General features: G+C 41.5%; 8 protein-coding genes across 10 annotated transcripts in view; 2 read left to right on the top strand and 6 right to left on the bottom strand.

Moving 5' to 3' along the window:
- Positions 1 to 10,916: 10,916 nt before the first annotated feature.
- On the top strand, positions 10,917 to 15,348 carry dusp10 (dual specificity phosphatase 10). Its single transcript, XM_022252989.2, has 3 exons — positions 10,917 to 11,889; positions 12,820 to 13,197; positions 13,512 to 15,348. The coding sequence occupies exons 1-3, from the start codon at positions 11,292 to 11,294 to the stop codon at positions 13,805 to 13,807; spliced, it is 1,272 nt and encodes a 423-aa protein (XP_022108681.2). The 5' UTR covers positions 10,917 to 11,291; the 3' UTR covers positions 13,808 to 15,348.
- Positions 15,349 to 25,747: 10,399 nt separating this feature from the next.
- On the top strand, positions 25,748 to 36,916 carry noxred1 (NADP dependent oxidoreductase domain containing 1). 2 transcript variants are annotated; one of them, XR_015424391.1, is made up of 7 exons: positions 25,748 to 26,558; positions 29,525 to 29,724; positions 31,154 to 31,344; positions 32,600 to 32,750; positions 34,176 to 34,362; positions 34,840 to 34,944; positions 35,715 to 35,849. XR_015424391.1 is itself a non-coding variant. In XM_022252992.2 (6 exons), exons 1-6 carry the CDS (start codon positions 26,374 to 26,376, stop codon positions 35,890 to 35,892), a joined length of 1,092 nt encoding a protein of 363 aa, XP_022108684.2. In that variant the 5' UTR covers positions 25,929 to 26,373; the 3' UTR covers positions 35,893 to 36,916. The 2 variants fall into 2 exon arrangements, 1 of the variants encoding a protein (XP_022108684.2); XM_022252992.2 differs by lacking the exon at positions 34,840 to 34,944 and having other exon boundaries at positions 25,929 to 26,558; positions 35,715 to 36,916.
- A 4,815-nt stretch (positions 36,917 to 41,731) lies between these two features.
- On the bottom strand, positions 41,732 to 52,074 carry LOC110988967 (neuronal acetylcholine receptor subunit alpha-3-like). Its single transcript, XM_022252994.2, has 6 exons — positions 51,789 to 52,074; positions 46,521 to 46,639; positions 46,129 to 46,173; positions 44,389 to 44,498; positions 42,984 to 43,653; positions 41,732 to 42,644 (listed from the first exon to the last, which is right to left on the bottom strand). Exons 1-6 carry the CDS (start codon positions 51,919 to 51,921, stop codon positions 42,534 to 42,536), a joined length of 1,188 nt encoding a protein of 395 aa, XP_022108686.2. The 5' UTR covers positions 51,922 to 52,074; the 3' UTR covers positions 41,732 to 42,533.
- Positions 52,075 to 53,309: 1,235 nt separating this feature from the next.
- Positions 53,310 to 62,039, bottom strand: LOC110988968 (neuronal acetylcholine receptor subunit alpha-3-like). Of its 2 annotated transcripts, none has more exons than XM_022252996.2 (6): positions 61,899 to 62,039; positions 57,991 to 58,115; positions 57,351 to 57,395; positions 56,981 to 57,090; positions 55,610 to 56,288; positions 53,310 to 54,961 (listed from the first exon to the last, which is right to left on the bottom strand). In XM_022252996.2, exons 1-6 carry the CDS (start codon positions 61,915 to 61,917, stop codon positions 54,866 to 54,868), a joined length of 1,074 nt encoding a protein of 357 aa, XP_022108688.2. In that variant the 5' UTR covers positions 61,918 to 62,039; the 3' UTR covers positions 53,310 to 54,865. The 2 variants fall into 2 exon arrangements, with proteins under 2 accessions (XP_022108688.2, XP_022108687.2); XM_022252995.2 differs by lacking the exon at positions 61,899 to 62,039 and adding an exon at positions 60,875 to 61,226.
- Positions 62,040 to 63,108: 1,069 nt separating this feature from the next.
- On the bottom strand, positions 63,109 to 70,934 carry LOC110988970 (neuronal acetylcholine receptor subunit alpha-6-like). The gene is made up of 6 exons (XM_022252997.2): positions 70,540 to 70,934; positions 68,359 to 68,483; positions 67,682 to 67,726; positions 66,332 to 66,441; positions 65,064 to 65,745; positions 63,109 to 64,327 (listed from the first exon to the last, which is right to left on the bottom strand). Exons 1-6 carry the CDS (start codon positions 70,640 to 70,642, stop codon positions 64,232 to 64,234), a joined length of 1,161 nt encoding a protein of 386 aa, XP_022108689.2. The 5' UTR covers positions 70,643 to 70,934; the 3' UTR covers positions 63,109 to 64,231.
- A 2,460-nt stretch (positions 70,935 to 73,394) lies between these two features.
- Positions 73,395 to 78,630, bottom strand: LOC110988974 (uncharacterized). Its single transcript, XM_022253003.2, has 5 exons — positions 78,107 to 78,630; positions 77,052 to 77,118; positions 76,787 to 76,852; positions 76,021 to 76,154; positions 73,395 to 75,022 (listed from the first exon to the last, which is right to left on the bottom strand). Exons 1-5 carry the CDS (start codon positions 78,219 to 78,221, stop codon positions 74,889 to 74,891), a joined length of 516 nt encoding a protein of 171 aa, XP_022108695.1. The 5' UTR covers positions 78,222 to 78,630; the 3' UTR covers positions 73,395 to 74,888.
- A 10,918-nt stretch (positions 78,631 to 89,548) lies between these two features.
- On the bottom strand, positions 89,549 to 94,003 carry LOC110988972 (cystatin-like). Its single transcript, XM_022253000.2, has 3 exons — positions 93,700 to 94,003; positions 91,249 to 91,359; positions 89,549 to 91,114 (listed from the first exon to the last, which is right to left on the bottom strand). Exons 1-3 carry the CDS (start codon positions 93,925 to 93,927, stop codon positions 91,016 to 91,018), a joined length of 438 nt encoding a protein of 145 aa, XP_022108692.1. The 5' UTR covers positions 93,928 to 94,003; the 3' UTR covers positions 89,549 to 91,015.
- Positions 94,004 to 94,672: 669 nt separating this feature from the next.
- Positions 94,673 to 106,668, bottom strand: part of mus81 (MUS81 structure-specific endonuclease subunit) — a 14,268-nt gene continuing 2,272 nt past the window's right edge. Inside the window, exons 3-17 of the mRNA XM_022252993.2 lie at positions 106,225 to 106,370; positions 105,917 to 106,015; positions 105,291 to 105,371; positions 104,524 to 104,612; positions 103,769 to 103,915; positions 102,872 to 103,038; positions 101,977 to 102,150; positions 101,001 to 101,499; positions 99,505 to 99,745; positions 99,187 to 99,303; positions 98,583 to 98,678; positions 97,467 to 97,592; positions 96,111 to 96,214; positions 95,620 to 95,703; positions 94,673 to 95,379 (exon numbers count right to left, since the gene is read on the bottom strand). Coding sequence (XP_022108685.2) covers positions 95,313 to 95,379; positions 95,620 to 95,703; positions 96,111 to 96,214; positions 97,467 to 97,592; positions 98,583 to 98,678; positions 99,187 to 99,303; positions 99,505 to 99,745; positions 101,001 to 101,499; positions 101,977 to 102,150; positions 102,872 to 103,038; positions 103,769 to 103,915; positions 104,524 to 104,612; positions 105,291 to 105,371; positions 105,917 to 106,015; positions 106,225 to 106,370 — 2,237 coding nt within the window. The 3' untranslated portion in view covers positions 94,673 to 95,312. The remainder of the gene's footprint in view (positions 95,380 to 95,619; positions 95,704 to 96,110; positions 96,215 to 97,466; positions 97,593 to 98,582; positions 98,679 to 99,186; positions 99,304 to 99,504; positions 99,746 to 101,000; positions 101,500 to 101,976; positions 102,151 to 102,871; positions 103,039 to 103,768; positions 103,916 to 104,523; positions 104,613 to 105,290; positions 105,372 to 105,916; positions 106,016 to 106,224; positions 106,371 to 106,668) is intronic.

The raw sequence follows: 106,668 nt of genomic DNA, 5'->3' as shown, positions 1-106,668 counted from the left end.
GTTGTACATGACTGTATTATGCCTGGGGTGTTATTTTGGTGCATGACAAGGAAGGATTTGATCATCATGAAGAAACAAGCAAAAGGACCAGAAATGAAAACATAGCCTAAATAAGGTGACCAAAGACAAAAACCTAATCGTTCGCATATTTCCTTTTGCACGAAAGCCTAAGATAAAGTTTGTAGAAAATTAATTTAAGAAGATGCACTGGATTTAAATTAAACCTTAGTTAAATTTGATGAAGAGGTTATTTGAAAATAAGCATAACTCGATTACCATGTGAAATTAGTCTGACATCGAACCAATCAAGAGTGTAAAAATAGAATACCGCTTATAGCCACATACTGGGTGAACTTATGCAGATATCACTTTACCTTTGCCAAAGAATGGTAAGTTTCCTTCCATCACAGTGCCGGTTGAGTTTCCCAATACAATTCCGGGAAATAATCACGGAATACAAAATGTGCAGCCGTTGGAGAATTTTGGCATTTCAATGAAATCAACGTGATATTCGTGTCTTTTCGTTTCCTTTTAATTAAACACTGAAACCTTAAAACTGACGGAAAGAATTACACATGTAATACTAAGAAATAAAGAAATAAAAGACTGAAGCCGGTTCAATGATGAGAAATGTTTCATGTTAGATTTTGCACGGTATCTGTTGTGCCCATTCAAATCGATTTCGCCACAGCCATGAAAGCCACCGTGTTTGCACTTATAATGAACAATAGTTTGGTGGTTTGTGCGACGTGCAAAGACAAGTTTGTGTCATTGTCTACCCCGTTGAATCATGGATTTATCATTTCAATCGGCCCTTTAAAGAGACGTGACACATCACTTTTCTTTTACAATGTAACAATGTATTGTAGTGTGTGTGGGTCGGCGTGATGAGATGATTTAAACGGCGAATATATGAGGTCAATTCTCTGTGCAGGGTTTAAAATGACCCATTTTAAAAAAAATTATTTTAAGTACTGCAGTGCGGTGATGGAACCGAGTCCATTTGATTCGAGTCCGAGCCAAAGCGAGTCCACGAAGGTCTGAGTCCGAGCCAAGTCCGAGTCCATGTTATCGAGTCCCAATATTGCCCTCCTGGCACCAAATCGCGGACATCACCAAAGATTTTGTTTGAATCTGCCACTTTTTATATCTGCCGCTCCGAGACTCAAACAGACACTCTCTTGCGGCGATGCCTTCTTTTTTGAAAGCGTTTGACATGAATCAAGAGAATAGCCAAAATCGTTCACGGGTCTCTGTACGGTCAACTCAGTCCGTAAGCAACTCAGTCCGAGTGCACTCGGTCCATTTGGGAAAAAAATTGTTTATTTTTAACTTGGACGCGACTTCATCGGTTATGCTCTGTTTTTGTCAGTTTGGTCATAAAGGCCTGGTTATTGGCTATTTTTTGTAAATACAAAAAAATGTAAGTTTTTGTGTACAATATTTCCGAGTCGACCCGGAGCGAGTTGATTACGGACCGAGCTGACCGGCGCCCTATGTCTAGGCTGTACAGTAGGCCTACTGACCTTGAAGGATGCTTCCTCCCAAGGCGCCGCACAAAGTTGTTCCCAACTTCTCTGCGCACACCTTACTACAGAATTTGTTTGTTTGTTTTGTTTTGTTTTTTCTTTTCGAAGGCCAGCTGCTTCTTGGTGGCTGGTTATAAAGTCAAAACGGATTATCTGTGACAGGGGTGTGTTTTGATGAACTGGCAGTGAGGGCAAGACGCGCGAAGCACGCAAATGACTAAATGTGATGCGTTCATGTGCGCAGCATGTACAGTACATGTACCTATGAACTTGTGTATAAACGGTGGACAGGACACCAGCCCACTTTGCATATTTCTTTACGCGGTTTCATTTAGTCAGGTGCATAAAAAATTATGCCGATCCTAGCATATCCAAAATTTTTCACCTTTCCAGTGATTCCAATATGATGAACAAACTTTTTGTGTTCCGAATTTAATCCAAACATTCTATATTTATAGAGCTGAAAAATGATCATTAATGAATTATCGACTAAATGTGTAGGAAGGCGATTTATGGTTTTTAGCATTTGATAACTATTAAGATTCGTGACTAAGTTTCAATTTTCAGTTATTAAAATATGTTACAGGTATTTAGAACATACCCATTGTCATTTACAAAAACAAACAAACAAACAAAAACATTTTAAAGTTTCAATTGTTCATAATCGAAAACCTAAAGTTCCAAATGCTTCGGGCTTAAATGCAATTTTTAGCAAGGAAGTGAAATAAAGAAAAGACTGCACGACAGTTGTCTAACAAATGTGCCTGTCATGGGCGTCGCCCGAATCTTTACGGAGGGGACAAACACTCATCAGCAGCAAACTGTCCAATAGTTATGAGTGGAAGGGGGCCGTTACGACATACTTTGAGGCAAAATGGTGATTTGACCTCCCTTTCTTCCTGCTTTTCGTTTCTTCGCCTTATCTCTTATTCTGCCCCCTTGTTATCTGCAATTCCCCCCTTGATGCCCATAGTTTCAGCCCCTAGGATTCCCTTCACGCACAGAAGTTTGTGAACGTCAGTTTATGCGCGGCGTAAAAACAATTGCGAGCCATAATTTTTTTTCTCAGACACAATTTTTCTTCAACTTTGTATTCTTGTTTAAGATATTTTACATCCCTGTTTGGTTAAAATGCATTGAAAAGTGTACTGTTTAAGCACTTAAAATTATCCTTGCTTTTCTGGAGAACTGAGGGTGCAGTTGCTGTGAAGTTATCTAGGGAAGACATAATTCAGTGCAAAAGCTTTTCTGTTCAAATTGTGAACCCGGAATTTACTTACCGAAAACATTTCTTAGAACGGGATCGATGCTTGCTGATTGCTATGCATATAAACAGCGATGTGTTGGCAAAGAAAGCTGAGTCCAGCAAAGTCTACTAAAAGTAGAACACTTTTGTGTACGAACCAATGTGACATTGGGCTTCTTCCCGGGATAACATCACAGTTTTGCTCGTGAATATTTCATTAACATACAACAAATGGGCAGTAAAATACCCTTTGAAATCCTGAAACAAAAGTTGAAAATAGGATTAACTGAGATACAAATGTGCATTTTGAAGTTTTGTAAAAGAACCTCCTGTAATGCGGAACGACTGGAATAAAATCCGAACACATTACATGTAATAAGAATCAACTTGCAATATAAACTGGAATAGGTACTATTTTTACACCATTATATCATCGTATTTCCCATGTGGGGGAAAGCTACTGCTTTTCAAAACATTGTGCTTGGTCATATTTCAACCAGTGAGTATGCATTATATACCAGGAAAATTGACCGGACATTTAGTTTCCCCCTGAACAAAACAGTGATCACGTGGAGCATCCCCATGTATCATTTCCTTCCTGCTAGTCAAAGTGATATTATTTTGCGCACTTTTTCCACTATACTTTGTATAGAATTCTTTCGTGATGATTATGTGATGAAAGTATATTATTAAAGCATCATTATTCCTCAAGTGACGCAAATCGGAGGTAGGAAGTATACTAATATTTTGTAGGCCTAAATTACCCCTGTTATGTTATGTTACGTTATTAACCACCGCTCATTACGGTCGGCTTAAAACTTTGAAAGGTTAAGTTCGCAAAGGATTTTTTACAACTTTCATCTTTCCCCTGTTGCTTCTGATTTTTATTTTATTTCTTTTCTTTAATATTTGGTTGCCATTTGTTAAGCAAATTAGACAACTGAATCACTACAGTGTACTCAATTTATAACAAAACTTTATCATAATCATAAATTACAGTGCCATGATTTGACAAAGAAGAAAATAACATTGGGAGACCACCCTCCCTTATGGAAATCAATCACATGCTCTTCACAGGAAAATTAACGAACGAAAACGAAAACGCACATTTAAATCTAAAAACAAACTAAAACCCTCAAAGTGGTCAGTCTGACCGGTGAGGTGCTCCAAAAAGTGTGTTTTGTCTCGATACAGTAGTCAGAAGCACCCTAAAATAAATCGAAATTTAAAAACTGATACAAAAATCTATCTTATTATTTTTTGATTTCTGATTAAAGTCCTGACAACGTTCACCATTTAACAGGAATTTCAGCTCGTCTAAAAATCTTCACAACAGAGAGAAAAAGGAAAACGAACCTCAATGGTCTACAAACATTTGGCTATGCGTCAAAAACACAGAAATGAAAGCAAAGGCCGTATATTATTTCCCATTATATTCTGAGAAACTAATTTCTGTTTTGTCTTTCTAAACGTATTTCTAATGAAACTTTTCTGTTCAACTGTTTCATAGGATGTGGCATAAGCAAATTTGTTGAAACCTCCTGCAAACAGCTATTTTAAAAAGTTTTGTGCGTATGGCAGGTCTGTAGATATGTAACCTGTCGCGAAATTTGCTCGAAAACTGCAGGATCTGGGAAAAGAGGAAGTAGTTGACGTGAATGTCTATGAGGACATGAACCAGGATAGGCCACTGAATTAATTTCATGGACTTGATCTGTGATATCTCTGCTGATCTGTAATTTTACTTTGTCCTGTCAAACAGGTTCAACTTGTTGTTATTCTTCAAGTTCACAACTTCTCACCTCTGTAGTTGTGGGTCATCAGAAGTGCGGCTGCGGGGGGGGGGGGTGAAAGAATGACACGACAAAGGGTCACAATACACAAGAATTAACTTCACACCTGTCTTATTCGGTTCACCGACACTCCGTCACTGCAAGAAAATGTTGTCGCTAGTAAAAATTTTGTTGATTGCAACCAATTAAGACAGCATAATTGTTTTCTGTGATTCAAAGAATGTTTCATATTTTGCATGAAAAATAACGCACTGTTGTAAGCAATAAATCTTGGTGATTTCTGCGAATTTTAGAGCAGGGAAGCAGAATTGTCAACCATTGCTTGTAGACCGAACCTAATATGAGCAAAGTAATATAGCAGAATTAAACAGCAATGTTGTTTGTGAATGGGGTTACAATTCTCAAGTTCAGGAGATGACATTTCTAAAAAATAATGCAGTGAAAATGAGGTTATCACAATAAATTCTCCAGTTATCCTACACTGCAACAGAAAGCGACATGACAGATTCAAAACTTTCCGGGCCTGCACCCATGATCCTCCAGCAGGGTATGTCTTAAGTTTTCGTCCCACGGTAGTCCTGAATGTACTGTCCGTCCCGCCATTCGGTCAAGAGGGTCATTGAACTTAGACTCCAGTCAGAATATAACATTTACATTCATGTAGGCCTTTAGTATTTCTTTGAAATAGATTCTGCACCAGAAAAGGAGCGCTCTTTGACGCGTCACGTGCAATAATGTCCTTGGGAATGTGCAAACGTCATGTTGACGCAGCAGACCCGTATTGATGACGCCACACTTTATTTACCTGCGTGCTTTCCTTTGTGCTCCCCACTGGTTCCAAAGAAAAAGTGCACGTGTAAGCCAAGCGTGATGTCATCAGTACCTAAACCTGAAGTACTGTCCCAATCACATTTGGTATTCGAGACAGGTGGGCCTTTCTGATCCTGTGACGCGGGCGGGTTTGCACTAGGCAACAAAGCACTGATTGCGGAAATTTAACTCTCCATTTGGCACCCGTTCAAGCGCCCTGGCTACGTCACAGAATCTGCCAGCACATCACGTGACGGAAGTTGTGCACCCACCTGACATCCCGACTTACTCGCTGGTGTTTGCCAAAAATTGTTTTACAGGATGCAAGTGTAAATACACATAATTAACCCAACAGTTTACTAGCTAACTGTACACCAAATGTTACAGCCAGTGTATAGCGAGCTTGAATGCTGGAGGAAGGCCGTGCTGCTTTATTCTGTAACGTTTTTACGAGATACAGAGGCTTTTTTGGTACTAGCAAACTCACAGTTGTTCAAATAAAAAAAAAGGTATGCACAATAGGTACTAAAGCGCAAAGGAGGTTTTGCTATGGAACAAAGCTGCCATGCACACCATGCAATGCCTCTACAGTGGTTTCATCACGTGCTATGTCCACAAGCCAGACTCAATAACGTTAGGATCCGTCACAATTATAATTATGTAAATAAGCTAACCCTTGCCATGACACTGCTTGGCCTTAAGTCCTTGGCCTCGCCACACTCTGTGGTTGCCACTGTACCACACGCTGACAGTCATGACTCGTGTCATGCCTAGAACTTGAAGCATTTGACATGTGGTAATGTTTGAGGAAACCTTTCACATGGTTAGAGAAAACGATTACTCTTGTCAATTATTAATATTCGACCTTTCAACGACAAAGTACACAGTACAGCATACTCAACAGAAACGGAATAAACCAATCCAAGCTGGCCGGGAATGCCAAATGTACAGGTATACTTAAACACTGACTTGAGAGGCTGTCAAGCCAAATTTACAGTAACATTCAAAAACAGATTTAAACAGTGGGAAATATTATCAAGTAAAATAAATTGTGCCAGTCCAAGGCAAGAAATAAAGAAGACCAATTTATTCCTGCACAAGAAAATATATCTTGTAAATGAACAGTGGAAAGAACAAACTAACGAAACAAGCAAATTATCTGTACTGGCTAGAGACCATCAAAAACTGGCCCAGTCTTACCTTTTTGAGGTATGAAAAACAATTAATATTCGACCATGCGGAGGGTTTCGCTGGTGGTACGCATAGATTCTAAGTGAATTATAGACAAACGGTCGCTGACGACAGGTACAAGTCCATCATCACTAGCATTTGTTAAGTTGAAGCCCAAGGCAGGTTTAGCAATTTTCTCTTCGAGGGTTTCCGTGTTTGAAGGAGTTTAGTTTACTATCGTATTAAAACCAAACCCGGGAGAGTGGTAGAAACTTGGCATTCAGGATAAAATGGAGTTTAAGATATTAAGTGGATATAGGATGCATGCATGGTGTAAGATGTAAAATGTTTAACAGCGTAGCCTGCAGATGACTCGATCCCTTATACCGGGATTACTTGTCGGGACAAAAAATAACAGGCCCATCGCGTTACGTTATGCTCCGAGTCATTTTTAATTTGTGAAAGCTACCTCTCTCAAATAATTAGCTCCGCGCCCCAAAATAGATCGGGGTATAGGCCAACAGTATCACTGTCGTCAAATTATAGTTGGGGATTTGATTGCGATTTCTTGTAAGAATTAAGAACCTTACGGTACACACAGATTTTACCGATTTTTACAAACTTAATCCACCACAACACTGCTCAGTAGATTCAGCTGTTATTTCATTGATTGTCGAGATTTGAAGTGATCTTGTGTTGTTTTCAACATTTCATTGGCCTAAATAATATTATTTCAATGAAACTTCAAGTAAAGACTACCTGAGTTTCATTGCCACTGTAGTAGGAAGTCGGCTCATGCTGACGCCGTTTAATAGTCTTATTTCCAGCCCCTCTTGTAGATATTGTTCGAACAAGGAGTAACACGTCAGCAAAAGTAAGTTGTTGAAATACCACGAATAATTTAGAGTTACTGACGTGTCATGAAAAATGGTAATATCAAAAGACCAGAAAAGATGGGGATAGCCTGAATATAAACAGTAATTCTGGTTGTTTTTTTAATTATTATTCAATATGAGCTACAGGGCTATGAGCCTCTTTCGCCTCTCTGTATACGGAGAAGTGAAAGAGGGTAAACTTAATTTGCTGTGCCAAATCAAATAAAAGCAATAAAAAAAGACGAAAACTTGAAAACGACACATTTTACTTACACTGTTCAGTAGATATTTCTGGAACAGCTTTTAGGAGGGGTGTCATGACTTACCGATATTTCTCGTTGGCTTTTGTTGCAGTATCTGAGTGAATGTCGGTAGCATATTGATGTGTCCGTAGGTTTGACAAAAAAGAACAATACAAGTATATCGATATCGTCTACCTGTGAAGGTCACGACAGGGTACATTTGTGCTACGACGGGTTGGTTTCCATTTTAAAGCAGGCTCATTGGAACTTTCTGGAAAAATTCGGCAGCTTTGCCTGCTGGGTGTTTCTTCAACAAACAGGGATTTCTTTTTATTTTTGGAATTGGCAAAATATCATCCAGAGTGCACGCAGAGAGTGATTTTTTTTTATTTGCCTGTATTTTGCAATTAGAAAAAAAAGATTTGCTACAAATGTAGCAATAGGTCCGGCTTTTTTAATAGACTGCAATCAACCAGAAAGCCCCGCAGTGTTCGGTCAAAAGTCGAAGGTGAATAAAAATGAAAACGCTTACAGTTATTATTTTGCTTGGAATCATTGGACACGATCTGTTTTAAGTTAAGGCTGAAAGTTCCTGCAATGAGTCCCACTTTAATGTATAAATCTTTTAACGAATGTTGAAAAGAAAATGTCCTCTTTTGTGGCAGAGGATAAATTCAGCGTGGGAAAATACTTGTGTTTCAACATATTTCGTTGTGTTATATAGGCCTGTAAAATGTTCAGCATCATAATTATAATAATGTTTATGAGGGCTTTGTCGATGTATTTACAATCTGAAAATCAGGGCTCTTTGTTTCATTTGTTCCACGATATACAGGAAAAGAAATGACCAGTAATTATGTCACCGAGTTTCTTTCCAGGAATTTATGAGAGGACTGAGTCCGTACTGGTCGACTTCTTAACCATCAGGAAACCGTGCAATGTACATGTACATGACTGTATAACACTGCTTTACATGCGCAAGGCAAAATGACACTGCTGCCTTCAAGTTTCTGCGAACGATACGTTGTGCGTAACATGACCCCTGATTAATTTTCAAACCAGTGAGTTGATGTTCTATTTTTAACCAATACAGTAATGAGTTTATATTCTCTCCATGCAGACCACTGTTTGGTTCTCTCCAGACATGTGAGAATTAATCCCTTTGAATGGGTGGGTGGCAAAACGCGGGGATTCATAATTCTAAAAATACTTGTCAACGGAGGGATTAAACCTACATTATTTTCCTCGCAGTTCATATGGTTCACTGTTGGAGCTTTCTTCATTTCCATGGGTTACCATAGTTACCCTATGTGTAGAATTAGTGCAGATTTTCTGTGTTTGTTTGTCATGGTCACGAACAACTTTTGGTTTTTGTTTGCATATTTTGAGGTTTTTTCTTCCTTTTGTTTATTTCTGTTTTTTTCTGCTTTTTTGGGGGGGGGTTCATGAATTACATGTACTATCGGTTTTTAAACCACGACAACACTCCATGCCTATCTTGGTTGACGACACACATATACTGTACATTTCAGATTCACGGAATACTGTTTGTGTAATGTTGAAGGCTCGCAATCATAGGGCAATTTCTGACACCCACACTGGGTGTGCTCCTATCAGATCTAGGACCATAAACACTTGTTGCAACCAGCAACCAACCAAACCACGGCCCCCGCAGTTCTAGTTTTTATTCTGTCATTTACAACGAGCACTTTGCGATAACGGTTGAATAACCTGGACAATGACAGGATTTCAGAACAATCTAACACCAACTGCTTGATTTACCGGAGCGCACCACAATCGCTGTATTGAAAGTAAAACTTGACTGTGAACAATACCTTGCAGCCTTGAACACATAGTTCCCAGTCTCCTGTATACCGCTGGACACCAACTATTTATGGTTCCATTTGGGTGCCCGTCCAAAGTTGCCCAGGAAACAAACTACATATTTGATAAACACAGCTGCCTGACTTTCGATCAATGTACTTAAAGTTACGGCGAATGCACAAAGATTTTTGTTAGTTTTACAACTTTATTGGTTTATAAAAATCTGACGAACAATAACAATTAGATGCTGCCAAAAGTACCACGTGACTATGGTCTTAAAAACACACAATTAAATTTGTATGTTAACAGAATAAAAAAGTGAAAGACTTGTTGATAAAGAATGCGCTTTTTTGTAAAATTTGCTTTAGTATGTCTAAAAATGAAAAACGTTACATTACATATTTGGTGATCAGCAATGTCTCCATTTCAGAAGAATTTCACCTCAGCACTGTCATTCCATGACGTCAGCGATATTAGGCCGTGCGCAATGCCAAACGTGAATAGATGAAACGATTTTACTTTGAAAAAGCAAATTAGAGATGCATAATTAATGCTTGGAGAACGATAGACTGCGGTTATTCAAAGAACACTGTGATCACAATCTGCTGGATGGATGAAGAACTGTGAACTTCCCATCACCATTTCTCAAAGGGCCCGCCTTCTGACTGGGGAAATGCCATTCCTACCGTAGACACAATTAATGTGGACGCAACATAAGAGAGAAACTTGAACCCAGTTACGTCGAATGCACTTGCGCCATTATCCTAGAGACGGATCTTTTCGCATACAGTTGGATGGGGGACGTTTGGGAAAAAGTGAAGTGTGATTACAGAGTAAAATGAACTATTATGCAATCTGTTCGTCAGATTTAAATGGGGATCTGCTGGAAGGAATTCTACATTGACTTGGTTACTGGACATAGTTTCACTAAGTATTCGTCATTTTGACTTTCTCGATGTTTAAACATTGCGTAAACCGCTTCCTTGGCAAAATTTGTGCAATCATAGTGCAATTAACAACGCCTACTAATTCTTACCAAGAATCTTACTAGCGATGACTGTATAGGTTATTGTGCGCTTATAGTTATACAATGTCAGTGGGCCTTGGAGGTAAGACTAAGAGGCATGCCCGCTGATTGGTTAATTCTAATCACATGGCATAGATTATGGACAGATGACAAATAAAGAAGTCGCGACGGCTTTTATTATCCAAAGCTTTATTCATTGGTTGCCCTGCCTTACCTTTGCTGGAATAACGTGGACGGGAACATTTGAACACCAGCGAATTATCTTTTTTACCCGCACATGCGCAACGGACCGTGGCAAGAGATAATAAATCATTCATGAGTGCGCCTGAAATAGCAACAAGAATGATGTCATGGCCTTGGATAGCCAATGACAATTCGCAGTGTAATAAATACGAGTCCGCCGGCCAACGGAGAGCTATTGTCCTGTCCTGTAGTGTTAGCTGTTGTGCGCTCAGCTCTGTTTTGTACCAGAAATTTCTACCTTGTGCCGCCGGCCAGCGCTGTTTTAGGGAATCGTGTCTACTCATTCTTGAGAAGGGAAAACAAGCGTTCTATCCAAGGTAAATTGGTATATTCCACACTCCTTCGTTTCAAGGATCGTTTCATTCATCCAGGTACATTACGCCGGCCAAACCAAAGGTACACACTACTAAATCAACGGCAGTTCAACCTCACGAACGCGGGAATCGGCCAAGCTCCGTCGACAAATTTCAGCGGCAGCCCACTGAATAGTCTGAGTGGGCATACACTAGCGTTAAGAAAGCAGAAAGTATCCATGCCTCCAGAGATTTCTCACGATTTCACCTCAGCAACAGGCAGAGAGGCACACGCTAAAACCGGCCAAGATGGCCCACCAGCAGCTCGAGTAGATCCTGCCGCTCGGCAGGACTCAAGCGCCATTATGGCACACGCGGTGTTCACCCTCGGCCTACCGCCATGCAGGGGGAAATCAAGCAAGAACAGTTGCCCGATCAAGAGGCAGATTACCACCTCCAATGAGGCTAAGGACAGCCCGAGAGTCGGCACAGTGACTCCTGGGGAGTTGTCCAAGCGGCTGGACAGCAACTGTCCCACCACCATTGTCGTCGATTGCCGATCTTTCCTGGCCTATAACAAGAAACACATCGAGGGGGCAGTGAACGTGAACTGCACCAACTGCTTCACCAAGCGGCGATTGCAGCAGGGCAAGCTATCAATCAACGATCTGGCTACCTCTGACGAAGGCAGGGAGGCTCTGTGTTCCCGATCGGATAAGGACGTGGTGGTTTACGACGAGGACACTCAAGTAATTGACGACCTACCGTCAAACCATCCAACACTCCTGGTTCTCAACTCACTCCGCAATGAAGGAACGAGGGCTAGCCTTCTAAAAGGTAAATACATGTACAGTGCAGTATTTATATGTTTTCCAATCATCCTCGAGATGTGATGAAATAAACCGTAAACTTATATTGTCCTAAAGTTGAAATCTTGAAGATTTTAAGTGAAATATCTATGTACGTAAATTTTCTGTGAAGTAAATGCAAACTCTTCACGCTCTAAATGAAGTCTTCTAAAAGTGTAATCCTATTTCATAAAGTAATGGCTGTACCATTAAAAATATTACGAGCTGACTTCAGAAAATAAGCAATAAACTTTTCTCTTCTATTAAAGCAAAGTAAACCCAGTTTTACTTCAGCTCAAACAACACAGGATAAAACCTATTTATACAACTGTTGTGCTATCGCTGATAAAATAGATCCACAACCTAGCCTGGCTCTTTCGAACACACGAGTGACTGCATTGACGTCTGAACGTTCCCCTGGCTGACCAAGCTTTGTCGCCCATGATTGCTTTTCCCCAAAAAGAACTGCTGTGCGCGTAGCGTGCAAACAATCCCAGTTGTCTAGTGCCGTCGACATCTTGAATACTGTTTACCGATGGCAAAGTCCATAGGCTGAATAACACGTTGAATGGTGCATGGGGGATATAAGGAACAGGCGAACTGTGTGAGGCCGAGGGCCCGCCGCAATATTTAGTTTGTGAGAAATGATTGATCATAGATACAGACACGAACATGGGGGTTATCGAGTGCACCTTAGCTTTACAAGCTGAAGTTTTTTTCTTCCTTAAAAAGTTTCCCCCATTACTACTCTATACTTCAGTCCCAATGGAGTCATTTTTCGCTAATAGACCAAACATCACACACAACACGTTATTTTTTGTTTTTAGATAAGTTGGATTAAGAAGACGTTTAAAACGCCGTTTCAAACGTCACATCAAATTAAACAATTGCATTTTCAAACTGATTCGATAATTTGCAGGAGGTCTAAAGGACTTTCAAAACCAATTCGGGAGCTTGTGCAAGAGCGTCGTCGAGAAGGCCCCCACGACGGCAGAAACGACAATCTGCCGGCCCGCGGCCGAGGTTATCTCTGGCGTGGACTACACCACGGCCAAACAGAAAGAGATCGACATCCCGGCCACGCAGCTGCTGACGTTCCTGTACGTGGGCAATGAGAAGGACGCAGCCGACCTGGACTTCCTCCAGCAGGAAAGGATCGGCAACGTCCTGAATGTGACCCAGTCGGTGCCTTGTTTCCACCAGGAGACCACAAACATCAATTACAGGCGAATAAGCGTGCGCGACAACTCCTTGGCCAACCTCAAGAGGCACTTCGAAGAGGCTTTCGTCTTCATCGGTAGGTATATCACGGACGTGCAGTTGAACTATGAAGGTTGACATATGGAGAGGAAATATTCGGAGAAATGCCGGTACGAGAAAGCCCAGCTCTAAAATTTGTAAGCTGTTAAGCAGACAACGGGATTGCATGATCAGAAACTGAAACTTCTAAATTGGTCGTATCTCTTTAGAACTCTAGATGTTGATAGATATAAATAGATGTGCATCTGTTTAACTGAATGAATCATTTGTATGACGGTGTTTCATTTTGCAGAAAAGGGTTTTGTCTTTCATTTTTTTTCATTGTGCCTCTTCGGTTTTTCTTTGGAACAGAGGCCGCTCGCAAACGCCACGAGAAAGTCCTTATTCACTGCAGCGCCGGCATCTCAAGATCCTCCACGATCGCCATAGCCTACATCATGAGGTACCGCGGCATGCCAATGGCCAAAGCTTACAATCTGGTCAAGTCCCGGCGAGCCATCATCAACCCGAACCTCAACTTTGTAGGTCAGCTGGCGGCGTACGAGAAGACGATTTCCTCGTCCATTCCCGCGCAGTGTGCCCGTCAGATCAAGAGACGCACGGCTTCGCCTCACCCCGCGCCGCCACCGCTCGAAACAGCTCTGTAGAACTGAGAACCTGAGAACTCAAGCGACGGCAACCCTCGCCACCTTGGCAAAAGACTCGTGTTATGATAACCTCTACGTCGTTTTTGTACTGAAAGTGACAGTGTCTTCAACTACGATAAACTCATCTTTGGAACGATCGCGAAATGCGATCCCACAGACTTAAATCCACAGAGACCCTATGCAATGCAACTTGACATTGAACTCTGATGGTGCGTCACTCGCTCATACACCGACAGCGGGAAACCATTAATTATACGAAGGGCAAACAAGACATAAACATGGCGACCCCGCTTAATGAGAACTGGATTTGTCTCAGCTCCAGAAGTGGTTAGCACTGACGTGTGCCCACGATCCGCACGCACGAACTATATACGTGCTTTTGGAAGCAGGCTTTTTATACTGCAGAAAGCTTAAGAACTCTAGTTTTTTAAACCACTTAAGTAAATTTAACAACGCGCTGCTATTGGTCGTTGTGGAAAGAGGAAGTGCAATAACCTTTTCGTCATTCCAAAGAACTCTAAAAGAGATTTTGCTTTTCTCCCATGCTTTCAATTCTTCGCGGGAGGAAAGTGGTACCTGCATGAACAGAATTACCAGTTTGGCCAAGGCGATGGCTGTTATTAAACTATTCGAAACTTGTTGGCAGCTTCATGCTTCTGAAGACATAGTTATGTTGGTTACTTCGCCTGCACAAAAAAGAAATGTCATTAAGCATTGTGCAGTTTCTATATTGAGTTTCATTCGTTCAGTAATTTTCACATTTTTATTTCATCCCATCCATTTCAAACCATCCGAAGTTAACACAAATTCGTCGTTTTGGAAAAACGGATCTTTTAAAGCTGTTAAAACAGCAGTTCGAAGCTTTAAAAATGTCTTCCCTTTTCGTTAATATTTTAAAAATTCAATTTCATCCTATAGTTGTGCACGCATACAAAGAATGCACGTTTGGTCCTCGACAAGTATCTAGATGTATTTGAAGTGTGCATTGTCAAAACAGGTCTTTACATGTAGAACTCAATACCCACTTCCAACAATAAAATTTACACTAAACGACATTTTTTTCCAGAATCGCAGGCAGAACTGCGTATATTTTTGAAGTGGAATGTCTGATCTTACAAGAGCCCTTTCTCGAGAAGTGTTGAATCTCTCTTTGCGATTTTTGGATACAAAACATGTACTTCATTAATGTCACGTCAACAGACCACCAAACAATAGATAGAGGGTAACTGGTACCAGTTCATCGCTGATGACACATTGCGGATGTTATGCGACTGCTGTAGCGGATGCTAAGCAGGAAACCAGTGGCATCGGTCGATAACCGTGTTGTTTTTTCTTGGTTGTGTAAGTGGTTTTTACCCAAGAAAAATATAACCTCCCAAGTATAAATCATTTATCGAGTGGAACAATTTTTTTTCCCTTTCAGTAGGATTAATTCATCACAAATGGTTTTCATAACATGGGATTCATGAACATGTAGTTATTTTGTATATCATGCTTGTGGCAAGAGAAAAAGATCAGATCATCAAATGAAAAAAAATGAACTGTTATTGTTTGTAGTATTAACATTATTAATGTGCGTGCTTCATTTTAGCCGTGGGTATGTGGGTCATCCCCATTTCCTTAATTATTGGCACGCTGACGAAAATAACAAAATTTGTGGGCTCAGCAACCGGTGGGGGGGGTGGCATGGTAAATATGAGGTCAGGTGAGCAAGCCGTACGATTCGAGGGGGCAGATGGTTTATCAATAAAGTTGTGGGTTATTTGCGATGACTGGACGTCACGAGCAGGACAGGGAACGTCGTTTTAAGACGAAATGTATGGGTTTCATTCGAAAAATAAATCGCAATAATTCGTGAAATGACCTGACAACGGTGGGGGTCGCGTATTGACCAAGGTTGGGATCCTCAGAAAGCCCGAAGTAGACATTGATATATTTAATACCAGTTTCCTTACAACTCGGCCGAGAATGCAAGGAAACACTAAAACGCAGCAAGTAAATGCGTTTGTTGGTGCCAAAGAATTGGAAATTTTGAACGGTTTAATCTATAAATTGTTGATGCCACACTCTAAAACTCCCTGGTGAGATTGACCCAGCATTGGGTCCCTTTCGATATGACCCTTTTCTGGGTCACAATATGACCCCCTTTCCCGGTCATATTTGATCCTTTCTGTGTCATAATTTGACCCGGAAAAGGGTCGTGCCGAATGGGACCCAATTCTGGGTCAATCTGACCAGGGATTTTTTAGAGTGCATACATTTAAGACTGTTCCTCTTGTTCATCAACAGTCTTGGTTAAGGTCATTACCTTCGGGTTCCATCAGCATAGCGGAAGAAAGCTTTTAGGGCACAGAAACTTCGACGTGTAGCACGTGTAACCACCAAGTCTTTTTTCCAAAATTAAATCATGAAGCTGAGGAACCACTATCACCGGGAAAGCATAAAGGTGGAAATGGGCTGGAGAAAGTGACATCTATGCGCCACTGTAACTGATGAATTTACTGTGTATTCCCCTAATTCACACAGGCAGAAATTAGGTTGGTGTCTATGACGTCATGCAATGCAGTCCGCATGTGATACATACCACTTCCTCTGGGGAGTAGAGAGGAAATGTCGCATTGAATGACGGTGGGGACTTTAGCAGTGTTTTCATTTACGTTTCCACTCATGATAATGTGCAAAACACCGTGCAAGATTTAGGAGATGCATAAAATATGAAGCAGCAAAATATGACATTTTACGATGAAACTGCATAATCAATGACACTGACATCGTTGTGAAACATCCAAATTACGCGTGCATCATGTGGGCGCCTTCGTAGTCATAATTCCTGTAGTCGGCGTACGTTTGCTTGTCCATGGTCCAACCCTCATCTGTGAAAGATAGATACATGTAGATAAGTCGTATGGATCCATTATACATAAGCCTATGGTGTGATGACGTCATACCCTACTTTTTGTGTTATTAATAAGCCTGGCGGTTTTATGATAATTTCGACGATGATCCATAGTGTGTAATGCATGATACATGTGTAAATCTACGCGCTCATGGCTAAAAGACACCATTGTCCAGTTTCATATGACTTGACCGCTTGTTTTTTTAAGCTGTCAAGAATTCTTTAAAAACGGCTGAGTGGTCAACAAAAATCCTCAACAAAAAAAAGGTAACCCATATTTATACTGCGGATTGGCTCAAAAAAATCTACATCAGGACCATGATCTTTCTGTACAGCATAGAGGGGCCGTTCGAATGGACAAAATACAAGTGATCCATATCCAGAGTGGTTTTATAGGGTGACTCATTAAATATCCGACTACAACTAATTCACATTAACAAATATAAAGCCATACAAATATTCAGCTTGTAATCGTACAATAGCAGAAAACAGTCATTTTTCACTGTGACCCTCAAAATATAATCACGAAAGTCAGAAAAACACGACACAAACCGCCGTAGTATGTACCGTGAAAAAGGTGTAATGTTTTTATGCAATGTTCTCTCTGTTTTGTCTTCTTTCATTGCATACAGATTAATTTATGGAGGCCCATTGCTGCAAAAGGGGTTATTCGGAGGACAAGCTTGCAGCCAAGACGACTGATTGCATGATCATGATCATCACCATTCGTGACATCTTTAATTTCTATCCGAGGGCAAAACGAACTGGTGCTCTCAGTCCGTATACCAAGGGCGTAGCGGGGCTGGTGGTTGTCTCCTATAATCCCCTCTCCCCCATGCATTCAAAAATATAAGGGAATAAAAGAGAAAAGTAAAGAAGAAAGGGGGGGTGAAAATCGCTGATTTGCTTAAAACTTCCTTAGAATTCCATTATCCCCCTTCCTTGATGGCTTGTCAGTTTGCTTCTGACCCGGAGTGCTTTTCCTCCTCCCCGGAAAACCTCCTACGTGCCAACACCAATGGTGCCCACACGTGTGAACTTAATTCGAGCAGTTGACCGTTTTATGTCGAAAAGGCTCCGGTATATAATAATAAAGTAACTGGCCCTGGACTTTTTCTGAGCATTTTTTTTTACTACTTTAACACTGCTTCCGCCATTGCTCAGGCCATTCCTGATTCACTTCCAGTCACAAGGCCAAATTCGTCGACTAACATATACTGATCATTAACTCGCTCTTGTCACGATCACCATTGCAAAACGTCAGATACAGGTACAAAAATGCACAATTCAAGATTAAATTTGGTGCTGATTTGGATGAGGGGAAAAGATACTCTCCCACGCATAACTATCAACATATGCCCAGTCAGTTACTCAATAAATATGATTTCTTATCATATTTATGTGTCTTTTCCTGCTCAACAGGAAGTGTTTTGCGAACTGATTTTTTGGCAGGTACATATACGTGTAACAGATTCGTTGTATAGGCCTATAGTGGCGAACGGCATGTCTATCATAAGGATCATTCAGGAACATGTGCAACTGGCATCAGTTTGCAGTAAGTAAGCTGATATAAAGTATCACCATGCACCTATCATATTTTAATACAACCAATTTCCCCTTTCGGAACAAACCTTTGTTTTTTTTTGGGGGGGGGCTTTTATTTTGTTAGTGTTAAAGTTTATCAGAAATGGTGAAAAATTTGTGCGATTTAAAAGTTTGACTACTTAATTTGAATATTAAATACATGTATGTGCATAACAAAAATATTCAGCCAATTTCAGCTGTCGGATGACATGTTCTTTATATTTGACATACATGTATTTCTTGCAATTTGTGATTTCATCCATATAGATTATAGATGGTTTTGCACGGGCATGGCTGTAGAAGACGATCCAGGACTGAATGCGTTTCCATTGATAATTCCCAGCTGACGAAGTTAGTGCCGTGCTCAGCTGCCTCCTCTGATCGGCACAAGACATCGCTGGGGACAGCGAGTACCCTTCTGCGAGTCCGGTCGCCTCTCGTCGCCGCCAACCTATGACTTGCCCATCCCAAAATCTCTAAATCCGCCAAAGCTGTGTTCATGAGGAAATCCCAGTGGGCCCTGCCTGGATGAACTCCTAAGCTGACCACCTGCATGAACTCGGGCCGGGGGGGAGGATGGTAAATCTTGCCTGCTAAACTGTTCCGCTGGAGGATTTTCCACCGAGAGGAAATTGGGTTTAGGTGGTCGGGCCCCTTGCAGGTGCGTGAAAGGAGTCGATAAGGGTTCTTTGGGGAGCTACGTTGTTCCAGAACCACCTAAGCCTCGAGATCCCTTGTGGATACACCACGGAGACTGTGGGCGTCTCCCCTGCTAAAGCTCGGGAATTCTGATGTCTTGAACTATTTCCTGTCGACAGTCCTTTTGGGCCCGTCTGGCCCATGCTCCCCAGGTTGAGGCAGAGTATATTTCCTGAAACCATAATTTCTTCTCAGTTTGATGTGTAGGAATACAGACCAGAATCCAGCGCGACCTCTTTTAAGGTGGGAGATTTCTAACAGATAAGGACGCAGCTCTACTTGTCCATAATGAGCAGGTTTCCTGAGCGCTGCGCGAGGCGCGTCCGTTAAAGATAAAACCCAGACATCAAGTTTTGCAGACGGACGTACCTGGGTAGAACTGATTTGTTGGAAGATTGACTACAAGTTGTTTGGTCAAGGAAGGAAAGGGCGACGAGCTTGGAGAACTATGATGGGGTCACCCACTGGGCATATTTTACATGCAACCACAAGTAAATGTTTTATGGATTAAAATCGCTACACACGTAAATTATGGTCACACAGAGTCCATGGGCCTGAGCTGTCCAACTTGCATGGTTTCAATTTTGCCACACTGCTATCCCAAGGACTATGGTGACTGTATTGTAAACAACTGATTTGTAAAGGCTTGTTTTCTGAGGGATTTTGCAAGAAAACATTGGTTTCTTGCAGATGTTGTTCGTATTAAACTAATTCTGTCGAGTTAAACGTCATCTAATTATGGCACATTTCTTTTTATTCCCTGGGGAGTCACGCAGAGTACTAGATCCGTACAGGACTGTCCCAGGCTGCGAGTTATCCCGTTCACGCCGAATACGGAACGTGATACAGACAAAAACATGATCATTATATTTGACAAGTAACTGATTAGTGATCCAAAATGTCCAATGGCAAAAATGATTAGATTGTTTATTTGTAAAGAGAATAATTCGACCCGGCCAAACGAACAGCCACACCGTTGTTCGTTCATCACGATGAACAAGAGGGATTGTTTCTCCAGGGAGAAACAGCATTTCACCAAGCCTCAAATGACAGAACTATTAAACAAACAAGAGGATGGGCATTCCTTAAGTTCCAATTAAGTTTCAGTTTTGTCAGTTATGTAATGCAAAACCCTCGCCTAGGGGCCTATCTGGTAATGTACAACCATATTTAGCAATACAATGATTGTGTGGCAAGTGCAGTATGCTATAAATAGGCTTTATTCCTTGTTGCAACTGGAGGATTCATTGGTTTAATTTAGTTTTTAGGTTCTGAAACTGATAGTCAACATGAGCCTGACGGGAATTTGTTGTAAAGAAGGGTATATCATCGGTCGATGATATGTGACACTGCAAGTCATCTCTACGATGAGTTGCAGTGTGTCAGAATGGATTATAGGAAAATATGCAATTTTACTTGCAAAGGCACTGTAATAAGTTTTCTTCAAAACTGTTGTCGGTTAGGGTCACACGGTAGAGAATGACTGGAAAATGGCATTTTTTGCAACTAAAAGTAAAAAAAAAATAGACCTTAAGTTTTTTTCCCGCCTAAAGGTCCGAATGTCTAGCTTTCATTTCTTTTCTCGCTCTAAGACAGGTGTTTTTTAAAAGTAGGCCTACTTCTGCAATACTGAAGAAGTTGTTTACAGTTAAAAACTACCATCTTTTGAAAACCGAAAATTGCTGAATTCATGCACAAGAGTTCTTTTGAGTTTCACCTTTGTTATCGCTGCGGTTGGTGAGTGATCTCAACGTGACTGTCTGTGAAAAGGCCCCGTGGTGCGGTAAACCAACGTGCACTGTATTGAGATCAACCAGCTTTCAAAGCCAGTTTAGTTAAAATAAAGCTTCGTTCTTTTGCACCCAACCTTAGCAGCCGTCTCACGCTATTTAAATCGCTGGAAAAAATCAGGTTCAAAGAAATGTAAACTTTAATGTATATTGACTTTTGCTAGAGTACAAGATTGGGCAATAAATGACCTGGCTCACCGTGGATTAGACTCTCTTTCAACACGTCATTGCCAGTGCGGTTTCTAACAAACAAGCGTGATTTAGTCTACAAGCCACATCCTGATTGAGTTTCAGACAGTCGATTTTGCATTCACAAAACCTGATTTTCCAATGCGCATGTTCTAATTTATTTGTATTTTCCAAAACATATAGACCTAACCATGATAATTATTTTTTAAAAAAAAAGCAAACAATGGACTTTTGATGATGATTTCACCTGTTCCTTGTCATTTTGCCCCGAATAACCCCGACCCATAAATGTCTCTGAATGCAACGGTCATGTACAGCATACGCAAACATCAGCGCGTCTTTTGAATAAGGCGCAAACGTACAGAGCAATGACACGTTTTTCACATCCATAGCTGTTGAAAACGAATTATGTTTCTGTCAATTATCTGTCTCAAGAGAAATGCCGTGTGTAAAAACCAAACTCACCGACCATATTCAAAAGAAGACGGCTTGTGAACTGAGTGACTATACACCTCACTTGTGTATATTTTTTCATACAATTACCTGGGGATCATAGAGTGCCTCCGGGGTTTACAACAAACACTTTTCAGAGGTTTAAGAACCTAATAAGCTGTTTTATTTTTATTTATTTATTTTTTTTTGGGGGGGGGGTTTCTGTGTCAAGCTGACTATCATAGGTGTGGCCTGTTACAATGCAAACTTGCACGGAACCTGAAGTATCATGGTCCTAATCGCATCATCTACAGGTTTCACACACTGAGGAGCTGCCAGGTTTGCAACCAGTTTATCATCCGCAAAGAGTTCACTGCGAAGCATTGGGTTGCGAACTGCAAAAGTGCCAAGATTGTTGTCTGTATTCGGCAGCCGTTTTCCTTAAAAGTTTGTGAAAAATACCATTCTCTGGAAAACCCCTTTCAAAATTACTTGCCGGGGTATTCCCGTATTTCTAAATACGTATGTAACAAAAGCATCTATTGTGTTTCTGGTGAAGAAAAAGTAACATCACGTGTTGGGGGGGGGAATATAGGAGCCGTCATTGGGTAACATGCATATTTTGCTGTTACCGTCTTGCGTTGTTGGTTTGCTAAGCATGTACCACTCTGTTCAGGTGTCTGAAACTCTGACTGTTGGCGAGCCGCGCATTTAACCGATTATTATGTTGTAGAGTACCGAAGTGTGACGTCACTGTGAACCAGAAAGTGCAGTGCAAACGAATGGAGTACGCGCGCGTGTTGGTTTATGCGCTGCTTCTCGCGCTAATGCCTTTTACACACAAATTGTGCGCGTGACGTATTCACTTCGGTACACGCAGCAACCCGGCGGTGAAAATGCTGTTTTCAAATTTTAAAATTTGAATCATTTCATAAACACTTTATACTTATTAGCCAAAAGGCTGCAATTTTTATCACCAATAAAGCAGCTTCAAAAATATGTGGAGATTGTATGACTGCCTCATAAACTGGCCTATTGAGGAGATCAAGGGGTATATGGGTGGGGGTAATTATATATATATATTACATATGTACCCGCCTTCAATCCCTTTGTTCAATTGTGTACATCTTTCTTATATTGGTTCTTTAATTATCTACGTAGACTGACATATACCTTTAACATCCAGTTTATTCATCACAGATCTGATCCCCCTACCAACAATTCAAAGTCTCTCCCTGTTCAACAAAAAAGGATAAAGGGGGCTTTTTTTTAGAAAGCAATAACTGGCCCAATGTCTCTCAAAAACATCTAAGGCATTGTTTAAAGCAAATGTAATTTAACATATTTATAACATGTTTATACATATTTTGTTTGTTCTCGTTTGTTTGTTGTTTTATGCAAGAAATAATTTGTGTGGGCGTCATGGCCTTGGAATGCAGGAAACTTGCTACGTGGCGTCCATTTATGCTTATACATGACGGCAAGGGATTTACCGTCTGGGTCATATAAAAGTCCAAAAGCACTGCCTCTAGGAAAGCCTTAGGCGGGTTTTCCTGGCTCAAAAGTTTGTCTCTTTTCTACGCCTAGCCCTATACCCGGATGTTCGAAGCTTTGAAACTCGTGAACATGTACAGCCCAAGTAAACTTATTCACTGCTTAATTCAATCAGCATTCGAACTTAATGCCTTTTTAAAAATGTGGCTTGAAAAAAAATATAACAAGTTCGTATCAGGCCGCACTAATATTTCTGCTGGTTTGAAGCAGAGCGCCTTTGCCAGTGGCATGGTGGTAACGGCACAAAGGGTCTGACACGCATGCGGTTAAATGTTAACTAAATCCAACAAGCGGTTTACATTAAGGGGTTACTCTACATTTGACGATCAGTATGTGAGGCGCAGTTCCTTGACGTCACCAACGGTCATTGCCATAGCAGCTGGGTCGATCGGCCTCCAAGCTAAAGGTTAAACATGGTGCTCTCTGTTATCTTCCATCTCGCAGCTTATGTGCTGGTCTGGTCCTTTCGCACAGTGACTGACAATAGTTAATGTGAGAAATATGTTCCAGTATGCGTGTTGCGACATGACCTTTGTGTTGCTTTTTTATGAAGCAGAACACATCGTGCTTGAGAAAGTGTTGAAAAGTCAAGTCTGTCAGAAAATCACAAGTTTATGGCATCCTCCCCCAAAAGAATTCACATCTAATCTCAAAATCTGTAAAAAGGGAAGTGTCTTTGCTGATATTTCAAATCACAATAACATGGAGGGTTCGAATAAACCTTTCTGGGGGGTTTAGAAAACATCTCTGCCTCATGTTATATAATTTAAAACCAAATAGTTGATGTTCAAAAATTGAATTGAATGAATCAATTTTATTACAACTTAAAATTACTGGAAACTTTCCTTTTGAGCAAAGCTAAAGAAAAAGGTTTACTAAGAATTACCTTCAAGGTTTAGTACATTGAAATCATACATTTCACAACTTTTCCGTGTATGATACCCTTCGTATTAGACCAAGGGTCTCTTTTATTGTAAGGATGGAAGAAATTTATCTTTTCACATTCAACCTCCAATACCCGGACTTTTACTGGTTGAATCCCAACTCGCAGAAACGTGCTCTAAGCTTTTCCTCCATGCCTTCCATTTTCTGAGTTTTCCCTCCTATTTTTATAATTTTTTTTCTCAGTCTTCGCTATTGCTTTTACAAACATAGATGCCTTGCTGGTACTCTATTTTTTTAAACTTAATATTTTACAAGGCATGTCAGTTTGTAATAACTCGTGACAGTGTAAGCTGCGGAAGAGAATAACGATGAGATTTTTTTCTTCAAGGAATATGACTTAATGTCACATTTTAGGGACTGTGGTCATTTCCGAAAGTTTCCAGAAGGAACGGGCAATCATTCTTGTCACTGAATTTGTTTTTTTTTTCACTTTCGAGGGTTATATTTACTCTGGGTTTAGTTATGCAGCACCAGCAACTGCTATGCTTTACATGCAGTCGTAGGATTGCGTGACATTTTCAGGGAATCCCCGGTCTCCCTGGGTTATTATTAGATCAGCCGTCATTCTATACGACGGAAAGCGTTTGTGGGTGAATAGGCTCATGTGTATTATCCAATTGATGCACCAGCGAGGACATAATACTTTCATGCTCCGTTGCTTGGTGCCACTTTGCATCAACAAAGAAGCTCCATAACGGAAGAAGTCGTCAGCAAGTCCATTGCAATGTTGCTTTTGATATAGGGCCCACTGGGCAAATGTTGTTGTTTAACAACTGGAAAAAGTGCCCATGCAGTTTTCAGCAATGTTGCAAGACCAAGGCGTTGTAGCTCATAGAGGGGACAACTCTAACATAAGGCCATATAAAAAGAATTTTTAAAAAAGTAATTGGTGATCATCCTTTTTGCCCATAAAGGGAAAGTAGGGGAGGGTTTTTTTTGTAAGAAATGTCCACATGTCCGTTTAGATGCCGGCACTTTATGCAGGATACCAGCAGAGTTGAACCCTGTTATTAAGAATTCACAAGGACTGGTCTATTACCTTGTTAGAACAGGAACATTGTATTTATATTAGGTATATTTACCAGTGAAAAACGAAGAAATGGGACCTATAACTTTCTTTTAATATATCAACAGAAATTTGTATAAATAGTTCTCTTGTTAACGGACTGTATGTTTGTACATGCAGTTACAGCCGCAGCCAATAATTTGGATGCGGTCGAGTCTGATTAGTCAGTGGTGCTGTTCCGTTTACCATTCTTTCCTTAAATTGAATGTAGTTTGCCGTGGCCCTTTCTTACCGGGCGTGTCCAATAGATGGAACAGCCTCCGATCGAGAATGAACTAGTCACTAGTCTTGCGCAAATTCTCAGACCGAACAGTAAACTTGGGATCGTTTCTCGTTTAATTTTTCAGTGCTTTTCAGTTTACATTTCCCCCTCCCCGTTTGTTTTTAAATAAAGAAAAATTGGGATGATAACTACTTATTATTTTAATGGCCTAATTCCTATTTGAAATTATCAAAAAGGCATATTTTGCCACCATAATCTCACATCACAAAATATCAGGCGGCGCGCTATACAGTGCGACCGCCAGCCTACAAGTACAACATTCAAAGTGTTCCATCTGTTCACTGGCAAACTGGAAAGATTGTCACGGGACGTAGGCCTACTTATGTGTCCTCAAGGATCGAGGGGCGGGAGTCGAGAAATTTAGAAAGGCCGCCTCCCTCAGTTGGCCCACATCTGTCCCGTACCCTTGGTGGCTTATGATAGATGGGCGGAGCATTTCGAATCAGGAAAGGGGAGGTCCCTCTTTGGTTTCTTTGTGTCTTTTAACGCTTATTTAATTATGGAGGAACAAAACTACCGTGATTTAATCTTACAAGTCTAAATGCAATTTTGCTCAGTATTTTGAGAGGAGGAATTCTTAAAAAGTTGTGTGAAAAAAATACCGAACTGAATTCGTTGGGGAAAAGGACTGACTGTACTTCTGCACCCGCAAAACGGCACTGGTCCACGGACGTATATAAAAAAAACCTGGACTTGCGACGCCTTTGTATGAAAAACAAGCCAACCAGCGGCCATTTTACCGAGCCGAATACAAAGGCGTGGGTTGGCTCCCTACTATTGACGTCAGGAAGAACAAAGGCGGGCATTACCAGGAAAGCTTTGTATTCGGCTCGGTAAAATGGCTGCGAGTGGATTCAATGACTCTATAAGCTGATTAAGGGCATTGCGAGTCCAGATTTTATTACACACGTCCGTGCACTGGTCTAGCTTGACAAATGATGTTGTCAGTAACGAACAATGTGGATACGGCCTTAGCTATTGCGTATACAATACGCCAATGGCAAAATATTAAGCCATAGCCACAAAATAGCTGATTCGGACTCGGCCTCATGTGAGTCCTATCCCATCATGCAGTGCCATGCCTTGCATGGAGACAGCTAGCTACATGCAACAGTAAACCATCTGGCCATGGCGTCCGTAGAGATGAGCAGTGCAATCGGCGATATCACACGAGATTTACCATCTCTGAATTTTGAAAATGCAATATCTGAGGAAGAAACACCCTACCTTGTTTTAAGAGCAAGATCCCACGTTATTACGGTTTCAGCATGCGCACAGGCGACGTATTTTGCCGCTGTTTTAAACGAAGCGAGGTAGGGCCAAGCATGTACTTGATGTAGCCCCATACTGTAGCCCCACAAACATGACAAATAGGGTTGTAGTGGCTTTCTTTTTCAATCGGTCTGTTACCTGTCGCCACCAGGTCAGAGACAGATTGTAAAAGAGAGCCACTACAGCCCTATTTGTTGGGACAGGCCTAGGCGCATCATGAGTATTGTTGTTTTCCCTGTGCTGCCTGTCCGATTTCCTTCTGCATTCTTTTTCTGCAAAACAAATTAGGCCTAGGCCTAAATCACCCAAACACTCTGACGGGGGCGAATTCCCATGAAGTGGATTGAACCTGGGAACTCCATGCCAGACTTTGCCAGGCTTTTTTTCTTTGGCTTTACGGAGCTCAATTGTGAGAGTAGATCGAGTCGCATCTCGCTCTTTCTTATTTTGAGGGTTCAAAGTCATATTGAAGCGGAGGTTTTGTAATATTTGGAAAGAGTAAACCGTCTTCTTTTTAATTCCAAACATTCCGCAGGATCACATATTGAAAAAGGTCATTTTTCTTAGCAATTTTGATGGTAGCATTATTCGTGCCTGGTCTGAAATAGTGAAAATATGTTGGGAACAAAGATGCAAGGCTGCCAGAATAATGTCACATTGTCACCTTATACTTCTACCCTAAGTGTTTCATGTACATGCCATTGGAGAGCTCTTTTCTGCTGAATTAAAAAACAGCAATGTCCCAATTTTTGAAAATTCCAACTTTCAGCTGATTTGGGGTGACTGGTCACAATTGCACTTTGCAGAAAACCCCGCCACCGGCACCCCGCAAGATCCAAGTCGCAGCTGGCTATGAGCAGCAGTACGAGGTCAAACTGTGACACCGTTCTATGGGGATTTACCCACATAACCAGAGATTTGAGAGTTTTGTTTGTTTGTTTTATTTTGAGTTGAAAGGTATTCTGTATTTACTCCCATTGTTATTCCCCCCCCCCAAATAAGCCTTTTTCATGTTTCATGTGTGCATGCTCAGTACCCCAGAACTGTGGGGTCCGACGATGGACTTCAGACCCCACAGTTCTGGGGGTACAAGCTCAGAATATGGAGCAGAGGGGAATAAATTCATGACAACAAGATGGCGTGATGTTTGGCGAATGGATCGTGATTGCTGTTGATTGTTGTAGACAATTTGTTCCCCTCTAGCTTTGTTCACTTACTCGTGCGGGGGTGTTGAAATCAGCATGGCGACGGAAAGGGAAATTGGCTTATTGAGAAAACTTTGGGAGGAATTACGTAGGAAAGTTTTCACTCATTTTATAGGCCTTAGGCTACCCCGGAAAGTGCTCCATATGGACAACACTTGATGGCCCTGTGTACAAACCGTTATGAGACTTGTCTGAAAAAACCCAAGTGTCTTCTAAGTAAATGTTTTGGAATGTTCTTAGCTAAAATTTCATTTCTAGAACATGTTAGCACTTTCTAATCCTAAAAGTCCTGCACATCATTTGGCTTACAGGACTCAGTACTATAAAATAAGTACATGTAGTAGTCTGATCCTGAAGGACCTAGCGCTACAAATTACTGCTTTTGGCTAGGGCACCAGTGCCACAGCACTGTATGGTACATGTACATCATCTTGTCTAGTTTATTTTATGGCTTTAGAAAACAATAAGGTCATGTCCTCTTACAAGCGACAGTGCCGTGTACTACATTTTACCATGGAGGGATTTACATGTACTCTCAAGTAGTAATTTTAGTATTATGTACTGTTAGGGCTAATGGCTGTTAGGTCTATGACATTTTAAGGGAAAATTGGTGGTGTCTGTATATGCTGTATGGAACTCTTTCCATTACACATTACCGAAATCAGCTTAGAACAGCCAAATCTTTAACTATCCAGTTATGTTGAGAATTAAATGCTTGCCCACAACCTTTAATTTTAAGACTTCCATCTTGAAATCTTTATGCAATTCAGGGGAAGAAAGTTCTGGTTTTTCATGTACGTGTTAAATGTTCTTGACACTGTATGGTGACTCAAAATGCTCACCAGGTAGGACTACTTTCTGCCCACTTTTTCACCGGTTTACTGAAATAAATCTGGAAATTACAGATTGTGCCAAGCATTTACATGTATATAATTCTTATCGCAACTGGATTTTCAAAGATTTTGGTGTTCCCGACCAATTCTGGTGGGGGTATTAAAAGTAACACTTTCTATATGTAGGTGCCACTTGACATGCCTTGCATGAACCCTTTGACTATGAGACTGGTCTGAACTTTTCTAAGTGATTTTGAAGTGAATACTTCCTCTGCTAACTTTGAGTTTTCAGGACATTTTATTGCTTTCAGATGGCAGGTACACATGTCGGTCACTGCAGGGAAAATCTAGTGGCATCCGTACCCACATGTGGTATTCTTTCCAAACTTTGATTATTTTAAGAAATCTGTCTCCCTTTCTTTTCATCTCAGTCCACACAGACAGTTCACATAATTGCCATTATTGATAAATGATACTACTACTAGACCTAACTCACCTCCACTACATGTAGCTACAGGTACCCCAGTCTTGTCCAAAAAGTTGGTAAGGATATACATGTATACTGCCGGCAGACAACAATGAACTGTGGTCAACAGAGGCTTGTGAGAAAATCTGAGGTTGACGAGTGGCTATCTAGAAAATGGACGATTTCATTCACTAAAATTGCTAAGGTGCCTCCCAGCTGGCCAATCAGAATCATCGTTGTTTCTATAACTGTATGAAAATAATCGTGTCCTTTGATTTTCTGCTGCAGCTTGACGTCTGCCAAGAAGGGCAACATAATGAATATTGGAAAAAAAATAAGCCTCAGTTCTTTTCAGATTCTTCCAACGTACAACATGAAGTTTCATTCCCGTGGCCGTGGTCAAGTCAACAGCCTGCCAGGTCCTGCAGTAGGACTACATCAGAGTTCTACTGTTAACATTTTAATACTAAAGCATGTTTGATATTTTTTATAATTCATTTCAGACAGTACATCCTTGAGCTGAGGAGCCCCCAGCAATCCAAGACGTCCAAGTTCCTCCAAGATGCTCCACCCAGGGACCCTCTCCTGGTTGGAATCATCGGATGTGGCCGTATTGGTCTCCATCTTGCCAACACCTTGCTCACCTATGCTGACGTTCAACCCAAGGAGCTGTTTGTGTCAACAAGGCGGCCTGAAACTCTTGGTAAGGAACATTTCTGTGTCTTTCATGAATAGCCTCTATTGTTAAACAACAAAATTTTGTTAAACAGAGCTTTAAAGTATTAAAGTGTTGTATGTTGTACCTTGAACCATGTGCCTACATACATGTACATGTAACTGTGCAGTTTGCGGTTTGGTTTTTTTTTTTTTATAAATTTGGGACATTTCACACTTGGAGCAGCATCTTCATTCAGCACTTTCAAATAAGTGGAATAATGACTCTCTATGGAACAGAGCTTTTGATTGCCAAATTGTCAAGATTGTCCTTGTACACTGTACCATGAACCGTGTGCTGACAGTAAGCTTCCTGTCTGAAGATCTAATAAGCATCTGGGCATAACATTAGTGCATAGCATGTGATACTCCCTAATAGTCGAAAGGGCATAGGATCTCCTGTAATAAAAATGTGTAAGTTCAAATGTTCACTGAGTGTTTTTGGTGGAAGTGTCAGTAAAAACAGTTTTAGAAGTCAGAAACTCATTCACAGTCAAATGTACATTGGGTAATGCCTGAAGGTTCCTGGAGTAGACCAAAGTGCAGATTCAATTCTCAAAATCCTTAAAAGTGTTATTTTGAATATTACTTTGTTTTTCTTATGACTTTATTTTGTTTGTTGAGTATACTTTGTTCCTTTCTTTTATTGAGACAGGAGAATTTCGTTGTTGGCTGAATCGAACATAGAGACCTTGAATGATTGACTTGTGGCCCTTGTTCTGAACCAATAGAAATTACTAAAGGTGTAATTGTTTCTTGTTATGGAAGTAAATTTAGATGCTACCCTACAAGTGAACATACATGTAGTTTGCATTCAGAATATCTAGCTAAGTGTCATATTAGAAACTTTGGGAGTTTTGTTTGTACTCATGTACATGTGTGAGACCATGCCGGCAATCTAAAGTTTAAGTGGATACCAGTGTTATTGTAACTGGGGGACTGTATGTGGCAAGGTGTTAAGGATCTGTGGCTTCCAATCATGGATGTTCGAATCCAACTGCCGGCAGTATTTTGTGGCCCTTGGCAAGCCACTTCACCTCTGCTTGCCTCTCTCCACCCAGGAGTATAAATGGGTACCAGCATGAGCTGGGGAAGCAACCTGCGATAGACTGGCATCCCATCCAGGGGAAATAGAAATATTCTCAGTCACTATATGCCAAGGAAACCAGAGATAAACACTGGTCAGATGAGCCAAATTGGCTTGGACCAGTGTAAGTTGCCAGTCTATCACAAGTCCTTACATGTCATCAAGTCCAAAGTCAAGTCACAGGCCATTTATGTAAATTCTGACAAAGGTATTACTTTTTCATCATTGACTTTACTTGTGAAATGTCATGTGAATCACACGTAACTGGAATTGCGATTGTCACATCAACAACACTGTTAGGAATAATCATTTTACTCCCCGTCTTGACCAGGGGTTCTCAGAAACAAGGGCGTGAGCTGTGAGTACAACAATGCCAAGGTGGCTACCTCTGTGCACTTGCTCTTTCTCTGTGTGCTACCCTCCCAGCTTCCGGACATTGCCAAGGATATCAAGGGCCACATCCCAGCGCAGTGTACAGTCTACAGCTTCCTCAGCTCAGTACCAATCCCGAGATTACGGCAGGTAAGGTTAGGGTGAGCAGTTGAGAAGATTAAAGAAGTAGCCTAAGCTACTTGCTTACAAAGGTCGAAATAAAGCTTCGTGGAAGAAAGCTTCTTTCAGTCGATGTACATGTAAATGAAATGGCAGAGCAGATGTGACACAATAAAACATTTGAAGTGAAGATTTTTCCTGAGTCGAGATGTAATCGACTTGCTCATGTTTACTTTACGAACATTTTCCAGTGACATCACAAAGTCAGGACTCATTGGAAACCAGAAGCACGGAAGTGGGCTCTCCACTGACAGAAAAATTAACTGGTTCATCCATGAGGTCAGCTCCTCACACATGGTTGCCATAAGAAAGCACATTTGCAAACAGATGCGTTACATGTATTACAGCTACGTGTATTTGACAGATGCAAGCAGTACACAAGGTTTCATTCACAATCTGTGCCTCAGTTTCCGGGAGCCACTCCTCACAAGTACAGGAGATTGTACGGAGATATTTGTTTAGCGGATACAGGATACCAGCCTCGAACTCTTGCCATGTACTATCCGCCCCGAGCTGAAGTGCGCCCCCAATCAGCGAAAAGAAAGACAGGAGGTTACAAGCGGGTTCTTGCACGCGTTCTGCTTGTACGCAAAGACCATGCAATGCAGAATAGAATAGTTCTGCGTACTCAGCATGCTCCGCGTCAAACGTACATATACCTGCGCACCCCATGACGTGCCTATGCTGTGAGTACCAAAAAAGCAGGCCCTCTTTTATTCAGCTGATTGTTGCTGAGCACTTGAACCTGCTAAGCAATCATTTCTGCTTATCAGCCTCGAGAATGAGACCGGAACTTCTGATGGTGCAACTTTTCCCAAGTTTCCTTTTAAATAAACGTTAAGTATTCTATTTGGAGCATGCATTTTTGTTTCCTAATACATGTAGTGTACTTGATTGGAGTTTGTTAATAACAGGTTGTTGGAGGTGTTTGATATGGCCCATTATTGTCAGTTTTTTCTTTCAACTTCACAGCATTCTAAACTGACCTGAAAAGGAATATCAATAACATTAACGTTCACTCATGGCCCAGGAGGCAGAGGATGGGGATGGGGTGTATTTTTTCTGTAAAGATCAGATACTTGACCAAAGCAAATGTAAGTTTGATGGCATTGAAAAAAACAAGTCATCAGTGGTATCAATGAGAAGAAAAACTTCAAAGCATTGGGTGGCGAGCTTGTCACTCTCTCTGAAGAATTTTCTATATCCAGCCATTTGTCTTCATCAGGTGATTAAGTGCAGCAACATCATCAAGCCAGAGTTCTCGTGGCAGCTGGAGAAAGCTAACATGCCGTGGGACTGCAGCAAAGACGTGTGCACCACCCTGGAGAACCCAGAACAAGTCCAGGTCACCTGTCCGCTCAATCTAGACAAGGAAGGTAGGCCATGCTTACACGCAAAAGCAAAGATTTTCATTCCCCAAGGACTTGTGTTCATTAGCTCTGAAGTCTTAAAATCTTGTACACTTGCTCAGTTGAAATACTGGCCTGGTTTATTCAGCAAAATTTTCCCAAATTGGGGCATTATAGTCCGATTTCACTGATCTGCTAAACTTAATATAGTGCTAATTGAATTTAAGCTAAGCATGAAGAAATCTTGTAGCCTGGTCTGATAGCCAGAAAGCATAATTCTTTGTTTATGGGTGTGTTTTCTTTAGTGACCTTAAATATACATTAATTGAGGACCATTTGCAAACAATAAACATCAGACGTCATTTTGGCAGATAATTTTTTCTTTCCTGAAGATTAATCTTTTGCTGTTAAGTTTAAACGCTTACCAGCTCCTTTAACTGGTGTTCCCAATTTTGATGGTGCCAACAGCAGATAGCATTGTTTGTATTGATAATTTAAATGACAAAAGGAAACACCTGCTGTATGTGGATAGATAAAGACAAGATGGATGGACACAAATGAAGATGACCTGTATAGCCCCTACCTGCATCCGATACTAGGATTCAAGTACATTTACTTTCATTTCGCATTGTTTGTATTAATTTTCACACATCTGTTTTATGGGGCTGAAGTTCAAATGATACAACTTTTGGTAAATTCTCAGCAAGAACTAAATTCACAATGTGTTTTCCTTCAATACAGGCAATTCCCAATGCAGTGTGCCACCAAGAGATTGTCATAGAGAGGCTCTTTCGTAGTGCATTATGGGATAAATAGTTGACAAAGTCTCATTCACTAACCGTGCTGAGAGCGGAAAACTTGAAGTTTTTAGAATGTTTGTTTATCTTGGTTGAAAATTCGATATTGCTTATTGCGAATGGGTGTTAGGTAGTGAAAATGATGGTTTTGTGTAGTGCAAGGAACACCTCTCAATCAAATATCCCCAAATTACGTACGAAGCGCGCTGAATTGTGGCAGCGCTTGTCAAGTGTAAACTTGAAAAGTGCCCTGTATGTGGCAAACTCTCAGTGGCACACTGTATTGTGAATCGCCTGTATTGTAACTTCAGAATTCTTTGAATAAAACTATGTATGCCCATCTTTAGCAAAAAAATAGATGATTATCCATGACACATACAAGCAGACACTATGAGCATCTTGGAACAGTTCAATTACATGGTCAACTTGGGAAGCATTGGGACTTGTCGTAGGAAAGTAGCTGCCCTGGACCATATTTATGAGATTTGATGAAAACAAGATCAGATATCAAATCTTAAGAAAATTCATCAAATATATATCTGCTTTAAAATCTCCTGCATGTTGTATGAGATGTATCCTTTTCTTTTCAAACTGTTGATTTTTCAATTTCACCTCCTGCTTCTGAAAATAAGTTTTCTACACTTTCTCCATGCAGATTCGATTGTGAGTACCAAGGACAAGTGGGCGGAGATGATCTTGTATTCGTTCGTCAACCTCTGCATCCGTCTTGGTCTGAGCAGGGACGAGACCATCTCCACGCTGAACTGTGTGGTACTGGGCCAGGCTGTGGCACGGGAGTACACCAGCAAGTTTCTGGCCGAGAATTTTACCAAGAGAAAGGAGTATGAGCTTTATCAATTCTATGTTTTTTAAAAATATTTGAAAATCTCAAACCCATTGATGTATGCAGCACTTCATCACTTCAAATCCTTTGTCATGTTTAAACGCCTCTTTCAATAAATCCCGTTGTAGGCCTTTCAGCCTGGCACAGACAAGGGCACGAAATGTGTATTTCCTCTCTTGGAAAAGATGCCAGAAAAAAAAAAGTAAACTGAAGACAGGAGAGACTCTTTTGCCTATTCACTGATCCTTGTATTCAAGTACAGTTTGCACTCACAAAGACTTTGTGAACTTTAAAACTTGGAAAATGTACACATGTATACTCAATTCATTCCTCAACTTGATGGAGCTGGATCCAGCACAATGTATAGTTGAAGCCCTTAATAAGAGCACTGTGAATACAACATTCTGGTTATAGCAAGAAAATGTTCCGGCCCCACTCCTTTCTTTTTCATTGTTTTCATTCCTGATAAAACAAGGTTCCTGTTATAACAAGGTAATCTATAAAGGCGGAAGGACCTCTTATTAACAAGGTTTAACTTCATCTGGCCTTATCAGCATGGACAGCCTGAGGGCATGCACAGGTACATGTATACAGCTGAGGTGACTGTGCAGCTACCTACCATATATAAGCAAGATAAAGGAACTTTATTTACCCGTTATCTGTCAAAGAGGTCACCCAAATCTGGTTAATATTGAAGTCAAACAATATCCCATCATTCGATGATAACAGGGGATAAAATGCAGAACAAAAGTGTGGTGTCCTTTGCTGTGATATACATAACCCACATTATAATTAACGGTGTAACCCATATTATAACCTAACCCTGCTGGCTGGGGGAAAGACACAATTAAGCCACTGGTTCCCATTTTTATTTGGCTGTTACCATACATCCAACGCCTGATTTCACTGCCAGTTCCTGGAGTAAGCTTACAAACTTCCATCCACAAGTCTTTGTCACTAAAAGCTTACGTTTTACCCTCCTCTGTCAAAAAGTGGTTTTGCCAAATGAGATGGAATTAAAGAAAAAGTACTGCAGAACAGAATTTTATAAAAACATTAATTTGGATATCTAAACAGGCATTTTCGTAAAACAATGTGTCCAAAAATGTACCCAGGTGTCCTCCTGCCTGAAACCTTGTGATCAGAATTCACACTGGTGCTAGCAGGTATCAATCGAGTCTAGTTCAAAGCTGTCGATATCAGTGAAAATAAGAGTCCTTTGGTATCTGCTATACATGTACCATGTTTCAATAACTAGCCCCCATGTGAATGCTGTGTACAGCAGTGTCTGTGAAATCACATAATGCAGAGCAAGGTTGCTCATCAAGACATTTGCTTTTCTCCATCCAGCATCTTTCCCATCTTTGATCTGGCAGCAGTGGCCGCCAACCCGACCCCCCTGACCCAGGCCATCACGGAGGACCAAGAGATCCGGCAGCAGTTTGTCAAGAAGTACAAGAGCATCTTTGACAAGTTCTACTACTGGAAGGGGATTAAACAGGTCAAGAAGAAACCTGACAAGGATTGACAGCGCGGAGACATCAGACACCGATGTGCTGTGTGTTGCAGTCCTGTACCGTGTTGGAGGGAAGACGTTCATTGTTTGGCAGATATATGGACCAGGGCGTTGGGCTTTGAGTGTCCAGGACCACAATGTTTTGGCCCAACAATGATCAGTCCCACAGCCTGTGTATGGCTCCACAATTTTGGGAAAAAAAGTAGGTGTAATTTTGAGAGAAGACTATTCATAATTTGGTGTGGAAGGATTTGGGGAAGGAACCTTCAGAATACGTTTTGGTAAAATCACAGAAACAGTGCAACACAAGTGTTGTTCACCCCTAACAGATTTGAGAAAGCAATGGGGCTTGGCAGATATTTTTGAAAGATTAATTCCCCTTCCTTCGAAAAGCTTTTTATAATGAATGAACCAAAACGAGATTATCTCTTTGAGGCAAGGCTCCCTCTTCCTGTGCACCCAAAAGCTCCCCACTTTGTGCATGAGTCGCAGGCCGCAATTTCCCCTATTTGTGTCCTTCCTTGATTGTTTAATTCCCCAATTGCACTGTCATCTCCCAAATTTAGCTTCCTGCGGGAAGCCCCCTGAGAGAACTCCAATTAAGAAAGCCAAATTCATTCTGTCCCCGCCTCACCCACCGTGTTTTCCTTCTGTAGGATTCGTCTCCAGCGGAAGTCCATCAAATCCTAATTTATTGTTGGGCTCATTCGTGCTTCTGCGGTCAACTTGTCTGTAAATTTAGCACTTACCGAGAAATAAGGCTTGGAAATGTCGTCTCGCAAAGCAGCCCTGTCCTGCAGAAATTGTTCATTAGTTAATTAGTGAATTTCCTGTTACACCGAAGGGCCTGCTGAGAATAGTATTCGAATATATACTTTGCATACAATGCATTCGGATGTACATGCCGGCAGTTATTTATTTCATGTAAAACAAGTCCAGATTTTGAATAATAATAGTGCCCATTGATGCATTACAAGATCGTTTATCTTTTTGAAGACATCTTTCGAATAAAACGGCCATAGCCGATGATAGTAAATTTTTGGTTTCGTTTTTGTTTTCAATGTTGGGTTATGGTAAGCTTGGGTTTTTTTACCAGTTAGTTGTTTTGTTTTTATGGCTAGTTTGTTATTGTTGGTGTTGGGGTGCTCTGCGGTTCCCTTCCATTTTCACAGAAAAAAAATGAGGAAGTTAAAGCCTTCAGTATTCCATATTTACAGTATTTGATCCTCCTGATGATTTCCTTTGTGAAGGTGTAACCGCAGTGATGTTTGTGTGTGATTATATGAGCGTCGATATGAGTACGCACTCATTTCGACGCTCATATAATCACACAAAAACATCACTGCGGTTACATCTTCACAAAGGAAAACATCAGGAGGATCAAATACTGTACATATGAATGGAACTGTACATCTGAATGGAACAATCGGATACCAACATTATGATCTGTCGGCCACAATCACGCCAATCGGCAGCGCGCCGATTTGTGAAGATGTTTCGCTTGCAGTGTCTAACCACTGTTTCAACTTCCGCTCGGTTTGCAGATTTATGATAGTAACATTTGAATCAAAGAACGAGAAACCACCAGACATTGGTCTTCAACAGCTGAAAGTAGATCAAGATCGAACTAAAGCCTGTCCATGTCAAGAAGCTAGGGACTGGGCATATTGGAAGCCGATCGAGGCTTGGCTACTGGAAAAACCGTAAAGACTTTACATTCAGTGAGGGCGCCCAATACGCCCAATGGACCTTACTACAGAATGCCAAGGCCGTTTTCCAATACTCGACCTGGGCTCCGTCGCAGGCTTCAACTGTTTTTTTTTTACTTCCTGAGGTTGTAAGCGCAATAGTAAGTCTGATAGTGCCACAGAACATCAAGTAAGATGCAAAAGAGCCAAACATTACAGTACTTCAATTCCAGTTAAACGCTTCAGACCCACAATCGGGGATTGGTTTCCTACACGATGCATGAGACGGAGGCGCAAAGCACTGTGGGTAAAATTGTGGCTTGAGCAGCGCCAGCTGTGCTATTTGAAGCAAGAGACCTCCCCCACCCCATCTCCGTTTTGTTGGTCATTGTTTTACTGGTCCACGGCAGTCAACTCAGCTGGTGACGAAAACAGTATATGCTGCTGCATGAAGGTTTGGGCTCAGACTGTTTCCGGAAGAAGCTCGAATGATGTCAAACAGACAGGCAAATACAGAAACAAACAACGGAACCCCAGATACTTTAAAAAGAGACAGGGCACATAACTTGATCTTCAAATATCGCTGCTCGTGGAGCACGATGCAATTCCCGTCAAAGTTTACTCCCCAAGCAAAATTCAAAATTTGAAAAACTGAATAACAAGATTTATACACGAGTGGCTAGGTTGCAGCTTCACTCTGTAACCTTTTCCTCACAAGGACTGATGACTCCGTGCTTTGTACCAGAGACATGCAGTGTATTAATGAAATAAATCAAAAGGACTAAAAATCCATACAACAGACTACAAGCAACGAATGACTGAACATGCAAGACAATCATCTATCAAGACTACAATATTATGTTCGAGCAGAATGTGAAAAAGCTTTTTAAAAGTCAATACAAACCAAAAGAAGTAAACAATATAAAAAAAACATATAACAAGATCATCTAAATACAGCAAAACCTGCTTGATGAAACTTGTGAATGTTTATCTTTGGACTTGAACACTGAAGACGCAAAGCTCTTGTGTTCGGTAGTTGTCAACTGCCAATATTTCTTTATTCATGAGCACAACAGTACTGTGGTGCTATCCCGGAAAGAATGCCTCAGTGTAACACTGGACTGTAGAAAAAGTGACTGATGAGAAAATGCAAGTAGGCCCCCCATTAATAGGAAGAAGAGAACCATTGTACGTGATGGACTATAGCGTTAAAGTGAACGGCGAAAAGTAACTTCTCCCAAATAGCCAAATGGTTAAGGCTTCAATCATTAGATGGTTAGAAAGTGGGTTCGAATCCCAGCGGGAGCTCTTTTATTTTCCCAACACTTGTTTCAGTCGGTAGCTATAAAAGACTCTAATTCACCCCTGTCAAATACCAACAGTACCTTAGCCTAACGGGTAAGCTCTTCTGCTGGGACTGTCCGTGAAGTCCAGGTGAGCGCCTTAGTACAGGTTCGAGACGTATGGCCGACTCGGCGGCCAGGGCTTAGGGGCTTGTCTCGTTTCCTCCCTTGCATGGTCGCTCGACCCTTTTTGGGTTAAATGGATGGGCAGGGAGGAAGTGCGGTGGGCCGGGAACCCCGAGATCCCAGAAGAGTCCTATATGGAAGCCGGTAACTGCGATTCCTTGCGAATTTCAGGAGTCCGTGCGCCTGAATGCTTGGTCAACACCGCATAACTTTTGGATTTTTCACTCACCACATTTTTGTTTCATTACCCTGTGCGCAGAACCCACAAGGCATTTTTTAGGCTTAATGAGATTGATGCTGATTTATTTTCAAATATAATCTTAATTTCCGACTATAACGTAGTTCCCAACCGTGTTTGGGTCCATTTCTTCTCAGTGATTTCAGTATAAAAAGCAGTGTTGTATCTAGGGAACGTTTTTTAGAAGATGGTTCAGAATTAACAGATCCAGGGGTGGCACTGTCGGGCGGCACTCGCTTCCTTATTTTATTGATAGGTACATTTTCAATTTTCGTAACATTAAATATTTCAACTGCCAAATAATTGTGACATTTTCAAAGTGAAATTCTCACAAAAGACACGTCCCACTCATATGTTGGATAATCTTCTTGGGTCACCCCAAGTTTGCAACAAATACGTTGCAACTGCCACGCTTTTTTGTGAATGGTTCATCCATCCTTGGCCAGACAGGTCTACCCGAAAAATAGAAGCTCGAAAATAATGAAACAAACTCTAAACAAACGATCAATCCTTAGTTTCTGGAATTTCAGAAGACGACATCGAAAACTGAATGGATGTCAGTTCAGTAAAGATGTTGGTTCCCACCGTCAAAAGTAGATATAATTGGGCAGGACCCATTCAGTTTTCCCTCCACGGTAACCCACGTTAATACCGTTGATCCGACTGAAACTTAATGTTATCATTTTAGTTAATCCGTGGCTGATTGACCATAATTTTAATAAGGGTATTCGAGTTACTAAATGTCACTGCATTGTCAATTTTGCGTCCCCTAAAACCGCCTTCGGGTATAGTTCGAGTTTGCAGTGCTCTGAACCTCAGTAGTGATTTTTTTTTTACCTAGGCATCAAAACACAGGATTGAAAGACTTTCCATCGTTCATATCTGGGTGGGGATTTACAGTTAGGGTTAGGGTTACGTTAATGTTAGGGTTAGCAGAGCCCTAAACCCTAAAATTGAATTTTTTACATAACACCAGGACATGTTTGAAGGACTGTCCCTGTCAAGTATGATGTTCCGACATCTGACATCAAGTTTGGTGGAATTCTACAAATTGGTTTTCAGTCTTGTGTAAACAAAAAGCCTGCTTCGGTTTGGGTTAGCGTTAGGGTTAGGGTTTGCAGAGCCCCGAGCCCTAAAAGTGAATTTTTGACAAAACATCAAGAAATGAGTTTCCAGGACTTTCCTTGTTAAGTATGATGTTGCGACATCTGACATCAAGTTTGGTGGACTTCTACAAATTGGTTTTCAATCTTGTGTAAACAAAAACCTTTTTTGGGTCAGGGTTAGGGTTACCGTTAGGGTTAGGGTTTGCGTAGCTCGGAGCCCTAAGAGTAAATTTTTGCCATAACATCAAGAAACACCTATGAAGGACTTTCCTTGTTATTTTTTAAAGTTTTTGTTTAGGGGTGATGTCGTGACACCACACATCAAGTTTGATGCAATTCTACTAATTGGTTTTCAATTTTGTGTAAATAAACAACTGTCTCTGGGTTAGGGTTAGTGTGTGCAGTGCCCTGGGCGGTAATAGTGATATTTTGACATAACATCAAGAAACTGGTTGGAAGGACTTTCCTATTTAAGTATGTGGTTGGAAATGATGTTGCGACATCACACGTCAAATTTCGTGGATTTTTAAACATTGGTGGTCCATTTTGTGCCCTCAAAATAGCGTTCGCTGGGCCCTGAGTCCTAAAAGTGATTTGTGTCACAGCATCAGGAAACAGGTTTGAATTTCTTTTTAAGTATTTGATTTGGGATGATGTCGTGACATCCCACTTTCATGGATTTGTTCTTATTAGTGTTTAATATAAGGCAAAATAAGGCGTTTGTTTGTTTTAGGGTTCGCTTTTCTAAAAATTCATATTTTCACATAAAATGTGTAAAATACTTTTGGAGGCATTTCGCTTTTAAATATTTGAATCGGGAAGATGTCGGGACATCTCATGTCAAGTTAAAAACGCATTCTTTAACCTGTTTTTTTTTTTGCCCCTAAAGGGGAAACTGAGTATTAATGGCTGTTTATAAGCACTACAGACCTGTTAATGTAGTGACACCCCCGAAAGGTTATTTTCACATAAAATGAGGAAATCTGTTTAAAGCTCTCTCTCTCTCTTTTGAATGTGTGGTTTGAAGCAAGGCACACATGGGCTGACCCATGTTCTCCAGACGGTATTCTATATTCAAATGCTAGTATAAACAAAATATAACCCAATTTCTAGAACGGGTTTTAGAACGATAATACACACAGGATTTTATGTGGACCCCACAGTATGAGCACAGTTTCAGCCATTCGGGCTGAATGGGGGAAAAGCCTCATGCATTGAGGTTAAAATATAAATGAAGATAAAATACATTTTAACAAAACTTTCATGTACATTTGAATCTGTCGTGCACTGCAAGAGTTCATTTCGCCGACTTAATTAAACCCCAGTACATAGAGGATACCACTGTTTGACTGTGTTTCGAGCTTATGTTTTCTTTTTCAAAAGTAGCTCAGAGTATGTCCAAATAAATCAAAGCACATTAAAAAAATGCGTGCCCTGCAATCTCATGACCGCCGCGATCTACATATCTCACGATATTGTGTGAAATGGCATAAACGATGACGTGATCACATGATAAGTAAAGTTTGAATATTCATCGACGACCATTTAGCATCTTTATCCAAGTTACATTTTGACAATCTGAATTTGCAACATTTCATTTAAAGATAGCTTCAATCAATTTGTTTTAATGTAAACTTATTTTCAACTATTGTTCCAAGACGTTGATAGGGCGTTTTATTGCCTTTGTTGTTTTTATGCTAACGAGTATTTCCATATTGGTGAGCACAACAGTTGTGATCATGTACCAGGCGCAGGAAGAAAGCCTCAATGTAACACTGGACTGTACAAAATATTGACTGATGAGAAAATGCAAGCTTACTACTAATGTATTCATATCAACATTTCACACAACTCAAAATACAATTTAAGGTCCATATGTTAAAAATGAATTATAATATGACAGGAAAAGTGCTCACTTTTCAACTACATAATTTTATTTACAGAGAAGGAATTTGCTGTAAAGAGGCTCTCTTCACAGAGCAATGTGGCTGAAGAACACTACCACAGATCAGATCCGCCACACAACATAACATCTTAGAAGATACATCCCACTCGTATGCTGGATTAATGATTTTGGGTCAAACCAACGTTGAAACAATATAAAAGCAACTGTGGATTGTAGCTCTCAGTTTAAAAGGAATCGTGAGAAAAGTCATTTGAACTCGGTGTTTGGATTGAGGATGACGCCCCCAGCGACAGCAAAGATGAAGGTGAAGACCATGAAGCAGCCAATATCGATGAAGCGAGCGATTCGCGTCATTCCCTGTATGTGGAAAAAAGTGGATGGTGTTGGAAGTCTGCGTTAGAGTTGAAATCTCAAATGCATAAAAACGATTAGCATACGATAGACATTAACTTTTGCCATTATTTTCCTGATTACCTGCCGGATATCGGCGCTTAGCAGCGTCGGAAAATCAAAATAACTGGTGAATGAATCCCATATTGTTGTTTCTAAATACATATAAAAGTTCTCCAGTGTGAATAATTTAAAATTTCGGATTGTGATTTGCAGGTTAAATAAACTGTATTTTATATCAATAATTCTTGATTTACTCGCAACGTCCGTTCACAGAAAGAACATTTTTGTAACGAGGTAACCTACCGTATTGGTTTTGGTCTGTGTTATAAACTCCTCCCCGTTGCTGTTCCCCCGTACACCACGAGACAGGTTTAGGGACAAGACACTCTCGACAACTGCGAAGAAGGCCAAGAAAACGCTAAAGCAGAGGAAGTCAGCAAGATAGGGTGCATCTGGGCCACGGATGGGTACGGTGAGGTTGAGTTGGAAGAGCTGGAGGAGAATGCAGAGGAGCAAGATGGAGACAAAGAGGATTCTCTCGCCACAGTGAGGAGGGATGAGGAAACACAGCAGGATGAGGAGAGAGGTGACAACAGAGGGCGCCAGTACGCGAACTGTGTACTCCTGAGCCTGGCGTTTCACGATCATGCTGAATGCCAGACTGTGGTAAAGTCCGTTGCAGCAAGGATACTTGTTCTCATGTCGGGCCGCCGTGAATTCCTGTACTTGCCACTCAGGGTTGGGCAAGACTTTTGTCACAGTAGGTCTAATCTCCAACGGTCCCTCAGGGAGGGTGAGGTTGATTACAGAGGCGTCGTGCTTCCAGGATTCCACGTTAAGGGTGCACCTTTGAGTGTCGAATGGGTAGTAAGCGAAGTGCATAGCGCATGGGACGGCCAGTCGCATCTGAGGGTAGTGATAGATGGTCCCGTCAAAATGGACACGCAAGCTAACTTCTTCCTTCTCCAAAATTCTACATCAAGGGAGAAAATAGTAAAGGCATTTACAGGACATTGTGTTTTTTATGCCAATAAAAATTTCAACGATCATGAGCAAAAACTGATATAATTTCCGGCAAAAGTCTTTATTCATTTAATTTAATGATGCTTCAGCATCAAAAGTTACCCGACTGGGAGGAGGGGGCTGCAATCGCAATCAAAACTATCAGGTATCCGGCTGTGAGATGGTCAAAAATAGCCCAGTTATTTGAGGGCTAAATGGTCCATAGAATTAATTTTTCTCAGACACTGTTTTTTTTGTGTGCATTTTTATACTCTTCTCCAATATAGGAAATTATTCGATATCTCTTTAAGATTAAGTTTATTGACAAGTGCAATTTCTTAAATTAACAATTTTAACTAGTCCTTGATTTTCCAAGTAATTGGGGCGCTGTGCCACTGTGGTATCATTTAGATAAGTAAGAAAAAACTAACTGAAAATAAGAGTAACAGAAAATTAAAGTTTTTTTTCATGGAAATGAAAAACACATTGATAACCTTCGCGCCATAACATTCTCAAAACTATCTTACGCACGTGAAATATAAGTTACAGCAAGAGTGCGGGAGTTAAATACATGTAAAATTATTCTGAAAACGATGTACTTTCATCATGAAATTGTAGGTGGTCAAAGGGTAGCCTTAAATTAGTGCAGCCCATGGGCGTACCCATGGTCACATATATTCAATATAAACAATGTACATGTACTCACTGAGCATGGGGTCTAATGTCAGGGTACCAGAGTTTGTCTGGTGGTACATCCATGAACACAATTCCACCGAAGTTGGATGGCTCCCATTGGGCACGCGGGTCAACCCATTTCTGTAAATGCGAAATCGGTCGTTTAATTTGCTGCCTACATTTTCTGGCGAGGATATAAAATTAAAAAAAAAACCGAGCAGCGAAATCTTATCGTTTTTCGTTTGAACATGAAAACCAACGAAAAATCGACACAAAAGCGTTTTCTCGTTTTTCCTTTTAGAAAACGAAGAACTAAACAATGGAAAGCACGTTTTCTACTCTAAATCACGAAAACGACGATCACTTGTTTTTCGTTCTTAAACGAATAACAGGATAATCTGCAAATAAACTCTATGAAGAATCAGAAATAGTGCCTTTTTCATTTGACAATATACACTGTACGTGTACAGCGTATAGAAAGCTTATAGCCTATCAATTTACTCGAATTAACATATAGGAGGCATATCTCATATTCTAAAAAGCAACTTTTATCTCAAGAAATGAGCTGTCAAAGATATCTACAAGTCTTGGGGGTGTTACAAATTGCTTCTCTTGCCAACTTCTCCACGCGCACGAGCTTGAAGGGAAACATGATCTGATCAATGTTGAATGTAGTACAACTAGTGCGAAGACTGTTGAAGTATTGAGGGGGGTGGTTTGCAATTTTGGCTCACCTGCAGAGTCAGTGTCTCGTAATGGACCACACTTTACAGCAGAGGAGTTTCGGCTGTTCTTTGGCAAAAATGGAATCCAGCATACTTTGGTCCCACCCTATACCATACTGCATTGAACGGTGCAGCCGAGAGAAGTGTTCAAATTGTAAAGAGAGCACTGGAGAAATATCTAGTTGAAGATGGTTTGGGGAAGAATTCTAAGGCTCGATTCGTCATCGACTAGACAATTTCTTGTTGTCATATCGCATTACTCCTCAGTCTTCGACAGACTCTTCACCAAATGAATTGCTGTTTACGCTTGCTCCTAGAACCAGATTCAGTTTGTTGAAACTAGATGTCCTTGCGAAGGCACGTGAACGACAAAACAAAACCAGGCTACTCATGATACCCATAGTATGAAAATAAGAAAATTTGCTCAGGGAGAGAAAGTTATGGTTCAAAATTAGAAGAGAGAAAAAACATGTCAGAGGTGTCGTTGCAAAAAGGTTGGGTCCTTTGACTTAGCCTACCAAGTGAAGATCGGAGAAAAACTCCGACACTGCCATGTTGATCACTTACTTTCCGTAGGAAAGGCGAATGTGCCAACTGAAAATGTTGGAACAAGCTTACCGCCATCATGAGAAACAGGCTATATGCTGCCACAAGCTTTAGCTAACCAAGTAAATGGTGAGGATTTGTTACCATTTACAAGTGTGCCTGCCGAGCAAGTAATTGGTGAGGATTTGTCACCAATTCCAAGTGTGCCTGTCGAGCCCCCCGGCGTTTTGACAAAAGAAGTCGGGAAGTTCTACGAAAGGGCAGGTCGCCGGAGTGACTGTGACAGTTCTTGTACTTGGATATAAAACAGACAGTAAGACCGATTCAGCATCGACTGTCTAGGGCTACATCTTGAGGTACTCTGCGCATATTGAATTAGAAATGCGTGAGCCATGACATTGGGAGTTATCAACATGAATTATTCATCGACTGATCGGAATACCGCATGACGTATGCGAGAGTCCACTTTCTTTTTACTGGCTTGTGGTGTAAATACTTGCCATTTCTGCATAAACTGAGATCCGCATGATGTTTTCCTTCTCGTTCTGAAAATAACAAGAAGTATCAATCTGAGAGTTTTCGCTAATCGTTGTACTGAAACAAAAACTTTTGATCTCTGTAGTGCTTTATTAACACGGGGATACATTCGAATCGAGGGCAAGGGGGGAACTGAATCACGCTACTGCTTTCCCGATCATCATGAAAATCCAACAATGGAAAATTTACACGCTTACAGTTTCAATTAATTTAATATCAAGCTATTCAGCCAAATGCTTTTAAATTGTTCATTGATATTTTTATGTATATCCCCTTTTTCTTTTTTTAAACCCCTCCCCCGTTTTCGGGGTGTAGAGTTTTCTCCATCAGAAATTAACTTGTGTGTCGGTCGTACCACACTGTCAATGCTGCTGAGGTCAAGACCGTAAGTGACATTCACGGGCATCCTCGGCGGAATGACAAGCGGGTGATGCGTTGTTGTCAACTGAAGGATCAGCTTTATATAGTAACTTTCTGAAATGAAAAAAACAAATAAACAACAACTCTGAAGGTTTGGTAAAAAGCTTATGTAAGCTTACCATCCCCAATCTACCTCCACCACCCCGATGGCTGAAAGCAACATCTAAACCCTTCGCCATTAATTATATCAGGGTGGGCGGAATCAAAGCCCCCATCCCCGACATTTTCTCCGATGTCTCTGAAATGTACTTCTTTTTCTCCGAACCTTCAGGAGTTTTCCAGTGATTTCTCATAATTACTCATTTTGACAACTGACACCATATTTATGCAAATTGGACCAGCTGTTCTCGCAAAATGTCCATTCAATTTCCCCGGTCTTAACAGCCAAAAATTTTAACCTTTTTCATATACTAAACAGGGACAAACTATCTCTGGATATTCACTTTAAGTGACAATAACAAAACCCAGCCAAATGTCGAACTGATTGAAACTGAACAGACAGTCACAGAGTTAAATGAATGCTATTCCATACACACAGTTTCAAAACGATCGGTCAGAAAACACCTGTCTATCCCCGAGGGCGCCCTGTATCATTAGTTTTTGGCACTTTTTTAGGGAGAAAAGGCACACATCCAAAACCACATTTAAAAAAGCAAACTACATTTTGAAAATACAGTTACAGTTTAATCTATGGCTTTGAATGGACACCTGCCAATTCTAGGGCTTTCATTCATGACTGTGCATGAATAACCCGTGTATACTGGTTATGAGTGGAAATCCGAATTACTAATTTGGCGTTTGTTAAGAGAAATGATTTTTGCTTTGTTTTCACTGAAGTTCTTGCGTAATTTTACGGCCACTCCAAAGACATCGTTGCATCATGCCGTTTTCATGCACAGCTACTAGGGAAATACAGAATGGTCAATACCTGTGTTTGATTTTTAGAAACTTTTGAGAAATGACAGGTACATTTTGATAGTATTCTATTTGAGTTCGAAAAGGGACATATACTTGACTAAGTAATGGTGACTTTTGCCTTGCCATTTTTGTAACTCGAACACCGATATTAAACTTGTGGCCAACGTGAGGTACGGATTGACAAAAATGACAACATTAAGTTTCAGTCAGATCAAATTCAAATGTGACCCGATGCATCGAAAATCAGGAATAAGTCGCAAATTGACTTTTTGAGATTTGTACATGGTCAGAAAAAGAATTTTATAGGCTTTCAAATGGTACATATTACAAGTGTGTTGATGGTAACCTTTCATACATAAACTTTTAAAATATAGAGAAACCACAAAATCGTTTTTTTTAACATGTGGCCATATCCCCACTTTACACAGCCATTACGTGAAACGGCCTCGGCGACTTATTCCTAATCACGATGTACTGGGTCACAAATGTAACGTGGGTTACCGTGGGTTGAAAACTGAGGGGCTTTGCGCCGGCGTGATATACAGATTTTGTATGCAGCTTTTGCGGCGAGAATGGGGTAAAGGCAAAAGTTTGACTGATTTAAAATCAATTGGATTCTCGATGTTCTAACAACTACAGGGATTGTTTTATCATTTTGGTGCTTGTATATTTCGGGCAGACCTGTGTGGCCAGTGATTGATCAACCTTTCACAAAAAGTGCGGCAGTTGCAACGCATTTTTTGCATCGTTGGGGTGAGCCAATTTTAAGATTAAGCCAACATACGAGTGGGACATATCTTTGGTGAGAATTTGTCTTTGAAAATATCACATTACTCGGCAGTTGAAAACAAACGAAATTTGTAATTATGACACTGAAAATGTATTTTTATTAATAAATTGAGGTGAGTAGGGCCCGACTTTGCCACCCCTTGATCTGTTACTTCTGAACCATCAATAATAAACATTCCCTACGCAACTGCTTGATATCGATTAGAAGAACTGGACACGAGCACGGTTGGGATCGGTTTTATTGTCGAAAATTAGGAAATTAAGATTATAAAAGATTAACATTATAAAAGAAAATAAATCAGCATCAATCCTGTAGCGCACTGTAATCAAGCCTAGAAAATTGCCTTGTGGGTTCTGCGCCCAGGGTAATGAAATAAAAATGTGGTGAGTGAAAAATCCAAAAGTTATGCGGTGTTGACCAAGCATTCAGGCGCACGGACTCCTGAAATTCGCAAGGAATCGCAGTTACCGGCTTCCATATAGGACTCTTCTGGGATCTCGGGGTTCCCGGCCCACCGCACTTCCTCCCTGCCCATCCATTTAACCCAAAAAGGGTCGAGCGACCATGCAAGGGAGGAAACGAGACAAGCCCCTAAGCCCTGGCCGCCGAGTCGGCCATACGTCTCGAACCTGTACTAAGGCGCTCACCTGGACTTCGCGGACAGTGCCAGCCGCAGAGCTTATCCAGTAGGCTAAGGTACTGCTGGTATTTGACAGGGGTGAATTAGAGTCTCTTATAGTTGCTGACTGACAGCAAGCCTTGGGAAAATAAAAAGCCACCTCTGGGAATCGAACCCACTGCCTATCGATCTGATAACCGCGACCTTAACCATTTGGCCATTTCAGACAAGTTGTATGTAGACGTTCATATTAAGAAGATAAAACCATTGACCTTACTGCACCTTGCTATGTGAAGACAGAGTGATTAAAACGCTAGAATAGCGTATAACACTACACTACATGTACACACAAATAATGGTGGTCAACATTAAATGTTCTCCTTGACAGCTTCTCCTTATTATTTTGGATGTGCGTGTTAATGTGGGCAAGTGCCTGGTGAACGTCTGGACACCTGGCTACATGCCCGAACTCTTTCATAAGATTTTGTGAATTGGTCGGAAAGGGGACGTATTTTCGATTTCTTTACTTGTACAAAATTACAGCCGAACGTTGAATCAGGAACCCAATAGTTCTGCTAATGTTATGTGTGGCGGGTCTGATCTATGGTGTAGCTCTTCAGACACATTGCCCAGTGAAGAGAGCCTGTACAGCAACTTCCGTCTCTATAAAGATGTAGCTGAAAAGTGAGCAATTTTCCTGTCATGTATATTCATTTTTAACATGAGGACTTTAAGTTGTGGTAGTTTCAGTTGTGAAATGTTGATGTGAATACACCGGTGTGCTTCTCCTTATTACTTCGTGCATTTTCTCATCAGTCCTTTTTTTTTACAGTCCAATCTTTCACTGAAGCTTTCTCCCGGGATAGCCGCTCACAGTTGTGTCCATGAATATGGAAATTATCATTCGCATGAACACAAATAAAGGAATTTTGAAACAAACGGTGAAAGTATGTTTAACTGAGACGGACAGGTGTATTTTGAAGGTTACTTTCAAACTGTAGGCCTAACTTGGATAAAGATGCAAGATGGGTTTTCAATGAATATTCAAATTTTATTTATATATCACGTGATCACGTCATCGTTTATGCCATTTCACAAATGTCAGTCTGAGTACAAGCCAGTTTTAGAGCAAAGATTCTAAAGGTCAAGACTCTGGCCCGCAATCCGTAAGACTAAGGTCAAGGCTTAACCCTCAAGGTTAAGGCCCTGCAGAGTAAATTTACTACAAAACTATAAAACATGTCACATCATAACGAATCATGACTTAAGTATCGTCAAATAATTGGCAAAAAAATTCAATGCCAGCCTATTCGTTATTTTATTTACAGTGATATAAAATTCCGTGATTGATAGATAATAATGCATTGAGCTCTGATTGATAAGATAAGATCACGGTGTGGAAAGTGAGGCAATTCTAATTAGCAAAACGTCGGTTTCCGAGCTCAGTAGGCCCCTATACTCAGAGAGACGTGATCTACAGTCCACACCATAGATCAGAGAATATTCTGCAATCCTGTCCAAAATTGTTGGGACACGTATCAATAGGCACTGTTACGCTCCCCAGGTCCTCCTATCCCCGGTCAATGTTTTCATCTCGAGCTGGAGCGCAGGCCGCGCACTCATGAGACCCAACATTGGGTGGAGCCCAACGAGAATTGGCCAGGACTGTCATGAATGCAGTTCATATTTAAAGTTAGGTACCGGTAATTTGCAGAGGCTGGTGTGATTCTGTAATACAAGTAGTAGGCCTAATATCGCTTTAGAAACAAAGAGACGACTACAGCGCATGTAAGTCAACATGTCGCGAGAACAGTGCACTGACTGCTGTCGTTTATTGCTTGTTTAGAAGTATACAAAGTGTGTGCTAATTTTGAGATTTCCCCTGCCAGATACTTAATATCATCCATCAACATATGCCGCCATCTACGTAGCCATCAGATTCTAGGCAGAAAATCATAGCATGGGTTCAATGCCTAACGTCTCGAATAACGTCTGGCGATGCAGCGGGATCAGCAACCCACTGACGAAAACAAGTGGACCCTTGTTTGAAGGTCACACCCCGTCATCTGCACAGGTCACAGGTGCAGCGTCTGCTCTGGCGAAAGTTTTGACGGATTAGAGCAGGGGACCTTAACTTTCTTTTATGTGGAAAACGTCAAGGAACAGAACTGTCAGACTTACGCAGCTTCGCACCCAGAGTCTGTGGACGGGCGGAATGTATCAAGCGCGTATATTGCTGGACTTGACATTTGAAAGGCGATACCAGACATCGAAAATTAACCAAAATGAGTGAAATTTGGTTATCACTTACCCCAGTCGGACCACTTGTGATTTGTAAACTAAGACCCCACCCAATTCAGCTGGTTTACAACAAAAGTATGTTAAAGAAGTTGACGGGACAGTCAAATGTCCCATCTGTTGTAGCTAACTTAGTCTATCACAATTTAAGTCCCTGCAAATCCATCCAGAAGGCAGATCACAAGCCGTTCAAAAATCAACTGAGACGAAAGCATTATACATATACTTGTTCACCCCACTAAATATACTTGTCTTCGGCCCACTACTTGTGACTGGTTTTGTTTGATTAGAGGGTCCGTGTTTTTATGAACGGACTTGTGAAGGAGCTCGTGTAGGCACTAGGCTGTGATGGACTCCACTGCTGATTTCTCAAAACCTTCATTCAAATTTCCCTTGTGTGTCCACTTGCACTTGAAATGCGTCCATACATCGTGAATGGTTAAAAAAAACAGACCGGCACTGTGACACACACAATGCACAACACGAAAACTGTGTGTGCTCGATTGAAAACTTTCCGCGAGGGGTCTGAGAGTCCTCGCGACTGGTAAAGTGAACAAAAACCACCATGAAAGGCTAACCTTCTCCCCAAACGTCAGTCCATTCACTGTAACTTGCTTGTCCTTCGCTGTCGGTTGGATGTGTTCCTAGCTCTGTGGTTGGATACAGCATGCATAGTCCCAACAAGACCACTGCACCGCCACGGAACGCCATTTCTAATTAAAGTCGGTTGGGTGTGGACGTCGGCAAAAGATCGGCTAACCAGGGAGAGTTTCCTCCCAAGTGCACGCAAACTCCGTTTGACAGCATAACCCCGCGATGAACCACAGGGGGGGGGAGGGCTTATCATTACTCAGTGGCGATACCCACAATGCAGTAGATCTGCGGTGGCGAATTCCTGTCGCGTTTGATTCTATTTTCGTTGGAGTCAGGGTTGAAGGCTGAAAAAGAAAAAGAAAAAGTTTTTTTCGACCTTGGGAAATTCTAAAAGGATTCGACTCGTGGCAGATTTGTTCTTCGTAAAAGCTTGGTTGCCTGGAACATATGTCTGTTTAAGACTTAGAGTGGCCTTTTCCCATTTTTTTTGTTTGCATGCCCTTATGTAACATAGATCACTGTGTTACTTTGAGCTTCGTCCATGGTAATATGACAAAAAATCCTGTGGGTTAATGTTCTTTTATTATTTACGACACACCTGGTCTCCCTTTCATCATGCGATGACACAACGGCGCCTCGTCCCCGTTGCATCGGACCGTTACATCGTTCCTTCGCGACATCTCGCGAGTTTTTTTTTACATAAATACCTGGTGTTATTTTGTGCCGTTTCCCATCGCGTCACGTGATGGCAGGTCCGCATCTTGTCACTCTTATAAATGTCATTCCCTTGGGCGGGATTTTGAGAGAGGGTAACTGAAAGACTAGATGACCATTGACTCTGTTTGGGAGGAATTAGAGTTCAGTTGGTTTTCAAGATTAAAATAGATCTGTTACTTTTCCTTTCGCGAGGTTTTCGTTCTGTTTCTCAATCGATCCGCACCGTCGACTGAGTTTTTGCGGGGATGGCCCCTGATGTATTTAAGGGCAATGTACCTTGGAGTGAGCTATTTTAAACATAATTCTTTCGTCCTGCGGTTTCTCATTCAAAAATGAGTGTTGAAAGATTTTAAACTAAACTGCACGTCTGAAACCGTAAACGGTGAATCTGCCGGTTATTGTGAGAACCTCATGAACACTCAGTCACAGAAGAGATACCGTAACCTTTCCGAAGTTCGTCTGGGTCACTACGTCTACCTGTGTTGGAGTAAATGTTGAAAATTGAATTTGAAGCCTGTCATGCAAGACAGCTATCCGCAGAGCCGAAAGTAATTGGCAGTCGTCGACTTCCGCTCAGCACGTAGCTAAATGTGTGGGGTCAGTTGTTTGCTGCGAGTTCTGTTTCAAACGGGACACGTATTTGTCTTTTTGTCTACCTGAGTTTAAAAAGTCGTCTGCTGACGAAAATCTAAATATTGAATAGCATTGATTGGCTGGTCTGTTTATGTTTTATAAAGTGCAGTGAATGCCCCTCGTACTGATAAACATTCTCCCCAAATAAAAATATCCTGATCACCTTTCCACCTCTGGGGTCGATTTTTATTCGCTATAATAAGTAAAAATGTTTGTCAATGTAAGTCAAAAGTCTGTTGTATTTTACAGTAATAACTAAAACAGGAGCCCTATACCTAAAGGTGATAGAAAGCCCCACTTGACACTGAATTTAGTAAAGTTTCTAGTTTACAACGTATTTAAGTTTACTATTTTAACAATTTACTAGTTTACTACGTAGTTTGTATTAAATAATTTTGAAACAATACAAAGGACTGCTTACCCTCATCCATGCTCATCTTATTGTAGTATATTGGCAAAGCACAAGGATTAATGTGAGCACACTTCAGATTTTGTTCAATATGCCGAAAAGAATAGTTTATCCAAATGTATATCGTTCGAGGTATTTTTTATCCATTCACTAATTACACTAAACGTGCAAATCGTCTTTATTTCACAGAGAGAGAACAAGATCCCTTTACCTGAAATTTTATGGGAAACCATCATAATTTTGCATCACAAGGAGCACAAGGTAGAACATCTGGTAAGTGAAATATTACTTAATTTACCATTATATGCCTAGATGCAACCTTTTTTCACGGAAGAATGTGATATGATACATACGAGTACAGAACTTATTTGCCAATCAAAAGTGTCTGAAAAATTAAAGCGATAAAAGCACTTTCAACTTGCCGATTGTGATTCCATAGCTGAGTCACAGAACATGCACTGAACAAAGACACTTCAGGCATTCAGAACGTCAATCCAAAGCTTGTTTTGATATTCTATCTTCTTAAGAGAATAAGCCATGATAGAATGACCACTCATAGTGAAACGCCACTCTGAATTTATCTAATATCTTACTAAACAAAGGAACCTAACTTCAGGCGTATTACAAATCAACAGTCTTCAGATCCATGTGCACTAGAGAACCATCTTAACACAACCATGTGTGTAGTCTTGCATCATCTGGTTTCTACTGGCTATATCCCTGCCTTTAGAGATAAATTCATTCAGCGTAAGGTTAAAATTCCCGAGATGAGAGTCCGCCTCGAGCACAAGCACCCCTCCGGAGTCATCGGCTGAAAAGAGCCATGCATGTTGGTCGGGAGTACTCATTTTTTTGTTGGCAACAACCACAAGGCATGAATTTCATAGTTGTGTGTGAACCGGCGAAGTGCAGTTCCTACCACAGGAGCTTACGTTGCTAGGAAAATTGCGCTCTGTCTTGGTCTAGCGCAGGGCTCATAGCAAAAGCTGACTTTGACTTGGTACCAGGGGCGAACATTAATCCATTATGCCATGTACACGCACATATATTGGTGTGTGTGACCGTCAGGTGACGTATGTGTATACACTTTGAACATAATAGCTGATCCCTTAAACAACAATAATCTTTGTGACTGACTAGCCATTGCAAGCTGATAATGACCCTAAACGAAGGAGAGGGACATTCGCATTGCTCCCAAACATGGTCTGATGATGTGGTATTGGAAACCCGTGCACGTACAGAGTATTTGTCAACCACTGGTGGACAGAACCTCCGCCTGTGACGTGGCCCAAGAAAAGCCTACTATGGATTGAGGATGACGCCCCCAGCGACTGCAAAGATGAAGGTGAAGACCATGAAGCAGCCAACATCGATGAAGCGAGCGATTCGCGTCATTCCCTGCATAGGAAAAAAAAGGAAAGTGTAAAAACTACATGTATAATGCACTTAAAAAAAAAAGATGACACGCCTTATCTACCACAATTTCTTGCCGCTAGTTTGTCGGCTAACAGCGAGAAAAAAATTAGTTAACGGCCATACGCACTGTTATACAGTCAAGCAAAATTACATTGAAGAGATATCTAATGACAGCCCCAATCGTCAACTGTAATTCCAAGAGCTTTTGATTCGCTATTCTTGAGCGAGATCAACCAACAGGCTAACGTCAACCAAAACCTGACAATCACTTCTTACATTTCTTTCTTGCAGTCCACGCCTGCTGTATGCTCAACCAATGTTCAACTGGTAGCACTAAACCAGGGTTCCAATCACCACCATCCTTAGTGGCTTGAATAGACTAGCCTCGCTAGTCTAACTTCTTAAGCTAGCGTGTGTGATATGCAGGTTGCTCAATAACCGTACTTCTCAACTAAACATGCCCAACATCAAAAAAAGGGGAAATTTCGCACAGGCAAACAAATATCATTTATCCAATATCTCAAGTTGTGTTTTGCATGCATATGTTAGTCAGATAAGACAACAATCCTCAATTTAACATGCCTCAAAAGACAGGCGAAGATTTCCATAACAGAGAAATATAAAACTTACGGTATTGGTCTTGGTTTGCATTCCAAACTCCTCTCCATCTCCACGAGAATTATTGCTACTACTCCCCCTCACACCTCGAGACAGATTCAAAGACAACACACTCTCGACGACTGCGAAGAAGGCCAAGAAAACGCTAAAGCAGAGGAAGTCGGCAAGATAGGGTGCATCTGGGCCACGGATGGGTACGGTGAGGTTGAGGTGAACGAGCTGGAGGAGAATGCAGAGGAGCAAGATGGAGACAAAGAGGATTCTCTCGCCACAGTGAGGAGGGATGAGGAAACACAGCAGGATGAGGAGAGAGGTGACAACAGAGGGCGCCAGTACGCGAATTGTGTACTCCCGGACTTGCCGCTGCAGCATGATGTTGAACGTTAGGCTAGCGAACGTCTCTTCGCAGCACACATACTTCAGCTCATTCCTGTCCGCCGTGAAGGACAAAAGTTTCCACTGTTGGTTTGGTCGATAGTCGAGCAACCTAGCCGTCCCAGAATAATCCATGGTAAAATTGATCATGGCAGAGTCGTAACTCCAGGACTCCACCTTCAGTGAACATGCTTGGGTGTCGAACGGGTAGTACGCGAAGTGCATTTCGCAAGGGACAGCCAGTCGTATTGGAGGATAGTGATAGATGGTCCCGTCGTAATACACGAGTAAATTAACTTCTTCCTCCTCCAAAATTCTATATTGATGAAGAAAAACAAATTAAAGTACTTAATCTTGGACAAAATCTGGGGAAAATTATTGCCCAGAAAAAAAACAGAGAAAGATTGACCACAACACATAAGTGACTCTACTAAAAATGGCGACAAACCATGAGAGAATGAGTGATAACGAATGCAACTTGATATTTAGTACCAATCACTAGCGGCGGAAACGGAGGCAGGGGGGCCAGTACCCCCCACACACATGCACACCCAGAGCCACTTTTTCGACTGGGAGGGCCTCCCCCACACACAATTGTTGGATGGATTGAGCTATTAATGGCCGATGCCTGACGGTCCAACATCTGGCCCCCACTTCGAAAATCATTTCGCCGCCTAAACTGAAGCGCGATCCATCCAAAGGGAAAGTATGATTTGTAAAAGAAATACTCCGAACTGAAAACTATCAGTCCCAAATTCGGGATTTATAGAATTATTTATATGATTCCTCCTGATTATGGCATGTCTTATTGTAAAAACCCTATGGGATCACAAAATATTACTGTAATGAGCTCGTGCGCAGAAATACAACGATTTGGTGGAATGCACCTTTCCGATATCTATGGTCCTATCAGCCTGGCCATATGCCGACTCTTCCGCGCACGCTGTTCCCGAATGACCTTGTCTTTTTTTTTTAATACGAAGTGGTTCTTTTATAAAGGTTACATACTGAGCATGAGGTCTGAGGTCCGGGTGCCAGACTTGGCTTGCTGGTAGATTGACCACCTTGATTCCATAGTACTCGGATGGATTCCACTGGAAACGATGATCAAACCACATCTGCAAATGCATAGTGTACCCACGTTAACAACTCATGAACAGGCCAAAACGCGTTTGAGTAGAGGTTTCTGACTGGCGCTGAAAGGCGAAAACTGACAATAACCGTTATCGACTAAAATAATTAGGAAAAATCTAATAATTTGCCTTGGCAGTTGTATGCTCGCTTTCACGCCGAGTACATGTGTGAACCGATCATTACTCATGTAAAAATATGCTTTTGTCTTTGATGGCTTCTACTCTGGAGTTGCTGCTATACTCACTATGCGTGTAATAGTGGAAATCCGCAAGATACCTTCCTTCTCGTCCTGAAAACGTAAAACAAAACAACCATCCTCAATTCAGTTACAGGAATACGTTTGATACTTTCTTGATCTGTAACTTTTGTTTTTATTAATCTGAGAAGACCTCAGGACTTCGGTGGTACCAAAGGAGTTCCTCAAGCTATATACTTGGCGGTGGGGATGAGCTAACTTTTCTCCTGATAGTACATTTCATTCACTCCGCTAATTACAGTCAAATTGTTGGAAGTGAGGTAAACTCTTCATTTTGGGAACTCGAGAAGAGAAATGGAAGCGACGCAATACAAGATAACACCTGACGAATAATTTCATCATCAAAGGTGCTTAAAATACATTGAGCCACAATTTTAAAAACTGAACTAAGGGAAGCTTAGAACGCGCCTTATAAAATAGTCTGGCATCGTTTACATTTTATAAAATAGAATCAGGCATCACTATTCAAAATGGCTAAATCCTGAAACAGGCAAAATACGGTGAATTCAAACTTTTCTTTACTTTTTCTTCTTTTCTTTCTTTTGCCTTCTTTGGGGGTATTTTATTTTTGCAATAGTAATTGACCTTTGAATCAAGGCTAACGGACAATTAAATTTGTTAGTCGTACCACACCGTCCACGCTGATGAGGTCTATGCCATAAGTGACGTTCACGGGCGTCCGTGGAATGATCAGCGACTCGTAATGGCTCAGCAGCTCAGTGAGTAGTCTGTGTAGGCCGCCATGCTGCTGGTCTAGTATTCAACGGCAAAATAAAACCAAACAAAATAATAACTCACAAAGAAGGCCAAGTGGAGTCATGGGGCATGCTTGGTAGGGTATTGTCTTACTACACCCCGCCTTGCCCCTAAAACAAGATGGCCGAGAGTTCTGATATCTTTAAAAACCAATGTTTAACCAGAATTGTGTAACTGTTTTTAAAAACTCAAGTTCCCCAAAATTCCTTAAAATTAGGTGTCAGGTCTTCAAATTTGCCGCACATCCTTACCACCCTTCACCCTAAAAGAAATAATTGTTTACTTAAGTTCGAAGCACAGAGTCGTCATTTTGTTTCGCAAGCAACCAAGAAGTGATATTTGAAGAGAAATGCATGATTTTTGACCTATCACGTCTTGAATGAAGTCTCAACACACATCGCGACCACGCTTGACGAACCCGTGTCCGATATCAGACGGTACCCCAATTTGAAGGTCACACTCTCGCCTCCTTTGGAGGTCAAAGGTGCGGCGTTCGTTAGCAGTGAGATCAAGTTGTTCGTCGTCAATAACCGAGCGGTTCATGGGAATGAAAATAGACAAACGTAAACGACTTAGTTGCACAAACTGAGTGGGCATGGGAATACAGTGTGCAGGCCTAGGTCTACAGGCAAAGCCGACAAGGATGTTTGATGTTAAAAGCACCGTGTGAGATAACAGAGGGGAGAATGCTTTATGTGGGGCTGGTCATGTTGGGGGGGGTCATTGTTTGACGTTTGCGTCCACAACTGACAGAGGGCACCTACGTGTATATTCAGCTGCCTCTGTCAGAGTAGTTCCATTTTTCTTGCTTATTATCTTGTTCTTACCTTCAGCAGAATAGTTGATTCCAAAGTTAACTGTTCAGACTCTTCTATTAGTGCCCCTCTTTTCTTTCACTGTCTTTTGGCCATGAGTTGCCTTCATGTACATTTTGTTTCCTTAGTTCAGTGATAGTACACACCTATTTTCTTTTCAGTGTAGGGCCACCAGTCCAGCTGCACGTTTTCATTTAGTTAGGTACATTCTTTGTGTATAGGTGTAAGAAAAAGCCCATCCTTCTTAGTGCCCTCCTTGTAGATTCAGAGGGAAGGAGTCTAGGACAAGTAGATCAGATTGCTTCTAGATAGAGAGAGAGGGTGTATGTTGTGTTGCCACTTGCTAACGTAGTTTGGAGCCTGTGCATCAGCCAACACAGTTACCTGGTGTTGGAGCCGTATACAGTTAAAAACTGTTAAAAAGCTTGACAAAAGTGGTCAAGACAGACCTGCCAAAGTTTTACCTTTTGGCAAAACTATATTAACTTGAGAACGGAACTCGTCGGGAGTTTGGTGGCACGGAAAATTCAACCTGAAAGAAACACTTGAAGAAAACTCATGGCAACAAGGTCCACAAGATGGGAAAACTCGTTCTCATGTGGTCACTGAAAACCACGTCACACAGATGACGGCCTATGAATGACTGGAGGAAGACCTTGCAGGAGAAGAATCTAACAAGAACACATCTGTGAATCTGCAGTATGACTTAGGACCTAAGATTTGAATGTTGATTTTGTATGTTGTAATTTAAAGAACAAAATTAAAGAATAAAGAAAAAGATTGAAGGTAAAGTGTTTAAGTAAAGAAAGAAAGAATTGTACTCTGGAAATGTACAAGAAAAGCAATCTTGTAATCTTGGGTTTTATTAAGTGAATTTATTTACTATTCCATCTTTGTAAGACGAGGACTTTTGTAAGTGAAGAAGTAATCGGAGACAAAGTCTTTTAACCAGACAAAAACATTTCAATTTTGTAAATAAATTGTTAATATTGGAAAGGTTCCTAAGTGAAGTTCAGTTTTTACTTTCCTTTGAATTACTTGTCCCAGTATTGACAGCCTGGGTACCACCAATCCTCAAGTATATTGATTCTGTCAAGCAAAGTGCTTAATTAAATAATGTGTGGCATTGATGTGGTTTAAAGATCACACACACATAATTACAACGTTCAATCACTTGATCTCTTGCGGGAACACTTGTCAACCAACCCTGACTCCCACACCAGGGGGTATCCTGGTGTGGTATCAATACCGTTGGGCCTATTTGAAAAGGTTGGAAGACCCCATTAAGAAGCAGAAACCATGTGGAGGTCCTAGTACATTTTATTTACGGCAAAGGACAAATCAAAGAGATGAAATAGCTTCACTGTGACGGTGACAAGTTGTCACCCCCACACACACACACACATGCAGAAACAAACTCACACACAACCCCACACGTGTACATACCTACTGTGGACATTCCTTTCTTTTCGTGCAGTTAAGAAAACTCAGTGAACTCTTGAACTGGGAACACGATTTTCATCTGGATATTTGTAAAAGGTTTCCTTGACTGTTCCTCTTCCGTTTACGACGGATGACCCCTACCCCAAAATGCCTCTAAACTCTAAACGTGTGTAAGTCCACAGATCGCCTTTCTTTCCTGCACCGTGTGGACATCTTTTGTTCATGTATGTAAGGTTAGTGCACACACAGTTGTATATGAAACAAAAAATTCTAACCCCAGCATCAAATCCCTATTCCTCATCAAATGCTGAGTGGAGGAAATGACCTGAAATATGGTGTCTGTTAATACGGGTTAATACACCATGTTTCTTGCTCACTTAGCATTGCAACACGGTGACAGGCTTCCTCGTTCGACACGCCCACAAAAAGGATCTATTTGAGTCGACTTTTCTGGTCCTGCTTGCAAAGTAAAATGCTTGGATATTTCAAAAATCTCACCTTGTAAGTCGGCTTGCCCTCCGGGCCCAGTCAGATACAACAAACACAGTCCAACCAACACCACTATACCACCTTGGAACGCCATTTTTCCTTATGCCGGTATGTATGGCCTATCCAACGCGGCGGTGAAGTTTTTCCTCACGAACTTTTATTGCATGTACTGTAGGCCTACATGTGACAGGGCATCGCCCCGAACACACTACAAACAGGAGTGCACTGAACCATTTCAAGTTTCATTGAAAATAGTGTAGAATCAACAAAGTTTGGAGCCCCATGGTAGGCAACTGAAGTCCCTGAGGCCTCTCAAACAAAAAACAATGTGTTGTTTGGTCCTTCAGATTTCATTTGATTTTCAATTTTTAGTAGGTTAACCAATGAATTTTTTAAAATATCCGCCAAAAACAAACTCAACCCCCCCAAAAAAAGGAATGTTCCCAAGTCTTCTCAGCTGCCATTTTTCAAATGACACCCCTCATCTTCCGTGGGCTCTTCTGATAAATTTTCAGTCACATTTTCGTTTGCTTTGCCCCCAGATGGGTGCCCCTGAATCTACAGAGATGATCCTGGACCATACTGACACAATCCAAAAATTTCTTGGCCCAAACAGACCCATCTTTTCGCAAGAAATTGTGGGAGTATGGCCAGAATCATCTATGTAGATTCGGGGGGCCCCCATCTGGGGGCAAAACAAACAAAAATGTGTTTGAAAATTTGTCAGAAGAGCCCGAGGAAAGTGAAGGATGTCATTTGAAAAATGGCTTCTGGAGAAGACATGGGAGCATTCACCTAGGGGGTTGTTTTGGCAGATAATTTTAAAAATTCATTGGTTAACCTACTAAAAATTGAAAATCAAATGAAATCTGAAGGACCAAAGAAGACAATTTCTTTCGAGAGGCCTCAGGGACTTCAGGTGCCTGCCAAGGACTCCAAATTTGGTTGATTTTACATTGTTTTCAATGGAGGCTTTTTTTGGAGCTTGAATTAATTCAGTGCACCCATAGAATGCGGTAGTCGATTTACTTACTCGGCTCGCGGGTCGGCATGTCACGGCATCTTGCTGCGATGCAGGGCCTGAGCTTGTTCCTTGTTCGATCAGTGGTGTAACACAATACTGTTCAAGCAGTTGCGATTTGCTTTCGTTTTCTTCGATTTTGTTTTCGGGTGGTAGGATTTGAAAAGGCTCTAGAATTGATCGACCTTGGGAAATATAAAGGTCTGTGTCTGTGATGTGTTTGTGTTGAGGGGGCGGACACAATGACTCTCAGCAGACTCTAGAAATGGCATTAGGGACTAAGCTTGTATGATTTACATACGCAAGGATCCTGGGGCATCAACGAGGGTCATGCATGCCCCTCTCCCCCTCCCAAAATGGAAAAATCGTTTAGTTTTCTGAAAATTAATAAGAGAAAGCCGATTTAGGGGTGAGGTCCTATGCGCGAAAAGCCAACAAATTTAGCCAAGCTATAACAGGTTACTCATAGAAATTCCCCATATTTTTGCCTCTCCAAAAAATGTCACCCCCTTACAAAAAGTGACATTTTAATTATCACCTCAATTTACCATTGTTTCAGTCAGCCAGATCAGAACTTGAAGAGCGCCCTCTGTAGTTTATAAGAAAGACAGAAACACCATGCTTGTCAGGCAGTAATGTTTTTCTATCAGAAAATTTTGTCCAAAATGTGACCAGTTTTTACAGCTTATACGGAGAAATTTCACCGGACCCCTTTTATAGAGACACTAGTAAGTTTGCATTTAAGAGTTGGTTGAAAGAATTACCTGAGAATTTAAACAAGAAATGTTGCATGGTACTTAATATTAGATCAAGTCAGTTTGTAGTGCTTGTAATGTACCTTGAAAAAAACTCACAGAGGATTGGAAGTTTAAAAAAAGACTTGATTTTTTAATCAATTAGCATTAGTTGTTTGATGAAGTTACTACACCCGGTCTATTTTCGAAGTTTGGCATAATTTCCATGTAGAAAGTGTGAATTTCGTCAAGAATTAGTTAATCACATTTGAAGTAATGATAAATTCACCAATGTTAGTTTTACAAGCCATCTAGAAAAGAGTCGATGTACGCACGCCAGTTACGATTTTGCTAAATATAATTTGCTGCATTTAAACCCTCTTTGGAAATGTAGTTATTTTGCACGCACTGAATACAGGTAATTTTTAGTTGTTTGTGATATTGATACTTTTCACATCGAATAATGCAACACTTCTCTGAGTCCAAGGTGCTGCTGCACTTCTGAGGATCCATCCATTTATTAATAAACCTGCGTACAACCTTGCTACACAGAGAAACGTGAAACATACGAGTGGAAACTTTTTAATCAAAGAACAAAAGTGTCTGAAAACTGAAAGGGATAAAAGGAAAACAAATACGAGTAAATGCTCTTAAGTGAACTGTGAAAGGAGGCTTTTATGGTCTTCTACCAAAGGTTCCTACCAAAGGAGCTTGCGTCCTCGCTTGGTCCAACTCGGGGCTCATAGCAAAAGCTAAAAATGGCTGTGTTCCAGGCGCGAACAACAACAATCTATGCCATGTACACGCACATACCGTCGATGATTTCAGAAAGTGACAAAAACCTCCCTTTCGAGCAGAGCAGACATCCGGGAAAAATGCGTTGTAAAATATAACCTATTTCATCCTACAAATTTTCGACCACTTCTGTTTTACGGACTGTGGAATTGTTGCCTAGTCATGCAAAGTAAGGTTTTAAAATGCTAATCCACACTCATTTGTAGATTTGTTTTAATTTTTTTAAATAGTGATTCATAAACAAACGTGTTTGTCACTTCACTAGATTATACGCGTAGGAAGATAATGTTGTTGCATTTAACATCTTGATGCGACCAGATCTGTGTTTAATCTCTATTTTGCCCTGGTACAGAGGAAGTTTTTATCACTTCGTGAGACCAAAAATCCTAGAGACCGAGCTTTTGTCAAATGTTTATTTACGAAAAAAAAAGTAAACAGCATTCTGCTGTAATACTGTGCCGCAAAAACACAAAATCGAAAAAATATAGAGTTTTCTAGGTTCTTTTTTAAATACTTCTTGAGATCATCGACGATGCATTGGTGTATGTGACCATCAGGCCACGCATGCATAATAATACACTCTGAACATTAATAAGTATTCTACAATAAGAAAATGTGCTTATCCAATCTTAAACAAGACTTGGTATGTTTGTGACTGGCTAGGCTTTGGAAGCTGGTAATGGCCCGAACCGCCAGAGAAGGAGAATGTTACCAAGCATGGTCTGTGGTATCAGCAACCCATACACGTACAGAGTTTTTGTCAACCAATGGTGGACAAAACCTCCGCCTGTGATGACGTGGCCCAAGAAAAGCCTACTATGGATTGAGGATGACGCCCCCAGCGACTGCAAAGATGAAGGAGAAGACCATGAAGCAGCCTACATCGATGAAGCGAGCGATTCGCGTCATTCCCTGCATAAAAAAGGAAAGTGTAAAAACTACATGTAGGCCTACAATGAATAAAGAAGGATGACACGTCTTAGTCACCACAATTTGTCGCCAGGATTTTCTCGACTAGCAGTGAGAAAAATTTGAAAGAGGATAGTGCGCCTTTACATGTAAATTTAGTTAACGGCCATGCAAACTTTTATGCAAACAAAATTACATCATAAGAAATATCTAATGACAGTCCCAATCGTCAACTGTAATTCCAAGAGCTTTTGATTTGCTATTTTTGAGCGAGATCAATAAACTGGCTAACGTCAACCAAAACCTGACAATCACTTCTCACATTTCTTTCTTGCAATCCACGCCTGCTGCATGCTGCGCCGGCTGATCCGCCAGCCGTACAATTAACGAAAGACGCTCTACCGATGTTGAACTGGTAGAACTAAACCAGGATTCCAATCACCACCATCCATAGTGGCTTGAATAGACTAGCCTCGCTAGTCTAACTTCTCAAGCTAGCGTGTGTGATATGCAGGTTGGTCACTAAACGTAGTTCTGATCTAAACGTACCCGACATTAAAAAAAGATCAAACAAATATCACTTATCCAAGATTTTAAGCTGGGTTTTGCGTGTTAGTGAGATGAGATCACAATCCTCAATGTAGCATGCCCAACACAGCGAAAGGAAGATTTTCGAAACAGGGGAAAAAATCGTACGGTAGTTTAGACTTGAAATTAGGTCTACACTTAATTCACTTACAGTACTGGTCTTGGCTTGTATACCAAACTCTTCTGTATCCTCACGACAGTCACTCTTCCTACTCTCACTTACACCTCGAGACAGATTCAAAGACAACACACTCTCGACGACTGAGAAGAAGGCCAAGAAAACGCTGAAGCAGAGGAAGTCGGCAAGATATGGTGCGTCCGGGCCACGGATGGGTACGGTGAGGTTGAGGTGGAAGAGCTGGAGGAGAATGCAAAGGAGCAAGATGGAGACAAAGAGGATTCTCTCGCCACAGTGAGGAGGGATGAGGAAACACAGCAGGATGAGGAGAGAGGTGACAACAGAAGGCGCCAGTACGCGAACTGTATACTCCCGGACTTGACGCTGCAACATGATGTTGAACGTTAGGCTGACCCACGTCTCTTCGCAGCACACGTACTTCACCACATGCCTGTCCGCCGTGAAGGATTGTACTTTCCATTGGTTATTGGGCTGTTCATGGGTCGCCAGTTCAGCCGCCGGATAATCAGGTAAGGTGAGGTTGATCATATTGCCGTCGTAGCTCCAGGATTCCACCTTCAAGGAGCACGAGTGGCTGTCGAACGGGTAGTAAGCAAAGTGCATTTCACACGGGACAGCCAGTCGCATTGGAGGGTAATGATAGATGGTTCCGCCGGAATGGATACGCAAGTTCACTTCCTCCTCCTCCAAAATTCTTCATAGATAGGGGAAAACACATTAAAGGTTTGTTTGTCTTTAAAAATGTACCTTTGTTTCTTCTTATCCTAGCTCACAAAACTTTTCTGGCAGATATATTAGGGATACAGCTGGATGGGTATAAAAAAATGCCAGATTCTTAATTCTGTGGTCGATTTTCTGATCTTAGTGTTGTATCGTTTGATTCAGTTAATGATTTTTGGGCAGACCTGTGTCTAAAGTGACGTGACGTCATGGTAATATAGCCGTCATTAATTGTGAGCAGCATCATTGAACATGTGAGAAAGGAGCACTGTCTTCACATAAAGCAGATCAAGGGTGTTTAAATTATGTCAGGAATTTCCGAAAAGATATTTCCGTAATGTATTTTCTTCAGTGTTAAGTCCATACCGAAAATTGAATTCGAAATTGTGCCAAAATGTTTCCTAATTATACATGGCGCCCTACTCAAAAGTTCAATCAAGGGACATATGTGGAAAGTGAGAGCAAAACGAAAACAAATTTATGTAAAACCTTTCTTCGTCCAAACCATAAAGTACAGGCCATAACAAATTTAGTCAGCTTCAAACATTAAATTTACACACTGTGCATGAGGTCTGAGGTCCGGGCCCCAGAGTTTCTTTGCTGGTAGATTTACCCACTGGATTCCATGGTACTCGGATGGATCCCACTGGAAACGATGATCAAACCATTTCTGTAAATAATTATATAATGCTGACATAGTTATAATGCTTACAACTTACATACCGGCCAAAACACACGGGTGGAGAGGTTTCTGACTGGCGCTGTAAATCGGAAAATGACAAACCATTATCGACTACAAATTCTGTAGGTTAACTAATTGCAAAATTCGCTTAGATTTTGAGGGCTGGACTCTCTCCCAACTCAGGCTGGAAGTACAAGCAGGATGAGTCTGCGCTGTATAGTACACAAAAGTGGCGACACAATTTGTGGCCGTTGAAGACGGTAAATTTGTCATGACTGTAAAACTGTCCACCGTGGGCTATTATTCTATCCCCTCCAGGTAATTTTGTCCATATGCTCTGTATATTATTTTTATGAAATCAATCCACAGACAGGAATTTTTAGAGTTTTCTCCCCTTCATGAAGCTATCAAAGTAAAAAAAAATTCGAAATAATAATGCAATAATGTGAATCGTTCCAGCTATCAGAAAGGGTATTCTGCACCTTCTTGCAGTGTGGCTAACTCATCGTATCCGTCTCGAGAAGAAGCACACCCTCATTGTTGGTAGCAATGCGACTGCAATGCTTGCGTTTCAAGTCGTTCGTGAACCAGCAACGGGCAGTTAATACCAAAGGAGCTTCGCTCGTCCCCCAGCGCCCAAACGGGGCCCAACCGTGGCTGCCCTGGAACCACGCCGTCATTACTGCGGGATGCATTACACTCTTCAAGTGATAATTTCTGCCGAGCTCATTTACATGAAAGGGGTTTCTTTTGAAACAAGGGAAATTGTTTGGCCGAAACAATTGGGGTCATGCATGTAAAGATACAGGTCAGGGTTAACGCCCTGGGTTAGGAGGCTTCCAGGAGGCAAAGTTGATAAACCCTGGAGAGAAAACACAATAATTTACCTATAGGAGAACACATTTACCAGGAAGACATTGGCAGTGGTGGGTTGGGAAGTATGTTGTGATCATGAATACGGGTGTTTCACTGTAGTGCGCCTCCAAGAGTTTGCAACTTGTTGACCAATCACAATGCACGAAATCTGTCGACCCTTTCCCAAACGCGCATTAGCTCGACAAATTTCGCTAATTGTGATTAGTCAACGCGTTGCAAACTCTTGGAGGCACACTATTGTGACTCGCCCGTATTGCTCACTGATTTAAGGGGGAATCCCGCTATACGCACGCAAAAGTGTGCCTTTAGCTTTGTTTTGTTCATTCTGCTCTGGATATTTATAGTTACTCACGATGCGTTGAATAGTAGAAATCCGTAGGATACCTTCCTTCTCGTCCTGAAAAAGCAAACCAAAACAACCAACCAAATTTATGAGAATATGCGAAGTACTTCCTTCCTTTTCAGTAAGATGATGTATTTTCGGAATTCTAATCTGAGCAGATTGCGGTCACGGTGGAATCAAAGCAGTTCGCTCGAATCGAACTTATAATTGACACTATAGGGATGAGCTAAAGTACATGCGTAGACTTTATTCAGTCGGCTGAATTATTGGAAATGCGGTGAAGCCTCCATTTTGTGAATTTAGAAGAGAAACGAAGGCAACAAAATAACGCTTCATTAAAAATCAATACCTCACCAGCTTCCCGTGGTGCATGAATAATTTGAAAAATCTTGTGATCAAAGATATGCTTAATGTTTGGAGCCACATTTCAAAACCTTTAAATAAGGGAGACTTTGAACGCATTTAAATCACAGACTGGTCTGGCACCATCCCATTCAACAGTTCAAATAAAAAGAAAACAACAGAATTAAGGGGCCTGATCGAAATTATGACATGCATATGAACTTAAAACTTTCCACTCATTTTTTGTTCTTTTCTTTCTTTTTTTGGGGGGGGAGTATCATTGTAAAAAGAAATCGACTTCTGAATCAAGGCTAACATGCAGACGGTTAATTTGTTAGTCATACCACACCGTCCACACCGGTGAGAACCATGCTATAGGTGACGTTCACAGGCGTCCGCGGAATGACCAGAGGATTGTAGAGACCCAACAGGTAAGCAAGTAGTTTGTGCCGGCCGCTGTGCTGCTGGGCTATTATTCATCGGCAAAATAAAAATCAAACAAAATACTAATCCACTAAGAAGGTCAGGTAGAGTTATGGGACTTCCTCGAGAGGCTAGTGTTATGTCTTACAACCTTGTCCTGCCCCCCCCATGACCGAGAGTTATGACCTCTTTGAAAACCAACATTTAACCAGAATAACAGACCTCTTCACTAATAAATTCATAATTATGCACGCATGCGCACAAATGGCCTTCTTGCCGCCAAGGCCGTTCGTGCGCATATGTGCATAATTATGAATTTATTAGTGAAAAGGTCTATTGTGCAACTGTTTATAAAAAACTTCGCGAAAACCTCCTTACAATTAGATGTTAGGTCTTCAAATTCCCCACACCCTCATGCCACCCTTCCCCCCAAAAAGAAATTATCGCTTGGATTAGTTTAAAGTACGCAGACAGCGATTCAAACTGATGACATGCGTACATGAACTTCAAACTTTCAAAAAATTGGCTGCAGTCATCATTTTAGTGTTTGCAAGCAACCACGACATGCATTCGACCAACAGTCTACCTATCATGTCTTGTAGGAAGTCTAATCACACATCGCGGCCGCACTCACGAGACCCTAATTTGAAGGTCACACGCTCGTCATCTATGGAGGTCAACGGCGGCAGGGGCTGATCCAGCATTTTTTGGGGGGGGGGTTCGCCGGGCCTGTGATTTTTGTAATTCATGTCTCTTTTTTGGTGGATACGGAAACGAATATATTATAAGGGCCACTTGCAAAAAAAAATTTGATAGTTTTTGAGATAGTAACTTGCCGCGGCAAGATAGTAACTCGATTTTTTTTTTACGTTTCCATATGCGGACAATCGGAAACAATGACGAAATATTTCATGACGTACCGGTGCATCGTTTACATTGGTATTGGTAAACATGTATACATAAGAGGAATCTGCAGGATGCTATCCTGGTTCTCAATTTTCTTTTCGTTATTTTTTATTATGTCCCCCGTTTTTTTAAATTTTCTTTGTCTCGGAGCAGGGGGGGTTTGACCCCAACACCCCGGATCCACGCCTGGGTGCGGCGCTCGTTAGCAGTAAGATCAAGTTGTTTGCTGTCGGTAACAGAAGTTCAAGGGAATGAATCTATTCTGCAAACATACGTGACTTGGCAGTGTGTGGGTGTGGGTACAGGATGTCTGAAAATGATACATGAATGCTGAACAGGACGGTAACTGAGCACTGTGTGGAATAACTGGGGGGGTGGACACTAAGGGGGCTGGCCACGTTGGCGGAAAACTAGTCCTTCGTTCAATGTTTGCGCCGTCCATCGCTTACAGAAAGTGCCTGCGTTGAACTGCCTCAGTAGGCCTACAACTAATTTGTAGTATTTTAAATTTACAAGAATACTGACTGATAAACTTACTATCAACGAAGTGTTTAATATGTGACGTGGATCTGATTTAAAAATCACAATCACATGATTACAAACGCTCAAGTTACTGAATAGCATATCAGAAACTCTGTGACGAAATGTACCAGGCGCCCCATGGTGCGGACCCAGGGGGCCCAATGCTCATTGCCATTTTAGCAGACCACGAAAAATCATATAAGCAGAAAACATCGAGGGGTCTCATTTTGCATTCTCGGTTAAGGACAAAACAAAGTGATGCAATGGCTTCGGTGACAACTACATTTTGCCCCCACCCCCCCAGCAAAAAGTTTCCACCCCCAGCCAAAAATCCGGGATCCGCCCTGCACATGCATCCTCGTATTCCTCATCAAAAACTGAGGGAAATGACCTGAATACTACTGTCAGTTGCAATCCACCATGTGTCCTTTAAGCGTAAAGACACTTGAGGAGCACTGGCCGATTTCTGCCTATTACGTGTAAACTAAAGTCTTTGGAAAATATCCCCTTGAATCAAATGCGCTACACAGTGTAGGTTCCTAGTAAATCGTAAGAGGTCGAGACCTTTTCTCCTAGAAAAATTAGGCAAACACTATCAAGCTCACAAAAAGGATCTACACGACTTGACTTTTTAGTTCTTTTATATAATCAAAGTAACATTTCAAAAATCTCACCTTGTAAGTCGGCTTTCGACTCATTATAACTCCCTTGCCCTCCGCAGCCACTCAGATAGAACAAACACAGCCCGACCAACATCACACCACCTCGGGACGCCATTTTCCCTATGATAGTATAAGGGTACCTACGCAGCTGTGAAGTTTTCCTCACGAATACAACTTTTGGGGCATGTGTGGCAGAACACCGTCTCGGGCCTGCAACCAGAATGTGGTGGTGTCAATTTACCAACTCAGGTCGCGGGTCGACCTGTCGCGGCGTCTCGCCCGTGCTTGGCATGCGATGCCGGGTCCAGGAGCTGTACACAATACAAGCGGTTGTGATTTCTTTCGTTTTTGCCGATTTTTTTTCTGTTGGTATGCTTTAAACAGGTTTCATGGAATCATGAAAGCAGGTGTCTGTGATGTGTTTGTGATGAGGGGCAGACACAGGGACTCTCTGCAGACTCTACGTTTTGCATGAAGGTATTTTGGGTTATTCGTGGAAAAAAAAAGGTAGGCCTATGATTTACATACGAGTGGATCTTGGGGCACCAACGTGGGCCATTCCCCTCCCCCTGCCGAAGGGACAAAGTTTCTTAGTTTTCTGAAAAATAATGACAGAAAACCGATTTGGGCGGGGGCGTCAAATGCGTGGGAAGCCCACAAATTTAGCCTCACCCCTCAGAAGGTTACATAGAAATTACCAATTTTGCCCCTCCGAAAATTCCCCCCCCCCTCCAAAAAAAAATGGTTCAGAGTCTGCTCGTGGACATACTTTATATGTCCAACAAATCCAACTTTTACGTCTGTTTTGGGACTGCTCTGTGGCAACTTTTTTCCAGCTGTAATCTCCACGACTACACTGTTTTTGTGTCATAAGTTTTTCCGCTGCCGAAGTGAGTTTTACAGAATAATGCCAAGGTTTTTTCGAAAAAAAATTGTCATTTCAGTGGAGAGTTATAAGCCGTAAAGAGAGGAATGCCCGGACAGTCTTCACCTGCGCTTGTGGTGAGAAAAGAATATTTGACAAAACATATGCATAGTGTCTAGACTAGACCCATGCACTCAGCTCTCATAATATAGTATTAAAGCGTAGCCAATTTGAATGAGGAGGATCTAACCGTGGTAGGTTAATTTGGTGTTTTGTGATGAATATAACCCAGGGTAGCCTATGGATGAATTTGGTGTTTTGTGATGAATATAACCCAGGGTAGCCTATGGATGAATTTGGTGTTTTGTGATGAATATAACCCAGGGTAGCCTATGGATGAATCTGGTGACCATAGCAACAGTATCACTTTTAATTTTGCATTGGCCCAAAAGAGATAAAGAACCAGTTTTGTTGTTTTTTCGGGGATGCAATATTTTGGGCGGGCAAACATCTTGAAGATTTGCTAGGTAACTTTTTTATTGCCACTCTGACGATTGGGGCAACATTTTGGGACTTTTTTATGGAATGAAGGGAAAGAAAGAAGACCAAAATAAAAAAGCCTTTCTCTCATTGTTTTTCGAATCAGCTATAGGCCTATTTCTCTCCTTTTGAAAGGACCCATCGGGAGCCAGCCTTGGCTGACGGATTCGCCAGTGAGTGGCCCCCGCCAATGGCGGTAAGCGTACTCTTTTGCACTGAGCCATTGTTCGGTAAGTCACTTTGTATTTAAAAAAAAAAAGATTCAATATGTCACAAAAAAAGCTCTCCGTCATCAAAGGGGGCTATCAGAATGAACGGTGAAACGACACTGGATTCATATATCGAAACGACACATCTGTGCATAGCATAAGTCCTATGAAACCAACCCTCTCTGGCTGTTAGTAGCCACGGTCACGGTGGCCAGTCAGAGCTGTTTATAGAAGGAGTTGCGACATGATTTTCTCAGTCGTTAAAACCTACATGGTGGATTATGTTGAGATGCGTGCGTAACTGACAAAATCATGGTTCGATTCACACTCAGTCAAGGCTTGCAGTCGTATCGTTCAGCAAGTGAACCTGTATGCCACTGCATAAGTCCAGAGTCAGACATGAATCTGCTATGGAAATGATCGTGGTAATTCTCCCCTGCCCCAAAGCATGCAAAACTTTGAATGAATCTGGCCTAGGCCGACCGTGCTTGAACTGAACCTGTCCCGAATCTCGCAGCCACGTCCCTTGAGCTCCATGGTTTGGTTTCCCGAATTCAGTCCCTGGGGTTGAACTCTGGCTTAGTGCATCACCATGTGACCACTTCCTGCTTTGTGGAACTAAACTTGAAGTACAGCATTTTCAATCTAGTTCCACACTGTAAAAACTGACGCCCATTATAAATTTGCCTTTAATAACATTATCAACACCAAATGTGTCGTGTGGAAATTTATTAACTCATCAACACGCAAGTTTTGTTAAGAAAAATGAACACCTTTGTTTTGAATTATCAACAGCACAACACGTTCACAAAGTGTTCTCAGGAAGGCGCTTAAAAGGCGTTAAACCTGAAAGACATTCTATGATCATTACAAATGTGAAGTTTGAACTCAATCAGACACGTATAGTTTTGTTGTTCCGGTCATTTGAAACTCAAGGCTTCATGCATGCCAGTCCGCCGTGCATTCGGAGCACCGCAGTGGAAACAATATCTGACTCGTCTCGGAAAAATTCGCGCGCTGCCCAAGAACAGTATGTTTGATTTTCGCCAAATTGGTGTCAAAATGACCGCAGAGTTCCACTTCTCTAAAAACTCCCAAGGGCTAAACTGGTGATTCAGGAAAATGTTGGGGCTGATTCCACCTCCACGACTCTTTTAGAGTTGAAACATTTAAACACTTGTTTTTACAGTGAAACATTGCTGATACGAAGTCGGAAAATGGAAAATCGCCATTAATCACCCCGACACAATTAGGCCAATGCAAACAAAACGAATCTTTTAATGTACTGCCATTCATGCAAGAAAGCCAACAATAGGTTAAACTTTTATTCTTCGACTTGAGTTACAAAAGATCGTGATAATTTGACCAAGATGAGCTAAAACACTCCACTGGAGACCCGCAACAGAGACTATGACATTACGGGTATAAAAACAAGTCATTTGATTAAGAATTATATGTATAGTATACAACGTTTGACAATCTCAGTCAGTCTACTGAGTGTTTTGGATTAATGATAGATCATAGAGCCATCTGTGTACGTGCGAGCCCACTTTGTTTATAGGCCTAGTCGGAAAGGGAACATTCTTGAACAGGACGCTGCTAACATCTTGTACACATGGGAACTTAGTAGATCCTGTGTCTTAGTTGGTTGCAATAGCAACGTGCACACAAGGAACACGTGGGGTATTCGACGTTAACCTCAACATATCGTTTGACATGTACAAAATAGTTACAGCCTTGAGGACATGATTATAATTTATACTGTCTACCGGAGGAGGGCGCTATACATTGTGCGTTACTTGTTTTTGGTCCAGGGCAGTAGCTAGAAGCGATCGATTTTATAATGTGTGCTTGACAGATCTTTCACTTTTGGTAAAAAAAAAATCACAACCAGCGATATCCATTCATAATTGTCAATTTATATATGTACATACAAATGCTGAAGCAATGACGATATACTTGTAAACGAGTTGTGAAAATCACCATAACTTACGAAAGCTTTTACAACACTTTTCTCGCACCGTAACTACTTTTGATGCCAGCTCTAAATTACAAATCGAGACGATAGGGTTTCCGCAAGACCTACAATAGCCAACAAGAGTCCAAAAACATCATCCAAATATGTAAAAGTTGTTTTTGCGACACAAATCTAAAACTGCAAGAATTCTTACCGTCGTTTTGTACGATTCATAACCTGTTGGTAATGCTCGCGACTCGGACGCATGCGTTTGCAGGAAGTGTGTATGATTCTAGGCCAATATGATCAACTTATAAAGGTAAGAATATACATTGAAGAAGGCCTCTACCTCCCAACAAGTGATTTCCTAGACTTTTTACAGCATGTTCAGCTATTAAATGATATAACAAAATATCCAGAACGACACCATTTAAAGGCCGGTCCGTGTGCGTTTTTTCACAATAATAATATTCAAACGCCTAGAACTTATCTGGAAATTTGACTTTCAAAGGTTAATATGCCTCGGGGGCATTTTGCAACATTCTGAGCACCCTCAGTCAACTTCATTCAGAACACCAGGTATACAGGCAAAATAAGGCAATAAGATTTGCACTCAGTCTTGCCTTCATAATTGAAGGCTGAGCTTGCATGGCAGAAAACTTGATTTCAAAATTGTACGAATCAAAGGACATCATCAGGGTATTTTACACGAGAAAGGCAGAGTAGAACCGATCTTTTTGCCTTTGTAATGACATCAATGGACGAGCGTAAGGACCTGGGCTCGTCGCATTCACGCCCGTTGCTCTTCCATGAATTCTTCGGCTAGCTGCTTCCGGTCACTGTCTCCTCGCTTTGTCTTGGACAGCGGACGGTCTTTGCATGTCTTCAGGATGTAGACGATTCCCCCCATAACGAGCATTACGCCTAATAAGGGGAAATCAGAAAAAAACAGGGAGAGTTTTTGACAACACAAATCCCTTCTTATACGTCGGAGTCAGTTTTCATGTTTCAATGCCACTTATTCCCTCACAAGTGCCGGGGCGAAAGCCCCTCCGGCATAGGTACGGGTGTGGCAGGGGCAGGCTGGTGCTGCCCCAGGAATACACGGGAAAGGGGGAAATACGAAGGAAATGAAAAAAAAAAAGAAGGAAGGAGATTAAAATCACCAAATTGCTTTAAAAATCAAAATTTACCCCCTCTCAATGTTAAATGATTCATCTTTTCATGGCTGATCAGTGATTCCTGGGGGGGGGTCCTGGCAATATCCATTCCCTTCGGCATCTTCACCAGGTATACTTTTTTCTCATCGAGAGTTTCCGTGTACATTGTAATGGATAAACATGTACCGTTTTCGCCAAATGCTCATTTTCCGAGACAGGTCCACCCAAAATGTAAACGTTTTTTTGTTGGCATGTGCACAGTACACCGAGTCCAACTCGCGTGATGGTGTTAAATACACAATCCTATCTTGAATTGAATTGAAACTTCACAAAATGTACTTGTAATGAACGTTTTAGTGACATTTAAGTTGGAGCAAGATTGGGCATGTGACAGCCGAGGTTTTGGACGGGGACGGAGCCTGCCCTCTGCCGGCTGTGAGATGGTCTGAACAAAAAAGTGAGTTATTTACTCCTGAATAATTTTGGAACCCATTTGGGGCCAACCTTAACCCTGCTATCCATATATTTGTACAGCTTTGTGTCGAATTTTACACTCTTGTGCCGTTCTTACAAAGAGATATCTTTCTCGTGATTCTACAACTTTCTTGAGATTCTAAGAAATATTCCCACATTCCCAAAAGTCTCCTACTTCTAAAGCTCAAAACATTAAGACGTCTATATATCTCAGCATATTCTTGTTACACCCTATCAAAAACAGACTGAATTAATTTTTTTAAAAAGTCACAGAAATTTGGATCTCACCGCAGATGATTCCTAAGGTGATCCGAAACACACCGACGAAGCACACGATGCCAAAAAGCACGTACAGACAGCCACGCTTCCAGGTGTCAAACCAACGGATGGGCCGACCGAATTTCTGACAGCATCCGTTATCTCTGTGAACGACGGAGACAGGACCATCTAATGAATTGCTTGTTGATTTTCAAGCTCACTCGTGCAAAAAGATGAAATGGGGGCAAAGACAGATGTTTGAATTACTTGTATGGCTACGGCTTAAAATTATACACACCACTCTGTGGGAAGTGGCTATAGCCACACCCATAGATTCGTACGCAATTTCAAGCCACAACCAAGTAATTCAGACACAGCCATACAATTTGGATATCCAACGACGTATAGGCCTAGCTAAACGGGAAAAGCGGGGGGGGGGACGGACCCCCATTCGGAGCCTCTATCCCCCGCGTACAACTACAACCTCATCCCACCTCTGCTCAGACAAAAACCTCAAACTTGTCTCATTATACAATCCTATTAAACTCCCCATTAAAATTTCTTGTTGTTTGGCTATTGTTAACCTATCAAATCAGGCCAAATCTGGAAAAGTGAAATTGAATTAGAACCTCCATTCCTGAAAAGACATTCTGCCACAATAATTCATTATCTTATGACAGGCACATTTCAATAAAATCGAAGTATTTGGATTTGCTGTAGTTTTCACTAGAAACCACCATGCATCAGCCACAACGTTAGCCGCCTTGCAGTCATTTTGAAAGTCATTCTGTAGTACCTGCAACATCCGCATTGAGCAAAGATCAGGCCGATCTCAAGCAACGCAACAATCCCTCCCACGATCCTGTGGACATACGGAAAATAAGATCAAATAGAAGAGGATTTTTACGGATGAAAACATTCCAAGTTGGTCAGTCATGTTCCGTCCCTCGCCTGGGACCTGAAACCTGTATACACTTGTAATGATGCTAGAACCCTGGGACATGATGTTATCCTCAAACATTCAAATATATTGTCAAAGGATCCTTTTCCAATGTACTTACACAAGGTAGATGCCAATCCAGAACAGCGTTGACGTAACAAGCGTGTGAATTCCAACAGCAAGTAAGCCTAAATATGAAAAATAACACTTTCTTTGAGTTTTAACCGTCTCGGACAGAGCGTACTGTTCGAAACGTTGAGTATACCCTCCGGTTTTTTTCAGAACCACACACACTCACAAGGGAGATATCTTTGCATGTGCTACCACAAACCTTTTATTTTTAACAAAATGTAGGCCTCCTCCTAAAGCATGATTATGTGACCCTTTTAACGAGCAAAACCCTTTGTCATGTCCTGTTTGCGTATTGTGTCTAGAACTTTAACTTTCTTCATGCGAATTTATTCCTGTACATGTAAATGGGACCACTCCTATAAACCAGATTATAATAAAACATCCGAAAAATTACTGAAGTACAGCAGCCTGTATACGTCACGCTTGCATTTCTGATGCGCGATGAAAAAAGCCGCTTGGCTTGAGCATGCACGCCAGTAATGCGCCAGTGTCGTTGAAAACACCGGCCATTAGCACGCTCTCCGTCGTTTGGCAACAGATATGATTCACTGTGCTGAGCTGGCAATTAACGATGCGCGCCGTGGCGGCACTAAAATACCAGTCTGCATGTGAACATTATTCAACGAACAAAAGGTCTCCCATAATAGGCGTATTTATAGCAGGCACGGACTACTTGCCAAATTACACGAAACCATCGGAGCATATCAGTACAGTTTTACAAACCAGCTTTTAAAAAACCAGGAGTGATATTAAAATTTGAAAACAGTGCGGGACAGAAATGTTCCCAAGCGCCTAATCCGCCCTTGAATTTTTTTTAAAGATGATAATATTTTAAAGATATCAACCTTGAATAAAAAAAATTAAATAAATTTAACCTCTGCAGCTTCAGTTACAAGTTTTTCGACGAGTAATCTCTATGGGCAATGCAGCAACAAGCAAAGCATGACAATTCTCGAGCTAAATCAACCCCATCAATCTCTTCGCTGTCACCTCTCTTCGAGTCACCGGGATTTGTCTGGCATGATATCATCGTCCGATCCTTACCGATAGCCGTCAGCACTCCCCAGGCAAGTCCAACGATGAGCAGCGGGCGATGACAGCACGTCGCCCGTACCGTCGACCGAGAATATCTCACCTCCTCCCGAACTCCTTCCGCCATTGTAACGCCGGGCTGAACCACAATACGGAGATGATACAGATACAAGACGCACTCACATCATAAACTCGCACAAGATGCAGACCTGGGACGCTTGGCGTATCTCAAGGGAGACGGGACAGCATTATGTTGTCCGACGAGGATGAACTCTTCCCGTCCTCCGTACTGACGGCAACTATAATTTCCCTCCCTACGTTTTCCTCGCTGATTCAGCGCGCGTTCATATCAATTTCCTCGTGTTTTAATTTACATTCGTAATGACAGCGACAGGCAGCGGGTCTGTGTCTCGACACAAAGCCAGGAATGATAATGGTATGACATATAGGCGTTTACTGTACGTGATGCGGTGTCGCGAGGTTGTCTGTCCGGCAAGCAATGAAGGACCGCACAGTGCATCGTGTGTATGCGCTCACTTGCAGACAACAGTAATTACCAAAAGCGATGGAAGAAATATCATGCTAGCCTTTGGTCGTTTGTGTTTTGACATTTGCTACGTGCTTGCTTAACAAGGATAAATACAACTGCTTCAGTTGGGTGTGAAAACGCTAGTCGGGAAAATATACTTCTAAAACGATTATTTAAACATGAACAGGCGACGCAATAACTTACAGTAAATGGAGGCCCTATGTAGGCCTAATAATTTTTGAGAAATACATCCATATGCCATGCTTATACAGTTTCTTCACTGCGCATAACATGCAATGACAATTCTAAGGAGTTTTCACTGTGGGGATTGCAGGGTTTGAAGCATTGAAAAGCAAAACAAAACAACAGTCGGGGTTTTTAGAATGACAAGAAATTATCAATTAAATGGAACCTTTCTGGCATTTTCACAAACGCGATAACAGTGTACCTATTGATGTATTTTTTCGTTTTTTTCAGCTTAAAAGGCACAAAAGCTACAAATGATATTAATATGCAGTGGCCATTGTTCTTCAGTATTCCAGCCAAAAAGTCGCCGCATTTGAGCTCGTATTGATTATAGCTAGTGCTCAGTCAATTTCTGGGTAAAAATACTACTAAGAAGCTTGTCCTTTGCAGTAGTGTATGTTTGACGGCTGTGGGCCTTTGGTGTTGCTTTTATAATGAAGGTGAGATGAATTTTTTCGACACAATTTTTCTGCGACTTTGTACTCTTTTTCAATGTATGAAAACTATTTTACAATCCTATTTTGCCACATGCATTGAAAACTGCACTTTTAAATTTTCAAAATTACCAATTCTTTCCTGGACAACAGACGGTGTATCCAGGGAAGATAATTATAGTTCAGTGCAGAATTTACAGCCTTGGCTCTCTTCCTGGGTTGACGTCACAGTTTTCTCATGAATATGGAAATACATTAACATAAAAACCGAGAAGGCCATAAAATACCCTTTGGCATACTGAAACAAACGTTACACATAAGATTAAATGAGACACAAAAGTGAAGTTTGAAGGTTCGCATCAAAACATACTGCAGCTACCCTTTAAGGGCCGACAAGGAAAAGTGGGTTACCTCATTATAGTTAGATATCGTAATACAGTTTGACGGTGGCGTATCTAAATTTAAAGCCGCGGGGGTAGAAGACGGAAATATAATTTTAGAAAAAAAAATAAAAGACATTTTTTTCAGCTGGGGAATGTAAAATAAATTAAATCACTCATTGCAAAATGCATTTTAATGTCGTTCAGGACTGCAGTTGATACTATCCCTTTAAACAAAATAAAAACAAATTATATAGTGTTACTGAATGGGTGATTGCGTATAGTGTTACTGAATGGGTGATTGCGTATAGTGTTACTGAATGGGTTATTGCTTACAGTGTTACTGAATGGGTTATTGCTGTTAGTCATCTGTGATGTTTTCCTTCATTAGCAAGGACAGCCACATTGCTCTATAGTCGCATCGAAATGTATAGACTTCAAGGGCAGCTGCAATGGAATTTTTTAATACAAACCTTCAATGTGCACCTTGTATGTCATTTAACTTCGCATTTCACAGCCTCTTTGGTGTTTTGGGGAAATGAGTATTTCCATATTTATAAGAAAAACAGTGATGTCATCTCAGGAAGAAGGCTTCAATGTTGAAATTGAAGTTGAAGTTGAAAAATCTCCAGCATGATTATTTTTAGATTTTGCTAAAATATTTTTTTCTTCTTTAGGTACATATTTGCTGTTTGGGTATCTAACAATAAGAAATCAGTCAGACCTTTCTCATATAAGTTTTTCAGTGAGTAAATTCTATATTCTTAATTAAACAATAGTCAATTAAACAGAAAAGCCCATGCCCTGGAATATGACTTCCGTAGATGACATCAGAACAACAGTGCTCTCAGTTTTCCAAGAAATCATGGATAATTTGATAGTTTAAAAAGTGCACTTTCGAAAAATACTTTTGACAAAATAGGGTGCAGTTGTGCTGATGTCATTTTAGGAAGGTAGACGTTGTTTATCATGGGGATTCTGTTAACACTCTGAGCAAAATATTCTTTCTTTGAAAACATTTGTCAGAAAACTTTGGCAAATTGTCATGAACCGAAGCAACTAAGCACCAAACACAAGAAAATATAAGACCATATGTAATAATGTATAATTCTTGTGATTTTGGTTAAAATAACTGTAATTTTCCTTCCTGGAATGACACAACTGTGAAACTTCTGCTCGTAAAATATGCAAATGTTCATGAACTCTAAAACACAAAATGCCCTTAAAATAAAATGAAAACAGGATCTACTGGAACACGAAGATATTTTTACAAGGACTGCGTTATTTTCTATTGCATGACGTTTAGGGCTGAAGTTGTGCAGACACCTCGTATACGTCAACAGTACAGTGATTGACGATAGATAAGCGCAGAAATAAGTGCGGTGTCAACTGGGACAATGTTAAAAAAACTGGTATAAAATATTTAGGCCACTTAACGGTGCATTTCTGTTATGGGCAATGGAGGTAGTGGTTTAGGAAATTCCAATGGTAGACATTTCACCCGTGTCAATTTTAGGTAAGCGTACCACCTTGTGGGTTTCTCGGATCAAGGTACATGTGGCAGTCTCCTTCAGGCCTGTCAATGGCACAATCGAGACCAGATCCCTGTCTCCTTGAGAAGTTTCAGATAACGTCAGAGTGAGATGTTCCTTAATGGTCTGGCTTTTTCGAGGGCGTGGTCGTTCGTCTTCCACAATGGGGTCCAGTCCGGTCGGTGTGCGCATCACTCCTGGAGATACTGTGTTTACCATCTTACTCCCGGAATCGGACCCTTTGCGTAGTTTCTTTTTACCGGTAGAAGTTGACCCTTTCCGGTGAGGTCCTCTAATGGGCTCAGGTGAAGATGGCTCTGATTCCTCCTCGGTATCTTCGGATGGGACCGCTGACTTCTTCCGGGGGTTGAGGGTTGACGCTGTTAGGCTGAGAGACCGGTCCATCATGTCGGCGAGGCGGGAGTGGGCAGCCTCCTCGTCGGTGGAGGCCTCGTGTGGGTAGGCGCGCTCCTCTGCCTGCTGGCGCTCCTGCCGCTTCTTCTTCCTCAGGTTGTGGGCCCTCAGCTTGGCGTTGAAGATCTCCTCCTCGTATTTCTCGGTGGGAAGGAGGACCCGGTTCTGCCGCTCGATGCGGCCGATGTTGCGAAGGAAGTGTCGCACCTCCCAGACCTCGCGGCGGTACTTGCGCAAGAAGTTCTGGAGGGCCACGTTCAGTCGCTGGTGGCGCCTCTGCAACTCGGCTTCCTGGGAACGGTTGTTGCACATCATCAGCATCTCCGCTTCTTTGCAACCGAATTTGCGCTGCTTGTATCGAAGCTTCGGCGGCAACATCCAGCTATTGTCAGCCATTTTAGCTGGACTGAATTTGACAGGGACTCAGAAAAGCCTTTTACACGAGCAGTATCAGTAACGAACACAGCTTGGATTATTCCTTCATTGTGAAAGCCACTTTTCCTAATGTTACAGAAGGGACACAATGGCGCTTGTTATTACGATGACAATGAACTATACGCATCTGTGATTTTCGTCGTTAAATATCAACAATAATTTAGAAATTAGGGTAAACTCTTCACTTCTTAAGTGCTCTCAGAAAGTAACACATATCGAATTGGAATGCACGCAATGCGAGGTCATTAATCAAAATCTTTGCTTGTTGCCGCCCTAAGCATGCGGTACGGGTTGGGAATGTAACGAGCAAAAAAATGCTACAAAAATATTCGTAATTTTTTAAGGTGACCAGAAAAACTTCAAAGTTGGTGATGATGAATCACCACTTTGCCGTGCGACTTAGGTCACACGATATGCACTCTAACAGTAGTGGGCTTAATTGGAGCACTTGAAAAAACAGACCCGACATACGGAGAGTATTTTTGGCTGCAGCACGAGAAACCACTCCATCATTTCAAGTGGCCGCCTACTACTTATTAGTTATTAATTTCATTCATCGAGTGTGCACTTTGACCTCCCAATATACACTACATGTACAAATAAATAAAAGGCGTTACCACGGGGAAATCCATCGTAAAATCGGGAGAGTTTTGAAGGCTAAGCAATGTGATTGTTACAGAGTCTTATAATCGCGGAGTTGGCATGAGTAACCCTCAGTAAATTGTAACAAGACTACAAACACCTTGAAGTTGTCACAGGGAAGTAAAAACAAAACATTCTAGCAGAAAATTCAGTAGAAACGTTCGACATCATATCCAGGCAGTACACACTGTACAAAGTGGGAACTCGGTAGTTGACTTTACGGTGGTGGCCTGTTTAGAGAAATGAACACTCACCGGGTAAAACATTGAACTCACTTTCAAGTCGTTTTGAGTATTCCTCAGCTCAGACAGGAATACCACCGATCCTCCAAATGGTAAAATGGGAAACGAAATTTATATGTGTTTTATTGCAGTTTTAATTTCATTTTTTTGCCGACCGCTCCTAAATGATTAGGCCAATTTTGGAGACTCAGCAACAGAGGGGGAAAAGATGCATCGATATCATTCATAACAATCTACGGCAGGTCATTTGCAAAATTTGGGCAGGTGCAGAGATTACGGCACCGTGCGTGAAGTTTCCCACAATCTTGGCATCCACAAAAGAGAGGAAAAGATAAGTCAACAATGGACGCCACATCCTTGATCCTGCAAATCCAGCCCCGGAGCAGACTAAGGGAATTAACGGCAACTGCATGAAAGGTCTACGAGGTCTGATGGAGGATCGTCAAGCGGGGAATTAAGATGTTCCTTTATACGCAAGAGGATTTGGAAGAGGGAGATTTGAGGGAAGGTTGTCTTGTTGATTTTTCTTGACGATTATTTTGAGACTGTGGGAACCGCTGGGGTCGGGCTTGGCTTATTATCTGTTGTGAGTCCAGGATTGTTCAATGGGGAGGAGGATGGGGTGCATGCCAGTGCATGAGATCACATACTGCAACTGGAACTGCGTGACAATAATTTTGGAAAGAAAACTTAAGGAAAGAAAATGTCAAACTTGCTTTAAACTGGGACTTATTAACAATGGCCAGACGAAATGCTTGTTGGTAACCCCAACACTCAGCCCCAGAGCATACATCTCCTCATCCACCCTTTGACACATACAGGTATGCCGTTACCATGACGGCACGTGCTATCTCTTTTTAAGTTCTCCTTCAGCAGGAATAATTTTAGCCGTTGTAACGGAAACCAACGCCATAGGGCCTATGTGTCTTGTAAAATGGGGCACAAAAGTTTAGATGCAACAAAGATGCTTGCATTAAAGGTGCATTTTAATGTGTATGATACTAAAATATACAAATATATTTCATTTATGTAAGTGCATTACGGTGCTTTTTTCACATTGAAAATATTTTTCAAAAGAAAAAATGAATCTCTTTAAATTTTATTTTGTACAATATAAAGTAGATGCAACTAAATAATTGAAAAGTGAAACTTTTTCATAAGAAAATGTCTTTCGTGTCAATGTGATATTTACAAACTACATCGACACTGCCATTTTTGTTGTTACATGTATTGTCTTCGGGCCTTTTGTCCACATTAAACCTGTGCAATTGTAACAAATCTTTGGTAAATTTGATTGCTGGAAATTACTGCAATAAATCTATCATTTATCATCTCCTGACATATATTATGGTAGCTGAATTAAGCACAGCCTATCTGGTTCGTAAGTGTCTTCGTCACAAAGGCAGACGCGCCACGATTTGCAGGCTCCCATTGGACGATCGCTGAAGTTGCGCGTTAATTTCCAGTTCCACGGTTCCATGTAAACGGCGATCAGTGCATGTAACTCTACGTGCAGTGCATGTGCGTGAGCGTGGTTAAAATTGAAGTGACGTCACACTTACGAACCGGCATTTCTCTTCCACTACCCCCCCCCAAATCTGGAGGGAATAGCTTTGTATCACCAAACCAAATAGGAAGCCTCCAGGAAACGGTTTGTTCCCAAGTGCAATCTCCAAGTTAGATGTCAGTTGTGACACTGTCTCCTTAAAAAGATGAACAAAGAGACTGGATGTAGTAGAATTTCAAACTTTCAAAAACTCTGTTGGCACACCGATCCATCCTGATGAACATTAGAAATTCCACTACAGCCAGTATCTTTGTTCATCTTTGTAAATCCGTGTATTGAGTAAGCATCTGTCCAGTTTCCCTGAATTGCCCATTGATCATTTGCCCTTCTTTTAAAAAAAGGTAAAAGTACACTGCAAATACTAGGGTGTTACATTTAACACTCCGGTGTTATCAGAGGACTATACCAACACTTTTCAGTGGTGTTAAAATGTTCAGTTTTATTTCAACAATGTTGGTTTTAGTTTTAACACACTTCAATACACTTTAGCACGTGTAGGTGTATAAAGTAACACCAGCGGTGTTAAAGTAACTCCTTATTGTGTGGTTATCTGATAACACCAACAAGTGTTGTTTTTAACACTACAGTTTTTGCAGTGTACTGGTAAGGTATAGGTCCGGTGTTAGCGTAAGCAATCTACATGCTCCATCGCGCTGAGTTTCTCTTTCTAATCTGTGCATCCACCTTCTCCCCAAAGTCGTAGGAGTTGCCGTGCTGCTTGGCTCGTACTCTCTGCCGCTGCACCAGGCGGTGCTGGGCTCGAGCCAAGTCCTCGAAAGCCTTGGAGTCCGTGCCGCCGGCTGGGATGGAGTTGCGCCCTCGGTAAACTTTACACGCGTGGAAGGACTGCAGCGACTTGCTGATGACCCGCAGGTCGGTGGCGGTGACAGTGCTGAGCTTCCGTTGGGCGCGGCCGGCGGGGATTTGGCTCGAGCCTTGGTGCGAGGACGGCGGCTTGGAGCTCTTCTGCGGACTTCCAGGTGTCAGAGGATTCGTTCGTGTGGAGGCACAAGCATCTTTATATGGGATGGACGGCGTGGACGGGAAATCTTTCGCTGTATCTCTAGGGAAGAAAGTCGATTTTACAAGAGAATGGTTCATAACCCCCCGAGAAGTCTTATTGTTGTTTGTGGGAACATCTTCAATTTCTTGCAGCGCATTTGTATCGGTAACGGTTATCTTAGGTGGATTCGCACCATTTTCAATGGGGCGACCGTCGCCCCGTCCATGGTTGCCCTCGGACGGTTCGGTATTCAGTAACTTTTCACTGTCAGCGAAAGGGAGCAACTCAACAGTGATGTTTTCACACCATTTCTGGATCCTCTTCCTTATATCCGAGCTCCCTGTCTGCAGGTTTGCCAGGGTGGATATAGTCAACCGAGGCCGATCCTCGTCGGTATTTTTATCTTCTCCCGCTGCCGAGTTTGATTTCCCAATGGTGTCTGAGTTGATGGCAGGGCATCGATCGCTGGATAACACGCTTGGCAAACCCGAAGAATCTGGTGGTACTTTCTTTGACGATGAGGTTTTGATCAGCGGCAGTCTGTCAGGGCTTTGACCGGACTCGGAAAATTTAGAGACGGAGATTTTACGTGTCTTGCCCGGCCTTTTCTCTTCTGGAGTGGCACCTACTTTGGGGATAAGATCGGGGACAATTCCAGAAACCTTCTTGCCGCTGAAGACAGTTGCATCATCACTGCTGCCATCGGACTCACCATCGTCACCGACCCAAGCAAAAGGATCGCGCAGGGTGAAGGCGGGGAAGTGGTCGACTGGGGTGATGGGCTCCGACAGGCGCCTGCCGGGCTCGCTGTTCGGTTTGCGGCTGCCGTCGCCCCGTCCTCGGCGCTGTCCCAGGCTGTGTTTGCGGGTCCTGCCGACCCGAGGGCCCAGCGGACCACGTAGGTCCGCCAGGAAGTCGTGGAGCTCGATTTTCTCCCGATAGTGAGCGAGGAGGCTTGTCTGGAGCTCCTTCTGCAGCTTCTCCGTCTTCTTCTTCAGGTCCACCTCAGCTTTGAGGCTCGCGGACACCCTAGAGTCCACTTCCTGGAACGAGACGGAGTACGGGTCTTTGGCAAACCTCGAAGTCATACTACAGGGTTGTTCTCAAAAGACTAGGCTGAAATCATGATTCTCATCTCGTGATCCGTTTACCCATGCACCTCTAGATGTCAAGATTTCACGTGTGTTGCCACAAACGAGAGTCTATTGTGAGTGCAGAAGCGAATAGACACAAGTTTGTCCTAGAAAAACTGAACACCGAGCTACACTGACATAATATCCAGTATTCTGCCAGTCTTTCACCAAAATGCACCACGTACTCAGCTGCTCCCGACTTGGCTAATTTTCTTTGTTCTGCCGACCATGAACACGATTCTGCGACAAATCTGGACCTGGCTTAGGGGCGATGGAGATTATAATATAACGGGTTTCGGCAGGTACCGCTATACATCAGGATTACAAGCGCAACGGCAAAATAAATTCTTGTTCCCTTTTATTTTCATTCCATTCCAAAGAATAATTCAAATCCCAGAGTTGGCAACGTTAGCGGAGGGATTTTATAACTTAATTGCTACTATCCCGTTCAATAGACTAGCAATTAGTCAACTCCTCTTTTTTTTCATTTATGACAGATACAAAAAATGAATCGTTTCTGAGACAGTTTGTAGTGGAGAAATTGCATGATAAATACCGATAACAAGTTTATATTTTACTGAGTGCACAATGGAATGACCACAGGAGCTCAATCTTATCCAACAGGAAAACGCGTGTAATCCATGCGCAATCCCGTTGTAATCCCTACCCAAGGTTACATCTGCAATCTCTTTCCCTTTTGCAGATTCGTTCCACCTCGGGGTCCAGTAATGATAATCGCATCGCACATTCTTTATGTTTTTCCTCCTTTTTTCTTACACAAGTGCCTTTTTTAAAACACGATGAACATTGGTATACCGAGGTTTAACAGTTTTCTTGCGAAAAATCAGTGGGCATTTTCTTTTAAAGTTCTTTAAAGCAATAATATTGCTTGAGATGTAGATATGCAGACAATTGATTGGATCGCCACGGAAGAGATTCTATTCGACCACTAGAGGACCAATGAGGCTGTTAGGTAAAATTTTGTTCCTGGCGTCTAAAAGTATTCAACTATGTCCCAAATATTGTGTGCCTACCTTTCATTCTTTAGAAAAAAACATACACATATAAAATTGTTAACTATATAGTTCAGTGGTTGGTAAATAACCCTCCCCTCACCGGGGAATAGGTAGAAGGTTGGGGAGGTGGCTCATTATGTGGAATAAGGCTACGGCAGTGAAGGGACCGCGAATAGTGTACCCTTTCAGATTGGTTTGCGTACATAAAGAATGTGAATTGATCTGGTTTCCACGAATAATGTTAGTCATGCCTCACAATGCTCTCAGTCCAATCTTGCCGAATGATGGCGCTCTTTCTCAAGAAGCACCAGAGCCGTATTCTCTATGGGTACAGTACACTAATTCAAGCCCCATTGAAAACAGTGTAAAATCACCATTCTTCAGAGCTCAATAACATGCAAGCCAACATCCCTGGGGTGTCTCACACAAAAATTTAATTACTATTCGGTCATTAATCTTTCAGTTTCTTTTCAATTTTCGGGGGATTAACCAATTACATCTTTAATTATTCACCCAAAATAAAAAGTTCCAAAGTCAGCACGCAGCCATTTTTCAAATGGCAACCCTCTACTTTCTCGGTCCTTTGGGAAATTTTTGAACCGTATTTTTCATCCCTTCTGCCCTCAAATGGAAGCTAAAAGAACCAGGGACTTGATCCTGGCAAAGATTCACACGATCTCACCATTTTGGGGGTCAAATAATCCTTTCAAAAGATGCTGCGGGCGCACTTTTAATGCTAATGAGCTTGGCGGAAATTATTGCTTGAATTAGTGGACTGCACCCCTATACGGTTCTGAGAAGTACCAATTACATGTACTCTTCCATAGCTTATTATATAGCAAGTCCCAAGCAGAGCTAAAAACTTGGGCACAATCTAGTTAAGTCAGACAGTGGGCACCATGTAAAAGGGCCAAATCTGAGAGAACAAGGATAACTATGTGGAATAATGACCCGCCAATAGGAGGAGAATTCCCCTATTGTAACAGTAACCTTGCCCCTCTTCTAGTGCCAAAAATTGTAGGGGCGCCGGCGGATCCGGGAATAGGGGTGGGGGGCTTAGGGAGGGGTTCAGGAAAGTTTTGTTCGGACGGGGGGTAGTACATAATTATAAGTTGTCGCTATTGGTGGAAGCAGCCACGGCTGATTTCCCAATCCGTGTTTGATATCTTATTTTCTCTCTGTCCTCACGGCAATACGAGGACTAAGTGGCGGGGTGTCATTGTAAGAAACTGAGACTGCGACGTTTACAAACCTTAATTTTGGGCTGTTACATTAGCTACGAGTTATAAGACTGAGTAAACTTCAAGCAGTTGGGTCCTAGATTCAAACAATGTGAGGCTTTTCTTTGGATTATCCAACCATCGCAGCTAGTGGACAATATTACTGCTGATGAGCAGGAGGGTTGCACAGGAATGGGCCTTGAGTGGAAGGCCGTGTTCCGCCGCTTCTGCCTTACTCCCTCCAGGCTCCATGCCGTACATTCAGGAACAGCGGCGTAAATCTGTGCCGGATATTGGGGGGATGGGGAAGGGAGGGGGAATGACATGAAAATTTGAAAAGTGTGGGGGGGGGTTACACAATATAGAGGTCGATGTTTATATTAATGTACGTCTGTAATATGCACTCGGAATAGCATTTTTTTCATTGCTTTTCCTTTTTTGAGTGATATTGAATGCATTTAGTCGTTAGAAGTCTGCAAAAATTCTTCACAGTCCACTTTAATTTTTTGCTAACCACAAAAAGTGGGGGGATTCAATAGCCCATCCCCCCCAAAAAAGTGGGGGATATATATCCCCCCCCATCCCCAGGATTTAGGCCTATGACTCCTAATAATTTACACCAAGAAAATAAAATCAATGTCTATTTGCAACTAGTCACGCGTACCAATGCATAGTTCTAATGCAATTTCTTTATTATAAATCCAAAATACGTGTCAATAAAGATATAATTAAATGTATCTCTTGTTAAATATTTTCAAACACATGCATATATGACTTGAGAGATTAATTAGTTGATTTGTGCAATAGTGCAACTTGTGAAAGTAGATCTTTGGTGTAATAATTACAATGGAGAAAAACCCAAAATTGTGTGGAAACTGTGGACCAGTTGTCACCAATACCTTCTTCCCCAGTTTCCACGACACTGTACCATTTACACTGCACCGTGTGTCATGCTTTCATTATAAGTACATGTATATCATAATGGAGAGATCGCCATTCACTGCTCCAAAGTACATTACTATTCCTGCCTGTATGGCAGTGACTATGATAAGAAACAATGACACAATTACAGCTAGCTTCTACATACAGCCATTGCCGCCTGCAGTGATATGGTTAGTGTTTTCTTCACTCTCAAGGGACGCTTTGCTTTGAGGGCAAGGGCGGGTCAAAACCCAATGGGGGGGAGTCGAAACTTTTTATTAGAAGGGGGCCAAACATTTTGGGTTTTTGTACAACCTTATTGACACTTTTTACAAGCTTTTGGAAAAAATAATGAAATAGACAAAAACAAACACCTTTGTTATTTTTCCATTAACAAAAATCTGGGCTCTTTCTAAGAGCCATTTTTTTCACCTTTCCACCCCAGATCAGCCCATGTTTAAGGGAATGAAAAAACACATCCAAATTTTAACCGTCAAGAAAGGTTGGCAACATTGGGCCAGTAAGTCAAGAGAAATGATGGTTGTTAGTAGCAGTTTCAAGAAATCAATCAAAATAAAAGCAGAGCAAAGTTTTGATTCCTGGGAGCATTTAAGTTGGACACAACATGGTCAGGTTGCTGTGCTCTACTGGCAGGCATGTCCATCACACCACTCACGCTACAGCAAGCCACCATGCAACTCAGTACGTGAGATACAGTTATTTGAACTGACATGACCGTCTTCGACCACTGAAATTACCATATCCATGGGACAACGTGAAAAAACTGTGTGTCATCAATTAGTTCATTTGTACAGCAGACGATATATAAAAGTAGACAGAGTGTAAAAGCCTATCACACACAAACATTTTCACTGCGTACATGTTGTCATTATCCCCAACCCTAGATGTACGAAAATTTATATTGAATTTGGAAGAATTGGGACTAATGAGGTTAAGTAAGTATAATTTCTTTTTACAGAATATAAAATTGCACACAGTGAGAGAATACGAGAAACATGATATGCCATGTCTGTGGGAAGGACGCCTCTTTGGTAGAAGCACGCTGCACACAGTCACAGGCTCATATGCATGTGGAGCACGAAGCACATGACCAATCAAGAGAGAATAGCATAAACTTCAACATTGTTTCCCTGCCGGCCTGTCTCAAGAGTCTGCCCGGCCGGCCCCTCGAGGGAGCATTTCCTGTTTACTTCTGATGTGCGTTCTCACAGGAGAACTTCAACAGCTGGCGTGGATTCTCCTTGACCCACAGCCGCTCGTTGACAACAACATCGCAGATCTGCTTCTGTAAAACAAAATTTAAGAATCAACAACGACTGGTTGGCTGTTAATGGCAACAATAAAAATACAGCATTCAAAAGGCATACAAAATTAAACAATCCTGTTCAAAGGTGTTAGTTTCTTATCATTAACCCTCACCTCTGGTTTGTCCAACAATTTGCAGGAGTCCAGTTCCTCAATTGGGTCATTCTTTTTACACTCAGTCGGGGTCATTTCTATCGTCAGATAGTAGTTCATTCCTTCCACAACCTAATTATCAAAAAGTACTCATAAATATACAGAGGGTCGCATGTTTGGGTTTTTTTGTCCAAATTTTGCATTGTTAGAAAGAGTTCCAATAAGAAAGACCCGGGTACCAGCAGGACAGCTCCACAGAGTGCTTTCACAGTGTGCCTTCATGGGGACAGGCTAAACATTGTTCCTATTTGATTTGCATCCATGAGTTCAATGTTTTGTCATGTTTTGTAATTTCGTTATTAATGAATATGATGAAGATACATATCAAAATCTGCCCTCCATAAAGTATGACATTATCACAAAAACATGATTTAGGAAAAATTCCACAGGCCTATATGGACACTGCTTGAAACCCTGTACAAGAACCCGACGAGACTGATCTGAGGAAAGGTGTTTTCTAAGTGAATACCTCAACAGCCAATTTTCATTGCTAGATTTGACTGTTTAGGACATGTTATTGCTTTCAGATGGCCAGTACGAAACTGCAGGAAAAAAAATTAGTGGCCAATTCAGAAAGAGTTCCATATACAGACAGCACTTGATGCAGGCTTTTTGGAAGGTATAAAAATTTGGGGGGGGGATCAGAGTTTTCCATCCTTAGGTGATCAATTTTTGCAAAGCCACGGCGTGGGGTTCGGGGCCCGCTCAAAATTTTGGATTCCAGATGCTGTGTGGTGCAATCTTGGGGACTTTCCAGGCCACTTGCTTCTGAAATTTGGCCCCAAAGCTGCTAGCATTTACAAAGTGACAAGAAATGACAAGAAATTCAGTAAAATTGTGTTGCATATACAACAGTACTGTTTGGTTGGCCTCTCACATTTTGAGCTACCACATTAAGCAAAAGGAATCCAGACTACATGTACTTCATGATTATGCATGTGACCTTTGGCCAGTATTTATTTTCATGACAGTTAAACTAATTTAACATTGATTCCACAGCAATAACCTAAGAAAAAAATGCTAGTTTGCTAGTCTTATTTGTGTATGAGAAACAAAAGGCTGGGATCATCCTAGCTGGGAATGCCATTTGTTCCTATGGGTTAAGGTTTGTCATTTATACCAAATTCTGGAGGGTTTGAGTCACATATCGGTAGCCAGAAACCATCAGACCAATTTGCTGCAAATTCACACAACAGTACAATTCAGGTAGACTTCTTCATGTAATAGACTACAGTACCTAGAGGTCTGCCTCTGAAAACTTGCCAAATAAACTCTTTCTGTGATCTGATCTGTGGGTAAATTCACTCGAACTTCTATTAAACTCAGCTTGTCTGCAGTGTCTTTGTGGATGTGTAACACCATGAAGTGATTGAGTCACTTGTGTCATAGTAGCTGGCAAGTAAGACTTAATCCTGCGCAGTGCACTGTATGATCTTTCAATACGGACACACCATGACTGACTCAAAAAGGGCGATCTAAAGTTCACTGTTCTTGCGCTCGAACTGCAGAAACGTGACCCGCAAGAACATTGTGTCATCATGACGCCGGATAAGAACACACAACCCCTAGTATGTGCCGCGGCGCAACCACCTACCAGTACCAGGCCACCAGTCAGGGGTTGCCACGTTGGAGTGAGCATGGAGGAAGGAATAGACAGGAGTTTGAACGGCCCGCCAAGCCCCAACAGGATATTTACTGACCAATTAGTCTCCCTCACTGACCAATATTCCATCCTCCGTGGAGTGAGCTACTCGTGTTATCCCAGGGCGCAAGCAGGGACTATGCGTATACTGACTCCAGATAATGCGCACGCATCCTATCAAGCTACTAGGAGTAGCCGCTCGAATGTACCATGGGTTTACAACATTTACAAGAACAAGACGTAATTCGACATGACGTCCAAGACGAGAAAAGATGGCAGATGATCAAGACAAAACAAGCAAAGTCAGCATATTTAGTGTGCCTTTCCAAGCATTTTGAAAACTAGCCTTTTCTGAACAAACTTAGAAAAGATGCTGTGTAAATATCAGGTTTTTATTCTTTTGCGTCTCAAAAAAGTGGGGGGCCCATGCCCCCCCTCCCCGGTTCTGGCAGCCATGCTTGATGCCCCAGTGCATAAACCTATGAGGCTTGTCAGAAAAAAAAAAATTCTATAAAGTAAAATGCTTCGGAATTTTCTCAGCAAAATTTCAGTTATTAGGACATGCTAGTCACTTTAGGCCTACTGATTTAGAGCCTAACATTTTCACAGAAAATTAGTCATGTTAGTGTTGTCTGTATATCATGTATATAGAAAACTCTTTCCTTTAATTCTTTCTTAAGGACAACTTTGTGGATTTTACACCATAATTTCGCACGGACATGACAACTCTGGGCCCCTAGGCCTACAGCCTACAGCAGGCCTACGTGTACCTGTTTTTGCGCTTTGATGACATCTGTCATTCGTCTCACATACAAATCGTTCGACATTTTATTGAGTTCTTCCTCTGCGAAATGGGCCGCCCTGACCACTCCATCTTCGTCAACTCTTGCCGGTTCAGTCTCCCCAACCGAAACCACAGGGTTGACACAATTGACAAGGACTACTCCCAGTCCCACTGTCAGGAAGAGAAAGTGATAAGACATCTCGGCTGCTCGCATGAAAGTTGATCCGATACGGAATGAAATTGACGAGACTACATGTACGTCAGTATGTGGTGTGTGTGCGACTTCGATTAGCGACCAATCTATCCCTGGTGTATATATAAAATTCACGCAATAATCCTGGGAACCATACTCGTGTTTAATTTTTGTTTGTACGTGCTGCTCAAGGTTATCGTATCAGAAGTCAAACAACTTAGTTTCGCGTTTCGCATGGACCTTGAGGATTTTTTTCTCCTCCAGGTCTATGGTGAAACCAATGAGCTTTTGCATTATTATCGGTGCAACTGTTGTAATATGCATGTACAAACTTATTACTTCCTTTTATAGTTCTTACTGTTTCGAGAAATGCACATTTGAAAAAGGGCACTGACTGTTGGCGCAATACACTTTGGCGCGGTTAAGTAACTTTGTCCAAATTTTTGGCAAATATTAAAGTTTTGCCGAACAAGACAGACAGCAGAAAACTCAATTAATTAAAACGTGGTAATTATGGTTGTATGGTACTCGGGTTGAACTGCATTTTGAGAGTGCCTAAACATTTTAATTTTTTCAATATTTTGAGTCGTTTCTAAAACTCTTAAGTGATGGCAATTACAATTTGCACAGTGTATCCAAATTAAAATTTTAATACATAAAATATGAAATGTTCATTTTAAAATGGGGAAGGAAATCTTCTAATACGTATTCTACCCTACTGACACTAACAAAGGCAAATGAAGAGAGAGACACACACAATGATGAATTCAGCTTTGAATTTTTCACTTGCAAGTTTCTCTTTATCTACTGGTATTAAATAAATATTTCAAAAGTGTCCATAGTACATTACCATGAGCAACAGACGTACAATTTCCATGACAATGACAACCAGATGCAGGAGAACCATAATCAAGACTACTTTTATTTGTAGAACCGTTTGTGGGGGATAATATACTCACATTTCACCAAATCGTCTTAACCATTTCATGTTTAAAGCAATATTTTTCAATAAAAACTTTTCACTGCAATTTTTCAGTAAGAGCTTTACTGTGCAGACATGAGAATCTAGCCCAATCACCTTGGAAAATATACTCACTTAGCACGCAACTGAATGCATGTATTATGCCTATGGACTCCACAATAACAGAAGTACAGCGGTTTGGTAAATGGTATTCTCTTGGAAAGGGGCGTGGTTGGGGGGGAGGGATAGACCAAGTACATGTGTTTGAAGCTTTTACAAGGTTGGTTGTGCAAAGCTATTTCCTGGAAGCAACACAATTTCCGACCCTGCTACACAAGGATTGCTATGTCTATTTAGAATCCCATGTATTGATGATGTCACAATTTCCAATTGATCGATCGATGACAGCCCGCCAGTACATCAAAGGTCTGTCAGTTTGCTCTGATCATGACAGTGGTCCGTTGGTGCAGTAGAACATATGAATCAGCTTGCTGAGTACGGGGCCAACATTCCTGCAGTGGACAAATAATTACAAAAACAGTGAATTTTAACTCACTTCTATGCAAAAATTCTGAACATGTGCCTGGTTTAAAGCTACTCACAAACAAATGTCCAAATACCAAGCCCAAATAACTTATTAAAAAAATAGAAAACAATTAACCAAACAGCTGTAACGTACAAATAAAAATAGATTAACTTCCGTGCACACTGAATTAATGAAATATAAAAAAATGACTGATGCATCAAGTAACCTTTGAAGCTTTCCATATTTGATATGAGACAGCAGTTTCTCACGGTCTTTCTCCATAGCACAGGATTCGTATGCTCCAACCAAACTGCATCAAATTAAAGACAAGACAAGGATATTTAAATACACCAGCAACTTTCTCTTTCTATTTGAAAAGGAGACTGACAAAAAGGAGAGCAAGAACACTACTTTAAAGAACTGGCATCAAAAATGAGTCAGAAAAGAACATAATCAGTTGTGAGTTACAGGCTTGCAGGCCCGCTAAAGCAGTAAGCGAAATGAAACACAACTCCAGTGGAAACCCATTTCACTCATGTTGTTCAAGTGCACCTCAGCATGATGTGACACAAAGCAATTGGACAAGATAACCTGTGCTTAAAAGATTCTCTTGTGCCCCTACAGCAAACAGAATTTATGTCTGGGGTTTAAAGGGTAATTCCATAAAGATGGACGGATCTTTTTTGAAGACACGTTCTCGATGGAAGTTATCCTTACTCAGAAGGTGTTGGGTAGCGTCGAGTGATAGCCAAAGCTTTTTCAGCAGTCAGCCCACTGAATTGCAACAGCTGCTTTGCAAAGGTCTCTGTCACTGTTGTGTTCTGTATGAAAAAAAATGACAGGATTAAGACAAAGGAATGCAAACAAGAATCAGTGAGGTAGAAAGACAGGTACATTTACATCAACTAATTACACAAAGAAATTTTATTTTGAGAATTTGTTGTTACTGCAATTATAAATATGAATGCCATTTTAAACTAAAGGACATGAAAAAAAAATTGAAACTGCAAACATGCAGAAACATTTTTGTTTCTTTAAGGTGCCCAACAGATTTTATTCATGGGAAGCCATTTTCCATCTGGTTCCTTCCCTACTAAAAATGGCCGATTCAAACCAAGTGATTTTTCAGTTGGATTTAATTGGAATGAATTGGGTCCAATTGACCATCAATTGGTGCTCAGTTCGTTTCAGTTGGTATGTTTTCTCTCCCATTTGTTTTCCCCCTATCAAGTGGAGATTTCAAATGGGATGCAGTTGGTTTCAATTTGCATTTTTTTCTTTGCTATTTATTTTCCCCAATCAATTGGAATTTCAAATGGGAATCAAATAGTTCCAATTGGTATGCTTTCTCTGTTTCTTTTCTTGATCAATTGGACATTTCAAATGGGACGCAACTGGTTCCAATTGGTTTGTTTTCAGCTTGCTTCCCCCATCAAATGGATTTTTCAAATGGGACTCAATTGGTTTGAATTGGTGTTGAAATGGTTTCAATTGGTTCTTTGTTGGTTACAATTGGATTGTGAATTGGCATTCAAATGGGGTTAATTAGTTTGAAATGGTCCAACTGTGAAAAGGTCCAAATTTACTATTCGAACCAACTTAACCCAACTGCATTCCAATTGATTCCAAGCAAAAGCAATTGGTTTTTGAATTGGTTATTGAATTGGTAGGTGAACAGGATCCAATTGGTAAGTGAATTGGATTCAATGGGTAAGTGAATTGGATCCAATTGGTATGTAAATTGGATCCAATGGGTAACTTGAAGTGAATTGGTCTCAAGAGGTAAATGAATTGGACATTTTCGGTAGGGTTGAATCTACCAGATGTAATGTTATCTGTAAAATGGGGTGGTGCCAGTCTATTTGGGGTTCCAAGCCTCACTTTCAGTTTTTTAATGTGGCTTAGTACAATTAGATATAGCTTATCACAATTTTTACCTTTTTCTGAACAAAAGCCGAAATGAATTTGCACATTTATTTCGTCGCTGTTATTTTTACTCTCCGGCTCCCAAAATAGAAAGTGTTACCTGACTTTCAATTCAAGATGGCAGACACATGAATATAGTCGACTCACTTTATTCTTTACAGATGACTCATACACTTCTGAGAAAGTCATCAGTTTCTGTACTCGGTCCGTCACGCTTGGGTTGCTGGGGAGTTTCTCCAGGTCGTCACGGCAATAGGCCTCCAGGGTCTTGTTCTACAGGTTGAAAGTACAGTGTGAGAACATTGTGTGAGGTAACGGCTGGTTCTACACTAGTTCCTACTGCAGTCTTTGCAAAGTTATGGTTTAAACACTGTCTGCAGCTTTTCTGGAACTTGTATCACATCAAGCTTTCTAGGTCCTTATTCATAACGCTGCCCAGAGTTGAGATTTGCCAAGCACATTCGCTTGGCTGAACCCGGTTACCAGTCAAAATGATATGCCATGTGCACTGCTCTTGGCTGGCTCTCAGCTCTTTGTTTACTCAGCACGCAATTTTCGTTCAGCAATATTATCTGGCTCAGAAGCTTTTGGATGTTAGGTTTTTTACCAACTCCAATTAAGTCATCCAACTTGAGTTGAGATGAGCCCTCACTGCAAAGTAGAGATGGCTTCGTGGGAAGTTTTTTAACCGGGCTCATGCAGGTGCCTGGTGCTCACACAAAGATCATATCTTCAAAGAGAAACTGGCTGCACGCGCTTAGTGCATTCACTATCAAACGAGCATGCACCTGTGCACTCATGCCGTGAGTTCCCAGCAAGGACAGTCTTTGCCGTGTCAAAACACACACTCTTTTCTTCCTACTCGGAGCAGATGTTCACGTGAGGACAGATCAAGAACCACATTTTTGGGGAGGGAAAATATGTTTTTCAGATGGTCCCAAAAATGTTCAGAATTTCTGTTGCGAAACCTGTTCTGGAGTTTCTGAGGGGTAACACTAAATTTGGAGGCTCTTATAATGCTTTCAGGAAGAGGAGAAATGAAATCACCCCCAAAATTGCCTCTCTCATTGCACCTTTTAGGGAGACCACAACCCCCCACTGGTCCTGCTTGGATCTGACAAAGTAGCCACATCCCATCGCAATCACATCACAAAAACATTTCAACAAGAGAGAACACCATCTTTTCCATTACAACTACCCTTCAAAAACTTTGTTTCGGGTACTGAGTGTTGTGCAAGACTTGGAGCTTGGACACAGTCATACCGAGTAATGCCCTTGAAGGTATCTAGTCATGATGGTGAGATAGGCGGCTGATTCTTTGATGTCACGAGTGTGTTTTACAAAGAAACCATCGACCACCTGTGCATACAGACAGAAAATGAAACGGATGGGTTAGAAATCATTTACAGCTGAAAACGGTTTGGTGGACTGCATGATGATGCACAATGGTATCAGTGTTAGTGTCTATCAACACTAAGTGTGTTCAAAAACTAACAAAAGCCCCCCTCTGTACAGAATCTCCACAGAATGATCACCCATTGATGCTGCCATGGCTGCAAAGCCAAATAAGTCATCAGCTCAGAGAAATCAACATATCAAGAGACCTAGTCAAATTTCAGTCTTGAGTGTCAGCTCTGAAAGGCCAGTGCACAGGGTCACTCAAAATGTGCAGGCATGCACATGTCACAGGGTTGTTTGCAAATGGGCTTAAAAACAAGATAATCACCTTATTACAATAGAGAATTCTACTTTCAATAGGAGCTGTCACACCCCAATGAATATTTGCTATAAATAAAAAGTGTTGTTCCGTTTATAGTCTTAAACACCACTCAAATGGTTGATTTCAATGAAAGACGCCGTTACCAACCTGTGTGTTGATGGTTGCTTGTCTGAGTGTTGAGGCCGGAATGCTCAGATGATCAATTGAGCCAAAGTCCTCAATTAGATAGATGGGTTGGCGCAGACCAGACTGCTTGAGGCGAAACTGAAACAGAATATTGGAAAATCGAATAAGACTGTACTGAAACGTCAAGGTAACTCGCTCAACCACATTGGTGGCTCTGTTTTGATAATTTTAAAAATGAATCTGTAAACTTCGAAAAGAACCGTTGTGCTTGTCTTAAAAGCATTTCTAAGTATGAGGGCTACACAGGGGGCAGAATTACATCAGTGATAACAACCTTACCTTCTGCTCCTTGAATCGGCCGTCTGTTATGCTGCAGCACAGGTCGTCCATCCTCTTTCTCTCCACCACGTAGTCTAGCGCCACCTCCCTGGCAGCGGGCATCTGCAGCATGCCGGGGACGGGCACCCGCTTCTCCCTGGCTATCCAGAGGAAGTCGCCCACCTGGAGCTTCCTCACATCCAGAGTCACGCCGTTCTTCTGCAGTTCGGGCAGGAGCAGCTGCTTTCTGCTTTTTGCCGAGCTGTGTATACATCCGTCCAAGTGACAAAATAGAAAAGTGACCTTGACAAATGGCACAGCAGATATCGAACAAAATAGAGATACACTGTATGTGTTCAATGGGCGATGCTGAAGGTAGCCAGTGCTGTGGAACCTGTCAGCCAATGCCAATGATTGTTTAGGGTAGCCGCCAACACAACGTTGAAACGCAAGAGATGCTAATGCCTCTTGACCCGACTGACTAAAGTAATACTGACTAGCTAATGCATAACCAGTGGCAAGACACACAGCACAATTAGCAAAACCAAACAACAGAGAGTTTAGAAGAGAGACCACTCAAAAACGATGATGAACAGATGACTTTGAGATTTTGATCTTATTCTCTTCACAAGTGATTTGCAGTAATGAAACGCAGTGAAGCATATACAAAACTTTACAATTCACTGATGGGACTGTGCATCATTGACTCAATGTTGGCAGAGAAATAACCTTCTGATCCCTACAAATTTACCTGGGTTTGAGAAGGTTTTTGCAAATTTCAGGAAATTACAGGCAAGCCAGTATTCCTCACAACAAACTTTTAAGTTCAAATATAAGAAAATGTGCCACTGGTTTCTGCCATGGTGGTGGATTTAGAAATTTGGAGGATTCAGATAGGCTCCAAGTAAAAAAAAAGCCAAGGGAGGAATGAAGGCTAACGACCTCACATGAAAAGGCAGGGCCTCTTAAACCCTGAAAGAGCTGGTGGGAAGGATCCTCAACAAAAATCTTTATCAATCTTCTCCAATAACGTTGAAAAGCTCCCCTTCATGCCGAACTTCCTGGCAGTTTTTGCCAGTAACACCTAATGATCGTTTTGGGCACAAGTTCATAAAAACCAGACATGCCATTCTCGTGAAATGCCATTTTTTCTCAGACTGGCCCAAAATGTTAACTTTTTAATGTGCTCAATTCACACAATCTGATACAGACTGCCAACCAGATGTATAAGTTGACCGTAACAACAAAACCCTAAGTCCGACTGAATAAAAAACTTCAGAAATCTATTGTACTTATAATTAACGTCTTTAAATGTATGCCCAGCTTCAAAAAAGATCTGGTACGGGGAAGTCAAGGTCTTGGGGAGGGCGGATTCTGCTGTGGCTGTTTTAGGGCGTGCAAAAAAAAAAAAAAAAAACCGAGACAAAGAATTGGAGAGGTTAGTCATTATATGCTTACAGGTCTTGTGGCATTACACACTATTTCAATACGTTGTATTGTGTAATTAAGTGGCTTACCCTCCTGCAGTTTCGCAGTTGTCAACGCACAGCACAATGTCAAAGGTACCCGGCTGCAGCACATACAGAGGTACAAGGGGTTCCTTCGAGCTTGCCAAGTTCCTGCCGTCACTGTCTTGACTGTTTGAGCCTTGCAAAGATCCTGCTCTGTCCGATAAACTTGATATGGACGACAAGGTAGAGGTACAGCTGGTTTGTGAGTTGAGTTTGCTGGACTCAGAGTTTCTAAGCGCACTGTTCACAATGTCCGTGGCGAGATTCAGTCTGTCAGATGACGACGTTGGGATCAGGTCAGGTGACGCTCGGTAACACTGGCTATCGGATTTTGTTGTGGGGTAGCTACTTGACATCGAGACAGAGGAGGCAGTGCTGAGCAGAGAATCTGCTTGTTTGTCCTTGCGGGCTGGCCGTTGTGTCTTCTTTTTTGGTGGGCCAGTGGGATTCGACAAGGAGGACGGAAGGCTTGGAAGGGGGTCATCATGCCTTAAACTTGATACGGCTTCAGGAAACAGGAACACAGTAAACAATTACAGTTGGTTCTCACCACACTCTCGGAGATTTTGCTTTTGTGAGACGCACACTTCAGTCCATTTTGAACTGTTTACCATAAGTAACCAAAGTGTATTACTTTAATAAGGCCAAACTCATCAGAGCTACAGTTGCACACCATTAAGCAAAGCATGCACAGCAGAAATCAAGAGGACTAGTCAAATGCTTCAGCTACAGAAGAACAAAGCTCATCAGTATGTCAAAATGAGTAATACACTTATGTGAAGGACTCCACATGCTCTTTATAAAAGGTATGGAAACTGATTGACCTACATACGTACAAAAACTTTAGGACTCATATTGTGGGAACTTGTCAGATATTCAACAATGTAATGGAATGTTTGAGTGCAAATGGAAAACAGTGCTCCCATTTGCGATCAGGAAAAGAAAACAAGAGCATGCCTCTGGAATAAAAATGAATGTGTACCCCAGCTGGTAGATGAAGCTGGAACGGAACAATATTCAGCGGCGTCATCATTGTGCAGATAGGCAAAGATCATGCCTCCCTCTACTTGCATTGTGTAGTCGCGCTTGTATCGCACTCCTGACCTCTTCAGCGCAGCCTCGTTGGCTTTGATGAGAAACCCGATGGATATTTCGTCTGGTCGGAAAGACAAAAGATGAAGCGTGAGCAAGAACAGTTGCTGCACTTTTGGTGCAGGCATTTTCAGCCCAGCAGGAAACTTCCAAATCATGTCTATAAATTGGAACTATGCAGTAACCTAACAGCACACTATTTCTAATCTTTCAATGACTATCAGGCCCTGTGTAATGTAACAAAGAGCTGAAATTGATAAAAGGGTCCTGCAGATTAATCCCAAACCTCCAAGTGGATTTTTAAATTAGTTTTGGAATTTTTGGCCCTGCCCGACATGTAGTAAAACACTGTATACTCAGTGTTTACCCCAAAGGCTTGGGAAAAAAAACACAAGCATACTCACAATTAATTAACATCTACCCGGTACAAATCTATCCTTAGAAATAGTGGATTTTGAAAGATATGTGGGGTTAAAGTTACCGATTAATGATTTATTCCCTGAACTCCCATAGTTGATATAAAGTCTAGATGTGGCTCGGTGTACAATCATTCATATCATAGAAGTACATGTAGTAAAATCCAAACACTTTTCAGTTTTAGCTTGTGTTTAGCTGCAAACACACTGTCTTTTCTTATTTCTGCTCTCATGGTCATCATTATTGACTCATCATTTCACTATTATCATCAAACGATATAAAGAAAGCAACTCATCACAATGCCACTGTAAATCTTCCGATCTTCTGAGCTGTCTATCCGGAGATTCTATATCAAAGAACATACGCACCATCAACGGTAACGGCAGCGTCATCCTTAGCAACCACCTGGTTGCCGTGGTCATCGACGTACCAGTACTCCAACTTATCACCCTGTGTGGGTAGGGGTGCGTCATGGTATGTGGCAAGGGAGGTGGCATTAGGTGGTGGTGCAGTGGTGGGGAGATTGGTGTTAGATCTGTTAAACACAGAATAAAATTGAAATTTTTCAAGATTGGCCTTTATAAAATATACACGTCAAAAACTACTCTTTTGGGGTAAACTTCATAAAAACAGTACAACGGTGTCAAAAACTGACACGAAATTTAAGCATGTGCACTCGAATTTTATGCATGTGAACTCGTGTGTTAATTTGTGGAAATGAAAATCACAGAACTGTAAACTGTCGGCATGAGGTGTGCCCATAAGTACCACTTTGTGTCAATTTGTGATATTGGTGACAATGTCAGACAAAAGCCTTTAGAAGCAATTGCTGCCATCAAGCATTTTTTCCCAAAGACAATGAGGGGCATGCGGCCTAGTGGTTAGTAGCTTCCAATCATAGGATTGGGGGCTCAAATCCAGCTGCTGGCAATATGTTGAGATTTTGGGCATTTCGCTTTACGCCTACTGCCTCTCTCCGTCCAGGGGTGCCTGTGAAGGATATAAGGTTATTATGTTTAGCTGTTTTCTGCCTGATATGGCAGCATTGGGCTTGTATACTCCCCAAGGAGTTGAGATGGTCTATGCAATTTTTGTACGTTGGAGCCTAATGAGCAGGGATAATGTGCACCTGATAAATGCTTTGATATCATTATTATTATTCCAACATAACACGGTATAGAAGCAACTACGTAAATCTGGAAAACAATTAGACAGCAGGGTTGGCGACTTTTAAGAACAAGAGCAAGTTCAGAGAATCCAGTAACCTTGGTGCCTCTTTTCTCTTCTTTGATTGACCGGCTGAAGCAGTGGGCTGGACTGTAGAACTTCTACCACTTGTGTGCTGTCTAAATTGTGCCTCCACCAATTCCAGCTTGCGAGCCAGTTGGCATCCGCCATCAGTGATGCTGTACCTAAACCCAAATGAAAGTGAAATCCTAACAATTGGCAGAGGGAGGGTCTTGTAAACTGCGAAAGTTTGAAAGTATAATGAGGAGTACATTGTATGTGTAACAATTGTTCCTGAACTACTAAGGCACTTCCAACCACGTTGGACTCATAAGTGTTTCAGGAATACATGTACGTCTTGAGAGGTGAGTTGCGACTACGCATTGGACTCCTGTACTAATGACGCCACACTCTGTTTACATGTGTGCTTTCTCGTGATGCCTGGGCCCCCACAGGCTCCATAGGAAAGTGCACATGTGAACAAAGTGTGACGTCATCAGTATATAAGCCTATTACTCTACACAACATACACTTTCTGTGCTACATATGAATGAGCTAAGCAGAAAAGAACACCAACAACAAGTGCAAAGTCGGCCAATTAGCCAATGTGGTAATCAGTTGAGCATGCAAAAACATGACACAGTCACTTATGAACTGGAAAGTTGCCAAAAAGGGGAGCAACTGCCAATGCAGATTGGTCAAGAAAGGTGTGATGTCATAATCATTCATGTGCCTGTGTGTATTTTAATCTGTCTTCCTCTTGAGATGAAAGTCTTTGCCTATTTCCACTTACCTGGCTGGGCTGCCTTCCTTGGAGACGTAGCCTTTGGTTATCATGGTGCTCATGGATGACCATGCAGTGTAGTGAGACCCAGGATCCGGCTGGACAAAGACGAAAACAAAGTAGAGAGCTTCTAAGACTGCCAAGTAATATGACGTGGGACATGGAATTTTTCCACATCAAAGGAAGCATTGCACTTCAGACAAACTGAGGGTGCCATGCATTCTCTGGGGGGAAAATATTTTTTCCTTACACTGCCATGGGTCCAAAAGATAAAGCCTATGACTCATCCAACAAGATTAGGCCTATATCATTGCAGTGTAACCTTGGACTTCTGTGAGTCCTTTTAACAACCAGAAAAAAAATGTGTTGACCATGGTAAGAAATACTCTTTTATTCTTTAACTTGTGTCATTGCAACATCTTGCTAGACACTTGTGCGCAAAGAAAATAATCTATCGCATGAATATGTCAAGCAAGCTCTGACTACCTGAAAATTTCAGTCTCTTTGTTGAAGAAGGCACCGTGCAAAACATTCTAAGTAATGTGAGCACCTCGATATGACTCAACTGTTAACCTGAGCACGCTCCCGTATTAACACAAACTCAAGAATACTTTCCTAGAATCACTTCTGATTTTTTTTAAAAACACTCGGTGCTCTCTCTGGGGACTTAACCTGGAGTAGGATACACCACTGGCCAGTCCTTCCTGGAGAACAATAAACTTTTCCCAACTTGGGAAATCGTGCAAAGAAATATTTAACAAGAGGTACCGCCTTACTAATGTGAAGGATTTCTCGCTTAATGGCTGGGCTTCTCTCTGCAGTTCATTCTTCAGCATGAAGCCTCTACTTGTAGGCTTCTGAAATACAATAATTCAACATCAGATCTTCAGCTCCTTGTAGTGACATATTCACATGAAAATTTATCACTTTTGGCAATTACAGTATTTTCGTGGTAAAAATCATCCGCACAAGATTGAACTTACATTTTATACGCCTTCTTATATTTCTGAACGCTTTTTTCCAACAATATTATCAAATTTTGGAAAAAGGTTTTTTTTTTCAACAATTCTTATTGCAAAAACTTAAGTCCCACAGAGGTTTAAATCAAACACAAATCGGCAGTCGTTTGTTTTTTTTTGTCAACATCTGACTCATATCCACAGAGTGGGTTCAATAATTTGGCTAAAGTTTCAGTCACCTAAAGCAAACTTTAGAGATGAGTCTCCTCAAAAACAAGTCAGATAAAATACACGACAGCAACTTGCCAACTTTCACGTCCTGTTAGCATCAGTCACGATAAAGTGTTTCCATATGATCGTGTATCGTTGGAAACTGATCGGCGATGCTCTCGTCGATATGGATACCAGGATTTTAATTTAGAGTACATTTAGTTTAGACAAACCTTATACTCCCGGTACAGTGTAAGGATCAGAGCATATGGACCCGATCTGTAGATCGGCACGTACTCCCTTGGGCCTCGATTTGACAGACGCCTCTTTCTCTGCAAATAAGGTGGAATTGTTTGAGTGGGGCAATTCTTATTTTTGCTTTTAGAGTTAGCATCTTCTCGTCAAAAGGTTAGAGATGAACTAGACTGTAAAACTGAAGTGGACACCTTGAGACAAAGTGTGGGTTTTGCCAACAAGGTGCTGGTTGATCAAACCCACTGTCAAGACATGAATACAGAGGGGGGTTCCCCACTTTGCTCACCGTTTTGTCCCCTTGGGCACTGTCGTCTGGGAGTGGGGGAACTACAAGCAGGTCATCACTTCTCCACGATGCAGGAGGAGGAAGAGATGACACTGAATTTCTTGCACCATTGCCAGGAATGTCAGAGGAAGATGATGACAGCTCTCCTGGCAAAGATAGAGAGACCTTCCCAAAAATCATTTATGGTCAGAGGTCTACTATTATTTTTAAGATAACAGGCCAAAAATCTGTTGACCTACTTGTATAATCATAAAGCTCATTCTTGACATTCATGAAAAGATTCACATCACTTCAAATGGGTTTTACATTCCTGTGAAAAAAACCAGGACACATACCATAATTTTTGGTTACAAATTTCCACAGGATGGCTCTTGGCTATGATAATTTCAGCTTAGAATTTTGCCAGCCAGCACCAATTACCCTGCTTAGGTTTTTCACCTGGGG

The sequence above is a fragment of the Acanthaster planci genome, linkage group LG01 (genome assembly GCF_054643075.1).
Source record: "Acanthaster planci isolate LZ-2023a linkage group LG01, COTS_SCS, whole genome shotgun sequence".
NCBI lineage: Eukaryota > Metazoa > Echinodermata > Asteroidea > Valvatida > Acanthasteridae > Acanthaster > Acanthaster planci.
Note: the sequence above shows the minus strand (reverse complement) of the source record. Positions and strands in the feature narration are given on the sequence as shown.

Excerpts from the sequence above, each read along its gene's own strand:
- dusp10 (XM_022252989.2), top strand. The coding sequence starts at position 11,292 with ATGCCTCCAGAGATTTCTCACGATTTCACCTCAGCAACAGGCAGAGAG. Across the intron at positions 11,890-12,819 it reads GAGGGCTAGCCTTCTAAAAG|GAGGTCTAAAGGACTTTCAA; the intron begins GTAAATACATGT and ends GATAATTTGCAG. Across the intron at positions 13,198-13,511 it reads AGAGGCTTTCGTCTTCATCG|AGGCCGCTCGCAAACGCCAC; the intron begins GTAGGTATATCA and ends TCTTTGGAACAG.
- noxred1 (XM_022252992.2), top strand. The coding sequence starts at position 26,374 with ATGGCGTCCGTAGAGATGAGCAGTGCAATCGGCGATATCACACGAGAT. Across the intron at positions 29,725-31,153 it reads AAGGCGGCCTGAAACTCTTG|GGGTTCTCAGAAACAAGGGC; the intron begins GTAAGGAACATT and ends CGTCTTGACCAG. Across the intron at positions 31,345-32,599 it reads CAATCCCGAGATTACGGCAG|GTGATTAAGTGCAGCAACAT; the intron begins GTAAGGTTAGGG and ends TGTCTTCATCAG.
- LOC110988967 (XM_022252994.2), bottom strand. The coding sequence starts at position 51,921 with ATGGCGTTCCGTGGCGGTGCAGTGGTCTTGTTGGGACTATGCATGCTG. Across the intron at positions 43,654-44,388 it reads GACATTAGACCCCATGCTCA|AATTTTGGAGAAGGAAGAAG; the intron begins GTGAGTACATGT and ends CCCTTGATGTAG. Across the intron at positions 42,645-42,983 it reads CACAGACCAAAACCAATACG|GGAATGACGCGAATCGCTCG; the intron begins GTAGGTTACCTC and ends TTCCACATACAG.
- LOC110988968 (XM_022252995.2), bottom strand. The coding sequence starts at position 60,959 with ATGGCGTTCCAAGGTGGTATAGTGGTGTTGGTTGGACTGTGTTTGTTG. Across the intron at positions 58,116-60,874 it reads AGGGCAAGCCGACTTACAAG|ACCAGCAGCATGGCGGCCTA; the intron begins GTGAGATTTTTG and ends GTTGAATACTAG. Across the intron at positions 57,091-57,350 it reads TTTCCACTATTACACGCATA|ATGTGGTTTGATCATCGTTT; the intron begins GTGAGTATAGCA and ends ATGCATTTGCAG.
- LOC110988970 (XM_022252997.2), bottom strand. The coding sequence starts at position 70,642 with ATGGCGTCCCGAGGTGGTGTGATGTTGGTCGGGCTGTGTTTGTTCTAT. Across the intron at positions 68,484-70,539 it reads GTCGAAAGCCGACTTACAAG|CCCAGCAGCACAGCGGCCGG; the intron begins GTGAGATTTTTG and ends GATGAATAATAG. Across the intron at positions 67,727-68,358 it reads TCACCGGTGTGGACGGTGTG|GACGAGAAGGAAGGTATCCT; the intron begins GTATGACTAACA and ends TTGCTTTTTCAG.
- LOC110988974 (XM_022253003.2), bottom strand. The coding sequence starts at position 78,221 with ATGGCGGAAGGAGTTCGGGAGGAGGTGAGATATTCTCGGTCGACGGTA. Across the intron at positions 77,119-78,106 it reads GGGAGTGCTGACGGCTATCG|GCTTACTTGCTGTTGGAATT; the intron begins GTAAGGATCGGA and ends TTTCATATTTAG. Across the intron at positions 76,155-76,786 it reads GCTCAATGCGGATGTTGCAG|AGATAACGGATGCTGTCAGA; the intron begins GTACTACAGAAT and ends CGTCGTTCACAG.
- LOC110988972 (XM_022253000.2), bottom strand. The coding sequence starts at position 93,927 with ATGCGAGCAGCCGAGATGTCTTATCACTTTCTCTTCCTGACAGTGGGA. Across the intron at positions 91,360-93,699 it reads TCATCAAAGCGCAAAAACAG|GTTGTGGAAGGAATGAACTA; the intron begins GTACACGTAGGC and ends TTTGATAATTAG. Across the intron at positions 91,115-91,248 it reads AATTGTTGGACAAACCAGAG|AAGCAGATCTGCGATGTTGT; the intron begins GTGAGGGTTAAT and ends TTTGTTTTACAG.